Consider the following 114,553-nt stretch of genomic DNA (forward strand, 5'->3'; position numbering starts at 1 on the left):
TTTGAACAATTCAACAGGTTCTGTAGGTTATTAACTGTCTATCTGTACATTTAGATGTAAATCACAGCCATATCCTTAAAAAGTTTGCTGTTAATATGTACCGCATATATGTAATTCCACTGTATTCCCAAAAAGCCTTTAAATGCTAAATTCTAGTTTCAAACCTCCCCTCTAATTTACTCAAGTTGACATGCTTGAAATGCAAGCGTATTGTTCATAGCCTTTCACTCTTTGCAACCACAAACCCACAGACATACTCGGTAACCTGCTAATAAGAGATTCCTAATCACATATTAAAATCCTTTTACACAGTAAAATATTACACACCACTCAGGATTTAATCTCCTAAACACAACCGAAAATCCTTTGACAGCAGAAGAAAAAGGTTTAACAGTGTACATTTTACTCATAAAAGTCTCAGGTTGAGGTTCGACTTGATTAAAGTCATGTGGTTTCCATTACTAACATGAACGGCATTGTAGCAAGTACTGTAGGTCCTCAGCAGAGCTCTCTGTAGACCTGTCTTGAGTGCTCCCTGCCACTATGGTTTTTTCAGTCCTAAAAAACATAAACTGTAAACTGTGTGGCGTGGCGGGCCTTTTTCTACAGCTGTGCTGTAATTATGCATTCTTGAAAAGCCAATTAAATTTCAGAGATGTTCAGAAATGCTGTCTTTTGGTTTGTTCTTAATCTCATGACAAACAGATGTAGGGAGATGGAAGATATTAATAAGTAAACAAGGACTCATACAGTAGAGGCCCAGTTCAGTTTTAAAAGTTGAATTATATGTGTCATTTATTTGCAGATTGATTTATTCAGAAGCAACAAGCACAACAACAACAACAACAACATAAATCACATTTCTACTTTATATGGTTTCACCCACAGAAATATAAATAAGAACATATTTAGTTAATGGTGGCGTTTCATTGCATATGCTGACACATAGTGTAAAATCGTAAGGACCTCACACAGTACAAGGGAACCCAGGTAGTTCCTAATTCAATTTTTTTCTTCCAAGTTTTATGCTACATATGCATTGTAAGTTCTGCTTGTGTTTTAACAACAACATTTAGAAATCTGAATTCTATAGAAAAACAAAGGTCAATATTACTCCAGCAACAATTTGATGAAGTGACTTCAATAGGTAATGCTTCCTGTTGATTTATTTTGGAGGGAGAGGTCTCTCTCCTTTGTTTTCTGTCATCTCTGTCAATGCCAAATGAAGGTGAAATGCACTAAACAGGAGCATGGGAGCAGATCAGTTAGACACCTTAAATAGGTGAAGCGTTGCCCCGGTCAACAGTCCTGAGCACTCTGGGTGATGCTGCTCTGTAGGTCAGTAAAGGTGAGCTGAAGCACCTTGTGAACGAGTATATGATAAAACTGATTGGAGAGCTTATTCTGCTGATTGGACAAGTGGGGACACGGGAAAGGTTGGGGACTTCAGAACACACAATTGGGGAAGATTACTGTGGCTGTGTTGAGATGACTGCACACACACATTTACACATGCACACACACACACACACATGCACACACAAATTTGGTCTTTCAGTCAGTCGGTCAGTCAGTAGAGAGCGGGTCCAGACACAGCAGCAGTCCTCATGGCTCTACGGACAACAGCAACCCTCTTCCTGTGTTTCCTGCTGGTAAGTTCTCACACTGTAGAGGATTTTCAAATATATCAATATGATGCAGATATGATCGAAGGGAGGAAATGTGGATTGAGGTGTATAAATTGATAATAATCTGCATTATGATGTGAAACGGGGGCAGGCATGAAGCATTCGAATGTGACTTTGTCACACAAATGAAAGAATATGAACAACTGTGCAAATTGAATGTGTAATATTCACATTTTCATTTATCCCTTAGGAACCCCCTCTTGCTTTTGTTGTCTTGTCAGAAACACTTGTTGCTGCGGGCATGTGCTCATGGGCTTGTGGTGTTTCAGTGTAGTGCTGGGATACTTGCCAGCTTCTTGTGGGGCTGATTTGACATTCTATAATCAATCTGTGCTTTTTTTCTTATTCATGAAAAAATTATCCTGTGATTCTGACCATGAACTCCGGCACCTGAAAAAAAAAAGCCAGTCAAAAAAAAAGAAAAAAGAAAAAGTCCAGCACAAAAAAAAAAAAAGCTAGGCAAAAAAAAGGAAGAGAATGTTTTACGTTATTGATATGATACATTTATCAGTTACGGATACAGTTCCACTTCAGAAAATCACCTTCACACTCCAAACATATACACACTCCAGCTGCATAGTCAGTCGCTCTACTAACTTGGTTTGATCCTGCGGTACGGTGGTCAAGCCTCCGCAGTAAGTTGATTTCATTCTTTTTTCTTTTTTTTTTGCCTGGTTTTTTTTTTTTTTTGCTCCGTCGTATATTTTATATCTGGGTGCTGTTTGATTTTATTTTTAAAAAGGATCTACAGAGTTGTTTATCTAATTCATTTACATGCTGACTCATCGATTAACCATTTTACACATGTTAGGCTTTGTTTATGCAAACAAAAACTGCCTTTAAATTGTGTAAAAATACTGTCTTGTCCTCAGGGAGTAAATTGCTGGCATGATTTGGATAACACCGAGTACGACTGTTGGCCAAGCAACAATCCAAATGATTACAACATGATAAACTGTGGTGGTAAGTTTTTTTTTCGTACATTTTTTGAATGTGACATGCAGCTGAAACAGCTAATCTTCTGCCAGTTTAAATAATTCATGTGCAACAATTTACTGTAAAATGGTTTTCCTGTTCTGGCTGAAGAGGAAAGAGACAACATTTACAGGATATGTCTAGAATTAATTACAGTGACTAAGTAGGTGGGGCCCAGAAGAACTATATGCATGCAAATATATCACATAGTGTCCCTTTATGCATGCATATATACAATGTTTGCATATATGTGTAGGTGACATGCACGTGTGTTGTCACAGGTCTGGAAATGGCCTGGGTGCAGCGTCCTCCAGAGAAAGTAACCAATGGGGAGGAATTCAATGTCTCGTACACTGTGACAGCTTCAGATTCCTTCTACGAATACGCAGTCAGGAACAAGATTTTCCAGTTCAGGTAAGTGTGTTACATGCACTTGTAATCCTAAACGTTTGCCATGCCCTAAATGCGCACGCACACACACACACACACACACACACACACACACACACACACACACACACACACACACACACACACACACACACACACACACACACACACACACACACACACACACACTAACGCAGGAATAAAGGCACAAACAAATGCAACCACATGTTCATCTGTGTCAATTAATTGTTTATTACTTGGGATTAAGATGCTGGGGGAGCTTGTTAAAACAAACACACTATCACACGTTTTGGAAACATGACTGTGTGTTTTAGGAATAATCAGAAATGAAGAATCAATTCCTGACTGGTACATCCATGTCACTTAAGATGTTTCTTGTATTAATTTATAATAAAACATTTCATTTTGAAGTTTGGATTAGACAGGCTGATCTTTTATGCTTGTAAATAGCATTGTGATTGTGCTGTGTTAATAAATTAATTAGTCTACCCACCCATTTTTGCTTTCAGTGATGCGTCAGAGGCAAAGAGGTTCTGTCATGAACACGAGTGCCCAGCAAACTGGAACAACGCCAATGAAATGAACTGCTGCGTGTATCACGCAAACATTCACTCCTGTCCTCTGGGCCTCATGGTCAGTAAACATAGCATGGAGGCACACATTGTCATCATCATCTCATCCTGATATGAAGAAAACTAAACCAAGCAAATATGATGTTGATATTCATCACGAGATAAAGTAAACTCTATCTTAACAGGTTTTCCCACATTTGGGTTTAGTCGATTATTCTAGATATCATCTCATGTTAAATGTTTTTCACAGATTTGCTCTCAAGGGTGCATAATTTGAAATCAGTAAAAGCTGAAACTTTAGTGAAGAAACAAGGAGCCATATGTTGTGAAACTGTTGACGATTTCCCAACACTACCCATCCACTCGGAGGAAAAACATAGCTTAAAATGTCATATTTAAATATTTCATACATATACTTTACAAATACTAATTTTAAATTTAATTGAATTATAACAGTGTTTCTTTATCCGCACAGAAACATCTCATTTTGAGTGAACCAATAACTTGTTGACATCTTGAATAAGTATTCAGAAATCAACACTGCTATGCCGTCTCTTTACAGAAACAAGGTGGAATCTGCGGCCCGTGGATTCCTGATGATGGTAAAATAGTGACTCACACTGTTTCCAAAGCAGGCAAGATGACTAAAAAATACTGGACTTCAAAGGTGAACCAAACCAAACCTTTTTTACATCTGTTAATAGTTACATCCTGTACTATTTAAACAATTTACAAACTGCAATATTTCACTGTTTAGCACTGTTTCAGGTAAAAACAGTCTGTCAAATTGCAGATGTTCATCTTCAACTTTAACTTTGTCTGAAGAGGAATTCATCTAGTATCCAAGCAAAATATAAAAGGCTTGTGTGTTTGATCAAAGTGGCACATCTTTTGTGTGATCAGTCTCTTATGCTGGTGTGTCACTACACAACATGGCAGCAGCTTGTAATTACTTGTCTAGCAGAAGAAAATTACAAGAAAGTCATAGCTTGGGTTGCAGTTCATCAAATAACCATACCATGATAACTACAGAAAACAGAGTAAACGGCAATGTTTGGTGGTGTTTGTACAGTGTGTGTGTGTGTGTGTGTGTGTGTGTGTGTGTGTGTGTGTGTGTGTGTGTGTGTGTGTGTGCGTGCGTGTGTGTGTGTGTGTGTGTGTGTGTATGTATATTGTTCAATGTATGTGTTTTGATAGATTATGAAAACGAATTTCCCCATGGGACAATAAAGTCTATCTATCTATCTATCTATCTATCTATCTATCTATCTATCTATCTATCTATCTATCTATCTATCTATCTATCTATCTATCTATCTATCTATCTATCTATCTATCTATCTATCTATCTATCTATCTATCTATCTATCTATCTATCTATCTATCTATCTATCTATCTATCTATCTATCTATCTATCTAGCTGTATGGCTCTGATTGTTTTCAGATTGTTTGGATTCATAACAGTCATTGGGTCTAAATCTCTTGCAGAAATGTTCTTTATGCATATATTTAAATGTATTTAGTGAACATAATTTTGTTTCTTGTTTTAGAGATCTAATCAGTTTAGCTTGGACTGGAATTTTTGGTAAACTGAAAAAACAATGATCAAACTCTTTCACAGTGCAAGTGCATTTTAATTTCTATCATGGCTTGTTGTTTAAGGTGGTACTGATCCATGTTGGAGTCACCTCAGTCATCGCTCATATCAAAATAGGACAGATGCACGCAGCACTGGAGTCCAAAGTGCTTGTTGTCAGCGCCCAAGGTCAGTCAACCAACACTCACAGAGTTTCCATTTGTTGATCTGCTGAATCCTACAATATGTGCTTAATAATGCCTCTGCCGCTCAACTATAATCAGGTAAATTCGGTCATCATCACAGGTGTTGAGCAATGCACAGTCATGTCTTGTACTAACCAGAGACTGAGAGCACTGTCTTGTTTTCATCTGCAGCCTGGAGAGAAACTCTTGGGAAGAGGGCAACGTATATGTTCTTGCAATAGTTACAGTTAGCAATTTAAAACAACAGCGGCATTATCACTGCTGGTTGGAATAATAAAAAAACATCTGCTCAAAAACCTTTTGAATTTTTGCCTTCTAAGTAAATTACATTTAGATGTTTGAATGTTTTTAGTGTGCGGGGATGACATCTGTGAGGTGGAGGAGAACTGTCTGAACTGTCCTGCAGACTGTGGCATCTGTCCAATGTCCATCATGATCAAGGTGGCCATCGGGCTTCCAGTTGCTCTCTTCAGCAGTGGTTTCATCCTAACCATGGTGGTGAGTTTCTGCAACACACACACACACACACGCACACACACACACACACACACACACACACACACACACACACACACACACACACACACACACACACACACACACACACACACACACACACACACAGGAGATGTTTCACAGACTGATGTTTATCTTCATTTCCTCCCTGCAGTGGTTTCAGTACCAGAAACAGAAGATGTTTTGGGATGAGAGCTGGATAATTAACTACAAGAACATACTATTTGGTAAAAGTCTCATTCTAAAGTTGTTAAAAGATTCTGTTTACAGTTTTTTATTTTCACAGAAATACATGAAAACTCAAAAACTAAGCTGCGCTTCAGGAATAGATCACCTCAATTTTGACTTTACATAGGCAAGAAGTGGGCGGCTGTGCCAGAAATCTTTAAGGAAGGTTACTCATATATCTGTTATGTTATCAGTCATATCTGTCATAATACATTCTCAAATGTAAGTTTTTAAGTAAGTAATTGTGGGTCAGGACTGAAAGGGTTTTGTGCGTCAACGGACTAATGAAAAACTTCTGACTGTAGAGGTTATTTCCCACTTTCTTGCCGTCCAATTCAGACGTTTTTTTAATCTATATCCAAAAAACTGAAATGTCTGATCTTGGATTTTAGTATTTTAATATCTCAGCAGTCTCTAAATTGTTCTCAGTTAAGAGTAAATTGGTACTGTGTGTGACATGATTGCCTGGGTGTGTGCAGGTAGAGTGTGCTGCACAGATCTTGGTAGCATGACCAGCCTGCAGCGCTTCAAGAGTAATTCTACCGTCAGTAGAACCACAGACGTGACCGTGTGCACTGGAGTCAACACCTCCTTCAAACAAGGCTTCATCCAGCCCGCCATCTAGTGAGACACTTAAATATGACCTTAGTTTAGATAAATACTCATGAACTAGACAAGTGCCAATATATAAAAAAGGACATACTTTTTTAATACACTAACTGAGACACCCTACCTGATTCAATATTAAAGTATATGTGTTTATTTTGCACATAAATAATGGTTTGGAATTTTAGAAAATGATAGACTGAACTAACTAAATATATGCAGTATTTAAGAAATGAAATGTATCTTGATTATCTTAATTGTTTTGCAGTGATGGGAGAGCGGTGGCAGTCAAACACATCCAGAAGAAACATTTCACCCTCTCTGATACCATCAGAAAGGAAGTGAAAGAAGTCAGGTGAGAAAACTGTGGCCGAATGAGAAGAGAAAAGAAATGAGCAAATGTCAAAGGGCAATATTTTTTAATTGTATACAGGAAAAATTACAGATCTAATCGTGCAGTTTTTGTACAAGCTAATTTGTAATTTACCGGGGTAGGCAACTGGACCACCCCAATCTATGCAAGTTCATTGGCGGTTCCATTGAGGTGCCATATGTGACCATCATCACAGAGTACTGCCCTAAAGGAAGCCTGTCTGATATCCTGCTGAACAATGACATCCCGATCAACTGGGGCTTTAGGTGAGGAAACATGAAACTTTGACCCCTTTAGCTGATGTTTTAGTCTTTTCCTTTGTGTTCCTGTTTTATTTCCACAGATAATTGGCAAAAAAATCAACAAAATGCCAATTTTAATATTGTGAGTAGAACAGAAAATACCCTGTTTTGGTGTCATAAAGGAAAAAAAAGATACTAACTTTTCCAGCAAGAGCCTCGATAGATCATAATACAATTAAAGCTGCAAGATAAGCATTTTTTAAAGTTTAAACAAATGCATTGAATACATATACAGTAAAATCTCTTTCGCCAAGCAGACTGTCCTTTGCCACTGACATTGCTCGCGGGATGTCCTACCTCCATCAACACAAGATGTTTCATGGGAGAGTGCACTCCAGAAATTGTGTCGTTGATGACCGCTGGGTGTGCAAAATCTCAGGTGAGATCATCTTAATAATCATGATCATCATTATTATCACACACCAAATGCAGTCATCAAACAGTCATTGTCTGTAGTTTATAGCCACAACAATATCACAATGTTTTAAATATGTTTGCTTAGACAAGTCAAAACAGCAGTTACACATTCAAGTCACTACAACAGCATACATATTTAAAATAACGTTGAGAAGAAAAATTATTTACAAGAGTCATTGCACTATTCAGTCTCATCCTACTGCAGCGGGAATGTTATTATCAAGGCCAAGCTCAATAACAACATCCTGAATCACTGTGCTCTTATTTCACTGTGTTTGGCTCCAGATTACGGGCTCACAGCATACAGGAAGGATGACTTTGAGGCCATGAGTAATGGCTTCAACTGTAGAGATGTAAACCGTATATACTGTGCTCCAGAGGTCCTACTGGGAAGCAGTTGCAATATGACACCAGCAGCAGATGTCTACAGGTGTGTTTAAATAGTACACAATACATAGTTTTCAGTTAAACTAGTTCATTTTGGATAGTTATATTTGGATTATATGAAAGTCATTATAGTCTAAAAAGTAGCAGTAGAAAAGCATCTTCATAAATAGGAGTAGTCTTCTATTTCAGTGCTAGTAACAGCACTGGAAAATGTATAGTAAATGATATCCCTTCTCTCTCTCTCTTTAAAAAAAACAAACTTCTCCCTCCTTCTTTTCAGCTACTCCATGATTCTGGTTGAGATTGCAACTCGCTCTGACCTCATTTCAGTGAGTATGGCAGCCCTCGCTCTAGATTACAACCTTCGGCTTCCATTTGATCTTTGCTTTGTAACTAGTAGGCCTCTCTAACAGGACCAGGCTGAGGGAGTGAGGATGGATATCATGTGGCGTCCTCCTCTGCCTGAACTCAAAGCAGGGAAGGCGGATACTGACTGTCCCAGTCAAGGAGAGTACTGTGAGGTCTGTCAGATGTAGATGTGGAATGTAGCTAAAATTGCACAGGGAAAAATATGATGTTGGTACTAACTAAGCTCATTGTTTACTCATACTCATATCTTGAATAACTTTTAAATGTTAGTCACACACTTGTAGCTGTGTATTTTCATATTTAATATACTAGACATTAAGGCCTTATTCTCTGGAAAACTTACAGCTTATTAAGAGGTGCTGGTCTCACAACGTCACAATGAGGCCCACATTTGAACAAGTGAAAAAGACGCTCGACAAGATGAACCCACACAAAGTCAGCCCTGTGGACATGATGATGAACCTGGTAATAATCCCTCTGCAATATGATAAAATACAGCAGAATAATATGGATCTAAACATACACAGTATGCATAAAATGTGCCTAGATCACAACCATTCCACCTAACAGAAATATGCAGGGTGTACATATATATTGCTTCAAAAACAAATTCCTATTTGAGCCAGCTGGGTTCCTGTGAGTTGCAGACACAAACAGAGTTTCTTTAACTACAGATGGAGAAGTACAGCAAACATCTGGAGGCCATAGTTGCTGAGAGAACACAGGACCTCCTTCAAGAGAAACAGAAGACAGATCGGTTGTTATACAGTAAGTCCAGATAAAGGTGAGGAGTGATGATAACGAGTTGCATGGCTGTAATGATGGATGCCAAAGTGAGTCGTCCTGTTGGCCAAGTTCATCTTCAAGGAAATAGTCTTGGTGGCACTGCAGGTATAGCACTTATATATCTGGTACAAGCAGGACTTGATTTATAATTAATTTGCATAGGGTGATAAACTATAAACTATAACATCAGTGCACATATACAGTACCTTCAGAGTATAAAAGAGCTGTTGCTGGGTAGTAAATCCAGTGTATGAGGACCTTAAATTGAAACGGTCAGGCTTGATGTCAGTATTAAAACACAGACTCGATTGTTCTGCCATCTAGTGGTGCAGAGGTTGCACCTTTATCATTGTCCCAAAGACGACACATTTACTCAGAATGTGAGAGAATCGTAAACATGTTTTAAGTCATGACATTTCCCTGCAGGTATGTTACCCAAGCCGGTGGCTGATGACCTTCGTCAAGGCCGGACAGCAGAGGCTCAGAGCTTCTCCAATGCCACAGTCTACTTCAGGTTTGTGTTCATATAATTATTCTGATTATTTCTTTAATGGAAGTGCAGTTGTACGTTGTTTAACTTGCTTTACAATTTTTTTCTTACATGTAATTTACCGCTGTCTTTACAAAGACTTTCTGCTCATATAAAAGTAGTCTGGTGACTAACACTTCATTACTTCCCTGTGACAGTGATATTGTAGGCTTCACTCAGCTGTCTGGTGCCAGCACTCCCCATCAGGTAGTGGACTTCCTCAACAAGCTCTACACCTCTTTCGATGACATCATTGATAATTATGATGTCTACAAAGTGGAGACAATTGGTGATGCTTGTAAGTAAGGCTATTGAGATTATATTGTGCCAAATAATGATAAACTACTATCATAAAGTAATCAATTGTAGAGATGAAGTTCAACCGATGACAGAAAGAATTAAAAGATGAAACAGAGAACGTTAATCTAATCTAAGCATAGAAAATAAGAAAACAAAATTATGTTAGAGATGACTAAAGAGTATCTGAAAGTGTTTTGTTGTTTTATTATCACTGTATCTCTCTCTCTTCCTTTATTTTCCCTACCTGTGAAACAATGGCTGACTGTCCAGACATGGTGGTCTCTGGGGTCCCTCAAGAAAATGGTATCAATCATGCTGGGGAGATTGCCAGCATGGCCCTGGATCTGGTCAGTGTCTGCCACACTTTCAAGATCCCCCACAAGCCCAACACCCAGCTGAAGATACGTGCTGGTATCCATTCAGGTACTAGAGGCGTCTCATCTGTATCATGTGCCAATCTAAAGCTGTGCTTCAATTCTAAAACAAAAATTACATACAAGTAACATTGTGGAAAACAAAGCATCGTCAAAATGTCAACTTAAGACAAGTCTTTAGTTATTTCATACTCGCAGTAGCAGGCAGGTAAATTGTTATGTAATATTTTCCAGAGGTTAGAGGGACAAATGGCTTTCAGAGAACACATTCATATTTGTATGATGGTCAAAGGTTACAGATTGTGAGAGAGGATAACCTTAAATAACCTATTTGCATATATTCAGTAAGAAGCTATAAGTGTACATGTAAATGCAGCGTGAAATGTAAAAAGAAAAAAAGAGTGTAAAAAGAAATAGAAACTAATCTATATTGAAGAGTTTAGCTTAGCTAAAGAGATTCACTGTTACTTTCCATCCAATAAGGTTTTGAATATCTGGTCAGGATGAAAAGAATAATGCAGATAGCATTATTTATGTGATGATTTTCTGTTCAGAAATTCCCCTCTTCTTATACCCCCTCCCCATCTACCCTCACTAGATCTCTACCGTATGATAATATCAATCATATGTGTTGTGAGATAGAGACAGTAATGAATAGTCAGAGGCATATGATGTCTAGAGCATTATCCCCAAGTCCTCACAAATCAATACTTACTAATTCAGGCATAACATGCTTGTAACTAGAATATGTTTTTATATAAAGACTTGAAGCATCATCATAGGTCTTGAATTGCGATGCAGATTGGCTTTGAGGATACATGGGTGGCCTTTTCTTATGTGTAATAAAGGCTATGCCCTCTGAACATGAAATTACAATCTTGTGTTGTTCATTGTCAATAATTGATTAGACAACCTTATAATGTAGAAATACTCTAAGCTCCAAAGCTGTGAGTATGCCCTAAAATAACCTCACATGTATTGTATTATTAGGTCATGTCAGATAAAGTACGGCTTATAATCACTGCTTTTTGTCCTGCCAGGACCTGTTGTGGCTGGTGTGGTTGGCACCAAAATGCCACGCTACTGCCTATTTGGGGACACTGTCAACACAGCATCTCGGATGGAATCAACAAGTGAAGGTAACGAAGGATTAGACACACTGCCCAATCATCTAATTAATATAATGGACTCAGAAAGAAATGCCAGGTTAATGGAAGTAATTAATTCAGACTGTATGAGCCTTCAAATAGAGATGCATTCATTTTGTGCGTTCTGCTGATTTTTAATTCAAATGTGATTCGATTTTGATCCAGGTGTTTGTCTGCAGTGTTGTTATAAATGGCATCATGGGAATGCATAATCCTGTGGCTGCTGTAATTGTGACATGGCAGGATTGTTTCTGTGTTAACTCAATAGTGCACCACAGAGTGACAACACAACGGATAGACATTGTGCTCAGCAAGCACCCAATCCTCTGTATTAAACTTAGTAATGGAGACACACACATGGTGACGAAAAACTAAGGAATTTAATGATGAATATGATCAAAAACTAATCATAAGATGTTTTTTGTTTGCCTGAAGAAAAACAAATGGCAGAAAAACAAATATTATCTTAGTTATTTGTCTTTGCACACTATTCTCCTCATGAATAAAAAACCTTATATGGATTATATATCTTGATAATGCTCAAATTACACGCTTGGTATATAAGGATGTATGTATTCATGTATTCAGACACATGGGGTACTACACAGATAGAAATCACACAGTATATTATGAGTATATAATGTTATAAAATCAGTAGGAAATGGAACATATTAATGTGACCTTTATAAAAACCCTATATAATAAATACATGAAAACTTTGCATTTTCTTTTATACATATTGATTTAATAGATGTATTTTATAGTATGGCTTAACTGTAGTAATCTCTTTTATTTTTTGCCTGTAAAACCACTGATTATGCAACACATTGTGTCATACAAATAATTTGATCTGTAAAAGTATTTTAAAATGAGTAATAAAGTTCCTGAAAGCATGGAGCACATTTTGCAATGTAATTGTAATGATGCACCCAAATCAAATGGAAAAGACAGATATATTTCATGCATGCATTGCACATTTTACTACTTCATATAACATGTTGCGTTTTTTTGTTGTTGCCTGTTCCATAGCTCTGAAGATCCAGGTGAGTGGTGCCACAGCTGACTTGCTTCACACACTCAGAGGTTACGTTCTGACCTGCAGGGGAACACTCAATGTGAAGGTAACATTACCAGATGCTTACGTGCACATTCATATTTTTCATGTGACCTATTTTGAAGAACATTGAGGCATCAAGTGAGCTCCGTACTAGAGACACTGTTATTCAGTAGGTTCCTGGTCGTGGTCATGGTGATTGCTGTACTGATTGGAGAGCATATTTCACTGTCCACAATGTCTCTTGAATTAATACCAGTTAGTGTGCTTAGTTTTTCTGAATACGTTCCTTTTCCACTTTCTTTTATATGCTTCTGTAGAAGTCATTGTTTTTTGTTTTTTTTAAAAGCCAAATAGATGCAATGATAGTCACACATAAACTGGTGAACTCCCTTTTGAAATGATTTATGAGGCTGAGATTTGAAAAGATCACAGGAAATTCAAAACTTCCCTCTGAGGGAATAAAGGCTGGGTGTGTCTGGTATTTTCTTTCTCTCTATCATGGAACTGTTGTATTATCTTGCTCTGCTGGCTTCTACTCTTGCTTGGGTGGTGCCAGTGTGATAATGGGGGAGGGGTTTGCTTCTCATTCCCTACGGATATGCCTGCACAGCTGACACTTGTGATGTCTTTCTAAGAGGTGGTCTCAGCTGCTGCTCTCTGCCCTCATACCCTAATGGCTTTATTTAAAATTCAAAGGGGCACCTGGTTTGCAATATGACTCTCCTCTTTCTCTCATTGACTCTGGCTCTCTCTTCTTTTTTTTTTTTTTACCCAACAGGGTAAAGGGGAAATGACAACATGGTGGCTGGAAGCAAAGACAGACGATCACACAGTACCGCTACTCAGAACGTCTGAGTCCAGAGGAGTCTTAGTACCAGTTAGTAACTAGTTCTAGCTAGAAGGACTAAAATATGAACATAACTGTACAGTATGAACACTGGTCAGACATTGTGTAGTGCAGTTGAACTGTGTCCAATGAACTACGTTGGGGATAAATGTGCAGATAAGCTGAAAACTCAGTTAAATGTTACCAGTAAAGTGTTTATTTGTGTTGTTCATTATCATAGTTACATTGTTGTGACCTAGATTGATGATGACAAACAAAATCCCACTGACGATTATTTGTAGAAACCACATGGACATGCTCGTTTATTATTTATTTCTTCTCACTTGCTGGAGAGAATGTAAAAAAAATATGCAGAGAAACATGCCAGAGTTAAAGAAATGCTGTTTTTATCACACATTATTATTATTTTTCACTCATATATAGCGTTATGTTTATTGTTGCAATCTGAGGCAGTTATCATTTTCCTGAAACGTCAAAAAACAAAGGGGGACATTCAATTCTGTTCAATTTAATGGGCTTTATTGGCATGGAAGTTACCTGTATTGTATTTTGACAAAATACAATTTGCCCAAATATTTGGACAGTACAAAATAACATGACTAATATGACTATTAACATGCATGAAAATTGAGATAACCTTCTCTTATATTAAGCACAAAACTTTTCTAAGGTTTCAGGTAAATTCTATCTGGTCTACAGAGTAACATGTTTATAGACTGATTCCTTACATTTCAAACATTTTGACTTTGAACTGGCTTTTTTTATGGCTGAGATTTTGACATGTCTGCAGAAAACGCATGGGTGTAATTAATGGTATTATCAGTTCCACCTGTGCTTTTCCTGCTGGATGGAAGCTGGATGTAAAAGTAATTCAGAACCAAACTCTTCCATGAAAGCCACTGTGCGTTTTCAAAATTATATAGTTAAATATTGTAAATCTTGTATGGTGTCGTGTCAACTCTTGATGCAGATTTGATACACACAGACATTTAGCCGACTCAGCTGACTGAACTCATCACCTGTGTAAATTAAGCATGTACAGTTGTCTGTATTAGTATTTGTAAGGCATTGCTTATTGTGCAGTGTAATACAGTTAGTAATTTTATTTAATTGTGTTGCTCTTCTGTTCAGTGTTGGTGTAAACTTGCATTAAAAGCACATTAAAGTTATGATTGTGAGTATTCATGTGGTTTATCTGGTTACCAAAGCAGAAGATATTGAGCAAAATGGGGTTGAAAAAAGAGGTTGTCCTCACTGTAATACTGGCAATTGAAAGGTCCCCTTCAAATGTGTTTTCAGTGTAAGTTATGGGGACCAAAATCCATAGTATGTCTACAAAGTCATTTTGTGCAAAAATGAATCTAATGTATCATATCATTTTGATATCTACCACATTTACAGACTTTTTAGCATCAAATTCCCTGTTTGTGTTTCCTTGGACAGAGTTTCCCTGTTGAGCTGTGGTGGAAATATAGTAACAAAAGGAGGGACTTGGCTCTAAAAGGACTGTAACGTAATCTTTAAAATACATTTTTGCACAGAAAAATGCTTGTGGATTTTGCCCCCCATCACTTACTTTCATTGCAAGAACATTATGAAGGGAGTCTCTAATGAACAGTATGAATGATTACAGCAAGAAAAACCTATTTCAATGTTCACTTGGACACCTGACTATTGTTTCAGGACAGACTTACGAAATTGTGAAGCAGTCATTTAAAAGTGTCTTATGCTAGTACTATCTGAACACATACCACAGACAGTAAATACAGAAATAACTATTTTTCTTAATCACAGTGTTAAACGTTATGGTCATAATACCAAAAGTAACACATTTTAACAATTTCACAAAGTAAATGTGAAATATAATTAAGGTAAAAACTATTTCTCCTTAGGAAGCTTTTGAAGCATCATTTGAACAGTGATTTAAAAATTATTTGGGGTTGAGAACACTTAAAGTGCACTGCAATCAAGAGCCAATCAAATAGAGCCGTCTTTGGTTGCTAGACAACGAGTCAGCCAATTAGCTTGCTGTTTGGTTTGCGTGCAGCCGTGTGTACTGTCATTCTGGACAGACATGGCTCTGGAGCTTCTACCGTGAGGCGAGGAGCAGTTTGGAAGATATTATAAACTGTCACGTTTCGTAAGTATTAAAAATATTTGTGTTACTTGCTTCTTCACAAAGCAAACATTTCAAACCTCAGCTCTTGTGAATAGTGAACTTGTTCGGCTACTAAGGCAGCCAGCCGAGCGGCTTCAATGTCAGTTTGGGTAACGTTACTCCACCGACACCGACAGCTTTTTTTAAGACACACACAACCATCGCCTTTTTTTTTTTTGGGGGGGGGGGGGGGGTGTTAACAAAACATAATCAGTGATCATTGAACCTGGAATTAGCTAAATATACAAGTTGTTGTTACATACACTTTACAGACTACTGCGTTTGTCTCTCACACTAGACTGTTAGCTTTAAGTGTTTCTGTCCTGGTTAATCGTAGCAATGACAGGTGTTCAGATGTCAGTCTGAGCACACTTTAAAGCAGGGCTGGCAACTCATTTTAGTTCAAGGGCCACATTAAACAACCCAATTCGATCTCAAGACCAGTAAAACCATTGTACAATGATATACAAAAATATATATATTATGTATAAATTTACTATAATAAATCATCTATTTACAAAACATAGCTTTACAACACAAAGTTTTAGTATTTTGCTTCAGCCAAACGTTCACATTTTTGTTAAAAATCTTAATATCTTTCATCAGTTTTATCTCTTAGGACAATATGTATTCATGTTTTTTCAGAGAATTATTTTCTGATCAGAGTGGAAAAACCTCCAGTGGAATTACTTTTCATACTTTTCATGTGATTTTCATACTTTGCAAAGTTATCCAGTGGGCCGGATTGGACCCCTTGGTGGTCCTTATGTTTGACAACCCTGCTTTAATGCTACATGTTACATTCTCTTTTCAAGTGCACTCAAATGCACTGTATAGAAATAGCAACCTTTTATAAATTATTTTATATATATATTAATTATTTATTTAAATGTATGCCAGTTTATAAGGGGCAGTTAGGCAAAAGTAATGCAATCTAATACTACAGTTCTGCAATAAACTCTAGCCTCAGGAAGGCTTTAAAGAATGGGTTCGCAATTTTTCACGTCAAGTGCCCAAATAAATAAGCACTGAAATAGTTTTTTTTTTGCTTTAATCACTCCTCATAATGCACTTATAGTGTAAGTGATTTAGGACAAAATCTAGAGCCCTCCTGCTGTGCAAGAATGTATTTAAAAATGCATCTATGAACATTTGTGAATCTATCCTTAAATGTATAAACTATGTGGAAAATGACTTTGAGAGGTGTAGATTTTATAGCCATTTTGGAGGCTGTAATTGATAGATAGATGTTGATTAGTCCTAGATCAATCGTCGGATTAACAGAGAACCACAATAGCAACAACAACAACAACAACACCACAAACAAACAACAGGACACCTCAGCATAATCACAGACCTGTACGGAACATATTACAAAAATGCAACACATATTATAAGGTGCAGCATCCTCACACACAGGGGTTCAGTTATTGTTTTTTCACAGTTTATTCAGCACTTCAGAGAGATGGTACTCTATACTGTCTGCCGGATGGTTACGGCTCATATATGCTGATATACATCTCTAATAATCGCCTGCCCTTTCCTCACTATTCTGGACTTGCAGGTCATTGTCAAACAATGTTACTGTTGTCCAACAATCTTAGTGGACATATAGACTGTGTTATGCAGTTTGTTTTTATTATTCACTGATGATGAAAAATATCAGGCATGTATGCTCTAAACTGCCTCAGTTTACACATAAGATATTGATGCTCCAGATATTTCTTATTGATAAAATCTGTGTTAGAATGACAGTCTAGCAGCTATTATTTTTCCCAAATATTTGTAAAAAAGTTTGAGGTGGATCGTCACATCCAGAATACGAATTAAACAGGTGCTGGACCAAACAACAAATGAAAAAAAAGAGAAAAGGCTGCACACTGCAGCTCCCAATGCAGGTATTTATTAGGATATCACCAGCGTTGGTGATACCTGCATTGGGAGCTGCAGTGTGCAGACTTTTCTCTTGTTTCCCCAAATATTTGTAGTTATCTGCCCGTTGGTAGTGGTAGATCATCCCCGTTATTACTAACACGTCTTTTCTTCTTCTCTTTCCCTATCATTGTGTACAGACCCTGCCATGCCTGTCTCATATCATTACTCTTCAACTTTCATTTAGGCCACATTCACGTCTTCTAAAGTCATTTTCTTTTTAACTACTTTTTCTGTTACAAAATAGTTTTCATCATTTGGAAAAACCTCAATGGGTTTTTTCTGGGCCCGCAAAAATTGTATATAGTCCGTCACTACAGAGGTGAGTTCTTCCAGCTCACTGCAAGTCAAAACAACCTATAAGTTACTGCATTGACTCCTCACTTCTCTTTTTATTAGTTCTTAGTGCAGGCGTGCAGGATTTGAGCCTCTGTTTGCTGTGAGCGATTAGGTGCACCATATACGAGTCCCCAAGGGTTAGTTTTGTATATAACCAAAGCACAATTCAAGTGCCTTCTCTCGTCTCGTGGGAAAATTCATGTATTGGTAAAAGTTAGGCAGTACATTTTTTTATTGAACAGCCATTGAAGTCAATGAGTATAAACTATGGGGCATCGGGTGCAGTATGTCATATATTACACCTGCTATATTACACAACTACAATGTGTGGTACTATTTAATTTTACTGCGTTATACTGAGGTTTTTGGGATATTTTGCTCACCCCATTATCAGTGAGAGTGGACTGAAAATGATAAACTGGCAAACTGAGCATTATAGGCTTCATGAATGTTTTTTTTTTCAGGACTGCTGCTTTTGTTGCAGTAGTTTTGACTAGATCTGAATGTAAGCATGAGTCTGTCTCTCTAGATCCCATCAAGCAATCATGTGTCTGGTCTAAATAATGTCACTCGAATTAAAGAGCAATTTTTCTTTCCATACATTCATGACTCCGACACCTAAATAGACATCCAGCAAACACTTACTTTATAATTTAATTTGGGAGATTTTATATTATTTCTGAATTTGAAGTCCGATGAATGACTAAAGGTTAACACTTGTTGAGACTAAGCTGGGTGTAGGTTTGTTAATCAGTCTGGTGAGACAGATGGCAAGCCTACTGCCACAAAGCTTAAGTACCGCTAAAACCAAAGGGTAGGTCTGCTGAGTTGATGAATCACAGCATTCTTGTGGTTAAAATGCATGAAGCATTACGTTAATAAAAATATTCCTCATAAGAAATTTTTAAATACATTTTAAAATATAGCTTCTTGTCACCCTATGCTTGCTGAAATGCGATGAAGTATTGTAAATACAAAACTTTAAAGTAATATCTGTATACAGTGTATGTGTACCTTTCTATCACAGGTGTTTCTCCTACAGGAAAATGTCTGTGTTTGTGATTGTGTTTCTTTGCAGACAAATCACCATCCTGCCTGTAAGGGATTAGTTTGATCAGCTGATGATAAGAGCGTTGGGATAAGATGCTGGCATGGTCTCAACTTGTAACCTGTTAAGTGTTCAGCCTGCAGTGACAATAGTGTAGTACAACAACAATACAATAATCGTAATTCACCTTGTCAAATTATTTCAGAATAAACATACATTTTAATAAAAGATTTTAAAAAGTCTACATGATGGCTATGAGTAAACTGTGTGCCCATTGTTTAGCTCGTTGCCTGTAATAAATTAATGAGAATCTGTTATCCTCACTTTCTGTCACTTCGGTTGCTCTGTGTTTCCATCCCTCAGCGCTGTGTGTCCCGTGTCTTATAATCCAGACTATGTTGAATAGGCGCTGCTAATCTGACCCTCTATTTCAGGAGCAGACTGCGTAGGTGGATCTTGTAGTGAGATTTGTGTATCCTGCACATGTAGTACATGATCCAGACACGTAGCCTGAAGGCTGCACTGCAACAATGCCAGAGTCCTCGCTGGGTGAGTGTTGATTTTCAAACCTTTGAGCAATACAAATTAAACATTCAACAGTTTCTTTTTGTATTTGGCTTGCCGTATACAAAACTTTAAAATCTATGAGCATAACTGTAGCATGCAACACCTTAACATGTCTCAGAGAGAAGAGCAAACTGAACAATATTCTTAAACGTGACTTTGGCTTTATGTAGGTTACTGTGTGTAATGTTGACTGCTGTTTTGTGCTCTGTTTCGTGTCTTGTGTGTAATAAACAGGGTAAACTGACACAAATAACTGATGAATGCTAATCATAGTTCATTTGCAAATAGTATCCTCAATTTCTCTCAAAAGGAAAAAAATCACTTAATTTTCTTAACTTGAATGTTGCTCAGTTTTTTACATGCCACTGCTGATGGGACAGAACACCATTTTGTGCTGTGAATTAGGCCTATGTACTGCATGCATTTAATAGACATTTTTTTCCCAGTCAAGGACATTCGCCGCAGCTCTGTTGAATGTAGAACAACCCCCTTGAGGAGGTTCAGCCAATCATCGCTGGCACTGCACAAGAATTCCTACATGCACAGTACCTTCTGCACAGAGCACAACGTGCAAGAATGTCTATCACACATCAGTCAAGTGAGTACCGTCATACATTTCTGTGAAGTGTTATAAGTACATTTGTTGATCTGTAAATGCATGTGGACATGTGCAATTTACATGTTTTTATATGTTGTTTCAAACATGTAACATGTTTGATGATCGAAACTGATCTAGTGCTCCATATCTTTTTCCTTTCTTTACTCTTGCTTTTATAGGAGGTGTCATCTCTGGGCCTTCCAACAGTTTGGACGGAGTTGGGCAGCAACTTAGAATTGAATGTTGTGGCTGTGCTAAATTGCATGTATGACCTGATTCAGCTGCACCACAGGGGCCTCCGCACTTTGGAAAACATGGAAGTGGAGCAGCTTAAGTTAAGCAGCAATTTGGACTGTCTGCAGCTCACCAGCACCCGGCTAAAAGTACAGTAACTCTTTAACCAAGTGATTTCTCTGTATTTATTCTGTATTTAAATTAGGGCCGGGACTTTAACGCGTTAATTAAGATTAATTAATTACACAATAATTACCGCGTTAAAAAAATGGACGCATTTTAATCACACTTATTTTTGCACCGCGGAACGTTTCTCACTGGATGAGTTTCAGGCGGACCGATTATACTGGAGCACCAACTAGCGTTAAAAAGGAGATAGTGGGGGTATCCAGGAAGTTAACTGGTTTAGAGTGGCAAGGTATGGTGAGTGTGTCCCGATTAAAGAACACGGATACAGATGTACGGAGTTATCTGCTTTAAAAGGCAAGGGAAAAAACGTCAGCTCTCTAGCGTATGGAGAAGGAGAATTGCACAGGTGTGGTGCGTTCAAGAACGTCGGTAAAACTCAGCTGCATTCAATAACGTAGGACAAATGAAACCTATTATGCAAACAGACTATAAACAATTGTGCGATTGAGTGAATCTAAATATCACTCAAAACAATGTGGGCTTTCTAACAAGCGTAGTTCAGACAACAACAAACCACAGTGAACATGAAAGTAGCTGATGACACCGCTTTGGTTGGCCCCGTGGATGGGAGTGTGGATAAGAGCATGGTTGTGTGCAAGCTATGCAACAAGGAATTCGCATATCACCGCAGCACATCGAGCCTCAAGTATCATCTCAATGCAAAACATATAGCAGCTAGCATGGACGCTAGTGTGGTAGCTAGCTAATTTCTGAAATGTACTATATTTCTAAATATGCTATTGCTACACTTAATGGCAAAAATTGCACTGGTCTGTTGGACTTGAACAAAAATAAACAATATTTGTGTTGCTTAAGCTTATGTATTCAGTCATTATTCAATGATACTAAAAATCCATGTGAAAAAATTACTTCTCACTGTTCTCAGGTCAAATATTTATATGCGGTTAAAATACGATTAATTTCGATTAATTAATTATAAAGCCTCTAATTAATTAGATTAATTTTTTTTAATCGCGTCCCGGCCCTAATTTAAATCAGTCTTAAGAAAAGAAGATCCCACACTCTGCTGTTCCTCAGCATCATAATTTAATGGTCATACTAATGTTTCTGTCTCTCTGAACTTTTGTCAAGAGTATTAAACAATTGTTACAACACTGATCTTAAATAGACAGTGCAACGACCATTCTGTGTGCACAGGTGTAGGACAGTTATTCTCCTGTGGGGAGGGTCTCAGTATTTGACAGTGACAGATTTACAATCCATCACATTATCACATCATCTTTTCTCTCGACTGAAGTGATACTTTCCAACGCACTTGCATCTGAGATTATTGGATCGTGAATATCTCTGTTGAAAAAATTCTGTATTTAAATAAAAAAATCATATAGCATTGCCTATAGTAAGATTTATTGCCACAACTGGTGAAAGGTCGTGGAATCAAAACTATTAAGAGTTCTGCTGCTTCTGTCAATACTGTAAACTGAATTCACTTAATAAAGTTGTATTTGACTACGTTCATAAAATACAAAATTACCATTTGTTATCTCTTTCCTTGTTACTTTGTTATCATAGGAGCAGCTTGAACTTTCTAAAAGGGAAAACACCGGACTGCTTGAGAGAGAGCGACAGCTACAGTTGAAAGTGAAGAGCTTGCAGAACTGCCTGAAGAATGAAAAAGAAGAGGTACTTTGTCAAGCATTTCTGCCACAGAACACAAAGAAAGAATTCACAGAAAGCTCTTTTTTGTCTCATGGGGAAGAAACACATCTATTTAAACAGTAACAAGTTGTTTTGTTCCCTTTGCCAGGTGCAAAAACTTCAGAACATAATTGCAAGCCGGGCCAGCCAGTACAATCATGAGATGAAAAGGAAAGAAAGAGAATTTCACAAACTGAAGGAGCGACTCAATCAGCTTTTAGTTGACAAAAAGGAGAAGAAACAAGGTTAAATAGAAAAGACTTCCTCTTTGCACCAACATTTAACATTTTTAAATTAAACCAACTTGTTTATACACAATATGAATATGTACATGCCCTATAGACTCTTCTAATCTCTACATTTGTTATTTTGCTTTCAGCCATTGATGTATTGAACAACATTGGACGAGCTGATGGGAAGAGAAGCCTTTGGAAAACTGAAAAGACAGAGGCAAAGTAGGGGTCACTTCTTATGGCTTTTTGTCTAGTTGGTATAACTCTATGAACTTTGTTTCAAAAGAAACATTTAGTAATTTTGTAAATAAAAAAATCATCCCCTTTCACAGTTTTCTGCATGACACTGTACAACAGATTTTCAGGAATGTAGGCTTCAAACAATGGCTGCGCTGTTAATCCTGGATGATAACTGTCCTGTGAAAATGTGACTTGTGTCAGGTTATAATTTCTGAATTGTCTCTCTCATCCTAAGGCATGAGGGAGAGATGTATAAGGCTCTGCTGAGTGACTATGACAACCGACAGAGGGAACTGATGCTTGAAAATGCAGAGTTGAGGAAAGTGTTGCAGCAGATGAAAAAAGACATTGTCTCCATTCTAAGCACAAGGAAAACACCTCTGAAAGGGGACAAACATGAACATGGTGTGATACAGGTTGGACAAGAGGACTTTTGTTTCTCTTTATTAACAGTATTCATTAATACAGTGGCACACAAACATAAAACCACAGCTAAAATTGCTAATACTTGACTGACAGCTGATAATTATCTCCATGCCTTGCTATTTAGTCTTTGAGACATGTTTGCTAGGTGTGTTAACAATAGACAAATACTGTCATTTTTCTGCTAGGCTGACTCAGAGGAGGAAGAGGAAGTGTTTGATTCCAGTAAGGAAAGTGTAGAGCTGTTTTGTGTTCACGCCCGGGAGAAGCTGACAAATAGTATTCGCCTCCAGTGGAGACGACTCAAGAGCCACGTTGAAACGCTGGACAGTCAAGGTAGTGATCACACATCATGAAGTCACTGTTTGACCTCAATCCATAAAGGAGTGTGACTTTGTTACACATAAGGATTTCAGAAAAAACACTTGAAACAAGTGTCTTATTTTTTTCCTGCTTATTTGTACCATTAATCTGAAAAAAGAGACCAAGACCAAAGAACGAGGAAAACTTCAGAAGAACTGTCAGGACAACCAAATAATGCATAAATAATGTACTGAAGGCATCAGTCGGGAAAAACTGAAATAATGAAACCGTAATATGTTGGATACAACTGTTACCATATTCAACTGTTGTATGGAAACAACTAATACAGTACATGGAGAAAATTATTTTTCCATTAACATTACAGACTGGATCTGTATTTGCTTTCAGCAGCAATACAGATCAGATGGATGTAAATACAGTTGTAAAACTGAATTTTCTGGGTTGTTTGTTCAGCATCTTTGGCACAGATGGGTGAGAGTAAAAACACTGATGCTGTTTCCCAAGAGACTCATGAGGAGGAGATGGACAGACTAAAGCTGGAGATCCAGCAGTGTAAAGACTTTATTCAAACACAACAGCTCCTCTTGCAAGTAAGACTGGATTTAAGCTGACATTTTTGGGATTCAAATTGAATAGTTGTCATTCTTATAAAACCTTACCAAAACAAACCTGTTCTTTCTGTAATCGTAGCAGCAGCTGAGCTCTCCATGTGATGAGGAGACAGCATCCCTGCTGAATGACTGCTTCATGCTGCAGGAGAAAGACCGCCTAAAAGAGGAGTGGAAGACGCTAGAGGAACAGAGAAAGAACTTTGAGAGGGAGAGGAGGAACTTCACTGAAGCAGCCATCAGACTGAGCCATGAGGTGATTAAAAGAGAACAAAACTTTTCCAAAAATGTGTTTAAAATAGAATTCAAGTAAGTGCCAATATGACTCTTTTTTCCCTCTGTAAAGCGTCCTTGGGTTTGTGAAAGGCGCTATATAAACTTATCATTATTATTATTATTATAGGCTCATATCTTTGTGTTGGATTTAGCTGCTCTGACTAGTCTTAACTTGTATCTGATTAAACTTGCAGAGGAAGGCCTTTGAGGAGGATCGTGCAGTGTGGCTCAAACACCAGTTTCTAAACTTGAGTCCATTTGCTGACTCAAAGAAACCTAAGATGTCAAAGTCAAAAAGTGCCTTTCAAATATGTGAGTGTCTTGTCCTTCACTTAGATGTGTTGTTGAATAGACTTTAGTGATAGGTAATCAGTAGACTTAACAATATGCAAGGCACAGTCCTATTATACTGTTACTGTAATGCAGTATAACGGTTTAACTTTGTTTGTACTGTAATTATTTATTTAGGTTATATTTATTTTATATTGGAATTTTATTCTCTTACCCCACTGTATGTTCTTTATTTAGCGATCAGTAAGTCAATTTCCTGATTAGGATCAATAATGTTTCTTCATCATTACAGCTGCATCAGAGCAGAGTACAGTGTCAGCTCCAGAAAAGCTTGTCAAATGCCCGTCTGACACATCCTCCCCCTTGCCCAGATGCGCACCCCTCACATCATCGTCCACAGCAGACCTGTATCGCACACTCTGCCTTATCCCAGAAAACTGGTAAATTATCTGTTTCTGAACAGATGATCTAATAAGAATCATGATTATACCAGTGAATGAATGCTGCTATTTCATGTCTCTAACTGTCTGGCAAATGTGATTTCCAGCTCAACGAAACCAAAGACAGAGACTGAACGTGTTGAAGAAATAAGCATCTTTTGTAATGGAAATGTTCCAGTGCAGCAGCACGAACAGTGGAGGGACAGTGAAGACCACAGCAGCCACACACTCACACGGGAAAAGAAAGTCTCTATATGACTCCAAAAACTTTTAGCATTTGAATCAGGATTAATGGGAATGACCATTACTCATGAATCATTTGGGGTATTACAGTAATACACCTGAATGGTAAATGCCAAACACTTGAAGATAGATTGTGAAGTGATTAAATAGCTGTTAACAGTCAGAGCTAAACAAGTTCTGGTCAGCTGCTGGTGTCCTGTGTATTGTGTAACTGAGAGAAAATTTGTCATTGTTTTTTTTAAATTTAAATTATGATACAATTTTTATTTAGATTATGTGATACAATTATTTATTTATGTGGTACTGTAAGTGTTTTGGAAGTCTTTTGCCTAGGATCTTAGCAAAGTTGGTGTGTAACACAAAATCGCGTATCCCAGTAATCAGATGTTGCTGGGCTCTGCCTGTCTCTTGCACCTAAAATTACTTAAAATCACACCTTTTCAAGTTATGTTATCATGTTAAACTTGTCATTTGGTGCACTATTGTAGACTGTAAAGTTAATGCTGCTGTTTCACTGAATGCAATAAGAGACCTGGTATAATAAGAAGTATGTTCCTGTAGTTCAATATAGAAATGTGGCTGACAAACAAAGTTGAGCTCTTGTAATTGTTGCAGTTACATTAGTAGTTGGTACTGTTTCAGTTAAATAGGAAAAAAGGCTGTAATTTTTATCGCAAATAGCATGTAGTATAACTCCACTGAAGTTAGACCACTGTGGTGTCAACATGAATGTAAATTTCATTCACTATTTTTTAAATTCATGTTTTTGTTATTAAGGCTTTATATTAACAGGCCAGAATAGCTCTTACAACAGAACATTGACATGTGACATGATGTATTTTAGATAATCCTATATTCTTGAAATATATTCTTGAAACATTCATTATGCTTTCTTGTAACACAAGTTTCTTGTAAATTAGCATGTATTGGCCTCTGTAGGAAACAAATCTTACTGATCAACAGAGCCCCTACCCCAGTCACTTCCTGTTGAGCTATGGTGGCCTGTAACTGTCAGCTATTTAAAATGGAGTCCATGGATGTAAACCACACTGTAGCACCAATTCAACAGGTGTGTCAAGTGAAGAGGTAAGTGCTGTAATGCATTGCTTTGTCGTTTGCTTTTGTGGCTAAACCATCTGGATCCTGCATGTTTTAGCGCTAAATTTTCTTGCTATATTGGCAAAGACTCGTATTGACCAATGTCTCGATTACTTTCTGTCACTGATATTGTACACCGGCCATTTTGTGTTTTTGACCCTTTAAAGTACATTATCATGAAAAAAAAAAAAAAAATTCAGCACAATGCCCGCAGAAAATGTTTTATATCAACAGCCTTTTTCCTCCTTTTTGTCAAAAGTTGACGAGCAATTTTCAGTTGGAAATACTATCAACTGAAATTGATGAAATACTCAGGCAGTAAATTCTCTTTTGTATTTGGGATGTCATGAATTGCAGTTCCTAGTTTTTCTCTAACTTTGTTCTTTCACACATAATTTTGTTGAATTAAAGGAATACATTTCCCAAACCGCTTGAGTTAAGGCAGTTGCTTCTCTTGTTCATGCAGTGTTTTAACATCACTGTAAAACTTCACCATTAAAACATCAAGATCAGAGAAAATATGATATATTCCACAAATATATGTTGAAATGCAGTTTATTTCAAGTACATTCAAAATATCCATGACTTAAGTGAATGAGAGGATGAGGTGTTAATTACACTGTGCAGTGCAGCTACAGGCAAGGTGGGCTTCTGCAGTTTCCCTCAGGTCTACACTATTATCGTAGATGCTCTCAGGGCGGTTCAGGGCAGAGCCTGCACAAGTGAAGAGAGGACAGCAATTAGACACAATTCAATTGTTGCATTGTCAGGTGTTGTCTTTTGCACCAGCTGTGAACTCACCGGCAGGCATACAGTGGAATCCAACGGTAACAGATGTGGTCTTTACAGGGAAGCAGCCGGGCAGGCAACGCAGCACAGGCTCAATAGCATAGCAGGTGGACTCCTGGCCGTGGAGGTTTGTCTGTTTCTGCAGGTGCACAGATTCATGTTTCATCCGGCACTCTGAGAGAGAAAGGTGCGGATGAGTCAGTTTTTTGTGGGATTCAGTACATCATTAGACATTTAAAAGATCTGCTTGAACCATATAAGCTACAGTGGTATAACTATTGTGTAGTGTGACATCAAACTGGGAGACAAAGGTTGGTATTTGTCTGACAAAAGATGTTGTAAATGCTGTAAAAATAATTCCATGGGAAACTTAATGTCTCACCAGTGGTGTCCCTGCAGCTCTCAGCCGGCAGAACCCAGGAATGAGCGTAGCTGACTGCATTCTTGGTCAGGCGTCCATTGGGTGTGCGGTATTCCTGTTTGACTTCCCCATCAGCCTTTCCGCAGAGTCCACAGGTCTGTCCCCTCATCCAGTCCACAACTTTAACCTGCATGGCAAGATTAAACAGGAGATTACAAAATATGGAATATATGCATGAAACCTATTAGACCAGACTGTTGGCTTGATTTAGATGTTTTCTTTCCCAGATGTTAGGGTTAAGGTAAGTTTTTAGGGTTGGTTTGCTCAAATGATATTACTTTTCTTTCTTTTTATTATTATTGTTATTGTTATTGTTATTATATTAATGATTTTCAAAAGCATATTTCCTTTCTTTACCTTCCATGAGTTCCTGTCAAAGAAGACTTCATGAAGTCCATAGCTGGGAGCAAAGATGGAGATGCCCTCAGCCTTTGGTCTGATCTGAATTTTAGCTGTAAGAAATAGCAGTTTCATATTATACATCATTATTTACTAGTCCATTTAAATACAATACACACAGTACAAGTAACACTAAATTGATCAGGCGTAATTGAAGCAAGTATGACGAATAAAAATTGGTATTTGTATTTGCAGTTAGAAGTATGAAATTACGTGTTGCTGATTTTAAGGGTGTATAGAAACCTGTGGGATGCTGGTATGGCAGGTTGTTGATGGGTATTTCTCTTCCATTAACCTTCACAATCACATCAGTGTTCTTTGGGTACAGGTCAATATCACTTGAAGTACAGAAATCAAAATTTAGTTTTGTCAACTTGTGGATGAAAAATATTTTCTTGTATTTTCTTGTTTACTAAATGAACACTTACATGTCAGCAATTTTCACGTTGATATGGTTCTGTTCAATGTGATCCTTCTTCAGCAAGACAATGAACTTCAGCTCATCGGTGCAATCCTTTGCCAGAACTTGGTAGCAAGACAAGGGCATCTCGTTCTTGTATCTCCTGTTGTTGAATGTGGTCAGTGTGTCTCTGTCGAAGCTACATTCAGCTGAGAAGAAAAATTAAATAACTTAATCATTGTCTCACAGATATAAAGTAACTACCAGTGCATTTCATATGAAATAATAATATGAGATGAGTTGCTACCTGCGCCAGCCTTGGCAAACCAGTAGTGGATTTTGTCAGCGAGGTCATCAAAGGGGGTGAGACCTTTGATCTGCTCAAGTGGCATAGCAACGGGAAGATGCAAAGCCAACTTATAGACAGTACGCTGTTGACAAAACAATTCACAATTATCAGAAAATATATTTTCAAATAAATATGACTTCATATTTTTTGAAAACTACTTAATTATTCATACTGTTGGTGTTTTCCAAATGATGTCAAGGGTCTTGGCAGATGTGGCAGCCACTGTAAATGATAGCTGCTTCACACTGTTTTCATCCTTTCCTTTAATCAAGCCAGCCAGCACTGAAGCAGGGATGTAGTCATAGGCGCTGTAAAAGAATTTCCCAATGTCAGACATTTGACATAATCTACATCTTATGAGCAGACTTAGGACAGTGTGTATGATCTTGCCTACATCTTTGCATAGTGTTTAATTGCAGAAGGAAGGTTATTCCAGGTCACTCTGAGGCGAGCTGCAGGGTTTGGACCAAGAAGACCCGTCTCAGCTGTGATTATGGTGTCGTATTGCTTGCATTCTGCTCCCCAGCCAATTTTGGCCTATTGAGACACGGTAAATGATATACAGTTCATTTTAAGGATAGTCTTTTTAGGTTATGAACAAAGATTTATGATATAAGCAAGGCTTTTCTCCTACTGTGACTTTGTGCTTGCTGAGCACAACTCCGTCAGCACAGAGCTTCCAGTTGTTATTGGCAGCCAAGGCAGCCAGAATAATCTGAATTCTTGCGGAAGGCTTGTCCAAGTAGGCAGAGAGTTCAAATCCTTGCACCTTGTGGTCAGCTCTGACAGCCCGGAAGATGATGGCAAAAGAAGGAGCAACTTCACTGCCAAGGAATTTGTTCTGTGAGAACAATAAGGGTTCATTAATTGCAAGTACACTGAAACCCATCATTTTTATATTTAAGATGACAAAGTTTCACCTTTCTGTAGATGGCCTCAAAGCTTGAGGCACTGCTTCTGCTCCTGGAAACTGCAGCTGAGGTGGCTTGAGACTGCAACAGTAATATGTGAAAGTTAACGGCCACCATGAAATCCTGGAACAAGAGTTAACATGTTCAAACTATCTAAACTTACCTGCTTCTTGTGGTTCTTCTGGAACTTATGGCGATAAATCATTTGCTGTTAGGGAAAAAATGTTTTTCATCAGATTCCAGTCTTACTGTGATATAAAGATATCACATTTCTTCTTTATAAAGTCACAAAACTGGCTTGATTTCTTTACCTTTGAGGTACGAGCGCTGGAGCGAGAAGAACTAGAGCTAGCGCTGAAGAGAGAGGCGAGGCTAGATGCGGAGCTGGACTTGGAAGGCCTGCTCACAGATCTGGAGGAGCTGCTTCTGCTGCTGCTGCTGCTTCGGCTGCTGCTGCTGCTGCTAATGCTACTGCGGCTGCTGCTGCTGCTGCTGCTGCTGCTGTGAAGTCTTTTGGCTGAAGCAGTTGCACCAATGGCCTTGCTACTAACTCGAGATGAGGAGCTGGAGGAGGCAGAAGAGGACTTTGAGCGAGAGCTGCTGGAGCTAGAGGAGGAGGAAATGGTGCCATTCTTCAGACCAGGAGCCAGGATTTTCTTGAGCTTCATCAAGATGGGTCTTTCCTCAGCAATTTCTTCTTCGCTCAGGTTAATTTGTTTAATGAGCTTCTCTGCAGCTTTTGGTCCAACTTGAACCTCCATCTCCAGTCTCTCAATGACTTCACCTTCAACTGAAAGTGCCAATAAATTTAAATAATTGCTTTATGCACAATGCTTCTACAAAATGCACAGGTTTTGTGTTCTCAATACTTACTTTGTTTCAAAGACAAGGCAACAGTGTGCTTTCCAACCAGTTTGTACAAGGCAGTGTCCCTTATAAAAGCAGCATTTTCAGAGGCAATCTTCAAACAGCTCTTCAGCCCAATGGCATAAGCTTTAGCACAGTACTTCTTGTTCAACTTAGCTGCTTTGGGTTTAGAAATTGCCTTGTCAACTGCCACATCCTGCAGGATCTCTGAGGATTTTGACTGTTAAGACAAAGACAGGTTAATTATACTGTAAATGTTGATATTCCTGCAGCTATATTAAAAGACACTGGTCAAAGCTCACCCAACTAGCAGCAGCAGAGGAAGCAATCTTAGATCTGAGAATATCCATTGAGATGGGCTCATAGACTTTGGCAGGGATAATGGGAGTGATTCTTGCAGCAGCGGGATCCTCAATATTTCTGGCCACAGCAAAAGTCTCAACCCTATTGAAAGATCAATGACTTAATCATGTTTGCTTTAAATGAGATACTTCTTGGATAGGACAGAAAGTTGATATTTTGAAGTACAACTTGAAATGGAAATGTTGCTCTTACTGTACAGCTGCAATGGGCTCAGGTACAGAAACAGGCAGAGCCTCAATCTTAAAATGACCCTCGTTGATGTTAAGTCTTGCAGAGATTTTGGAGGGCAGAATGGAATTGAACTTGGCTTTTGATATCATGGCAGTCTGGAGGACAGCTGTGTTAATTCCCATCACAGCAAATGTGTTCATAGCAATGCTAGAAGAAGGTGACATGCACATTTTTTTATTTTATGATACAATACATTTTGGGCCTGATTTACTAAGGTACTTTAGGTTTGCGTGTGTAGAAACGGATGCAAGATAGTACGCGCTGTCCCTTTAGTACGTTTGCCATAATGAATATGTAATATGGGGCGTTTCAACCCCAGTGTGCAAAATACAGGGAGGAGATAATGTAAATATGTTATTTAGCACACGCATTGTGATTTACCAAACCTGAAGGTATTATTTCTGACTATAAATAATACCTTTGAAGGGCAGGTATTAACCGAGTTTTTTCACCTGTGTTAATAATTTTGGAGTGGAATATTATTGGTTTTACTAACAGCATTGACTTTGTCACAAATACTCTCTCATATGTTGGTTTTTCTGGTAATATTTGTTTTTGTTATAACTCAACATATTTGTTAACCTCTTACACTAGAACCTGATCACATTTCATTTTGCGCTTGCAGCTTTCTGCTCGTTCAAACTCTTCATAAAGACACGCAAAACCCTCATTTAAATACTGCTGTCTCCACCCGGTTACCTGTTTTCATTTACGCAATTATTCTTAGTAGATCACCCGCAACACACACGCAAAAGGCACGCGCAATCTATTGCACCGTGCACGCAATTTAGTATCTACTATTAGGGATCTTAGTAAATCAGGCCCTTTGTGCTGATTTTGAACTTGAACTTTTGAACATACCTTGGTTTGATCTCAGTCTCAAGCTGTATGTCTGTCTTCAGAAGGTGAGCCAAATGGAAGTTTTCTGGCAGTGGTGGTGTTGTGGTGGCCTTGACTAAGAAAACAAAAATAAACCCATGTGTCACTACCAGTGTTGGGAGTCAGTGGCGTGCACAGATAGACCCTAGGTGGTGCTATAGCACCTGCCCGTTGCCCTCTGGACCAAGCAAGTGCCCTTTTGAAAGTTTTTTTTTTTTTTTTTTTTTTAACAGTTTACTGTATGTGGCCCATGTTGACATGATAATCTATAATTGCTCGACGATTAAAAGCGTGTGATAATAATACATTTCAGTCAGCATTGCGTATACCCACTTCTAAATCCCCACTGATGCGCACCATTTAGTAGTATCTGCGAGCCAAATTGCCCATTTTTTTCCTAGGATGGTGAAGCCATGACCCACGCTACTCTGCCTCTAATTGGCTAGTACACGCTGTCAATCTAATAAGTAAACTGATGAGCCAATCGGAGGCAGGGAAGGGCGGGTCATGCCGAGGTAAATATTGCTAACCTACGAATTTACTTTTACAAGTTTACTTTAAATGATTTGCCTTTAGGATATGCAATGAACCGGTAAGTTTAGGTAGATTGCTTGTTTGGGTAACTTCTGAAACATTGGACACAGAGAACAGTGCAACACAAATAATACAACATGTTGCCAGTGAGATGCAGAGCAAAATCATCAGTAGCATTATAGCATCATCCTTAAATTAGCTGTCCTAATTGACGAGGCATCTTCTTTAAGTCACAAAGCTGTGATGACAGTTTCTATTAAAGCATCAATTCAAGAAGAAATCACTTTTGAGTTTATCTGATTGATTTTGATGTGTGGAAGAGAATGATATGTGTTGTTTTTTTTAATCTAAGGTGAAATATGAACAAGGATGCATTGTCAAATTCAGATCTGAAGTATTTTATTTAAATAAATGTTCAAAAAATAACTTAAACACCATGTTTGCCTCATTTATATTGTACATTCATGCAGGCTGCCTGTGTGACCATTAATACCTACCAACTGCTCCTGATCAAGTCATGTTAATTTTATAATAGTGGCACATCTGGCCCACACTATCTGTTGCTAATCAGCTGTTCAAAGAGAAAGACAGAAACTACTGACTTGCCAAGTGAGAGAATAGGTGTCATTCCTTATTCCTTAGTCCATCCACAGTGTAGATGGACTAATAGTTCACTCACAATGCATAGTTGTCTCTCAATAGTCTGTGGGCCAGTATTGGTTTAGTCATTTCATAATCCTTCCTCCCTGAGATCAAGCAGCAGAAATGATGTGACGATGAGCAAATACTACTGACAGATGTTTGGGTAAACTAAATAGAGTCTTACATCACTGTTTCTAAAACAGGGCGTTTTTCTGGTCTGCGTTAAAAAAGGGCAAAATTGAGAGTATACCCACTTCTCCAGGGACCACTACACCACCGATTGTAGCTGCCCAACTTGCTAAAAACCTCTCATGTGCGTATATTCCAGAGAAATAAGACAACAGTGATTGACTGATCGGTGCTATAGTCCAATTGAAAGGTCAAGTAATTTTATTAACATATTGACATAAATAAATATGCAATTACATTCAACATGTAACTGTAATGTTTTTTTGTTTAAAAAAAAAAAAATCTCATACTGCTATAATGAGGCAGCCGGCAGTTCCACCTGCCGCACAAAGTGCCCTTATTTTTCACTGAGCACCTGCCCCCCAGAATGTCTGTGCACGCCACTGTTGGGAGTACTTGGATTACTTTTTGGATGTAACGAGTAATCTAACGCGTTAGGGCCGCAATTTAGGTACTCAGTTGTTTAGTTACATTTTCAAAAAGGTAATCCGTTATTTTCTAACCAACTACTCCTGTAACTTCTACTTTTTTGGCAGGCAGGCACCTTGCTACGTGCTCCGGTTATATCACTACGCATGTGTACAGCAGCTCGGCGAGCAAGATGGGACAGGTCGTGGAAATATTCACATTATTTTGATTTTATGGGAGGAAATAAGAGAAAGAACATTAAGGTAACATGCAAGTTCTGCCCGAGTAACAAGAGCCTGTTGCCCTGTTGCAGTGATGTAGGGATGTGTTTGAAAAGCCTGTATGTAGTTTATAACGTGTATGTGGGCATATGTTTGAGAAGCCACTTTAGTACAATAAAGAGCTGGGACATTGTTATTCCTGCTATTAAAGATTTAAAGATTATGGGCCATACTTGGCTGTGTGATGAAGGTAGAGTATGGAGCTAAATTTTTCAAATTTCAATATCAAAACTTGGACTTTCAGTTTCAAATCTCTTTTTGGAATGAAGAAAACATATGACCTTGATTTAGCTCCATAGTAAAGTCATATTTAAAGGAGGTCTTGACTAAAACAACATGCGCCAGGAATAAGGAAGGGGTTTTCACTTTCGGTAATGCAAAAGTACTCTAACAGTTACATTTCTCAGAAGGTAATGCTGTAATGTAACTAGTTACTTTTTAATGGCAGTAACTTTGTAATGTAATTAGTTACTTTTAAAAGTAACGTTCCCCAACACTGGTCACTACTTAGCATAATACTTTAAACAAGCTTATTCCCTCTATTAGATTATATTATTTGTCCTGTCCCACCAATGCTTCAGTCTGTTTTTTCAACAGTCAAGATTTGTCAAGACTGTATGTGGTGTGTTTTTTACTTTTGAAAGTACTTTCAAACCATATATTTTGATTGGCATATAGTAAACTAGATAGAAATGGGATAGGTATTAATCATGTATCTTTGGAGCTTCTACTCACCTTGAACAGCTGCAGCAGCCACAGCAGCAGTGCAAAGATTGAGCTCCATTGGAAGACCAGCAGCAGTGGGCAGGATACGCCTCACTTCAGTAGCCAGCAGAGGCTTAGTAAAGCGGAAGGATGCACCAGACAGCAGAGTCTGGACAGCGTTCCTACCAAAAGCCTGGGCAGATGGTCCAGTGAAGAGCTGCAGGGGAAAAGGGTATCTTTACTATTATGTCTTGCAAAATCCTGACAAACAATTTGTTGTGATATTTGTTTTGAGATATTGTATTTTGAATCATACCGCAATGGCCTGCTCAAGGATGGCTTTGTCAATGTTAGCAAAGGCAATTTCTTGTCCAAAGAACTTGACGTAGATGGAGGCCAGAGGTGTACGTTTGGGCAGAGTCCTCAAATCAGACAGCTGCACAAAGAGGAAACAACTTATTAATAGACTGCGTCGTTTGGTCAGTTGCCACTGAATGATATTTTATCAATGAACTGTAACTACTAATGCTTATTGCTTACAGCCTTAATGACACGCTTCATCTTGGTGATCCTGTCAGCATTGTCCATAAGTGCAGGGTTTTTAAGAAGAGCCTCCTGGAGTCCTTCAGTTCTAACCCCAACCTGGGAAAAAAAATAATTATTAAAACTTAAACTTAAGAGTAATTGAATATCTTAGAGGTCATGTTTTATTTTCCTTTACCTCCAGAACATCTGCAGCAGCACCAGCAATGTAGGCACTGGTCTTAGCCACAATAGATTTGGGCAGAATAGTGGCAGCATCATTGATGTAGAAAGTGCTGGCAGCAGCACCGAGCATCAAGGGACCTGAGACAGTTTGATGAGATGCAGTTAGTTGATACTACCACAAAATGAAACTTCAGGCAGCATAAACCTGATGTGACATTGGCCTTACTGTTATAGATGTCCATGTGGATGGCTTTGCTGAAACGTAAGCTTGGTCTGTCAAGTCTTGGGCTCAAAAATTTGACGGCAACGTTGCATGCTGCAGCACTGTAATAAAAACGATAAAAGAGCTGAGTAAAGAGACATGAGTTCATACAGATAGACTTGTTGATGAATAGGGATCAGAGAGGGCTCTTACACTGAAGCATGGATAGCAGCGGTGCTCCTGGTCAGGGACTTCATATGAGAATAAGTGAAGCTTGCAACCTGCAGATTCTCCTCTGTCTTCACAATGTTGGCAAGAGTTATCACCAAACCCATTGCAGGTCTTGTCTCAAACAGGACAATGCATGCAAGCATACGAAGCTCTGGGTGAAGAGCCTTGTCCATGTAAAGCTGAAGAGCCAATTCCTGGATCTAATTTAGTTGGGAAAGCAAACTCAGAATGGAGTTCTTTGTGAAAACTAGAATAGTCTGAAATACTCATCTGTGATATGGACTTACCATTCTGGGCTCTTTCTTTGCAATGTTCCTCAAGGCCATGATTGCATCAGCATGAACTCTCATGGGAAGAGATGCAGCTGCAGTGCCATGTATGGGCAGGATCTTTGTGATTGGCTTAAGGCTAGTAGGCAGGCCAGCGTTACCCAAAACCTTCAAAAGCAGGATGATGTCCTGGGTCTCATCCTTAGCAACAGCTTCTGCAAGAAGGTCCTGGAAGGGCTGTTGTGGAAAAGGAAACAATAAAATCATTTTTTCTCATCCATAAATGTGCAAAAGAACTTGCATAATGTGAAAAGACCAAGAGTATTTCACCTTGATGAGTTCAGCAGGGCAGACAGTCCTCTCAACACAGTATTTGGAAATCATGGTACCATATCCAAGGAAGACGATCTCACGTAGAACTGGGTTCTCGACTATTTTGTTGTTCATTGCTAGGGCCTAGAGTAATCAAAAAAGGTTTAATATTTCCACGTTTGTAACTGTCAAAGTAACCTGCTTTGGTGTTTACTCACCTCAACCTGCTTGATGGCCTCAGTATTTGCTGTCACCATGTGAATAGATGCAATCAAAGCCTGAGCTGCTTCAGCAACAGTCAGGTCCTCAGCTAGGAATTTCTCCTTTATGAATTTCAGCGCAGCAGGAGTTCCAATGGCAGGGATGGCATCCAAGATCCACTGTCTGAGAAAAAAGAGGAGTAATTGATCCTGTATGCTTTTTTTTTATTTTTACTTTTTACATATTTTTTCAAATGTTGAAAAACTCAAAGTCACCTGTAGGCAGGCTTGTTCCTGTATTGGTTCCAGAGCTTTTCCAGGTCATCAAAGCGGGCTGCACGAAGTAGTTGAACAAGCTCAAAAAACTTCAAAGGGGCATCCTCATGGACTCTCTCCACATTGTGGGTGATGAGATTATTCAGAATCTCTGCAATCTACACAGGAATAAAAGGCAGTCAGAAAAGAGATGTATGGATTTTGATTCTGGACTTTACTGATCTCTTAAACCAGTCTGAATAGATACCTGAGCTTGCACATTGTTGATTTTAATGAGCTGAATGGGTGTCTGAAGCAGCTCGGTGGAAAATTCATACTTTAGAGATCCACGGTGAAGATACTCGGCTTGGATGGGTACGATAGGGGCCCTCTGAGCCTCAAGGAAGACCAGGGATTGCCTTGAAAGTCAGGGAAAAATGATTAATCTGCAGCTTCATTAATTCAAAACACTGCCATTTTTAAACATTCTAGGTGTTTATTAACATACTTGGTCTGCATCTGAGCAGCTCCATTCATCTCAGTGAAAGGTGAGAACTGAATCAACTCATTGACAGCTGCCTCCAAGATCAGCATGCCATCAGCAACTGGCTTCAAGACGTAGTTGTATGATGTTGTTCCTCTGAGGTTCTTTGAATCCTGTTAGGGCAAACCACATAGCTATTTTATCATGCAACATTTTTCATGTATGTGCATGACAAAAATTTGATTTAATTTTACCTGCTGGCATTTTGAACATGACTGAGTGTATGCCATCCCCATGTCCTTCATGACCTTTTCCTGACAGTGGTTCAGATCCCTGGTCTTTGTCAAAAGGATGCGATCAGCCTTTTCGTCCTCGGTGATGGCATAAAGGGTCTTGCACACACCCTGAGCTCCAGCCTAATGAGCAAAGCCTGTTTTTTACTGGGGAGATTCAACCTTCTGTAATGGATTTATAATCAATACTGTAGGATCTCATACTAACCTCCTGCAACTCGTAGACATTTTGAGTCTTCTTGATGTTGAGCTGAAGGACATTCAAGATACCTCTGTAGATGTTCATCACCATGACTGGCATTCCCTCAGGGGCGAACATTTTTCCGACAACACCATTTGCATACTCAAACTTGATGGGAATCATGAGCTGAGGTGCCAGAGCTGCAGTCAGCTTGGGTGCTGGGATTAAAGGATCCTTTGGCCAAATGCCACTGTACTCATGGAGCTCAGGTTCCACAAGCTGGAGTGTAATGATAATAATATTATTTGCAGTCCAGCTTGCAATTAAAAAGTTAAAACGGTTGCTTTTCACACTATTTTGATCTTTACCTTCAACATGTACATGTTCTGGGCTGCGACACTGATGAGAACTTTGCTCTTGACTTTGAGCCCAGCTCTTGCCAGACCTTCCTCCGGCAGACCGCCCAGGAGCAGTGCCTCATATTTGTACACGTATGTCTTACCAGCAGCAAAATCAGGAGCTGTAAGAACAAATGTATTTTTTTAGTTGTGATAAATGTTTTATTACTTTGTGTCCAGTTATTTATTTCCATGTATTGTTAAGTAAAAAAATATTATTTTCCATTTAAGATTAGGGTACTTACCAAAGTTTTGAGGGTGACCAGCTAAAATGAAATGAAAAAGAAATGAATAATCCTGCAAGTAAATGGCAAAACTGACAAATAGCCTAGTTTCAAACGTTTTAGCATTTTTTGGTAGTACTGCCCAAGATTTAAGCAACAACTGGCATTATACTAAGATAAAGTCAAGTCATACTGCAGGCTGACTATAATATTTAAATGAAAACAAAGACAGACCAGTCATACCAAAAAACCCTAACATTCTACTTACAAGACACATATTTAAGTAACTAGAACCCGACCATATGAAATGTTGGTGTTCTGTGATAAATAACATTCAACTTTTAGTTCTTCATTAAAACATTTCAAATGCATTATTTGAAGACACCCACTTTAAAAAAGAAAAGAAACATGTTCACAGAAATGGAAATCTTACTTACCCACAAGGGCCAGAGTCAGGGCAAGCACAACCTCTTTCATGGCTGATGAGGATGTGAATGACTGCAGTCACATGCAGCCTTTTAAATGGAAATTTGTGTTGACAAAGTTCAACCAGGATGTCATGAATGTATGATAAGAACCCTCAAACGTTTGGGCTTGGTTTGGTTTGATTTAGTTTGGGGAGGGCATGTGTCAGTGAATGGAAAGTTAAGGCCACCTGACCTTGTTGTCCTCGGATATGCCAAATCAAAGTAAAGTATCAGTTTCAAAATGTTTGCTGTATCTCACAGTTAACTTTACAACAATTTAAAAAAAAAAAAAAATGTTCCTACAACAATCCTTAAGTTTAATGAAAGTATATATATATATATATATATATATATATATATATATATATATATATATATATATATATATATATATATATATTTGACAGTTGCTATATGTGCTCTTATACAATTTGGGTGTATGTGATTAGCATTTGATATACCAAACAAACAAAATACTTAAAATTAAAATATTTCTTTAACCGTAACAACCCCCCACATTTTTGTAGAACCAAAGCTTATAAGACACATTTTTGTAATGCTTCATATTCATATGTACTGTAGATTAATGTTTGTCTTTCCACAGTAATTACAGTGCCATTATGTATTTTGTGTTGGTCATGACGTTCTGTGGCATCTCTCCATTATATTGTTGAAATGCAATATAATGTTTCAAGTTTACACAGGAGGGCACAATGATCATGGCTGTTTGTTCACTTTATTTGTTGTGGTTGGGGTGACCCTCTGTTGACATGACTTTTAGCAGGTCTGTTATTGACAGTGTTTCAACTGTTAAATAATAGTGACCATTCCTTCACAATATCTACTGAAAGAAAATGAACACTTTGTTCAAAATATGTTTTTACTAATCCTTGTAAAATCCTAGGGGGAAAAACAGAATAGAACAGAAAAGACAAACAATAGATCAGGTAGATGAATTCAATTTTAATTTAAAATTAAAATTAATTATTAAGTAATTATTAAATGTCTGCTGTCATCCACAGCCTTGTATAAACTGTGTATTTCTTGATGTAAATACATTATACATAGCTATATATATATATATATATATATATATATAAATATAAATTAAACATGAATAAAATTCCAATAATATTCCAGTAGAGGCATGTTTGTGTAATCATGGTGTTTCCTTTATTTCAAATTTGTAGTTATATTTTAAACATACAAATGCTAATTTAGTGGATCTGCAGTGTTGTATCATTACAAAGATATATGGTTATAAATATGCAAATAATAGAATAATAATTGTCCACAGGTTATCATGATATTTATGATTTCATATTGTAACTCATATGTATATTATATTCATTTATTTATAATAATTATTTTTCCATTTCTTTTTGATCTTTGGATTTTTGATTAAATAGAAGTTGTACTTTGTATATGGGTCAAACACATATACGGTTTTCAAAGTAGTGAAAAAAACCCAAAACATCAGCAAGTACAGTTCCCTAAAAGGCTTTTTTTATTTTCATTGCAGTGTCACCTATGCCCTTATATTAGTTATACCCAAGAGTAAAGCCAGTAATTCATTTATATTGTGATTCATATGAATGCACCTTAGAAAAAGGTAATTCAGTATAATTATTATTTTGTTTAAAACAAACATTTTATGTCCATTTTTTATAATCACATGGTTATATATTTATGTTTGGCCTGCCAGAAATTCCCAGAAGAAATGACATTATTTTATTTTGAATTCAACGTAATTGATGCATCATGGGCTCAACTCTAAATTTGTTGAATGTTTTTTTTTTTGTTTGTTTTTTACAAACATTTACTGCCTTGCACTTAAAAAAATGCAAAAATGTTAAGAAATATCTTTTACTTCTTTCTTTTAGATTTGTTTTTGTCTCCATGAATCAACAAAACAAGTCATGTATTTTAGAATAGAATAGAATAGAATGTCCTTTATTGTCATTGTACACAGGTGTAACAACGAGATTGGTTCGGGATCTCTTCCCGTGGTGCAATAAAAAGTCAAATAAATAAATACTACACATAAAAACAATAAAAACAATAAAATACTTCAAGAGCTATTTACATACACACACACACACACACACACACACACACACACACACACACATACACAGTCTATTGCACATGTTGCACTTATTGCATATGTTACATGAGGTAGATGTAGATACTGTTTGGTATACAAGGTGCTGAGGGTGGGGGTGGTTGGTGGTTAATTGTTCAGTAGCCTGATAGCCCAGGGATAAAAAGTGTTTCTGAGCCGGTTTGTGCGGATCCTCAGAACGCTGTATCTTCTGCCAGAGGGCAGAAGTTTGAAGTATAAAATATTGGTGTTATACTGTATGACCCAATATTTTGTCACACTGAATGACACAAAAATTAAAAATATTGATTGATTAAATGTGATTGCTTTAGCAACAACAATGATCCTGATTGGTTATCAGTAGCAGCACCAGTATTTTTCTTTTTCAAAATGTTTAAGTTAAAAACCATATAAATAAATAACAGGATAAGATGTTTAAAATATCTACAGTAAACAGATAATGTGCCTTGAAATACATTAAAATGCCATGAAATAGTTTAAATTGATATCCACAATTAATACAAATAAATATGAATTGCATGATTAAATGTTATAAACTAGTGAAAACATGGGATAGAGATGCTGCTGTCATTCAGCATAACGAATGATATTGTGGTATAACATTGTAGAATTTATTGTGCTGAATGACATACACATTATACTGAAGGTTGGATTATGGATAAACATATTTATCAGGCAGTTCCTTGGATACCTATATAAAGTTATGATTATCATATTAAATAACATTATTATTGAAATGACATGTTATATGTTAATGTTATTGCCCAACATATATTCGCTATTATTATACCAATTATTATTATTTATTTATTTTATCATTATTATATCTTATTATTGTATACCATTGACTCATTAAAACATCCTTCCATACACACACACAAACACTGTACCCACAACATAGTCTACCAACATCTTATTTCACACCATCCTTTTATGTTATGTTATGTCTGTTTTCTTTGTATTATGTTTTATATTTGCTCATGCTGTCTTTTATGTCAATCCTTCTTTGCCACATTATTTTACCAATCGAGTATTTAAAATAAGTAGTTCATAATATGCCTTTTTTAACCCTTTCACGCATAGTCGTTACTGCAGTGGAAAGCTATTCAAAAGCTGTTTTCGTATGTATGAAAGGATATTGATGGCATAGTCACACTTCAGCCACCACAGTGGACACTAGTGCGTCATCCGATACATCACCACTAAACCTGCAGTAATGTTTTTGGTTGTAAATCAGTTGATTTATGTTATTGTAAAGTATATCATTTGGTTTCATGCCTAATTGATTTATTCACTAATACTATTTTTCTGTATATGTATCATTTGATTTATCCATTGATTGAGTTGTTGAATAACATATCATTGTCCAAATCACTGAGTATGTAAACATATTTATATATTTATAAAATATTTATATATCTGTATGGCAAACAGGCAAATGTTGTAACGCAGTTAGATATTATCACATGGAAATATGGACCGTGTATTTTTTTGACAAAAATCTAATCATAAATCATTAATGGGAAACACAGTCTTTTAGAAAAGATGACAGAACATCAACCACTTAGAATAAATCTAAAATATTTTGAAAATGATGGAAATTCACTTATATCCTATAACATTAAAATATAACCTGCTGTATAATGACTTACAGTATTTAACTATTTACTTTAACAATAGGTCAATGCAAAAAGTTAGTATGTTGTCTCTGTTTCTTTGATTTTTGTAACAACCTGATGATTCTCAAACAAATTGATCCACATACGTAAACCTGCTCTTGCTGCTCCTCTTCCTCCCTCAGTACACTGTACTGTATGTACTCTGTTGTATGCAAGTAGAAATCATGTACACTGCACACAGGTTCAAGGTGTTATGTTGTGTAGGAATCTGTGCTTAGACACATGGACCCCCTCAGTAGCGATCCCTGATATGGGCGAATTGGGGTAGCGCCAGGGCGGCATTTTGTCATGACTCATGGGGTGCGGCACGAACTCTTCAAAAATAAAAATCCTTTGCACCGCGAAGCGGTTTTCTATTATTTGCACGTCAAGTCAATCTATCACTGTGTGCCGGGGAATTGGCAAATTGGCGCACCCTCTGTTGGGCACGTGCCCCTGCTTGCTGAGATGGTGCCGCCCGCACAGAAGCTGTGAAAGAAGGGGAGGGGGGAACGGGGATCCACTTAATAGAGCAATACTCTAATGGAATTAGTGGGCTAAAGTCAGTCACACGACTCGACTCGACTTTCTTCCAAATAACGCACATTTCATTCATAATATTATAAATACAGCCATATAGTTCATGAACATTTGTATTTTTCTGGGTTGTGTGAAATGGCAAAAAAAAGGTAATACAAAACGAATCTGTGCGCCTCCAAAGTCAGGTTTTAATTGGCTGTTGTGCCATTTAATCAGTGTGTTTGCTGTTCTAAGTGCAATAGTATAATTATATTCTCTTCTGTGTGTTTTCCCATTTGTGTAAGAAGGATTTGTGCTATTAAGAATATCATTTATATTTAGGGACCGAGCCGAAAGGCAAGAGGGCGAGGACTCCAGAGGAGTCTTGCCCTTGCCTGGAGGCAAGGACCCTATTGAATTTGTATCGTTTTTTTTTTAAATTATTGTACCGCCTCTTTGCGCCTTAATTTGACCCCCTAAACCTGCTCCAAAACTCACCAAATTCGGAACGCACATCAGGTCAAATTCGATAAAATGGAAAAACAAACAACGTCGAACTCTCTAGCGCCACCTAGAAACACTAAAACGGCCACTACGCCTGATAGGAATGTCGTAGAAAGATCAAACAAAAACTCAATTTTTTGTCTTATCAAGACCTACAAATCACGCGCTGACACCCCTGACCTAAATCCAACAGGAAGTGCACAATTTGCTGTTACATGTGGGATTTTTGACGATTCTTGGCCTGCTACAAACGCTATCTTGTCCGAGGGCGTTCATCGTGGCGGCTTCAAACTTAAATAGCTGACTGAGCACACCCTGCTGCACAAACGATCTGAACAACTTTTCCATTACTCGTCCGGTTTGGATTTTAGAAGCCCTCAAAGGTCAAGTGCCCAAAAACCCTCGCCAAAACGCTCCCATAGACAATGAATGGGAGGAATGTCTCATGCCACTTTGACCCTAAATTTGACCACCTAAACATGCTCCAGGACAGACCAAATTCAACACGCACATCAGGTCTGGCCATAAATTTGATAAAATGGAAAAATTAACCCCAAAAGTGCCAAAATGGACTCTCTAGCGCCACCTAGAAACAGTAAAACGGCTCTAGCACCACCTAGAAACAATTAAAAACGGCCACTACGCCTGATAGGAATGTCGTAGAAAGATCAAACCAAAACTCAATTGTTTGTCTTATCAAGACCTACAAATCACGCGCTGACACCCCTGACCTAAATCCAACAGGAAGTGCACAGTTTGCCGTTACATGAGCACCGCATAAAGCGCTATATAAGTTTGATTTATTATTATTATTATTATTATTATTATCTTCGACGATTTTTCAGCCACCTAGAAACAGTAAAATGGCCACTACGCCTGATAGGAATGTCGTAGAAAGATCAAACCAAAACTCAATTGTTTGTCTTATCAAGACCTACAAATCACGCGCTGACACCCCTGACCTAAATCCAACAGGAAGTGCACAATTTGCTGTTACATGTGGGATTTTTGACGATTCTTGGCCTGCTACAAACGCTATCTTGTCCGAGGGCGTTCATCGTGGCGGCTTCAAACTTAAATAGCTGACTGAGCACACCCTGCTGCACAAACGATCTGAACAACTTTTCCATTACTCGTCCGGTTTGGATTTTAGAAGCCCTCAAAGGTCAAGTGCCCAAAAACCCTCGCCAAAACGCTCCCATAGACAATGAATGGGAGGAATGTCTCATGCCACTTTGACCCTAAATTTGACCACCTAAACATGCTCCAGGACAGACCAAATTCAACACGCACATCAGGTCTGGCCATAAATTTGATAAAATGGAAAAATTAACCCCAAAAGTGCCAAAATGGACTCTCTAGCGCCACCTAGAAACAGTAAAACGGCTCTAGCACCACCTAGAAACAATTAAAAACGGCCACTACGCCTGATAGGAATGTCGTAGAAAGATCAAACCAAAACTCAATTGTTTGTCTTATCAAGACCTACAAATCACGCGCTGACACCCCTGACCTAAATCCAACAGGAAGTGCACAGTTTGCCGTTACATGAGCACCGCATAAAGCGCTATATAAGTTTGATTTATTATTATTATTATTATTATTATTATCTTCGACGATTTTTCAGCCACCTAGAAACAGTAAAATGGCCACTACGCCTGATAGGAATGTCGTAGAAAGATCAAACCAAAACTCAATTGTTTGTCTTATCAAGACCTACAAATCACGCGCTGACACCCCTGACCTAAATCCAACAGGAAGTGCACAATTTGCCGTTACATGTGGGATTTTCAACGATTTTTCAGGCTTTTCAAAATATATATATTATTCCTGCATACTTTCAGTTACAGACTCCATTCAAACGTCAAAATGTAGCCACAAGTCTCGTCTATAGATGTGTGTAATTTGGTCTGACTATGTTTTATACTTTTTGATCTGCGGCCCCACATGCGCACACTGTTCCTCTCCCATTCAATCAGTACTCTGCCTGCTGTCTGTGCATGCTCTGTCCTCATGTGCTCAGTCGTTAACTACCATGGCAACGACTGTGTGTGTGGCTCAGCCAGGTTCATTTGTGGTCTTAGTGTGCCATTTATTATTATGTTCCTTCAACCGCCTCTTTGCGCCTTAATTTGACCCCCTAAACCTGCTCCAAAACTCACCAAATGTGGAATGCACATCAGGTCTGGCCATAAGTTCAATAAAATGGAAAAACAAACAACGTCGAACTCTCTAGCGCCACCTAGAAACACTAAAACGGCCACTACGCCTGATAGGAATGTCGTAGAAAGATCAAACCAAAACTCAATTGTTTGTCTTATCAAGACCTACAAATCACGCGCTGACACCCCTGACCTAAATCCAACAGGAAGTGCACAGTTTGCCTTTTAAATGTATGATTTTGGACGATTTTTCAGGCTTTTTCAAAATATATATATTATTCCTGCATACTTTCAGCTATAGACTTCATTCAAACGTCGAAATGTAGCCACAAGTCTCATATATAGATGTGTGTAATTTGGTCCGGCTATGTTTGCACCCTGTTCCTCTCCTATTCAATCCCACATGTCCAGTCTGCCAATGCTCTGCAGTCGTTACCTACCATGGCAACGACTGTGTGTTGGCTGAGCCAGGTTCATTTGTGGTCTTAGTGTGCCACCCAGTGGAGAAAACTTGTCATGATACCTGATAAGGAAGTTTTTTGATGCAAGTTCAAGTTTATTGACTGTATTATTATGATTTTAGATATCTGTGCAGTCTGTCAACTATTTCACTGACATTGCTGTCAAAGTCTAGATCAAACACAAATTACATGAGCATGAACTACAAACATATCTACAGGTTTCACTGGAAATAAGTTCCTCTCCTGTTTGACTCATCAAAGTGGCAGTTCATTTCAGTTGCTCAGTCTAAATGTCTACACAGACAGAGAGAGAGATCGTGTGTGTAACCTGTATCTACTTATTGCAGTGTCCAATAAATGCCCGGGTCTGAATGCGTCTAAATGCACCCGACGGAAACCTTTCCGCTTCGCCGCGGCCCGACGTGCGCAAGGGGGCGAGGTCCCGCCCAACGCTGCTCGCAGCTTTAATATATTATTATTGTTGCTTTCTACTCTTCTTACATTTCTGATTGTATATATTTTTGGCATATATATAGTGTATATGTATGGATTTCCTTGTGGTTCTCTAAGTTCTGATAACTTATACAGTCATAGTTTGTGTAGAATTGTGTTCATTGTCTTGTAGCAATGTTGGAGGTGGTGAATGTGCACTTTAAATAGTGTGTTTCCTGTTCTAAGTGCAATAGTGTAATAACTGGATTCTCTTAAGTGTGTTTTTCCATTGTTCTGATGAAGAATTAGTGCAATTGAGAAATATTATTCATTTCTATTATATTATTAGTTTTTTTTTCCCACAGATCTTGTTACATTTTTTTATATTTAGCATATATTTTTAGATGTCCTTGTCTTGTGGACATATAATAATTCTGTTGTGTTTTTTTTTCTTGGGGGCGCTCGGGGGGGAGTCTCGCCCAGGGCGTCATTCAAGCTAGAACCGCGACTGGACCCCCTACACGTCATATCCAATATCCAACATTTAATTATAATACAGGAGCCTTAAGATTTTAGTTGATCTAATAATTTAGTGGTTCATATTTACAAACAGATTCACTATTAATCAAATTAGTTCAAACCAAATGACCCACAGTTAATCTGGAGCAGTCACCTGCTTTTTCTTGGTTGTTATCCTGCTTTGTCAAGTAGAGATGGGGTTGCAAAGGAGACCCCCATGACTTCTGTTTATGTCAGGTAACCTTAACTGCAGATGCAGTTTGAACGTACTCAGCTAAATAAATCCAAACTTTGTGCAGGTTTTATCAAGATAAGGTTATTAAGTCTGGGTTTCCCTGCTTAGGCTGCTGCCCCTGCGACCCGACCCCGGTGTGTACAATTCCCCCCCTACAAAATCTCATTAAAAACTTTATAATTACATCTCCTCCTTCTCCCTCATTAAAAAAATCCTGAATCATTAAATATGCAAATATTGTTCATTTCAAAAGTTAAACTGCTTGACACAAGATGTGTCCTACTTCAATGTGAAGTCCATTTTCTGTGTATGTGCACTCAAGGCTTTAAGTTTCTCCATCACACTTGTGTAAGTCCATCACTGGACCACGATTTGCTGTAAACTAGTTGTTAGGTCATGAATAATGGTTGTTGGCCCACCCCTTAACTGCTAACTTTTGGTGAGCACAATAAAACTTTCCCCCTTCTACAGATGTAAGTGAAAACATTTGTCTAGTGTCAAGCTGTACATAGTGAAAAAATCCAACTGAAGTAACAATAAGCAAAACACATTTCTGATTATGCTTTAGGGCTTTATTGATTTTTGATATCATGGACAAGATCATTGTACTGTAACAAGAACAACACTGTTGTGAAGGTAGACTCCAGAGAATCAGGACTGTAAAATGACATACTGTTTCTCCACAGAACATTTCCACTACAAATATAGCACATTCAAGCTGTGGCTTCACAAATTCATAGTTTAGAGTTTGTGATTTAGAGATTGTGAAGAAAAAGGTTTGTCATTTAAGATATTTTTAGTCATTGTGATTTTAAATTTTTGAAGAAGCTGAACATCACATGATCCACATATGCCTCTTTAGTTTATTTAAGTTTACAGTTTAGATTAATTAACAATGAAAGGGACAAAACAAACTTGAAGAGAGATTAAGCGCACTGGGCGTTGCAGCGACAGGCCAGGTGGGCCTCAGCTGAATCTTTCATGTCCTCGCTTTTATAATAAATGCTGCTCAGACCCTCAGAACGATTCAGGTTGGAATCTGCAACAGCACAGAGAATAAAGTGATTAGGCACTGTTGAACATAGATGTATAGTGTGTCAGTTTGGTAAATAAGTGGTGATTGTCTGCAGACTCACCAGTAGGCAGGCAGTGGAAGCCAACAGTGACAGTGGTGGTTCTCACTGGCATGCAGCCGGGCAGGCAGCGCAACACAGGCTCAACAGAGTAGCATTTGGACTCCTGGCCATAGAGGATCATTTGCTTTTCCAGTTTCACAGATTCAAGTTTCATGTAGCACTCTGGAAAAGGTTGGAAAAGAAAGGTAAGCACTGCAGCAGCCCTCAGCTGAAAACAAATATTCATTGAATCTAGTCTTTTCTATGATCTCATACAATTATGGTTTGGTGTGGGTTTGTTATGTCTTGTGAATTTCTTTATATGTTTTGTTTTGCCATAATGAAGGTGAAGCCAGTTTTACCAGAGGCATCGCGGCAGCTCTTTCCAGGCAAAACCCAGGAATGAGCGTAGCTGGCTGCGTCCTTGGTCTGCCGTTCGTTGGGTGTGCGGAACTCCTGTCTGAATTCCCCATCAGCCTTTCCACAGAGTCCACAGGTCTGTCCCCTCATCCAATCCACAACTTTAACCTGAAGAGAAGCAAAGTAGTTCAATGTTTGCAACTGTGTTTAACCATGCCAGTACGACAATATAGACTATTAAAAATTTTAATTTAGAAGAATTACACAAGATGATGATTTCTTTCAATACCTTCAGTGCGTTCAGCTCAAAGAAGACCTCCTGAAGACCATGGCTGGGAGCGTGAAGAGCAACGCCGTCACCTCTCTTTCTGATCTGAATCTTGCCTAAAATTAATGCAAATACAAAATATGTTATTTTTTAAAAACTCTTTCAGCAATTATTTTGAGCACAACAGTTCAATCTAAAATGATAAGATAGAAAAACCTGTTGGATGCTGGTATGGCAGGTTGTTGATGGGGATCTCTACTCCGTTGACCTTCACCATGACAGCACTGTCCTTCAGATACATGTCTACGTCACTGTTGAAAAACAATTGAAATATATGAATTGAAGTTTTTTTCTGGAATTCCAGGTTTAGATTTTTTTTTTTTTTTTTTTTTACAATTTAGGTATAAATACTGTTTGTTCTTACATGTCTGCAATCTTCACATTGATTTCGTTCTGTTCCTGTGTTTGGTCTCTCTTCAGCAGAACCATGAATTTAAGTTCTGAGCTGCAATCCTGAGCCAAAACCTGGTAGCAAGAGTGGGGCATTTCGTTCTTGTATTTCCTGTTGTTGAAGGTAATCAGAGTGTCTTTGACCATGGCACACTTAGCTGGAGCAGAAAGAAAGATTAACCAGTAGGTTAGCCATTTATTAATCAGTATGACTTTTCAGTAAGACCTGTTCCTTTGAATATTTTCACCTGCGTGAGCCTTGGTGACCATGTAGGTGATCTTGTCAGCTAAGCTGTCCTGGTATGGTTCCAGCTCTGCAGCAGTGTCTCCAAATGGCAGATAAACAGGGAGATCCACATCACGTTTGTAGATGGTCCTCTATAATACGAAATTGAAACAGTCAGAGAGGATATACAGTATATATGAGTGACAATATGTGAGAAACAGGGAATAACACCGTACCTTTGGTGTCTTCAACACAACATTCAGGGTTTTCTCTGAAGCAACAGCCACAGTCAGTTTGATCTGATTACGTTCATTCTTGACCTTTGACTGGGTTACTCCGATGTACTGAGTGATACGTGAAATGTACTCAGACAGCCTAGACAGACATAAAAGCAAAATGTTAAATCGACTGTTGTATAATGAACACCTGGTAGACAGGTGTGCAGCAAAATTAAACTTTGCAAAAGGAAGTAATAAAATCCCACACACTTCCACATCCAGGATGTTTGACTATGGTTTATGACCTTGCATTTTCAATTACGTTAGTGCCAAAAGTACATAAGAAGTAATCAGTTTCTTTTGCAAGGTTTTAGAAAATAGAGGAAAATGTTTGAAATTAGATTGTGACATTACTGCTGTGCATAGCGCCTCATGCGTTGTGGAAGTTTGTCCCAGGTCAGCTTCAGGCGGAAGGCAGGCACTTTACCCACAAGACCAGTTTCAGCTGTGATCTCAGTTGCGTATTGTTTGCATTCAATTCCCCAGGCAATCTTGGCCTAAAAAAACAAAACAAATTTAACTGGAGTTAAAATCTTATCTGCTACTACCAGCTTAAGTCATGTCAGACTGCATCAAAGGTGTTACTGTACCATCAGCTTGTGGTTGCTCAGCAGGACACCATCAGCGCAGATTCTCCAGTGGTCATTCTCAGCCAGGTTGGCAAAAATAAACTGCAGTCTGGCAGTTGTTTTGTCAAAGTAAGCTGCAATCTGGTATCCCTGAACCTTGTGGTCAGCTCTTACAGCGCGAATGAGAATGGTCACAGCAGGAGTGACGGTGCTAGCGAGGTACTTGGCCTGAGAGTGCAAACCAGTGAGTAACATTAATATAAGTTTTGATTTCCCATTAAATACATGAGACTGTAAATGGCTCTGTATGATTACTCACCTTGTTGTAGATGGCTTCGAAGCTGTGGGCGCTGCTCTTGCTGTTTGCACGGGCTGTGGAGACTGCATGCTGCAAAGAAGAAAGCATTTAGCTTGCTCAAGCAGAGTACATGATTTGACTGTTTAATGCTTTTTTACTCATCAGTCAAATACCTGGTGGATGTGGCTCTTGATGAACTTCATGTCATACAGGTCTTGCTGTAATAGAAAAATTGGCACATTAATTCCTGCATGTACTTTATGAATCTACTGTTTCTCACATTTTCAGTGGTAAATTTATGCCTCACCTTTGACATGGAGCTGGACCTGGAGGAGCTGGAGCTGGAAGAGCGGCTGCTAGACAGGCTAGATGAGCGGCTGCTTGAAGGGCTACTGAAGCGGCTACTTGATCGACTGCTGGAGGCACTGCTGGAGCGGCTGCTCAGTCTCTTTGATACCTTGCTTCCCTGGGCAACAACGTCAACCATCTTGCTCTGGCGGCGAGAAGAGGAGCTGGAGGAAGACTTGGATGATACAGAGGAAGAGGCGCTTGAACTGCGCTTAGAGCTGGAGCTGCTGGAACGGGAGCTGCTGGAGCGGGAGCTGCTGGAGCTGGAGGAAGTGCTGTTCTTCAGACCAGGAACCAGGATTTTCTTGAGTTTCATCAGGACATTCTTGTCCTCAAGAATATCATCTTCCTCGCTCAAGTTAATCACTTTGATGATCTTTTCTGCTGCTTTATCGCCAACCTGAATCTCAATTTCAATCTTCTCAATGACGGGTCCAGCAGCTACAACCAAAAAATAAACAGAAACATTATTTTTCAGCAACTGCTTCCAAAACAACTTAGGTCAGTAACTTGATGTCATCCATTTTACTTGCCTGGAGCAACATCAACCAAGACAGCATGTTTTCCAATTATGGCGTAGAGTGGACAGTTTCTGATGAAAGCGGCGTTGTGAGATTCGATCTCTGTGCATGCCTTGATTCCAAAGGTTTCAAATGCAGCACACATTTTCTTCTCAAAGGCCCTGGGGATTTTCCTCTTGTTGACAATTTTGCTTGGCACATCAACAGGAATGATTTCCGATGATGCTGACTGTAAACACAACAGAGATCACCACATTAGTTTGAAAGAAGGTATAATTTGGTGATGGAAAAGGTGGTCAGAAAACCAAACTCACAATGCTACCAAGCAGGGAGGATGCCATCCTAGAAACTCTTGAGGAGAAGGTCTGTCTTGACAGCAGAGCTGCAGCTTCAGCTGGAATCATTGGTGTTATCTTGGCGGCTGCGAGGTCTTCCACATTTCTTGCAATAGCAAAGGTCTCAACACTGTTGAAAGAAAAAATACTGTCAGAAAATTCAAAGATATTTCAAAAACTGTGTAAGTTAATATGGTAACATAAAAAGAACATACAGTGCAGATGCAATCTTATCGACACCCTGAACAGGCAGGAACTGGAACTTGAAGTTGCCCTTAATCATATCAATTCTTGCTTCCATCTTTGCAGGAACAATTGTATGAACTCTGGCTCTTGACAGTAAGGAAGCCTGGATCAAAGCAGTATTCACGCCCATAACTGCATAGGTGTGCATGGAGACACTGCAAGACACAGAAAATATGAGAGAGGGTGGTTTCTCTAAATGATACATTTGTTTTCACATTTGACAGTAAAGATTCTGGTTAATGATTGAGAAGAAGCTTGTTCAAGTTAATTACAATCTGTTTACCTTGGGGTAATTGCTGCCCTTAGGTTGATATCGGACTTAAGAAGCTGAGCAGCATGGAAGGTTTCGGGTAGAGGTGGTGTCACAGTGGCTTGGACTATGAAAAACAACACAATTTTTTGGTGAACCAGTGTGGATATGTTATTCAAATCATCAACACTTAGACTTTACCAGACAAACTTACGTTCAACAGATGCAGCAGCCACAGCAGCAGTATAGAAACTTAGCTCCATTGGCAGACCAACAGCAGTGGGCATGATGCGACGAACCTCAGCAACCAGCATAGGCTTAACATAATGCACAGCTATACCAGACAGCAGCGCATCCAAAGCCTTCCTTCCGTAAGTGTGAATTGCAGGTCCAGTGGCAAGCTGTTAAAATTGCATTTGAAATCTCAGATGTTCAGTTTGTAATGTGATTACTACATAGCAATTATACAATATGTAACAGTAGGAGATACAGTACCTCAATAATCTGATCAACCATGGCTTTGTCAATGTTGGCAAATGCAATTTCCTGTCCGAAGAATTTCACATACACAGAGGCCAGGGGCTGGCTTGAAGGATGAGCCCTCCATTCGGAGAGCTATATTAGGAAAAAACAAAAAAATAAACATTTTAGTTTCTTCGAAGGAAATGTGCTTTCATAACAGTCATTTAAATAAAGAAGGACATTTTTGCTTAAGAATGATCACTTGAACTTACAGCCTTCATAACTTGTTTCATCTTGGTGATCCTTTCAGCATTCTCAGGAGCCTTGGGGATTTTCATTAAGGCCTCCTGGATTCCCTCTGTTCTCACTCCCAACTGAAGAAAAAGAAAAAAGGCCATTTGATGGGTAAGTGTATTTGAAACCATTACTAAAAAATGTGTAAGTTCTATTTAGCCTTTCTCTTACCTCTAAGACATCAGCATAAGCTCCTGCCAGGTAGGTGCGAGCTTTGGCCAAAATGGCTTTTGGCAAAATAGTTGCAGCATCATTGACATAGAAGGCACTGGCAGCGGCACCCATCATCCAGGGGTCTGCAGGGCAAAACACAAGAGCCATTAAACCACATGTTTTAAGCTGATGACATATTAGTATTATTATTATTATGCTATCCTCTTACTGCTGTAGGCATCAAAATAGAGAGCTCTGCTGAAGCGGTAGCACAGTCTGTCAAGTTTGGGGCTGAGGATCTTCACAGCAACATTACAGGCAGCAGCACTGAACAGAACATTAATATATACAGAATGAGATTCTAAGCACTAACATGTTTAAATAAATGAAATGAAAAAAACAAAAATGTGAATATTATTGAGGTTCTTACACAGAGGCAAAGTCAGGGGCAGTGTTCTTCGTCATGGCCTTCATGTAAGAGTAGACAAAGCTAGCAACCTGCATGTTTGTTTCTTTCAAGAGTGTGTCGGCAAGGGTAGTCACCAGACCCATGGGCAGTTTGGTCTCAAACAACACGACAGCAGCAACCATTCGGAGCTCTGGGTGGAGAGCCTTATCCATGAACAGCTGAACAGCCATTTCCTGGATCTATTTCACAAAGAGGAATGTTATAAATACAACAGCACATAACAAAATTGGTTTTAAACATATGCTAGTATTGGAAGGAATCAGGTAAAGTCATTTCACCATCTTGGGCTCCTTTTTGGCAATGTTCCTCAGGGCCAGAACAGCATCAATGTGAACTCTCAGTGGCAGATTGGCAGCAGCACTGCCGAAGCCAGGCAGGAGCTTCAGGATTGGCTTAAGGCTGGCAGGATGTCCAGCGTTACCCAGAACTTTAAGAGCAACAGTGAGTTCCCCAATATCACTTCTGGCAACAGCCTGGACAGCGATCTCATGGATGGGCTGCAGGAGGAAAGAAACAACATTCATGTCACTGATGTTCTAACTGAAGTTCAGTTTTAGAAACCAAATGCACAAATGATACCTACCTTCATAAGCGCAGCTGGGCAAGATGGGTTCTCTGCGCAGTATTTAGCCACCAGGGTGCCGTAGCCCAGCATGACAATCTCACGCAGGACTGGGTTTTCTCTAATTTTGTGGTTCATAGCCAAGCCCTGAGGAGTGGTGAAAGTAAAAATGTGGTTATGTGTCCCACTTCTCATATCGTTGCAATGACACAAGCCTGCTTGTAATTTTAACTCACTTCAGCAAACCTGATGGCCTCCAGGTCAGCTGTCACCATGTGCACAGAAGCCAGCAGAGCTTGGGCAGCTTCAGCAATAGTCAGCTCACCAGCGATGAACTTCTCCTTGAGGAACCTCAGAGCAGTATGAGTACCAATGGCAGGAACGGCATTCAAAATCCAGTGCCTGAGAAAGAAAAGTATTATTATTCAGTGATTATGTGTATTAAGTTTGTGTATATTGCTCTTTTTCGAATGCTGTTTACATTTACCTGTAATCGGGTCTAACTTTGAACTGAGTCCAGAGGGCCTCAATACTCTCAAGTTTGGCCACACGCAGCAACTGGACGAGCTCAATAAACTTCAGAGGTGCGTCTTCATGGACCTTGGCCACATTGAAGGTCACTAGGTGGTTCAGAATCTCAACAATCTGTCAGAAAACAAAATGCAACCCATGTTAGAGTGTGTTGCTACAGGATTAATTCAACAAAAATTGGATTAAGATGGAATGTTTTCTGAAGTACTTGAGCCTCAGCATTGCTGATCCTCAGAAGCTGGATCGGTGTCTGGAGAAGCTCGCTGCCGAACTCATACTGCAGGGATCCCCGGTGAAGATAGTCAGCTCTGATGGGCTCCACTGGGGTCTTTGCAACCTCCAGGAAGGTCAAGATTTGCCTGTGAATATACGCCAGCATTGAATCAGTCTATACTGTGGCATTTTGAGCTGCTAATAGTGATTATACGCTGTGTATTTTCATTTAAATCACATACTTAGCCTCCATCTGGGCGGCGCCGTTCAAGATGTTGAAAGGTGAGAACTGGATGAGCTCTGTAGCAGTTGCCTCCAAGATCAGAGCACCTGTGGGTGCTGGCTTCATGACATAGTTAAAGGCTGCGGCTCCCTTCAGGGTCTTTCCTCTCTGTATAAACAAGAGATAGTATTATTACACCAGCAGTCTCTGGGAGTACACAGTACATTTAGAGGATAGTTAATGCCAGTAAAACTACACTTACAGCCTCACACTCAGCACATTTCTCTGTGTAAGCCAAGCCGATGTCCTTAATGATTCTCTCCTGGCAGTGGTTCAGGTCCTTGGTCTTGGTCAACAAGATGCGTTCAGCCTTTGCGTCCTCACTGATGACGTAGTGGGTCTTGCACACTCCCTGAACTCCAGGCTAGTTAACGCAGATCAAAATACAGTTCATTAGCTGAGTGTTGTTTTGTAGTTGGACCTATAAAAAGAATCAGTTATACATACCTCCTGTAGCTCATAGACATTCTGTGTCTTCTTGATGTTCATCTGGAAGATGTTAAGGATTCCTCTGTAGACATTCAGCACAGTTGCAGAGACGCCAGCGGGTGCGAATACTTTGCCGACAACACCGTTGGCATATTCAAACTTGATGGGTGTCAGGAGCTGAGCAGCCAGGGCTGAGGTGAGCTTGGTGGCTGGGATGAAAGCATCTTTGGGCCAGATGCCACTGTACTCAAAGATTTCAGGGTCTACAAGCTACAAGGAAAAATGACAGGTTGAATGAAGCGTGACCACAAAGCTGTCTTGTATTATCATTTCAAGCCACATGGAAAATAGCAGTCTGGGTCACACAGGTTGTTAATCAGTAGAAAAGTGTATGAATGGTCTTTACCTTCAGTATGAAGGTGTCAGGAGCTGCTGCACTGATCATAACTTTGCTCAACACTTTCACACCGGCCCGTGCCAGACCCTCCTCAGGCAGGCCGCCCATCAGAAGTGCTTCATATTTGTACACGTAAGTCCTTCCAGTTGCAAATTCTGGGGCTGCATTAATAGAGAAGAAAACAAACTTCAATAAAAACTTTTTTTAAATTAAACCAACTTTTCACATATACACTACAAGTTTTTTACTGTTAAATAAAGACACATTTTTTTGACAGTATGTAACAAAATAAAACACTTACCAAAGCTGACCTGGTGGCATGCTAAAACAGAAAAAAAGAATAAAATGTTATTTTGGTATTCATTAGAGATGCATGAAAAAGAAGTCAAACTAATAATTTGAAGAATTGAAATGTTATGTACTTAAGAACTATTTTCTATGCTAGGTTTGATATAAGCGGTGACTTTACACTGTCACAAAGTGCAATAGCAGTTCTCTTACATCATGATTTTTCTGACTTTTATCAGAATTTTCTTTCAATATTTTGTCCAAGTAAAACTGTGGAGAAGTGCTACCCCACACTCTTCATAATAGTGATTCTAATATAAGCATTTTTTTGAGAAAAACAAATTTAGATTGCATCCAAGGTGATGCAACTTGAAGACTCACCTGCAAAGGCCACGGTGAGAGCTAGTACTAGCACCCTCATGGTTGCTGAATGTGATCGACTTGTACCAGAGGCTTCCTTTTAAAGCCAGATATTGCTGACTGTGTGCCTATCAAAATGGATAATTAACTAAGCATCAGCCTTTCATTGACATTGGTGTTACCTTGCCCTGGCCATGTAGAATAGACAAACAGAGTAATGAAACATGTCACAGATGTAACAAGTTAACTTAACCTTTCTGACTTCAGTGCCACAAACAGCCCACTGTCCCAAAAATAAAGGTGTTTTTTTCTCTTGTGAAACCCCTTATTTTACATAAAATGTATACTGTAGTGCCCATACTTTTCACAACACAGCAATATGGAACTGTACTGTAACTTTTCTTTTTCACTATATACACTTCTGACTTCTGCTTAAACTCCGGATTGTACAACACCACAGCTCCCAGTACCTCCCACCCACACTAATGTTTTGTATATTTATTGTATATAGTATTTTGAGATGGTTTTATTGTTAATTTAATATAATTTAATTTAATTTAATTTAATTTAATTTTATTTTATTTTATTTTATTTTATTTTATTTTATTTTATTTTATTTTATTTTATTTTATTTTTACTTGGAAATGTTGTTATGTCAATTTTGAATTTCCCCCTAGGGGGATTAATAAAGTTACCCCGTACCCTATACCCTATACCTATCATTCATCAAATGCCCTTCTCGGGGTCTGAAGCTGGCAATGATTTAAACTATCACACAGTTTTAATAGAAAAACATAACATCATAAAATATTGTACTAAAATGTTATACGAATGCTATTATAGAATGTGTCATGTGGATTGCAAAAACTTGTGCAGTGTCATCTTGCCCTGAACTGTAATTTTGACACAATTTTGTCAGTTTGCTCCAGCATCTGTTTACTCTCTAAATACAATAATCCAACATGAGTTGAGCTCACTCTGACACAATTTCAAAATCATCTAATGAAAAATCTAATTGTATCCAAACCAAGTAAGTTAAATCTAAATTCATATTATAATGACACATATTAATTAATGTGTCATTCATAGATTTATACCAAGCCAACAAGGCAACAAGTTGACTAAACACTGTAAAGGAATAGAAGTCAGATGCAGAATGTAGTGCACAAATAACAGTAGGCCTATGCCAAGGATACTGTCCGACACAACGTAAAAAAGAAGATACAGTATAATGAAGAACAGTTTAACTCAACTTCTTCTTTCTGACACTGTGCATTGATTAGATCGATAAACTGCTTGTTGCTGCTTTTTAAAACCAATGAATCTTAGAAAGCAAGACCTTAACAGCCTTTATACATTCTGTACTGTACATTATACAGTATTCTTTAACTTCATCACATGCTATAATTCAAGACACATGTCCTATTTAACCCATTTATAGTAATACAATGTCAAAACATTGTCTACGGGATTTTTTTCTATTTTTCCCCAAAAAACATAAAACAAAACATTTAGTTGTTGGGAAACATGTAATATCAGTTTGGACATAAGTTGAAGTAATGAAAAACAATGAAATGTACGTTTTGGCAAATTATTAAGGTCCTAACTTGAAATGTTAATGATAAATCCTCCATGCAAATAAAGGTTAGACATGGGTCAGGGTTCAGTGCTTGGACCAATACTATTCACCTTATATATGCTTCCTTTAGGTAATATTATTCAGAAACACTCAATACACATGATCTAATCATATAACTAATCTGGATGGCATTACTCTGGCCTCCAGCACCACTGTAAAGATACTAGGAGTTATATTTGATCAAGATTTGTCCTTCAATTCCCACATAAAACAAATTTCAAGAACTGCCTTTTTTTAATCTACGTAACATTGCAAAAATCAGGCACATCCTGCCTCAAAATGACACTGAAAGACTAGTTCACGCATTTGTTACTTCTAGGTTGGATTATTGTAATTCATTATCAGGCTGCCCTAACAAGTCTTTAAAGACTCTCCAGCTGGTCCAGAATGCAGCTACACGTGTACTGACAAAAACTAGAAAGCGAGATCATATTACTCCTATTTAGCTTCGCTGCATTGGCTGGCCTTCTTTATGAGTTTGTCCATTCTCTTCCTGTCCACAGCCGAGATGCTGCTGCCCAGCACACCACCCCATGAAAAATGGCTGATGCCACCACAGTGTCATAGAAGGTCCTTAGGAGTTCCTTATAGTTTTGGCTTTACGTTAAATGTTTTGTTGAAGTATATTTATTCTGTATAACTGTCATATAGGACCCCACTGAATATTGATGAAGAAAGAAGAAGAAGAATGAAGACTGATGAGGAAGAATAAATTATATCGACTTCAGCATTAAGGTATGACGGGTGCCACATGGTCTGCACAGGTGAACTACTTTTAAAATGAAACTGCCTAAACTTAACTAATAATACAACGGTGCAAAACCATTCCTGTACTGTATCTTCATGCAGAGCAATCTGTGGCAGAGTTCAATTTAGAAGTAGGCTATGCTGTAGTTTTTCATGGATTGGTGGCTAGTGCTGTTCAACATGCAAGAGCACACTCACTTCCAATAATTAATGGTGTTTAAATAATGCTGTAGCTCTGTGCCCTGTGCAGTGAATATAACACATGGTAGCAGCAATATATAAAAAATGGTATAATTGTGTATTTTCCAGGCCAAAAAAACCCGTTTGTTAGATATGAATTTGATGCATTAGCCATTGTTAATGGCAACTATTAAAATAAAGTTCAAAATTTAGAGCTATTTTTTGTTTCAAAAAGAAAAAGAAAGATGCTTCCTCTCAATGAAACCTGTCTGTTAGTCCTTATGGCAGGGTTTATTTGACCCCTGCTGGCAGCCTTTTGCTCTGCAAGTTTTCAAAACAAAAAGATACCATTTGTCCCATGTCAGCCTCCGTACAGAAGCAACGCCGGACATGTGATCTGTTGACAATTCAGAGTCCGACTGTGTTTGATTTATCCTGTTCCGTCTGAAAACGAACTTCTGATGCCCCCTTTCCCCCCTAAAATGTCCTGGTTTCTTGTGTTTGTGGTGTCGCTCATCGCGGTGTGCAGAGCCAGCGTGTGTCCGTGTGAGAGAGCCGAGCTGTGTCAGCAGATACACGGAGAGAGAGACTTTGAGGTAGTTCAGCTGTTGAACCTCCAAACACTATTATCTTTAACACACTAACACTGAAGTTAGTCAGTTCAGTGATTTAACACACTACTCACAATATCAGAGCTGCTGGTAATTAGTGGGAGCAGTAAGTAAGTTCATAAGTGTGAATAGAGAAGTGTCAAAGCTGCTGCTACAGAGCTTCATGCTGTTAATGTATTATTGGCATTAAAATACTTCGTTCTGATAAACATGTACTTATTTAAGTTAATTTTTACAGGCTAATTCCCCTCTGCCAATCTCCTAATATATCCTATAATAGGCTATACTCACTGAAGGCTAAAAGAAGACCAAAAGAAACATGTCTTGCTGTTTTAATAAATTAAAGGAATTAGGGAAAACTGTCACAGTTAACCATCAAACTTCTTACATAATGCTCATGACCGAGCAAGTTGAGTCATGGTCCATAAACTTTTAATATAAACCTTGGATTTGCAGTCCGTTATGTACTTAACTAGATCATCAGGCGAACTCTAGTTTTTAACCTGCTTGTCTAAAACAAATCAAGACAAAGGACTTTAACAGTCTAACGCTTTTATAAACGTATTGGCTACATAGCAGTAAATTAAAATGTCACATCTGTTCACCATGTTTTTATTGTAAGTTTCAGTTAAAAACACTGTTCCTCTTCATCCATGCAGGCTGGTTCCTCTTTTTGGGTACATTTGGTCTCATGGACCTCTATTCAGTGTCTCTTGTTGTTTCAAAGCTCACATATTTAAGTCATGGTTGACACACTCATTTTGCAGCTGCGCAAATGTCAATGTCAACTTTATTTGTTTAGCACATTTCAAACAGCCAATGGCCTACCAAAGTGCTTTACAGTAAAATAAGCAGAAACAATATAAACAAACAATAAAAGCAATAAAAAACAATATAGAGAAATAAAACGGATTAAAGACCCGGCTATACTCCGCCAAAGGCCAAAGTGAACAAGTGGGTTTTAAGTAGCGTTTTAAAAGTGGAGAGGCTGTTTGCAGTCCGCACAGTAAGCGGTAATCTGTTCAACAGAGTGGGAGCCGCAACTGCAAAGGCTCGATCTCCTCTAGTTTTTTTGAAGGATCGAGGAACGTCCAGTACCACCTGGTTAGCTGACCTAAGGGCTCTGGAGGGCTGATGCAGTTTAATAAGCCAGACAGGTATTCTGGGGCCAGCCCATTCAGAGACTTAAAAACAAATAAAATAATCTTAAAATCAATCCTGAACCTAACCGGAAGCCAGTGAAGAATATCTATCTCTATTTTTTTAAAGACATTTCCAAAACTATGTATTATATATTTTGAAAAAGGTTGTGGAAATATATATATTTAATAAAGTTTATGTAACTTCTGAGTACTTTTTTGAGCAGAATTAGCTACATGTGGCACTTACCTGAGGAAAAATCTGCAAAACTGGCTAAACTTACAGAAAAAGGGAGTGATTTGATGTAAAAGCAACCTGTCAACTTTGCCTTTTAGTGGATACAAGTCATCAATGACAATTATATCAATTAATCAACCTGTCACTCACCAGAGTCCATCAAATCAAGTTTTAATAATCAGGTAATTTTAGCCACATGTAGAGTCAAGTATCAAACACTTTTTGACATAGTTACTCCAAGTTATATGATTATAACTTTAATACTTTCAGTCTTGGTCAGACTAATCGCTAATTTGTGATGGACATTTTACATTTTTGACATACTGCGGTCATTATCTTCAGTCCTGCAGTAAGAACAAACTTGTTTCAGTTCCTGCTTTCGTTGGAGTTCAGAATACAAATTTGTGGTCCCCTACCCCACAACTGCCACCAAAAATGGGCATTTATCGATAAGTTATTTGCCAAAAATTGTAAAGGGACACTACTATAGTATGAATAGGAGTAAGTAATCCTACAGTCTTGTTTCTGTATGGTCTCTCTGTGTCCAGGTGTTTGTGTTTGATGTGGGTGGAAAGACATGGAAGTCCTACAACTGGAGCATGGTGACAACAGTGGCAATGTTTGGAAAATATGATGCTGAACTCATGTGTTACGCTCATTCCAAAGGAGCACGGGTAGTCCTCAAAGGTAGGATACGTTTATTTTCTCTTCACAACAGAATCAATTCATTTGACTGACTTCTGTTGTTTGCTCTTACTGTAGTTTACAAAGTTTAAGAGCTAAAGAGTCACTGTTTTTATTCTACCTCACTCGTTCAGTCAATAGTTCACGCACTCATGTTACCTCTCTTTTGCAATGTCAATGAGAAAAGGTGATGTTCACCTCTCGTATATTGTGGACCAAGACAACAGGACAGCTTGGATAATGGAGAAGGTCAATTTGGCTAAGAGTCAGTTCATGGATGGGATCAACATAGACATTGAACAAGCAGTGGAAGACGGCTCGCCCGAGTACCTTGCTTTGACAGACCTGGTCAAAGAGACCACTGAGGCTTTCCACAGGGAGATCCCGGGTTCTCAGGTGAAAGAAAATATTATTAAATATAAACAATGATTTGACAACAGATAAATTAACTCCCAAACATTCCTAATCCTGATCTCTAGGTGTCGTTCGATGTTGCCTGGTCACCAAAATGTATTGACAAGCGCTGCTATGATTATGTCACCATCGCTGAATTCTGCGACCTGCTGTTTGTGATGTCCTACGATGAGCAGAGCCAGATCATGGGGGACTGCATTGCAATGGCAAATGCCCCGCTCTCTCAAACACTTGATGGTTTGTTGTCCAGTTGTGTGGTAACAAATAGAAATCAGCTCATTACTGATGACTGCTGCATTAATAGATATTTGTCTGTCTTTCCAGCGTATAACCAGTATTTAAATCTGAACATTGAACCAAAGAAGCTGGTGATGGGTGTGCCATGGTACGGCTATGACTATCCATGTCTCAACCTTTCCCAGGTAAGATTTTGTTTATTTAAAAGCTAAACACTTTAAATGTTGTTTTTTACATGTTTTAAAGGATCAAATCCAATGACCAGAACTAGAAATGAAGTGATCTTGCTAACAGGTATTGTCTGTGCAAGTAAAGCCTGATAAATCTTTTTCGTCTGTGCCATATAGCTCCTTCGTTTTCCAGAAACAATTAATAACGCCTTGGTGAGCTACTGTTTCACCGGGTGACATCATATTACAATGAACATGGGCACTGTAGTTTATTTTAATTCAATCCCACAAATACTGTCACTGTTACTTACCAGCACACCAAATGTGTATTCATGTGCATGTGAAAATAGTCCCCTACAAATGCACTATGTACTAACCCTAACCCCAATTATTTTACTATTACTTTGCCTTTTGTTTTTTTAAAAGGGGAGACCAAAACATTTTTGTGACCAATTTTTCAATACTCACATCTTCAGGAGAAACAAACAGCCTGGGCTGAGAGCCATTAAGGGGAGAAAGTCAGAAAATACTGAGAAACAGACTTTGATATTTTAGTCCTCCTGTTGCTGTTAAAACCAAAGCACACTACTGTGATTATTTAAACTTGTGATGTTGTTCTTTTTGAAGTGAAAATACAGATAGTCCTTTTTGTCTTCTCCTTTTCTAGGAAGGAATATGTTCTATTGCAGAAGTCCCTTTCCGTGGAGCCCCTTGCAGTGATGCAGCTGGAAGACAGAAACCATACAGCTGGATAATGAAGCAGGTCAACAGCTCGATGTCTGGCAGGCTGTGGGACAGCAAGCAGCATGCTCCCTACTTCAATTACAAGGTACGTAAACTTATATTTCAAGTCTTAATTCTACTTAGATTAGGTTAGAAATATCCAAATATGTTTGGGCTTGATGGGACATTGTTGTAACAAAATGGGCACCCCTTTTGAGAATGATTTGTTTTTCTGCCAGCTTGACTATTATCTCTGTAGTCCCAATAAATTACACCTCAATAAATCAGGCAGGCATTGCAGTGAGGTCTATTCATCTAGAGTGCTGACGTCCACCCGAGCTACCACGGTGTCACTTCCCAAACAAAACAAATCGCCCTTTGAAACCTCAATAAAACACTCCCAGTAAATGCCTTTATGTTGGGTTTTTACCACAAGATGGTGCTGTCCATTTTCATTTTCTTGTCAAATATCTCCTTTGTATTTTCTTCTCAGGACCAGAAAGGAAAGATTCACCAGGTTTGGTATGACGACCCGCAGAGTATCGGTCCCAAGGCGGACTTGGTGAAATCTAAAGGCTTGAGGGGCATTGGCATGTGGAATGGAAACATCTTGGACTACAGCGAGGATCCTGTCGCCAGGCAGCAGACAGCGATGATGTGGAATGCCCTCTTAGGATGCTAGCTGGGATACACTAACGCTGCTGCAGAAATTTACACCAGCCCTGAGCCCACTCCTGTTTGTTGCTAAGTCAATATATCCCTTTGTAGCAGTGAAGGGTGTGACTTTCGGGATGCATACTTGCGCTTCAGGGTTTATTGTGGCTTTTATAGCTGTTGTCTTTGAACATAGACATTCCACTGGGCTAAAAGAAATGAGTGATTCTCTGAAAAAGACAATCTTTATAATGTGATTTACACGCTTACTGAGATCTGTGCACTTTATTTTTCATAAATAAAACATTTCCTGATAAATCTGTCAGTTATTGAGGTTACACAATCAGTTGAACATATTAGTTTTATCTTTCTTCCTTCAACAAGCTTACAGCGCCTGAGGATCAAACATCAAACATCAAAAAACAGAATGGGTATGCAAAAGTGAGCCATGTAGAAAGGACAACAGCATAAAAACCAAACATACATTTTCAATCACTGTAAATAATTTCTCAATTTCACAATGTCAGAAGAAAGTCTTGTACATATTGAATTAGATGGAGCTGTTTTGAACCTGTGGTCTGTCCCGTGTGGTATTTCGAAAGCCCAGAGAGGCCACAGGTCCAGGATGAGATGACTGGCTCTTCTTCTGGGCCAGCTCAGCCTTCAGTGCCCTCAGCTCTGTGGCTGCCTGTTTCCTCAGCTGCACAAAATAACATGGTTACTGAATGTGTTATACGCCACAACAACAAGCAAAGTTGACATACTCTCAAGTGCTCAGTGAGTGACGACTGGAATCCTCATGAAAAGTGTTTTTTAAATATCTTTAACTCTTTTCAACTCATTCATCAGCTGTTTTTTTATTTTAATGTTTGGTTATTGAAACATTTTGATAAGCACATAGAAAATCAATTACCTTGATCTCTGTCACCAGCTTCATCTTGGCATCCTCCACCTTCCTCTTCAGGTTGTCGATCTCGTAGCTCTCTGTCATGATCTGAATGATGAGCTCATTCTAAAACACATTATCTTACATTAAGTTGTACACATGAATTCTGTGGATTAAGATGGGAAAAACAGCAGAAAATAATCTACAATTTATTGATTGCACATTTTTTCATGCTAAATTTTTCAGTAAGTAAAGCAAACATTATACATTTCTGAGAATTATAAAGAATCTATGCTTCATCTATTACAGACTAAAAAGCTACCAGAGAAAGCAGAGGAATCATTTGACAAAATATTTAACATAATATACTTTCCCTACCTGTTCCCTACAGTACATGTGATAACAAATAATTTGATTTCACCTTTATGGAAGATCGGCCTTGCCTTCTTGGCTTGCCTCTGTTGTCTCTTGCGTGGAGCTGGTGCAATAGTTTGTTGTAAAATGTCTCCAGTTCTTGCTGTATGTTTCTCAGGTTTTCCTCCAATGGTGCTGTGGCTTTCTTGGTGTCAAAATATTTCTTTTTCCAACTGTCACGTGCTTTAAGATCACAGGGAAGAAAAGAGCAGCCACAAAATTCAGTTATTAGTGGGAAATTTATCAGGGGTTTGATCTGCTCCAAAATGAATGACCAAGCAGAGGTTTTTACACTAGAATAATAGACTAAAGGGGATTTTAGAATTTCATATTTTTACTGCATATGAAACTCTACAAAATGCAAACTTTTAGTTAGTTTAACCAACAAGCATTCTGACTTTATCCAATGTGATTTGAAAGATGACTAGAGCTCATTTTCACTGCAATATGTGAAAATCACAGGCAGTACTATCAGGAACAATTTATAAAGGGGTTTTTCATGGATTGTTCCTGTGTTCATACCTTGTTGGCAAACTGAAAAACCTTATCCTTTTTATTGTACTGCATTTGTGCTCACCTTGGTTCCTGCGGTGTCTGTTCTGGGCCAACAAGTCTTTCCCCTTTCTTAAAAACTCTTGCCTCGTCCACTCCAGCTGCTTTCTCTCCTCTCTCACCAGCTTGATTTCTTCTATTAGATCCTCTCCTTACAGAAACAAACCATGTCAGTTGCGTTCACATTATTGATTATTAATCCTGGGTATTTGTGATAAAGTGACAGCTTACTGTTTGTCTGAAAGATGGGAGAGGAACCAGATTTACGTGCGGCTGAGGCCAGGTCCAGACCTGGAGGTGGAGAAGTACATCGAACAGGCCGAGACAACACAGCCAGACTTTCTGTCCCCTTAAAAACAGGCAATAAATACAACATGAGTCTTGAGCTGAATAGATTTTCAGGGACTTGCTGGATTCCAGTTCTTGTACGCCTCAAAGACCTCAAGTACTCCACCAGACCCACCTGCTGGCAGTGGAATTTGAACTAATCACTGCAACACACTACTTGCAAGAAACTGAACAATTCCTGCTTGTTTTAAAGGCCCTGTGTAAAACTTTCCAGAACAACCTTGAAGGTTAGCGCTCATGAGAAAAGGCTGCAGTAGACATGCTGGGATTTGTTAAAGAATGCGGACACAGTACTACATGTCATGCCATACATTACCCTGCTCGTTGGTTCTCTGGTAGACTTAACTGTATGTGCATCTTTTGATTTCCCGAGCCTGCAAACAGACACACTGTTATAAGAACAAGCAGCAGCAGTACTTCTTGTATTGTTCACTGTGGAGAACAACTATGTTGCACAGCAAAGCTTCAGCTTTGTGTGCTGGCTGCACCTTACCCATCTGTGATGGAGAAGCCTGAATCCCTGTCCTCCAGGGACTCCGCAACTCCTGAATTTCTGGCTGCCCTGTTTGGTCTGTGGTGATATTTCTTTTTTCTTCTAGTTTCTTCTTCCTTTGGCAGCTCCTTCACCTGAGCTGAATCAGCTTCACACAGTTGTAAAGCTGTGGTTATAAATCAAATACAGAGCTTAGTATCATAATAAGAGGTCATTAGAAATGCTAAAAAAAAATCCACTGTAATGAGGCTGGGTGGAAGAAAACATTTTTCAACAAAGTACCAAATCACACAATGCCAATGTATCATTTTTAAGCTAAAATATGGACCTTTTCACCCATTAAAATGAATAAAAATGTATAATGTAAAAAAAACAAATTTGGGTTTGTATTCCTATCTAGGACCCTTTGTTGCCTGAAATTGGCTTTTAGCACATTTTTGAAAAAATTGCTATATTTCCAATTTTATATGCTTGGGTGTAGCTGTTGGCTGAAAACCTCCACACAAGTGCAAATTTATAGCAGCAAAAATGGGAGGGATTAGTAATGAGATTAGTTCTAAAACATGGTTAAAACCAGCAGTTCTTTGTTTCAAAATGCAGAGTGGCAGTGTTAGCCATCTGCTCCTTCATCACATGTGATAACTGCATGGCTCATCCCTGCCTCAGTGCACAAGTACTTTTACCTTTATTCTGTGAAACGGGCAGGGCTGCTCTTTGATTCTGTGACTTTTTTGGGCAATGCTCCTGCTCTTCCCACTTGTTAGAGGAGAGAGCATCCTCTTCATTTTCTCCCTGTGAATCTGGAGAGCTGTAGCTTCCCTCCTCCTCATCAGTTTCTTCTTCTTCTTCTTCTTCTTCTTCTTCTTCTTCTTCTTCTTCTTCTTCTTCTTCTTCTTCTTCTTCTTCTTCTTCTTCTTCTTCTTCTTCTTCTTCTTCTTCTTCCTCCTCCTCTTCCAGGCTGGGGGTGGGAGGTGGCTGATGAGAACACTGTGGGATATGGGGGAATTTAACAGGCTCCTTTGTCCCTGCTGGCAGGCTGCACGTCTTGGGAGGGTAATATGTCTGGTGGTTTGGGGAACTGCTGCTGGTGTCTGGGGTGAGTGACTCGGAGTAAACACTGCTGTCATTCTCCACAGTGGGCAGCAGGTAAAGCTCTGGCTGTGGGGCCTGCTGACAGAAGACACCAACACATTACCAGTGGTGTTTAACCATTATTGACACCTTTGATTACTAACAAAGAAGTCAGACCACATCAAAGAACATGTACAGGAAATTAATTGAAATTCATGACAAATTTGAAGCTAATACTTACAGAAGATGGTAAAAACATACATTTGTAATCTACTGACAGAGCATTTATTGGAGTTTCAGACATATTATTAGATAAGGCAAAATCACACTAAAATATAAGCTAATTGAATAGCAATGTTACTAGTTTTCTTGGATTTCTTAAACTTACATAACTGATTTTTTTGTTGTCATTGATGTATAAAATCAATCCAAAGGGACATTAATCAACTTAAGGGGAAAAAAATCAATGCAAATATGGATCTGGATTCTACATACATATGGTGGAGCAAATGTTTTCACTTTCAGATCCCTCTCCTGTTTGCTTTTGACCTGTAACAGCAGAGAAAGTGTGGTTGTTTTAAGAGGCATGGCAGTAAAAACTGTGTGCTCCCTCTCTTTCACACACACAAGCTTTACACCCTTTAGTGTAGCCTGCTTGAATAGCGAACTTGTTAATCAAACTGTCTGCATTGTTTCACTCTGCTGTCTGCCTGGAGAAACACAACCAGCTATAGAAACTAAACAGCCAGCTGCACTCACCAGAGCCAAACTGCGCCCCACACATTTCAGGAAGGAGAATTTGTCGATGCTCCTCTCGGCACCAAGAAGGGCGCCCAGCTCGCACCTCAGAGTTTTCAAGGTGATATCAGGATGAACCCTACCAACAAGATTTTATATAACTGAACTGTTAAACAATACGTGTGCATAAGATTATTTGTGTCATATTATGATTGCACTGTGCTAACAGGAGAAAACAACATTAAACGGTTTGATTGGGCTGGGTTTCGTAGACCAATCACAGTTTAAATACTGAAAATAATACAGGTGAATAATTGGTAAATAAGCACTTTGAACTTTAGGGCTCAATATTGGGAGACTTCATAATTTTAGTATCTCACAGAGAAATATTAAAATGTTTTACTCCACTGTATCTGTCTAACAGCTGTGGTTACTTTGCAGATTAAGACTTGATGTTTAACATACAACAAGTTCCTATGATGCAAACAAACAAATAAACAAAAATACATTATTTTGCTTACAGATTGCAATGACAACACTCCTTCCTTTTATTTAAATTAATTTCATGTTGAACATTTGAACCTTTTTCAACACTGAGATCTGCATGCCTTAAATTTATCCTTTTAGCCACCTGTTTACGATGCAGAGTTCTACATTACAAAATTCAGCATACATTCTTGCCGTTCTCTGAGTTCGATGAATAAATTCAAACATTATAAAGTAGTTTCACCTGATGAAGCCAGCAGATATGAAGCTCTCTATGGCTTCAGCTGGGACTTTATTCAGCTTTACATTCCACTGGTCATCTGGCACATAAAGCACATGAAGCTCCACAAACTGAACACATAAAACACATTTTTAAAAGTAAAACTGACAAATTGAAAGAATATAATCAAAATGTTTGCTTCATAAAATATTAAAATTCCAGCATGAAACAAATTATTCTGTGATGCATACATTTTCTCATCATACCTTGCAGCTGGTTGGTCTTCTGTCCTCAGGATATCTCCCTGACTCACAAAACAGCTCCATTATTCAGTCCAGCTCAGCAGAAGAAGAAACAGAGAGAAGCAGATTCCGGTTAGGTTTATTCACAGGAGGACTTGTTTTTTTTGTTGTTGGTTTTTTTGCCTGGTGAAGGCATGGACTGCTAAGTAACAATCTCATGTAATCAACCACAGTCAGTCGGCCAGTGGAGTTTCTTTTATGAGAGTGCCAGCACTGGTTGCTCTGGTGCTGATGATGACAACTGCTGCAGGAAGAAGGCACTTATCCCACTAACTGGTTGTTAATTAATTTCATAAGTGATGCAGTTATAATATTTGTTTACTCTTAAGAAGTAATGTGTTTTGTCTTAGTTTTTTTAGTTGTTTTTTTTATTTCACAGTTTGCACCTTTTTTCTTACATTTCTTGCTTTAAGCAATTTGAAATTAATGAATTACCACTATAAATGCATTATTGCGTTTGTGACATCATTTAATCTATTATGCGTTTTATTCACACACACACACACACACACACACACACACACACACACACACACACACACACACACACACACACAGAGAGAGAGAGAGAGAGAGAGAGAGAGAGAGAGAGAGAGAGAGAGAGAGAGAGAGAGAGAGAGAGAGAGAGAGGCGCCTGTGCAAAGAAGCAAGTAGTGTAAAAGCGTCCCCATTATTTATTTAGGAAGAGCGAAGTTATGGTTTTGCTACCCCATGTTTTTGTCTGAATGTGTCTGAATCAAGAAAGGCTGCTACTCCGCTATATTTGTCAGGTAATAGGAAGATGATAAAACCATTAAAACATTTTTTTTTAAGTAATTGTTTGAAATAAATTAACATATCAGTTTTGTTTTTTTTCTGTGTTCTTTGAAAAAAAAAATCCATTATTGAAATTGATTAAAAATGCTTCAACAGCGACACCTGCAGGGCAGGCTGGAGGGGACAGGTCAGTATGTGTGAAGTGTGTTTTAAACATTGACTGTATAAGAAATGATCCCACAAACTGCTGTCTCACTTGTTTCAAGACCTTACTTCAAAATGTGTGTATACGACACGACTATTTAGGTGCTGCAATACTAGCAGTATAGTACAGTGATTTATTTTAGCTGATACAGATTCTTCACAATATACCCAGATTGGCCCTGATACTGATCCATATACTCGGGACATCACAGGGATTAAGAATTACGATCTCAGATTTAGTGCCAGCAATTGAGGAAGCACACACACACACACACACACACACACACACACACACACACACACACACACACACACACACACACACACACACACACACACACACACACACACACACACACACACACACACACACACACACTCTTGTTAACAAGATATTATCTCTGGCTACGAGATATTAAATTGACTAAACGGTGTGTGGATTCTACTTTATTCAGTAGGTTCCTGCCTTAGAGCTAATGCTAACAGTAATGCCAATCCAAAAATAACAGTGTAGATGAAGTAATGAGACTATCAGTTTCTGCTTTGTGCTCAAAGTGATCATTAACGTTGAGGTGCTTGACTGAGTTGAAATAGCAGGTGACAGTCCATGTGTTGCAGTATGGGATAGCATTTACTTTTTTAGAATATACACAATGATAAAGCTCTTTCTAGTGATGCAACTCTTTTATTCTTGCTCAGCTGTTTTGCACATGTAAACCTAAAAAATCATGATTTAGACTTTGCATTTGCCCAAGAAAAAAGCTGTGGTCACTGTTGACATTTCAGCCTATTAATGTTCAGGGAAACAACAGTGTTGCTCACTTGTTGAATGTAGAAATTCAAGTTCCCATGATAAATCCAAAAGAGCTTCATGTAATATTTGTAATATTTAACTGAACCAAGAATTGCATTGAATCAAATGAAATCAAATAAGTGGTGATCTCCAACCCTAGTAACTTTCTTTTTAAATTGTGCTGAGTGCTTCCAAAACATGCATATACATACACTCAAAATTGTGCCTGTGTAAACACTCAAGTGGAGCACTTGCTACTGCTTAGCTAAACATGTTGCTCATGCTTTAATCGGCTAGGCGATAAAAATATCTACAGCTTCTCCAATTTAGAGTAAAAATGGTAAACATTTGTTGATTTTCAGTTTCTCCGTGTGAGGATTTGATGCTTTCCATACGTATGTAGAATTTTTTTGGATCATTGGACTTTGGTCCAGAGTATTGTAAAAGTATTGGATTCCATTAAGTTGAAATGGGTATTTGTCTTAGTGTTTGATATTTCATAAACATAAAAATCAATAATCTGGTCAGTTACAGCCCTGGATTTAAAAGTTTGCTACATTATCCACTGTGTCTTCATCTATGGAAGCCCATTTCCGCCACTGTGATGAAAAAAAAAGATCCTGTAAGTCATTATAATGAGAAACTATCTCAAAATAATGACTTAGTATCTCATAATAATGAGAAACTATCTCATAATAATGACTTAGTATCTCTTAATAATGAGATACTATCTCATTATAATGACTTAGTATCTCATAATAATGAGATAATATCTCATTATAATGACTTAGTATCTCATAATAATGAGAAACTATCTCATAATAATGAGAAACTATCTCATAATAATGACTTAGTATCTCTTAATAATGAGATACTATCTCATTATAATGACTTAGTATCTCATAATAATGAGATAATATCTCATTATAATGACTTAGTATCTCATAATAATGAGAAACTATCTCATAATAATGACTTAGTATCTCATAATAATGAGATACTGTCTCATAATAATGACTTAGTATCTCATAATAATGAGATTATCACCATGAGCAGCACTTGGCACGCTGCTACCAGTCTCCATTGAGGGAGTCAATGTGGAGGTGGTAAGCACATATAAGTATCTGGGGGTTCATCTGGACAATAAACTTGACTGGTCAGCTAATACTGACGCCATCTACAATAAAGGACAGAGCTGGCTGTACTTCCTGAGGAGGCTACGGTCCTTCAACGTATGCAGCAAACTCCTCGGGATGTTTTATTATTCTGTGGTCGCCAGCGTCCTCTTCTATGCGGTGGTGTGTTTGGGAGGAAGCACTAAGAAGAGGGATGCCGGGCGACTGGATAGGCTGGTAAAGAAAGCTGGCTCTGTTGTGGGAGCCGAACTGGAGAGCATCACTTCAGTAACAGACAAAAGGACCCTGAACAAACTGCTCACCATCATGGACAATGAAGGTCATCCACTTCACTCCACCATCATCCAGCAGAAGAGCATGATCAGCTGGAGACTACGCTCACTGTCATGCAAAACCGACAGACTGAGTAATTCATTTGACCCCAGGGCCGTACAACTTTACAATCTGGCAATAAAAGGACCCCCACAGCCACAGCCTGGACTAAATTCACTAAATTCACTTTAAATTGTATATTGCACTATATTTTTATTTTTTATTTTATTTAATTTTTGCACTTTATCACACAGCCTCAGCCTCAGACCTTGTTGTTTTTCTTATTTAGTATTTAGTATTTAGTATTTAATTTTTTAGTATACTGTTCTTTGATGTCTTTGTGTATTAAGCTGCTGGACCCTACATTCCCCCAAGGGAACAATAACGTTTACGTCTATCTATCTATCTATCTATCTATCTATCTATCTATCTATCTATCTATCTATCTATCTATCTATCTATCTATCTATCTATCTATCTATCTTAGCAACAGCAGCAAGGAAAAACTCCCCCTCAACAGGAAGAATCCTGAAGCAGAACCAGGCCAATTGCATTGCGAGAGAAAGAAAGATGCAGAGAGAGAGAGAGAGAGAGAGAGAGAGAGAGAGAGAGAGAGAGAGAGAGAGAGAGAGAGAGAGAGAGAGAGAGAGAGAGATCTTACTCGCAATTTAGTTCTGGTTTTGGGAATTGCAAATCACAAATTCTGGTTTGGAATTGACCAACTTCTTAGAAAATGATCTGTCTCTTAGGCTGCACAGTTTAATTTGTATTAAATCTTGTTTTCTGAAAACTGCTGCTTGTTGCTTAAAAGGAGTTGCTGAGTGTGTTGAGACCAATTTGAATTGCAGAAAGTACATGTTTGTGTCCTAATACCAACAATACAAACAAGAGACAGAAAGAGGTTAGCATTGTTAGCGTTAGTTGATATAAATATTAGAGCCTGATCGATATGGGATTTTTGAAACCGATACCGATTTTAGAATGGAAAAATTCAACAATAACCGATATGGTGGCCGATATAATGAATTTTTGAAATTGAATGAAAACAGACCTTCTATATGTTGATTGTTTTCTGATTTTGCACTGTTATGAGGCTGCTTTTTTAAACATGTAACTAATGACGTATTTTTAACATTGTAAAGCATTTCTAGAAATTAACACCAACAAAAAAGATAATAAATAAAAGCAAAATATCAAAAGAAACATTAGTACTGTAGGCCTACCGTATCAGTCATTATTTCAATTGATTGAACTTCAATCAGAAATGGTTTTTTTCTTGTTTATCAATAAATGTTATTATCAATATTTCACTGTTCATGTATAACTAGGCTATAACTCACAAACAGCAAAGTTCTCAATCCGTGTGGGAGGTCACCAAATTCAGTGGGCATTTAAAATGGCTCTTTTAAGTCTTCAGGAGCAAAACTAACCCTCTGTATATTGTACATGTACATTAAAATAGTAAGATTTGATTTGATTTGAGATCATTTAAGTTAAAATTAGGCCTATCTGCTTTAGAAGTTATGATGATTCAGGCACCCGGCAACACGGCATATTGTATAGCATAATAAATAAGAAAATTGATGTTATTTGATTAAACTGACCCATTTTATTGATAACAGTTACGATTTATCTCTAGAGATTTCAGACCTCTTTGTTTTAAGGTACAGCGTATTTTTGCATTTTCACTACAAGAGGCCGCAATTTTCATTGATCTGATGAAGCGTTCAAGTACTCGGGGGTTGTCGTAATTGTGTAAGAGAAGAATTTTGTTTCTTGTTTCCCCTCTTCTCTTTTGTTTCCTCTTCCAAAACTCAGTGGTGTTACCGATGTGAGTTACTTAGAGGAAGAAACCACATACAATACAATCGGCAAACCCGATTTATAAGACAACTAAATAAACACACACATCATATTGTCAACTATGCATTACCCTTTTACTAATCCGAGTGTATGGCGTTAATAATTAAGTTAATTTCAGAGCTAACATAGGCTACTTTCATTTATGAGTACGGGCCACCATTTGGTGGCTTTCCTCATAGAAAAATAACGTTGAACAGTCGAATAGGTTAAAGTGTTGAATTTACGAGCATCCAATGAAGGCAACGATGGCAGACACTCCTTTCAATAAAAACCGGAAACTCGGAGCAGAGGAAGAAGTAGTTACCTAGGTAGTTAGTTGTTAAAGTGACAAACCCATCGCTATTAAGACTAAAGTCTCTCAAAATCAATCACAACAATGTCGGGATCATCCAACATAGTAGCTATGAAGAAAATCGTCCAACAGTTGCGACTTGAGGCGGGCATAAACAGAGTGAAGGTAACGGATGGGAGCTTTACGTCGGTTTCTCTTTCAGGGCGTGTTTTGTTTCTCGGGCTTTTGTGGCAGGTTTCTATTCTTTTAACTCAATAACAAAGTTGTCAGCCAGCAGTCTGGCTCTGCATTGAAAACACACTGCTTTCTGTACGTCAACGTTACGGCTGTCACTAGCTTTTCCTTGGTCCCGTGTCCCCTCCCACAGGTGTCGCAGGCCGCGGCGGACCTACAGCAGTTCTGCCTCCAGAACGCCCAGCAGGACCCTCTGCTCACCGGCATGTCGTCCAGCAACAACCCGTTCAGACCGCAGAAAGTCTGCTCTTTCCTATAGCACCGATATAACAGCCTGCTCTGTGAGTACTACATTTATTTTATCCCACTAATTACTTAGACCATTGTTAACCTCGACTCCTTCTTTCCAAACCAGTTTCAATCACATTGGTCATTAAGTTAAGATACTGCGCACATAGATTTGACAGTATGATTAAATTACTTTAACTGTTTACAAAAACATTTCCCCACCTTTTGACAGTGTCACTTTATCAGCTCTGGGAAGGTTACTTTGGAAATGTAATATGTTAAAGATTACTAGTTACCCTATCTAAAATGTAAAAAGTAATGTAACTATTTCAATTACTTAATCAAAGCAATGTAACTTATTACATTTGATTACTTTTCAAATTTTCTAACGAATGTTTTCAGCTGTTAGGATAAGTGTACACCCAAATGCCCACCAAAATCTATTAGTTCAGGTGTTTTTCATGGATACTGACATGATTTATGAGGGAGATCATTTCTTATGAAGCAAGATTTAGCTCTCATTTAAAATGTATTCATTAGTTAATGTAGATTTTGGAATATAAAAATAGATATTTTATGAAAAATGTCAAAAGTCTGGCATTGGCTTGATTTCAACAAAAAAGGAAAAAACCCTCCTGAGCAAAATCTTAAAGGTCTGACTTAAGATGTAACCCCCTTTGTAATCATCAACATTTTCATAAGTAACTGTAATTTAATTACACATTTTGTCTCAGTAACTTACGGTTTACAGTTTCATTTATTTCCCAACTAAATTGCGTAAATACTTTACATGTAAGTAGTTACTCCCCAACACTAATTATATTTGACCCATAAAACACTTGGCTGTACTTGACTTCATTAAATTACTTCAACTATTTATAAAAAACCTTTTGACAGTATCACTTTATATTGTATTAGCTTATTCGATCATGTTAAAGGCTGCTGCTTGAGAGGAATACACAAACCTAACATAACATCACATGTTGATGACTGTATAAATGGAAATATTCTGTCCCGTGAATCATTTAATACTCATTTCCCCATAATTCATTATAACTTTTGAAACTGTTTAGATCTTTGCTAGAATTTAAAAAAAATATTGTGAGTTTCAATTGTAAGTGCAAGTCATTAAGTTTTAAGAGAACATATAATGATGAGTCTGGCAGAGTTTGAGGTTGAATGATGAAACGACAGCAGCTCCATTTTTTTTCCTATTCTTGCTCATTTGTACATTAGATCATGTTTTGCAGCTACATTGTCTGTTAAACCCTTTTAACTATATGCATAGATCAACAAGGCAGATTATATTTTCTGCTGTGAAGCTGGATTCTGTTTTTATAAGTCGTAACTTTGAGATGACTGGTTATGTACTGTGACTTAAGTAAAATGCTATGCAATAGCAAAAACCAATACATGTAACATTTCCACAGGTTTTGGACAATGCAGTGCCTCGTGGACCTGGGCTGCGGGACCTGCACCATGGACTGGAATCGACTCAGGAGTGTTAGGGAATTTGGGGACATGCAACTAACTTAACGTTTTTTTATTTTCACCTTTGTAAAGTTTCATGAGGAAACAGTTCTAGGTGCTTATGTGGCACAAAAATGTCTTACTGACTTTCTTAGGAGTAACTAACGATATCACACACACATGCCTTTTTGAACTGTACATTTTTCGTGCCTGATTGCCAGAATAAATGTTATTTCCACATTTTAAACTTGCAGCCATGTTTTATTAAAATAATATACATATTTTGACACTTATTGAATAGACTGAATGTGTCATACATCATTTTGAAAATCCTGTCACGTACAAAAGCAGCTGCACTGTAGACACAATATGAACATTTACCCATTTCCTGACACTGGCTACTGTTGCTCTTTATATATGGCTCCTTTTGTCATTTACACTGGTCAGGACGCAGCAGGTGAATGCACAGCAGGCTCATACTGACTAGTAACTTAAGGTTCAATATGATGAATAGGTAGAGTACAATCTGATTTTCAGATCCTTTTTGGGACAAATCTATATTGTGTTTAGAAATAACATTTGATAGAAGCTGCACATCTGTGAATACAGTTTACACACAAACATGCAGGTCAGTGTTTTCAGGTCATTTAAGTGGGGCACCTTCGTGTCGCATCTCTGCTGTTTACCAGCTGACAGAAAAAACTCCACTGTGGGTTACAGGCTTCAAACCTCAGCTCTGATGTGCCCATAAAACATGTCAAAAGATAAAAGGGTGGAGCTAGATGAGTACTTCAAATGCAAGTTTATAAAAGTCCTTTTCAGGGAAAATGTGAATATGCAGCAACGGTCAAGTAGAGTCCAGTTGTCCCTGTTAAATGTTAAGTGTAACTGCTGCCACTGGTCATCCACAAAGAATCTGCTACATCCACTATAAAGTCCATCTGTGTGAAGTCACAAACAGCTGTAATATGTTGGATAAGAGATAGGTGTTAGGCGTCCTCATCCAGCGCAAAAGTTGGTGGCAGTTCTGCATTCAAAGCTGGAACTTCCTTCTGCAGGCGTCCATCTCGTGGCGCTGGAAACAAAGACAATTATTACATTTTAGAAGAAAAGACAAAAATTACACCAATTTCAAGCCACATTAACAATACTTTTAACTTGTTGCTCAAGTTCATTGCAATCTTTTTTGAATGGCAGACAAAAGCAACAGCAAAGAGGTTGGCCACATGTCAACGAGTGTCCACTGTGCATTTGGCATGACAAATTTTATTGGTGTAGAAATCACCACAAGCTCAAAAAGTCTATCATCGTATCTCTTCTGCCAGCTCAGGAGAAGTGTGACTGCTGACAGGCTCACCTTCAGGACCCACTCGTACTCGCCAAACTTTGAGTCGAAGGTGCCCTTCTGTAGGGAGCGGAGTTTAAGGGTGAAGCGAGGTCCCAGCTCCTGAATGCCAACTTTCTTCTCATTCTTGAAGATGTACCTTTAGATATGAAAAAAACTGTTTATTTGGGCTCCCAAGTTCAAGATGAACTTTCTTGACAAATGTGGGCAAAAGGAGGGTTATTCAAGTATGCATCATGTCCAGGTTCAGTCACAAGTTGCAGCTGAAATGCTCACCTGTGGAATCTGAAAAAGATGAAATCTCTCTGGTTGTGGAACGTGGCGACCTGCCGACCCACAAACTGAGGGTCTTGTGGGAAAAGCGCAGCTAACAGCCGGCCGATGCTGTGGCCCAGACGTGTAGTGAAGTTGTTTAGGATCACTTCTGGAGAGTGTTCAGTTGGGTCCTTCCCTCGTCTCTGCAGAGACAAAACAATACAATTATGTTGGGAAACGCATCTGCTCTGAGGGATGCAAATAACAGCTTGATTGATAAAAAAACAACTACTGGTCTCTATGCTTGTCTAAGATTTGGCTCCAAAGAAGACATTTTGGGAAATACTGACAAAAATGCTGGCACATGCACTTTGGCACAGCTGATCAACATCTAGAGTGATGACTGTGTGCCCATCACTATAAAAGCTGGCTTTCTCAGCCACTGCGCCCAGCTACTGAAAACAGTTTGTGTGAAAGCTAACATCAAATGTGCTTATTACATGAAATACATCACAACATGAACTACGACAGCTTAAGATTCTTAATAAGCCAATAGTTTTCCTTCACTTCCGACTTTTATACCACACTAAATACATAGACCAACATTATCTCTTTCTAATCTCAGCGTTATAAACTCATTATTATCATACTTATTTTTACCTTACTACAAAGACTGACAAAAATTAACAGGAAAAAAAATTAAAACACTTTGGATTTATCTACTTGCCTTCATCTCCTTACGTAGTCGAACACTGCTGATCTTGAAGTGTGCAGTCGGCCCGTCGGGTAGGTGACAGAGTACCATACCATCTAAAAGTCACAGTTAAGGAGGCTGACAGTAAATTGTACAGTCCAAAGGGAAAAAATGGACTTTCCACATATGTGAACTTTCATATTACTCCACTGGGATGAAGGTTGTTGGTGAGTCTTCATGTTTGGTAAAAAAAAAGTGTCAAAATTGCACGTTAACACAATTCTCATTCATGGTAACAATTACATCAATGTAACAAATCACATGTAGCAGTCTAGACCGCTACATATCATCCTTTTATGCCTCTGACACAGGCGTCTTTGAGGATACTGGGTATCTTGCGGTCCTCGTTGATCACCATGAGGTATGTGAAGTTTCTGGCGACACACTGGGGAATGACCCTCTTCAGGGCCAGGCCTCTTCTGTAGTACACATGGGCGTTTGGTACTACTGTGGCCAGCTGCTCACAAAACCTCACTGTCCTCTGTGAGAAAGAACAGAAAAATCTTTAAATAAAGTGCTGCAGAAATACAGAAAACAGATACCAAATTTACAAATGGACCATTATCATTTGAACAGATCAAAAGTAATTTCCTCAAGTGCACGTTTGCTATTTCCAAAATAATCAAGCTGACAGATTCTGTCAAATAATAGACATGTGTAGCCAAGCAGCAGCCGCTCACCCCTCTGGGTCTGTCTGATGTTGTGATGAGTACTTTGGGGTTCGTTAGCCCGTTAAAATAGGCTGAAAATTCATCGGTTCCCTCATCAAAAGCCACCTGTAAAGGACAGAAGAACACATGCATTAACACAAATTCAGCACAAATATAACCTGAGATATCCTGATCTCAACCAAACAGCCGTACCTCTTCATCTTCTGGGTCGACTGTGGTCTCATCGTACACCCTCTGGTTTTCTATCGTCTTGGGGACCTCTTTTGGCGGTGCCTACATTTGGAATGGATAAATCCACGCGTTACCATGTTTAATGTAAAAAGTCATCAATTTATAAGATACCACAGAAAAAAGTTGGTCTTTTGCTTTTAATGACAACATTTGGGACAAGATACAGAGAAAAAAACCCTCACCTTGTCACCTAAAGCTTCCCTTTCTTTTTTCTTCTTTTTCTTCAGCTGCATCTTTTGCTGAAATATGAAGACAGACAAAACATGAACAAAGAAACTCCTGAAGCAGTATTTTAATAATACAGCAGGTTGAAGTGGAGCTTTAATTTATATTATTGGGTAGTTGGGTGCAGTTGTGGCTCAGGAGGTAGAGCGGGTCCATCTACTAAGAAGATCAACGGTTCGATCCCCTGTTCCTCCAGTCCGCATGTTAAAGTATTCTTGGGCAAGATACTGAACCCCAGATTGCTCTCGATGGCTGTGTCAGTGGTGTGTGTGAATATGCATTAAACAGATCCTTATGAGTAGGTTGTCACCCTGAATGGCAGCCTCAGTCATCAGTGTATGTGAATGTTGATATGTATTGTAAAGCACTTCGAGTGGTCAGAAGAATAGAAAGGCTCTATTAAAGTGCATTTAGCATCTACTTTGTTTGATCTATGACTAAGACAACTGGCACTGTATTTAATGAGCTGATCATATGTGCTTGTTACTTCACAATGTAGTGGAGTCAGAAGTACATACATTGCCTCTGAAATGCAGGAGTATAAAAATACCATAAAAAATTACCTCAAAATTGTGCTGAAGTACAGTTGTTGAGAACATTTACTGAGTGACTACTATTAGTGTGAACTGATTAGAAACCCCATCTCTCTCTCACACACACACACACACACACACACACACACACACACACACACACACACACACACACACACACACACACACACACACACACACACACACACACACACACACACTAAAATAACCAAACATTTGAATCAACACGTCTGAAACAGTTTCAACAACACTTTATACCCTTTATGAAAGTGGGATTTGTGTCAGGTTTTAGTATAACGCTGCTGGATGTTTGCTTGATAATAACTCCTCTACATTTTGTGAATGTGTGTTACCTTTCTCTTCTCCTGCTTCAGTTTCATGAACATGAGGTGTCTGCGCTGTTTGTTCTTGATTTCGGACACACTGAAGGTGGGGGGGAAGGCGGATTCAGCTGCCTCGCTCTTCATCTTCAACTCCTCTTTATTATCAACACCACTGCTGCTCTCCGCTTCTTCCACACTCTTCTTCTGCTTCTTTGCCTTCTTGTTCTTCTTTTTCTTACCTTTGCTGTCTGTCTGAGACACGGGAACCTCTGTGATATCCATCTTGTGTCAGACGTGTGTTTTGGCAGATCTATTCACGTGTGCTCCTACTGCTGCCTGCTCGTACGCTTACATCCGGGAGGACGGAAGTGACTGATTTTCTGTCGTCGGTGGAAATGTGCGACTCCTAGTGGTGAGGAGGAGCTTAAATGAAAGGTTCATAATTTTTAAAGTCTGCCTTAAAACAACAGTCAGCTGCCCAAATTAACACTGAAATAGGCTTTTCTTTCCATTATCATTCCTCCTGTCCGTATTGACCATAAGTCTGGTTAGGTTTTGACACAAAAACCAACTGGGTAGGTTTGGGGAAAGATCATGGTTTGGGTTAAAATACTAATTTTGTTAAGGTTTTAAAAAATGTCTTGTGGGTTAAATGTATTATTTCCTTAAAGTTGGGAAACCTGAAGTGTCTTGCTGCAAAATGAAACATTCATTACCACTGTTACACAAATTAGCACAGAAATCAATGTCTCAAAAGCAAATAAGGAAACAACTTGGACCAAAATATTTGTATTGTGATTTGTAGTTTTTGAAATGTACGTTTTACTCTTTCTTATTCATGTTACTCTAATATATGTCTTAGGCTATGTTTGCCAATTGTGTCGACTGTAACTGTAACCCGACTGTTTAGTGTATGTTTTTAAATGTGGACCCCAGAGCAGCCTAACAAATAATCAAATAAACCTTGTTGCTCCCTCAAAAGCCTCTCCCTATACTATAAATGATTCATAGATTGTGAGCCAGAGACCATAATATGCAGGAGGCAACTTATAGCCTCTGTTGTGCAGTAGGACTCAGTTTACAGTAACAAGAAAAGGGCACGATAGGGACATGAATTAGTTATTTTTCTAACTGTATGGTTCTATCAAGTCCACAGCTTTTGATAGATATGAAAATTCATCTAATCCTTGAGGTGGTGAGCGAATATTATTTCAAAAACAAGGAATCAATGCCAATTATCAGGACTCCAGCCTACTGATCTGATTTATGATACATGGTGGGGAAAATATTTATTAGGGTACCAAAGAGATGAACAATTTAGCTTTTTGCTAACATTTCACTTTACAAGTTAGTGTTGAGTCATCATCCTCTAATAATGCTGATAGTGGAACTTGTTTCTCCTATGTTCTCAAATACTATAAATACTCAACTGACTCAGAGTGTGAATTGTTTATTAACATAGACATTTAACTTTTTTCATCTAAAATAAAGGTAACATTAAGACATGGTTTTGAAAACAAGAAAACACAAATCATACATAAAGAAAAAATACATCACACAGAAATTAGAAAACACGTGACCAAAGTCTGGATTTGGTAGCTTAACTTTTGGTTATATTCCAATTGAGGTTTGTGCCTTTAAAGCTCTCTATGTAGAGCATATGGACGTTCACGTTTACATGGTCTAAATGTTGCGATCATCGTAGAGAAGGCCTTCCCAACTGCAGTATCATTAGTACATATTGCACCTCCACCTCTGTCCATCTGACTCTCCTCTCTGTTCATATCAGCGATGCAGGCCCAGTCACCACCAGAGGTCACACACCACTTGGATTGATCCACAGTATCTCTGAAGGGCTCCCCCCTGAGGATCTTCACTTCATTCACATTGTACACATGATGAGGGATATTGCAGTTAGAAGGCAGTGGGCGACGCAACTTTCCCCAACTCTTAACATACAGATTCTGCTCCAAGTAGTTAACAATAAGGCCAGAGTAAAGGTCTACATAAGAAAAGGAGACGAAACAGAACACAATACTATTAACCAATGATGTCTGTATATTGGGAACATTTTACATATTACAAAACTGCAAACAAAACAAAAAGTTAGACATATACAAGGCGCATTTTCCTGTTTTCAATAGATAGACTATTGTGAACGCATGAATCTTACTCTGCAAAAAAAAAAAGAAGATGTTATCATCAACCTAACATCAAATTTCTGTAAAAACAGATATATAAACACTTACCATCCCTAAAACGTGTGTATTTTGCAAAGCTAGAGAATCTACGTCTTCTCATTGAAGTCAGTGTCGTGACACTATACCAGGGCTCATTCCTTGGGTAGCAGCTTCTCTGAGCAACACATCGCAGGTCATTGTGAAATGTTGTCGGTATGTCAGAGTCATATGAATAAGCGTGTATGTACATGAGCTGCAATCCTGAGAATTTAGGAAGACAATTTCATTGTATCATCATTGCTTTTGGTAAAAAAGTTTTTAAAAAATGATGCAATAACTGTTGGCATTAGCCTACCTATCTTTTTAAATTCATCATAGGGGTAAGTCACACAGATGAATGTTTGAGCGTTGACGTTTCCGCTGCTTGGCCAAAAGTCTTTTCTGCGATATGTTGGGAACTTAGGTGTACTGTGTGAGAGCCAAACTCCAGTTTCTCTGTCCAACATCACAACCCCTTTAGAAAGTAAAAAATGAAAACAGCCGAAACAGGACTCATTACATTATGATGGTTTTTATTTTGTTTGTTTGTTTTTTTACTTTGAAAGCAATAAAGTAATACATTGTTGCACCCACCTTTGCTGTGGCCAAATGATGCAGAGACAGACTTAGAATTTGGAGGTTGATCATTATAGAGCATGTATCCAAAGCCTTCTGTCTACAAAAACACAAGAAGCTCTGAATCTGTGTCCCAATTAAGCACTGTGCAATGCAAGAAAGACACACAGTCCTTTAATATGTCACCTTTCTGTCATAGAAATCAAGAAGAGGTTTCAGGGTGTTCGCTAGGGTGCCAGATGTACTGTTGATTGTCTCTATGCTGATTTGCCATCCGTTGGTGTTGTCATCCATGTATGCATACGACAAACCATCATCATTCACTTGGGGCAGCTTGTATAAAATATACCTAATGACACAGAGATAAATATATGCTATTATGTATTGAGCTGAAACTTAAACTTTATAGTATAAATTTGCTACTGTTCAATATTTCAACCAACCAGTCCACCTCATCTCCATTGTCATTTCGGCATTTCACATCAGCATCACAACCATGAAAAAGGATCCCGACACTTAGGACGAATCTCATAATTGTTCTCTGAAACAATTAAAAAAAAAATCATAACAGAAAAACATTGACAGAAGTCAGTCCAGTCCTGTTTTTCAATCGCATATTAAACAAGTTGATGGTGTGATGTAATATATATTATAACGTTTAAGTTAACAGACAAGACAGCTAAATAATTCTATAGTAAACAGTTTATTAAATTTACAGATAAGTACCAAACTCCATATACCTTAATCTTGATTCAAGGTCTACTTACTTTTTTCCCAAAGCTTTCAACCTTGAATCCTTGAACAGAGACATGGCTAATGACTCCCTGGCCCCTAAAAGAAGGACACCTGAACCAATTTCATGTCAAGTAAGCAAACTTCATTGGTTGATGAAAGCAATGAGGTGTGGTTGAAAGCTCTGGAAAAAAGCTGCTAAGCCCACCTTGAGTTAAGATTCTTTTGTCTGCAGTTCCCAAGGTCAAGAATGAATTTGCTTCATGATTTGAAGTGTTTGACTAAATGTTTTAATAAGGTACTGGTCCTCATTGAACTGTCAGAAAAGTGTCATTGATCCTTGGTGAGGCAGAGAGACGCAGCAAGATTGATGAAAAATAGTTTGGTTGGCAGCGTAACCCCTAAACTAACAGTAATTGTAATTATGGCACCCTCATCTTGTACAAGTCTCTTGAACTCTATCTTCTAAACAAAGTGTAACAAATCAGCCCAAAATCTTCCACAGGTGTTCAGTTGGGTTAAGATCTGGTGACTGTGAAGGCCATAGTATATGATTCACAACATTTTATACTCATCAAACCATTCAGTGACCCCTGGTGCCTGAATGGAAGTACTGTATCTGCAAGTTTTTCCTTTAATTTGTCACCCATCTATACAAGTGCACTTTTTTAGCTGGGGTTTTTTAAATATGGCACATTTCAGGGCTCTTGTAGGATTTTCATTTTTTTATGGTGGGGGAATAATGTTGCAAACAAGATGGATGGAGTATCAGAGGGCGGTAAGGGTTCTGCATTTCTATGAAACCACTTCCTGGACCTTAAATATTACACCCACCAATAGTGCAACACCACTGTAACAGCTCAATTTCTCAGAGAGTGAGTCAAAGCAAAAGTCAACCTTGAATCAAATGGTTTTGTAGTTCTTCACAGTTAAACACTCTAAAACAACCACATATACCAGCATGAATGAAGTACTAAAGTACTACAGAATACTGTGAATATCAGCCATTGCTCTTTTGAACCAACACCCAGTCAACAGTTATTATTTTTAGACATTAACGTTTTACTTACATATCTAGCCATTTCCAGATCCCTTCACAGTCAACTGTAAATACTTTGTGCAAGTTGCTTTTGTCACTGTCACTGCATATGTGACTGATAGATGACACAGACACCCTCATCTCTAATATTACTTCTGCTTCCTTCTTCCTTGTTCACAATGTCCTTATAGATGATTGATTGTTTTTTTGCATGACATCAGAATGTTGACATGCCTGTTATAAGCGGGGCTCAACTTAAGTGTTCATCTGCCTTTTCATGCACAGTATGACCCACTTCACCTATCTGTTCTAATGAATATGAGCTTAATATTGACAAGACAGAGTTACTTTCTGAACTGTATGTTTGTACCATAACTTAAGGCTTACAACATTTGATAAAAAAATTAAGAATTAAGAATTAAATTAATACTTTTTCAGTGTTTTAAATTGATCTAAGAAAGAATAATCATTATGAAAGTGAAATGTTATTTGACAAATTGCTTGACACAAACTGTATAACTGTTCCCACATGGCATTTCCACTACAAAACATCTTCTCATTGAATGAAGGATTCAGGACCTGACAAAAACTGAACAGGAAAATTCTAAACTACAACTGTTGAAATGCAAAGTTAATTTAGTCAGCGTGCGAGATCAAGTTTGTTCTCTTTGCGTCTGCTGGTCAAACCAGTTTTGTCACCCGGTGTGACACGACACAAATGTTATCATCAGTTACTTTTGATGACAACAATTGTGACAACAGTGGTTCTTGATAAATGGGCTCAAATAGTAGCACTCCGACTCGAATGCCCTCATGGGTCGGGTAAATGATGGGCATGACCTTCAGGTACTAAAAGCTCCTTTAGTGCATTCATTTGTGTGTTTACATCTGAAAAAACATAAAGACTCATAAGATGGGTGAACATCTGCAGACTATGAGGAACAACCTACAGTACTGGCACTTCCAGTTACTGGCAGTAATTAAACAGCTGCAGCTCAAGTTTTAACCAGTCTTTACATTTCTAAAGTCTTTACACTGGCTCCCAGTCAGCTACAGAATATATTTTAAAGTTCTGCTACTGGTCTACAAATCACTGAATGGTTTAGGTCCAGAATACATGAATGACAGTAGTTAGTAGTTAGTAGAATATAAACCCAATAGGGCTCTGAGATCTACTGACTCAGGTCAGATAGTGGAGCCCAGAGTTCAAACTAAACATGGTGAAGCAGCTTTTAGCTGTTATGCTGCACACAACTGGAACCAACTACCAGCAGAGCTGAAATCAGCCCCAACTGTGAACATTTTTTAAATCCAGGTTAAAAACACTTCTCATCTCCTGTGCTTATGATTGAGCTCTTTTAAAGCACTTAAATTTTAATCTTTCATTTGCACTCTATGTCCTTTTGGTGATTTTAAAGCAAATCATTATTTTATGCTGCAGCCTTATATTTAAATCTCTATTCTAGTATTTTATTTCTCTCTTTCTAATTTTCTGTACTTTGTTTTTATTATTATTAGTGTGTGTGTGTGTGTGTGTGTGGGGGGGGGGGGGTTAATTGTATGTTTTAATGTTTCCATGTGTCTACTATTATTGGGTTTTATTTTTATTTCTCAAATTGCATGTTTTTATGTTTTTTTTATTTCCAATTCTTACTGTTAAATGTTTGTTTTTATGTAAAGCACATTGAGTTGCCATTGTGTATGAAATGCGCTATATAAACAAAGCTGCCTTGCCTTGCCTTACTGAAACATGGAGGCTGCACAACCAATGGGAGAGCTGAGGTCAGCTTCACAGGCCAGATAGTGTCAACAGCTGAGAAATTAAATGGCTGCATTTGCATTAATAATACAAAACACATAACCATTCTTGAAATAAGATGACTGACATTGGAAACATGAAAGAATCTTAACTGTGGCAGTATATTTATTTTCTTTCAGGAAAATAAGAATTTAGGAAGCAATAATAGGCTAAATGAAAAGAGAGATACAACAGAGAAAATACTGAACTTACTCATTCTGACCACTAGGTGACACTGTTTACACAAAACAAGTGAGGGCCTCAGTTGTAAAGCCAGTGCGTCTTCCTCAGGAGGAAATAACTGTCCAGACATGACAATGGCAATGGAGTAACAGTACCCACCCTTGTAAAATACAAAAAATTAAATAGATTTGGATGATGATAGAGTACATATACTTGTATTTATTCAGGGACCTTTCACTGTGAGGACTGCTTAGTTTAATCAGATTAATCCCTTTCTCTAAAATCTAAGCCACTATTGTCCTTGATATTTTAAAGTCTGGGTATATTCAGAACTTTAAGTACTTAATTTAGACTAAAAATAAAGGTTGTTATACTCAAAGAATTACAGGAAAGTAATGCAATGCTATTAATGAAGTTTTAATGTAAATGTCAGACAGTGATGACAACTGATACACTTGTATTTTGCATCTTTATTAATTAAACATATTATATGGCCTAAGTCACATTATACTATAAAAATTAAAAATACTCATACAAAATTTAAATTCACAGAACTGGTGAAATAAAGACATAGATTATTTTTTCCTGTAAACAATCAAAGGCCTGAATCACAGAAAGGGCCATGTCAGCATATCAATACCAATTGGACCATGGAAAAGTTTATGCATTAACCTATTAATTCAAAAACATATATTTTTAATATATTTTACATATGTTAAATATTTCCGAACTTAACAAGGTATACTGTTTTCAAGGGGGAAAATTACCTGATAAAGCAAAAATTCATATACTTTTGTGTTCTTCTGTAACGATATATAAATGTACACATTACAGATTTCCAGCTGAAGCATAAATGGAGGTGGAATATGTTCTTAGCTAAGATCCAACAAGCTAATAAAGATGCTAAATGTAGCTTTAGTTTCTAAAATTGAAAGCTAATTTGATTGTGGTCTGATGGTTGCATGCCAGCTGCTTTCAAACCTTAAACCTTCCACATTTAGTTCCCTAAATGTGAAAACAGATTTGACCTATTAAGTGTAAGACTGATCCACTCTCAATCATGCTTTATTTCTCTTTTGTTCAACAACCAATATACCAGTCCACCACCTGTCTGAAGGCCTTGTAAATCAAAGGGTTGAAAGAGCAGACCAGCCCCCCACCACGCCACATTTGGGCCCTCTCCCTATTCAGGTCCCCCAAGCAGGTCACCTGGTCCTCATAAGCCCGCGACACACACCACTTTGAGTGGTCGTAGTGAGACTGGAACAGGATTGATCCAGGAAGCCGAATCCTCTTGATGTTCATGGCGTGTTTGGGCAAGGAGCAGTTGGACGGCAGCTCGTGGCCTTCTCTCTGCCAGCTTTCAACCAGCAGGTCGACATCCAGGGCCTGGGCCACCCAGCCTGTGTAGATATCTGAATGTATGCCAATCAGGGGTTAATTCAGTTACACTTTGATGAAAAATGTCATAAACACAGTGGGGTGAGGAAAGCTAAAATGGGCTATTACTATTCATTACACATTTATTCTAACATTCTCATAAAAATATTGGTTGTCTTGGAAATGTTCCAACAATATAAGATTAAAGAGAATTAACAAAACCTCTTGGAAATAACTGGAAATTTACATTTAAATAACAAGTTCTTACAGCTGTGATTGTGCTGTATGCATGCTTATTTTGATGTTCATTTTTTTGAAATGGGCTCTCTGTGATGTTTTACAGCACAAATATAACATTCATCCCCAAGACTAATAATCTTATTGATCATATAGGTTTAGAGAAGACTTTTGAAGGCCTGGGGTGGGGTGTGTTTAAGTGTCACTGTTCGGGGATGATAGTGTGTCTGCACCTGATAATGAGTATCTGTGTCAGACAACTTAAAAACAAGACAGTATAGGAACAAGTTTAGTGCAAAGTTCTGAAATTGTGTACAAAGTTTAAAGTTCACAGCTGTGAAATAAGTATTCAGCTGCCAACAATGGTTGTGAAACTTTGTTTTCCCAAAAGGCCAAAAAGGTGTGTGTGTGTGTGTGTGTGTGTGTGTGTGTGTGTGTGTGTGTGTGTGTGTATGTATGTATAGAACAAAAGGCAAACATGTAAAATATAAACGACCAAGAGAACTCAATGAATACTTTACCATCCACAAAACGTTCAGATTTGACAAAACTGGCAAACTTCTCCCCCTGGATGGAGAAGAGCTGCTCCACTCTCTTATCTGAGGCCAGCGGAGGTTTGGAGCCCTCACATAATTGAGCCAACTGTGGCAGGTCGGCCAAAAATCCACCGGGCACTGAGCAGTTATAAAAACGCGGGAAAAGGTACACCATCTGCTCCACTGGATAGGGAGGAGTGTGCATCACAAAGAAGAGAGAAATAATATATATTGTATGTTAGAAAATCTAAGGGTGCACAAAAGGCTGCTATAAAGATTGACAGTAGTCCGATATTGAGCGATACCTTTTTGCAGATATATATCAGGCTAATATTGTCTATATATTTGATATAGCTCAGTGTACATAGCATTAATTTTTCAGTTTCAATTCCTCAATGTCATGGATCTTCAACACAGCTACATAAAACGTTTAACATTTCATTTATCCATTTCCTGAGCTGAAAACATAAGGGTGAAATCTCAAAACATCATTGAGCAAATATGTTCCAGGTGTGTGTACATTTGTAGTCATGTATGTGTGTATAGGAGGCAGTGATGGCCTCACATAACGTCAGTGTGTTTTCTGTTTTTAGCAAATGGGAGATAAGCCCTGTTGCTCTATGGCCGCTCACTCACCTATACGGAGGAACTGGGCATACTGGTACGTCACACACAGAGCAGTCTGGCCATTGACTTTGCCAGAGGAGGGGTAACGGTAGCCTTTCTCAGGGAAGGAGGGGAAATGGGGGATGCTGTGCGATAGCCAGAAACCTTGAGAGTGGTCAAAGTGCAGTAACCCTGCAGGATGCACACAATCGGTTAGAAAAGTACATACATGCAAACCAGCAAGTACACTTGCAAACAAATCAAAGACATGTTGGCGCAGTCGTGATCCAGAGTCAACAGTAGTTATAAAACAGATGCTCTTTGCCCATTACCTCCCCCTGAAGCCCAAACCATATTGATTTGTTCTGTTTTGCAAAGTCATAGCTTTGCAAAAATTAAACATGGACCCGGAAATGTATTATCATTTAAAGGACTATTATGTAACATTTAATGGGCTATAGTGGTGAGCGTGTAGAATACCCCTTTCCTCACCCTCAACTTCCAAGCAGGGCCTTTCATAAAAATCGCAAAAGGCCCATTCTAGAGCCAGTGTTTATTTTGGCCATTCTAGGCTACTGTAGAAACATGGCGGTGCAAGATGGCGGCCTTTGTGGAAGAGGACCCACTCCCTGTATAGATATAAAGTGCTCATTCTAAGGTAATGAACACACACCAATTCTTATTTTCAGGTGATTATACATTAATAAAAGCATATAAATTGATTCATATATAACTAATGAATATTATATATAATTTCTGCAAAGTCTGCTCTGCTAGATGCCACTAAAACTTGCACACTCGTCCTTTAATGTCATACACACAAAAAACACACAGGTCCCTGAATGCACCATATTGGCACAGCTTTTACATTAATCAGGTAAATTCTGTTAATGAGAAACATCCTCTGTTGGTATCACATTTGGAGGGCAAGCTCTCCAGATTTCGATATCTCACACATATAACTACATCCTGACTGTACTCTGTATTGCTTGGTAATGTACTGTATGTGTTAATACATTAGGTATAAAGTGTTATTAACCTTTTCATGCAGCCATGATCAATATTCAACATATTGGGAAAAAAAGCAAATCTTCAAAACATATATGAGTTTTTCGACTGTACCTTTAGTGTGTCCATAGCCTTTGATGTACTCCAGGATTGGCGGTGCATCATTGTAGAATGCGTAGACTGAGCTGTTAGACTGAGGGAAATACTTCTTTTATACACAATAATATATGAAGAAGTGTGATTTTTGGGATGCAATTCATTTATAACATTTATTTTATCGTGACTAATTTTAAACATGAAATCGTTATTAATTCCTAAAGACATTTAACTAATTTCCTTCTCTTTTCTTACCTTGTAGGCCTTTCCTATGTAAATCTGGTTCAGTGTTTTCCCTATGGCTCCTTGACTGGTGTTAACTGTGAATTTACTCATCTGCCAGCTCTCTACTGAGGAGTCCAGGTACATGTAGTCTACACCACTGCCGACCTCGCCAATCTTATACCTGGGCAACTTGTAGATGATGAACCTGCAGCATAAACACAAAGAAATATATCTTTCCTTTCGTATAGCTTGAAAAAAGACAATACAGGAAACATTTCAAGCACCATGAATAAAAACTAAGTTTGTCATCAAAACTTCATGTAACATATCAACTCACCAATCAACAGGCTCACCAGCTTCATTTTTACAGGAAATGTCAGTACTAAACACTGTGGAACACAACAACATGACAATAATCGGCACACATAAACTGATGTATGTGTCCATTGTGAACAACTTCTGCAGTCGAACTGAAAACCGTAGTCAAAAAAGGGAATTTGAAAATCTTTTTGTGTGTTTCATGATTGAGTAACTACGAAAGTGAATACAACACAGCTGCTGCCAGTACATGCAAAACAGGAAGTCATAAGATGTAGTCACATGGCAGGGGAATTATGACGAGAACATGATAGTTTATTCAATTAAATATTTGGTTGCTTTCACAGGCTCCTCTAGTGTGTAAATAGCCTTTTAGTCTACACAGTACCTTTATTTACCCAGTTTTTGTCTTTTTCAGCACTGTTCTACAGCTTTACAGTGCAATCACAGTATCTTTTATTACAAATGGGAGCGCTGACCTGGAAAAAATCTGGTTGAAAAAAACAGTGTGAAATGAAAATTTTGCATGCTATTTTTAGCTGTCAGTTAAATTGAGGTTGATAGATTAAATAAAAGTAAATCCGGTTTGTTCATCACTCTTCAAGCCTTAACCTGGAAAAGATCTGCAGGGTATCTGAACTGATAACCCTTTCATTAAAAGGCTTGATAGGTTATAAAGTGCATGGCTGGAATAACCTCCTGTGGGGCCCAGTGGCAAAACTTATAGTACTACAGAGCAGAAATGATACATGAATAATAAATCACCCGACTGACAGACGATACATTTTTTAGATAATTGATTCATCATTTTAAGTCCGTTTGTAATGTCAAATGCCCCGGAATTCACTGGTACTATGTGAATATTAGTTTTCACAATTCCCCATGATAGTAAACTCGGCAGTGGCGAGATTGGCAGTGGTGAGGTCGGCAGTGGCGTAGACTACATCTTTGTGTTTTTGATTGTTGATCAGATAAAAGAGGTAATTTGAATATGTTAACTTGGGTTAGGGTTAGGGATTTTTTAAAATGTTTATACACCTAATCTTCAATTGATGACAAGAATTGAAGAAAATAATTGACAGACCCATTGATAATGCAAGTAAGTGTACGGTTGCAGCCTCACAGTACTCCTTTAATAGAATAATACTACCTTTTTGACCTATTTTGAGTCACTCTTCAAGACCAGGATTTTACACATGCACACATTTACACAGGTAAGGGTATTTACTGGGGTGCAACTTGTCTCAGCTTTTCAATGTCAAAAAGGGACCAGACTCACTGTACAAGTGCTTGAACCAAGAGAAAAGACAGTTTAGCGATTAAACAATAGGCATGTCAGAATACAACACAACAAATTGATGTCCATTTGAAAATGTACTTTGGTTCGACTATCTCTAAATCTACATGTTCATGTGATGAATCAAGATGAACATGTGCGTTTGTGTGAACATCTGTACAGGTAAAACAGGTTCAGCTTTACTTAATATAACTTCCAATGGCCTGAGTGCAAACGGAGGCACGCCCTCTCTACAAAAGCCAACATCCAACAGCGGAGAAAGCCTTCTCCTGGAATTGGGACGGAGACTGAGGACACACAGTAGGTAAAAGGAAAGGAAGATACCATGGCAACTGCTTCAAATCAGGTAACAACTCAGCATGTTATACATAACATTACAATTTCTGAAACACAGAACAAGCTTATTGTTTTGATTATCAGAGGCTACCTAAAAGATTCAGCACAAAGTTTATCTCATTTTGGGGTCAGTGACCACAGGGCCAAGTCATGTTAGAACTCTAAACCACTGTCAAACACTTATGTTACTTATTCCTCTCACAGTGGATATTAGATGGTAAAGTATATAAATAGAAAATATAAATTTGAAAATTTCATGATATAATATTACCATCTTGTGCACGTTTTACTGAAGGGAATTAATTTTGTGGATAATAATCATGCTCAAGCAGTATCAGGAATCAGTAATCACATGAAATTCACATTTCAATAAAAATATGCCTTCAACAGCTCATGTTCACACAGTCTACAAACTGCACAATAACAGAACTTTTTAGGAAAAAAACAGAAAAATGTAGCACATTAAACAGTATATGTTTAAAAGTCAACCTAGAGTTTAAAATTAAACTAACATACACACACATGGCATAAAAACATCAGGTAACATAATGGTTCACCTGTTCAAGTGTGGCATGTCAGTGACTTTGCTCGTGTGTTTGCAGAATGTGGAGTTTGTACAAACAGGCTACGGCAAGAACATAGTGAAGGTGCTGTTCATCAGGAGACAGGGCACCCACCATGACATTATCGAACTGAAGGCTGATGTGGAGCTCACACTCAATTCACGCAAGGATTATTTGACTGGAGACAACTCAGACATCATCCCCACCGACACCATCAAGAACACTGTCCATGCCCTGGCCAAGATCAAAGGGGTAGGCTGCCAGCCTCTATTGACGGACATAAGTAGCATGTTAATATAGTGTAGCTTCTGACCCCAGTGACCTGATCACCACACTTGTATTTTATTATTATTATTATTATGAGTGAGTGAGTTTGAAAGACTGTGCAACATATTTGTCTGTCACCATTATGTTGCACATTTATAAAAAGCAGTAGTACAATATATTGCAATGTATGTGATGCTAATGACCTAAGAATAACTACATTTATTACAATAACGTGACATCATTGACACAAGAGAGATTGTATAGTCCAATAACACATTCAACACCTTAAAGGTTTCTGAGGCCCGAAGCAACATTACTCAACCCAGCCCATGGGTTTAGTAATGGGAGCTCATCAATCTATTGATACATTATGAAAACCACTTTAAAATTAGAATACTGTAGATACACATCTACAGTAGGGAGGCAAAGACCAGAGTGTAAGTCGTCAGAAACCATGATACATTTTTTTAAAACAACCTGGCATTTAAGTGTCATCGTCAACAATACTACACAATGCTATGCTACCCACATCATGAAATTGACATTAAGCGACCCTAGTGATGTCATTAATATGTTTGTTGACAAACCACCGATAATTGTTAAGATCAGGATTTTTCTTCCTGTAAATCCTGATAATTGAATTAAAAAATATCATCAGGAGTGACTTTTGTTTCTCAGGGTGCAAGAGCATTAAATTCGCTTATCTACATTCAGGAGAAGAAAGTTCTTTGTAGTAGCAGCAGCTGGATGAAACTCTGAGGTCCAAAACAATCATTAGGATTCCTTTTCTTAATTTATTCTGGGGGTGGTTTTCAGTTAAATTAATGTAGGAATAAAGGAAGTACAGAGGATACTACACAAATACTAGACAAAATAATACAACTTAAGTTCAGGGTAATTTGACTGTATACAGGTGATTGATTATACAGTCACAACTAAACCTCTCTCTATCGAGAGCTCATAACACACTAATCGATCTAGTTAGGACTTTACTCAGCAATTTTATTTTACTACAATTGTCTTATTATGACAACTTCTACTCAATCATAACTGAATCTTTTTTGAGAGTTACATTTCCATATTTCCATCACTTTTTGTGTCCAGGTGAAGAACATTGAGCAGTTTTCCCTGGATATCTGTCATCATTTCCTGACCTCTTTCAACCATGTGCTGCGGGCCAAGGTTTGCATGGAGGAGGCTCCATGGAGAAGGTTGGAGAAGGTAAACATTTTACAGTATTATAATTTTACTTGTCATAGCAGGAAAAGTGCAGGTTGAACTAATGATGGTAACAATGGTAACAACAGGTAATTACTGTTATTAGCTGCACATGTGCTTCTCCTGCTATGACATCTGAAAACATCAGATCTGATTTTATTATCAGTAGTGTGTCATTGATTCAAACTATTAAAGCAGCACCATAATTAAAGAGCATCTTAAAGAGTAACAGGACCCAGTGACATCATTGATGGGTGTGGTTAACATTGCAAACAAAAAACAAAAAAGCACACATCTTACAATACCCATCAGTGATTCTGGGAGAGGTCAAAAGGGGAAACAGACTTAGAATGTTCAACAACAGAGAACAAAGAAACGCTGCTTTTCAGCCAGCAACTATTAAAGGAACAGTTTGTCATTTTGGGAAATATGCGTAAAAACAGCAACTCATTGTTTCATGGGGGTTATGTGCTGGACTACATCTGACCAGTAACTTCCTGTAGTCTCCACTTGTTGCCTGGTAACTGGTCCCAGCATTCATATATTGCGTACAGACCATATGTACTATGAAAGTGGTATCTGTCTTCTATCTGGCGCTCAGCAAGAAAGCGAACAAATGTATTTCCCAAACTGTATTTCTTTTGACTTGTTCAAACATGTGAAATATCCACAAACTTTATATTGTTTTAGCCATGTTGTTGAATGTGAATGTCAGTGAGTAATGGACAAAAATGCACTTTTCTCTTTCTTTCTCAGAACGGGGTAGAACATGCTCATGCATTTATCTACAGCCCAGAAGCTCATCGCTTCTGTGATGTTGAACAGAATCTTGGAGGTAAACACACACACACACATTTTTTCTTTTGATATGATTTTAAAAATCTATCACATGGTAGAAAGGACTTCAGAACTTAACATCCTATCTTCCCTCTGGAGATACCACGTTTGTATTTGAAGCTGTGTAGACAAACGAGCAGGGTACATACCTGGTCAAGGCTGAAGTCTGCTTTCATTCTGCTGCTGTCAATGAAGGAGCTCCTAGGGCTCCTTTAGTCTGTCTGTATTGTGATGTTTCTGATTATTCCACACTTTCTGACCCTCATAGGAGTCCCAGTGATTCACAGTGGGGTGAAGAACATGAAGGTGTTGAAAACTACTCAGTCTGGTTTTACGGGTTTCCACCGAGACCGCTTCACTACGCTGAAAGACACAGACGACAGGTGTTTCTGCACCGCTGTCTACTCTAGGTGGCGCTACAACAAGGTTCGGGATGTCAATTTTGACGCTGCATGGTAAGTGATCAGTTAATGACTGAGGAAAACACTACATTAACTGCACATCTTCCATTATAGGTGTCCAAAAAATAGAAGGCTTAAACTGAAGTCACCTATTTTCTAAATCTAATAAATCCATATCACTGTACTTACAGGAAATGTGTTAAGGAGACAATTATTGAGAAGTTTGCTGGCCCCTATGATTGCGGAGAGTACTCACCATCTGTGCAGAAGACCCTTTATGAGACACAAGTTCTGGTCCTGGATAGAATTCCTGAGGTAGGCCCACATGTTACACCAACAGAGTAATGTACTCACAATCATTTGCGGATTGAGAACCTTTTTTCCCCTTTTATATCAGGGATGAAATCTGTCATTCTGACACATTTTCTATACAGAAAAACTCCAATTTACTATTCAAACAATAATAAAGGCACAGATGTATGTTGAATCATTTTTGTCTTATACATTTTTCTCTACCTTACTGCTTGTGCACACACAAAAAACAAAGACTTTCAGTAAAACTATGAGGCTAAATTCTAGAGAACATCATTGACTGTATATAATAAGGTATTTATATATAGTCAATGGGCCATATGTAGAAAACTCAGTTAAATACACTTGTCTTTCAGGTGGAGGAAATTGAGATTGTCATGCCCAACCAGCATTACTTCACCATAGACATGACAAAAATGGGCCTCAGTAACAAAGACGAAGTAAGTTGTTACAACTAATCTTTCAAGGTGTTTAACCGTGAAATTATTTGGCTACTGACCTCCTTTTCCCCCCTAACAGGTTCTTCTACCCCTCGATAACCCCTCAGGAAACATCACAGGGATAGTGCGCAGGAAACAGCGAGCCAGGCTGTGAAAAAATCTACACTAATCCAGACAAAGCTGCTAATGTGTCAACCAGAAATATCGACCTGAATATGCTATTTAATAGAGAAGCAACTCTGATGTCATGTGGATCTAAACAAGTTCTGCGTAGAGAAATAGATATTTTTAAAATAATACCAAACATGATTTTATCTTTTGATCATGTAATTTGAAAATTCACCTAAATAAAAATCACCACTATCAATAACTTCATACACTAATATTGTTCTTTGGTGAGAAAAGAGCACCATTTATTGCAAATCTTTGATTCAGATATTCAAACTCCAGTGTTATGTTGCACATATACATTGGTCATACACACTTCAACACAGTTGTCTTTGTGACAATGCTGAAAGCACCACATGTAGGAACATAATAAGAATATATACACATAAATATTTCCATTTTAAGAGCCTTGAGCCTAGATAATGTACGTGTGCAGGAACAGAAAGGCTTTCAGATGGCTCCTTGTGTCTGGGAAAACAAAATGCTTCATTGTTACATGCTAAGGACGACTCATGGACTCAGCTGCGCAGTTTAGAGCATAAAAACTTGTTTTAGAGTAAAATAGGATGCATCAGAAAAACGTTCTGCATGTATCAAAGTGTTCAGGTACAACAGGTCAAACACAGTTTTCAACTATATATAATCTTATATACAAATACTTTTTTAAAAAACCAACATAGGTTAATTCACTTTGAGCGCACGCACACGCGCGCACACACACAAACATGTACATGTACGTACACGCACACAAAAATCATACCTGAAGGATCTCATCCTTAAATTTTCTTGTTTTAAATAAAACACACAAAAAAAAATAAACACACTTCTCAAGCTGCAGAAATAAGAATGGCTAATAGGGTAAACAGCTGAGTGGACCCCATGTGCAACCCATTTTCTCGGGTCCACGGTTATAAACTTATAAAACATACAGCATTCAAATAGATCCTGTTAAGGTGCCACTGTGGCCAGAGGAGTCTTTGTGAATCAGCAGCTAACCTGGAGTAGCCTGATATGATGATTGTCACTGAGGTGGGTGTTGGGACGGCCTGCGGTGCTACGAGGCGTTGCTCTTCAAGTGTTGAGTTTGCAGCGGCTTCACATGGTACTCATAGATCTTCAGTGCAGGGCCCAACTTTATCGACAGCCCCGTCAGGACATCGTTACGGGTCATCAGGAGCAGGGATTTCCCATCGATTTCCTGTCAGAGAGAGAATTTTTTGATAAGACATCCTAATTTGTTATCATGTGACAGGAATTTTGAGCAGGAAGAGCACTCCAACCTGATCCTGGAAAGCCGTGGCTTGCTCCTCAAACCCTGTTGCTTTGAAGTAATTGACGACATCGGTAACCCCCCAGTTGGCAGGGTCTGGCAGCTGACCGTTCTCCACTGGGCTGTGGGGTCACATTGAATGGTCTCATCATAATGTGCACTCACACTAAATAGCACAAATTGTTTCAAAACATAAAATATTTCTCTAAACAATTAGGGGTGCAAAGATACATCGATTCAAAGATCAATGAGCCAATAGCATTGATGCAAAAATTAAAACAGCGATCATCATCTTTAAGACACACATTTATATCGACATTACTGTTTTTCCTCTGCAGCACTAGACAACACAGTTTTGAAAGAGAAGCAAAAATATTGCTTTAATGTATAACATTAGTAACTTAATGTTCTTTCAGTTTTCTTTTATAGTGTGTTAACATTTTAAAGCTCAATATATCAAAATATGGCACTTTATAATGAACAGGTCTATTTTCATTAAAAAAAAAAAGTTTGTTTTTCCATTTAAATGTTTGGTTGATCTCAGAAATAAAAATGTAAAATGATATTTTAGTTGCTTTTTGTGATTTGATATGAATGGAAGTGATAAAGTATGTTAAATTAGCATGTGATTTTCGTCTCATATCAATTGTTGCCTCCTGAATCCAATCAAAATCGTTGTCCATTGAATCGATATATTATCTTATCGTGAAGAAACTTATGATTTACACCCCTGTAAACAATGTCTTATACTAATATGAAATAGTACCTTTTGGTGTCAGCAGAGCCATTTGCCTTGTCTTCCATGCCAGCTGTGAAAAAAACATCTGTCGTTAAAACAGCTGGATCTTTTTCATTACAATTATTTACATTCATTTGGATCTTTCTTTGGCCACAAACATACAAGTTCCTGATCTGAGTGGACACAGAAGGAAAACAAAACCATGTCAACTAACTTCACGTGGTTCAAACTGTGATTACTGGGTTAGGGTTACCATAGTTTGACTGCAAGTGACATAACAGCAGCCATTTAACCATCAGTGGCAAAATCAGACTTACAATCTGTAACGTTGGAGTTAATTTTCATCAGATGTTTTATCTCGGGGAGCTCAGTGGGTCGGCAGATCAAATACCATCATTGTTTCTCTTTCAGTCTGGCATCCACCGGACGTTTCCACCGGAATATCACTGATATAATATCACTGTTAAAATAGGAAGAAATAGGAATTAAGCCCAAAACAAGCGTAAACACACCAGAAAAAAAAGCTGGTGTTGTGTCAGTAAGCGTTACAGTGTGTAAAAATGACGACCGCCCCCCTTTAAAAAGTTAGCTGTTAGCTGAATTAAAAAATAGCAGTAAACGTTACAGAAAATTACCGTAATTGCCACATACACAGCCAAAATTCAAAAACGACACTCAGCGCAGATAAAATCAGCAATACCATTACGCTAAATGGCGATGAGTAATATTTAATTGCGTTCTCGTCGTATTTAGCTAACAGGGGTAGTTAGCTAACAGGGGTAGTTAGCTGGGTTTGCTAATACAAAATTTAACAGTTACCTTATTTTAGAGGATTCCTGCTTGACAACAACAGTTCGTCCAAGCTAGCAATATATGTGCTTTGAATAGAAAAAAAAACGTTTTAAATCACTGAGATATTTTACAAGGGACTAAAGGGCGAAATTCACTTGATAAAAATCAAGATTTAATCAAGTAAATCCAACTAGCTTCTCTTCATCGGTTTAGCTTCCTTCGCCCACATGACAGCAGAGGATCATGGGAAATGAAGTTCTTTAAACGCTAGCGTTTGTAGTTCAATTTTTTTATCCACCTGACTAACATTTCTACATATACAGGAAAATGTGATCACATTAAACACAAACAAGTATGATTTTTGATAAAAAGAATTTATTATAGTGACATATCCTTTGTTACATAAAATCTGCTACAGCAAAGAATATCCCCCTTGCAAACACAAGTAAATATGGGTGAGAAAAAACGTGTAAGCCTTCTAAATGATGTGCAAAATATCCCACAAACTAAATACAAACACAGATCTCAGATTATTGATCCCATACTGGCATGTGTGACTAACTACAAATAACTCAAACTGATTTTCACTGAGTGTGAAGAGGCTCAGGGAAAGTGCCATCATTTACATCACATATGACAAACATTATTACACACATGGAGGGGGAGGGAGGGGGGATAAATGACACATAACAAGAGCTGTGGATTTCCTACACAGTTTCTGGGAAGATTTACACACAGGCAGTTTGGATTGAAACATGCTGAATTCCCAGGTGTAGTTTTCAGACTCTGTCCAAATAAAACATATGATGGATCCACAATTACATTCTGTTCACCTTATCATACCAAACTGGGAAAATAATGTTGAATTCCCTTCAAATAAACTTAATTTAGTAAAGCAATACAAGGATAAAGAAAAACAAAAAAAAGGAAATTAAAAAGGCTACCATTTTAAATAGGCATGAGAGGCATCAATGTGCATTAACTCTGGTGAATGTCTTTATTTCTATAAATGTTTTTCGTTTTAATGAGGACAAATTAACAAAAAAGTACAAATAAATAATAATATTCACTGTTTATAACACTTTTGTGAATAAAACATTTTTCTCCTTATACATACTGAGAACTACCATTTTAAATGCAATTTCATTAGACAAATATAAATAAAAATAGCATAAGAAACTGTTGTGCCTTTGAAATGAAATTAGGGCGAAATGAAACATTGCTCAATATGCTCAATCTAGGGGAAAAAAGTGGAAATTCAGGCATAGCCAATATCCATACACAGTACATCAGTACCTTAAAAAAAGCATTCAGTCTCCAAACCTTTTCACATTTGGTTGTCAAAGATTGTTGAACTTGATTAAATTGCATTTTTTCCCACATCTACAAAGACTTGAGCACAAATAATGTCAAATCATGATTAATAACTTCAGAAGACTCATGAGACTTTAAATTAAATGACTGTCAACGCATTATTGTTTACAACAAGGAGTGAAATGTAAAACTTTGATTTCCACATAACCCTGAGTGTCCGACCTGCAGAAATGATCTTAAACTGACCGTCCTGTGTGAAGCAGACAAAGACAAACTTCTCTCAAAAGTTCACAAAAGCAGGATCAATCAGGACTTTTCTGACATGTGGAAGTTCCAACAGGCAGACAGCTTGGCCTTGTAGATGTTGAAACATTTGACAAACAGGTTGTATGAACACCTGTTAAATACAATGTCAACCTGTCATGCCTATGAGGAGTCTGCAGAGGCAGGAACTACATTTCAGCAGCAAGGACAGGCAATGTGTCAGAATTAATGGGAAATAAATGGTGCCCAGTACAGAAAAATCCCTTATAAAAACCTATATTCCTCTCAAGGGGAGAATATATGTATTAAATATGTGTGAAAATAACTTAACAGGAGTGGTTTACAATGACAAAAATGTTCTTCAAAAGTCAACCTCTTGACCATATTCCCTATGAAAACATGTGACAAGACCCCAATGTTTTTGTCTATTAACGTTCTCTAACTGACCTGACTCAGCCTAAGCAATTTTGCGAGGAAGAATGAGCAAATATTGCTCCATCACAGTGTGCACATTGCTTGGAAAGTGATGCAAAGAGACTACAAGTTAGAGCTGCAGTAAGTAGATGGTTCAACCACGTAGTGACAAATATGAATGAATATTTTAAGGTTATGATATTTCAGTTTGCTGTTATCGTTTCATGGTTAATTGTTTAGTTTTGCTTTCATGGGATTATGCAGAGGAATATGTCACTGAGATAAAAATTGCCTATCTAATGCATCAATGTCCAAGGCTATGAAACAATTCAAGGTAACAAAACAAACAAAAAAAGAAGAAGGTGGGAACACTTTTAGGGCACTATTACCTTGTTGTGACACTGCTGTACAAACATAACAAACATGCAAAAATATATGAAAATTAAACAAATATGGCAGTTACACAATGTCTTAAGTGCGCCGCTAAAACGCAGTAAGCATTTTAAAAACAAAATTGAAAAGCCAGACTGGACAAATTATGTCCACGTGACCAACACTGTTTCGCATCCACAATGACAACTGACCTTTCAGCTTTCAGCAATGTCCTGAAATATGCTATGTCAATGCGCTTCATATATTTTTGGATGTGCCAAAGACCATGACCTACTGTGAGGAGTGACATACTTGTGACAGAGTTGTACCTGAAAAATATATTATCTCATTCCATTCACTTAATACCACACCTAGTCTGAGGTAAAAGGAAACGTCCTGTGACCGGATATGGATAAAACAAATGCTACAATTGATCAACTAATACAGCACTGACAAGATTCTGTTTCATCATAACACTTGTCACTGTAAATCCATCTGCTCCAGAATTGAATGCCCGAGTGCTGAAACCAAGAAACTTAAAAAAGTAATCAGTGTTTCTTTTCCTTCACTTGAGATTTGGTCATGCTTTAACAAAAAGTTTTTGAAAATCTTATGTCCCATATATATTTCTATATGCACAAATACACGGTTCTAGGCCTTAAGGACACCAGAATGATGAGTAACAGTTAATGTTAGATGATTAATGAATAATAAAAGGAACTCTAAAACACACTCAGGCATGTAACAGACGATAGATAACTGGCAAAACTCAATGTTAGGAGCCAAAAAAAATAAAAAAATTATAATAATTCCTTCAATTTTCCCAAAGCTTAAATCACAATATGTGCAATACCAGCTAGTACAATCAATCACTCTTTGTGCCACTTGAAAGCGAACATAATATTCCTTTTCATGTTGCTTTTTAAACAATTACTTGAATTGAAACCAGGAGCAGGGAGGATATTTAAAAGTGGCAAACATAGAAAAAACTAAACAAAATTAAAAAAAAACAAAGAGGACAGAGGATGTGAACGTGGTCTAGTATTTTTGTGTTGCAGCACAAGGGGTGTCTGCATAATGTGCCTGTGTATAGGTTAGTGCTAACTGCACGCAATATCATGGCAAGAAGGACCTCATTCAGCTGTGTGTAATGAAGGAACTAGGCATTTATTTTGAACACTTGACAGCCCCAGCTCCACCTTAACCCTCAGGAGAGTGCAAATATCCCAAAACATGTGAGCCCAGTTGGGACTCTTGCCCACTCACTAGAACTCAGCAAACTCTTTTGCACACTTTTCTGTTTGTGAGATACGAATGTCTTCTTCTTCATAGTCGTCAAAGTTGCTTGTGTCTCCTGGTCCTCTGCACTTTGGCAAGAAGGGGGCTTCAACCTAAGAGAAAAAATAAATATATAAATAACTAATGCAAGTAAATCAAGGGCTTATGTTATTTATAGGTAATAAATTATTTCCCATTAAGGTTCACAGTGTTCACTTTTGTGTTATAAATTATTTAGTAAAAGATACAGGCAGGTTATTTTCTTTTCAGGACATTAAGAACAGCTCACCCTTCTTCCTTTAATTACAGCTTAGGGCAGTGCTCAAGGCACACAATGTTGGCGTATCATGGCAGCACCTGTTGCCAATGCTTGAGTCTTACAAAAAGAAGATGTCTTGTAGCAGTATTTTATTAAAGCCTCCTACAACATGTTCACGTTAGACAGAATATTTTGTGTACAGGACTCACCCGACTCCTGATAGTTATTAATGATGCCTCATGCACCTTGTGCTTGTAAACACCTCCTGGCACATTTCTCTACATGACATGGGAATGCCTGCCTGTCGCCCAATTCTGGCAGGGTGTGGCCTCCAAATTGACGGTGCATGCGACCATACCGGTTTTGATTCTTAATGTTATTGCTTAGTTTCAGGCCCTCTAAATATCTGAGGTGTACAGTGCTTTAAGGTCCAACAGCAGCTAAGAAATGATTGCTGTATATTGGAAGCTCCAGCACATTTTGACCGTCAGACAACATGTTCTAACTTTTCTTGACATTATTTACATGGAACAATCAACACCTTGTATAAATGGGGCAGTAGAGTTTAATTTAAACATGTGGCCCTATCTGCTGTGTGTTTGATCCAATGATTCTACATTAACTGTTCCATGGGTCCTTGGGGATGGGGGGAGCTCAGCTCTAGGATCGTATGTTTCATTGTTGTTACTCCAACTGGGATATTATGGTGTGTTCAATGGCAGTTCATCATTTGTGTTTATACTATTTTATACTTACTATAAATTGATGTAATGAATGACTTTTGAAATGAGTAATAGTACAAAGAAATACATTAGTATTTTGAATTAGTGAGACTTTAATTTAAAATGAAAATAAAATTAGTAACACTCAAACATGAGGCACAATAGTGGCACTTAGGGATCTCTTTAACATGAGAACTTTCTATAAAAAACCAGGAACCAAATGATGGTTAGTAGGTTCTGGATTCAGACATGGTTTGGCACAATACGTATTTGGTATTTAATCACCTGGTAGATTGATATGCTAGTACTTAATTCAACAGTAAAATCTAGACTTACCTTTCTCTCGTAGATGGCGATCCAGTCTGTTGTGGAGAACCACTTGTGATTTTTTATATCATTCACACCGTTCTTCAGGTTCCCAAATCTCTTTGTCAGGTCTACCTGGAGGAGATTTCTCAGCAGATCCTTCAGGTCAGAACTAAAGTGAGATGGAAATCGTACCTGCAGAAGGGAAAAGGAGGAATGGAACCCTTCAGTTAGTGTGCTCATTAACAGTAAACCAAATAGCAGTAAAAGAAATTGGATAAACAATATCAAGATGGTACTTGTGATTTAAATTTCAGTAGAACGTTTTAAACTCTAAGACTTGCTGCGTTCTCTGTCTACCTTGCCAGACACAATCTTTTCATAGATCTGGATTGGCTGATCAGCAAAAAAGGGAGGGTAACCAGCAGCCATCTCGTAGATAAGGACTCCAAGTGCCCACCAGTCCACAGCTTTGTTGTAGCCCTGAGAGAAACAGAAAATTCAATTAATTTACAATGGCTGTACTTGTTTGGCTGTGATCCAAAGAGTTTTGATGGAAAACTACTTTGAATGACAACCTGCAATGACAATCAGAAAGCCTTAAAATATATGGCAGTGTTATATTTATGTTTTCTTAGTTCTGTACTATAGTACATTGTATTTTTAATAGAACAACCATGAGGTTAAAGTGCTGACTCTTTGCTTTAATTTGTGGTTTTCAGATCCACATCAGATGACCAGCATGGAAATTGTATCCTCCACGTTTAGGGTAAAACATTTTTAATAAAATGATCAAATTTGATATTTAATTTCTTATCTTCTACAGTCAGTCTGAGTGTATGACTCAAAGTCATCAGCAGACCCTTGGTTTCCTCCCTAGTGAGGTGATGTGATGATCTGCCAGGCCTGCACTGCAGTCAGCTTCAATTCCTGCTTGGTTCAAAGGCTTTTTGACTTCAGTCAGGTCTTCAGTCAGCGAGTGAAATACACATTCAGTTTGGCTGAGGTCAGGTGACTGACTTGACCAATCAGGGGCAACCCAGTATTTTGTTCTCCTTGTCAGCTCATTGTTTGCCTTCTCTGTACATTATGTTGTCATAAAACTGGAGGACTGCATAAAAAAGGCCACATTTCTTCTGGTATGTATGTGAAAACACTTAAAGACGAGAGTCAGCAGCTACACCTCTGAGTTATTGTGTCATTTCAAACGTGTGTGCTGGAGTACAGAGCAAAAACAATGAAAAACATGTTACTGTCTTAGTACTTTTGTCCACACATGTGTTACTGTACCGCACTGTAATATGTATATGGACTCTGTTGGATATGAATGGCTCACCTTGCTGAGGATGATTTCTGGAGCCAGGTACTCAGGAGTTCCACACAATGTCCAGGTCCTGCCTTTTACTCTTTTGGCAAAGCCAAAGTCTGTGACCTGACCAAAGAACAACAGCAACATTATGAAATCAGAAAGGGCACATTTAACATTCATTCAACACACTTGAATCAAGGCTATTTGGAACAAATTTGACATGAACTGCCTGGTATTTTTCAGTGTTACCCGTCTTCATACTCATATGCAGTAGCTGCACACTTTAATTATTGGCTGTTTTCTAACAGCAACTGATGAGTGAGGGCAAAATGTTTCTGATTCCTCTCTTGCTTACCAATAGGGCAGAACAAATGGTTCAGTCATGTACCTGGATATAGCCATGTTGATCTATGAGCAGATTTTCAGGCTTCAGGTCTCTGTAGATGAGGTCTAAAGAATGGAGGTACTCAAAGGTGAGTACTATCTGAGCTGCATAAAATCGTGCATGGTGTTCACTGAAAGAGGGGAGGATGGACAGTCAGACATGGGTGCAATATATGAACAAGTCTCTTTTGAGTGAATGACTGAACTGAATCATGTACAGCCGACTCAAAATTACGTCTGTCCCAAGCAATTTCAACCACAAAATTGCCAGACCAGCTGAACCTCTGTCCAGTTCTGAGTGGTTCAAAGAACACTGCCAAAAATAAAATAAAATACTTAAAATAAATTGTATCTACTCCACACCTGAACCTTCCAATGCGTCTGAGGTGTGAGAACATCTCTCCACCGGGCACATATTCCATCACCATGTAGAGGTTTGAGTTGTCCTGTTAAACAAAGCAATAAACAATAAGTAGAGCCAAAACAACTGATCACATGGTGGAGAATTAATACCACCCATCAGCTAAATAATGGTATAATGTATAATGTGGTTATGGCTACTCTGGTGTGGCTGTGTTCTGTTGTTTACGTTTAGTTGGCTGATTTTTTGGAGGCAAGCTCATACCTTGAAAGCGTACTCCAATCTGACGAGGAAGGGGAAGGAGACGGCCTGTAGTATTCTCTTTTCATTTAGTGTGTGTTCTATCTGCTTCAACTTCACCACCTGAAAAATCAAGATGCAAGATCTAAGAAAGCTATACTGTCAGAAAGTAAAACTCAGATGACAATCATTAAAAAAAAACAACCCAAAAACCCCACACAAACATCATGGCAAAGTTCATCTTTATTTGGTAAAGCTTTGCTTTAAAAAAAGGCCAGTGGTTTAACTGTGACTCTTAAGTGTGATATGTCAAACTAGCATGTCAGCACAACCGACACACACACATGAACTCAATCAACTGCATTACCACACAATATTATAACACCTGGCCAGCATGTTTACTGCAATGAACTAACTATCTCAGGCAAGTTTCAAGTCTCTGAAAGTTCATCTGCATACTGTAGTGAAATATCTGCAGTATATGTGAACCCATGCCTGCCTGGAAAGCAGTAAAACACATTCAGAAACCTCAAGACCATGGCATACATTGGTCAGCGGAAATGTGACGAATACAGTACATGATGTTTAGTAAATGGGTTAAAATCTGCAAAAAACACTGATTCTTTAGGACCTCTGCAATTGAACAATAAGAGGCCAGCATACAAACTGAGAGGCCATACAATGAGGTAAACACATAAGAAACCATATGCAACCAAAGGAAAGTCTTAGTGGTGAAGCCGAAACAGAAAGTCAGACAGGTTTACTTTATTTAAACCAACTGTAGGAAATTCAAGTAAACAGAATACTGATAGACGAGCACCGCACTGAGGACACCTCCTACGACTTTCACATCAGTATTTAAAAGATCGAAATGTGTAATGCCTCTGAGGTTTTTAATGATAACATAAAGGCAAGCACAGGAGAGGAGAGGAAGTGTTCCATTTCCTTTTGTGAGATGCACAAGATTCATGTATTTAACGCATTTGTCATGCGTGCCGAAGTTTGCTTACCTACCCTAATTTACAATACTAGCTCTTGCAAGAGGGTCAACTTTTGTCTTTAAAACCATGCACCTACTTTTTGTTTGTCCAAGATCTTCATGGCGTAGAACTGGTTTGTTCCTTTATGTTTAACAAGCATAACTCTCCCAAATGAGCCAGTACCCAGAGTCTTGAACCTGTCAAAGTCGTCCAGGCCCGTTGTGCTCTGAGGAAACACATTGTCAGTAGAAGTGCGAAAGCAAAAGCAAACTGATGATTGAAACGCTCCAATATACTTTTAGCTCTTGTAGATACTACTAATTAATCATTATGTTTTCCTTGACACTTGTAGCTGGATTGAGATGTTAAAGAGTAAATGCCTCTTAAGGACACAGTTCAATTACACAATCAGCCTGCATTCAAGTCAACAAGATCTGTGCTATTTTGAACTGAAGGAAGTGGCTAGGCGCTATCTTCAAAAACGTCTAATCATTTTGCCTCATACGAGAACCGCTGAGCCCAGAGTATTGAGGGAAATAATAGTCTTAATTCTTAAAAATAAAGTACTTAAGGAGAAATACTGATCATGTTACCTGTGGTGGACACTCCCATTTTCTTAAAAAATCTTCTTTGGCTTTAGCTAAGAACTCTTTCACTATAAAAAAAGAGAGGAAATTGTAAAACAACAATTAGCATTTTGGCACTCAAACGCTCTCATGACATGTTGAGGGGGCAATAACAAACCAGGGCAGTTTAATGTGATCAGAAAAAAATAAACAAAGTTCACATGTTCAGGATAAATGCATTTTAAAAGGTCAGGCATATGTCAATTACTGGGGAGGACGGAATATACTTGACAAAACAGCAAAAGATAAGATTCCTCCTGAACAAAACCACACACCTAAGCAGGACATTTTAATGAATAAAGTGATGCAAAGAGCTCTTGTGGGCTTTACAGAACCAGCCAATTAAAAAGAAAAGCTATTCTGCATCCCTTTCAGGTGTAGGTGTAAGGGGGGAGGCAATAACAATAATAATAATAATAATAATACTAATAATAATAATAATAATAGGAAGAATAGGAGTAAAGACAAAATGCAGAACACAACTGAGACTACGGTGCAGGCATTAGAAAGACAGTGCATTGTGAAAGTCACAGCAGACATGAGATGTCCAAAGTCACAGAGTCACGGCAGGTGTCTAGTGTGTATAGGTTGAGCACTTTGGTGGGCAGTCACTGATTTAAATGCATAACTAGCATTGAAGTACTGCTGTATAGGTAGATGATGCATAGCCAAATTAAACTCAATCTCTGTAATATTTAGATAGAATATAACTCAAGCCTAGTAGGCTGAAGAATAAACTCAAGTAAGCCTAACATTCTCTCTGTGACTTAGGATTTCTCATGGAAAAATGAGCATACCAAAAGTCTCTACAGTTCACCAAGGGTTTGCAGGAACATTCACCCACATGGATGGAAATGATGGAGAAGAGAAAGAGAGGAAGAAACATTTATGAAGTGTTTAAAAACAAGAACATTAGAGATTCAAGTGGATTCAATGCAACACACAACAAAATGACACTGAAGAAGACAAATAAGGCATCCCTACCACCTGGCAGAAATTACACTACATAAAACAAGATCATCTGGGGGGGAAAAAGAAAGAAAAAAAGACTGAAGCTCCACAAATGGCCTAGACTACAAAGTGTTACACCTAAGCTGCTTTTACTGATGTCTCTGTTGAATCCCTAAAGAAGGTAAGAAGAAACTCTAAATAATAAAGAGTCTGTGAAACCAGGCTGCTGCTTGTTGTACATGTACATGCAAAAAACTACATAATCAACTTAAAGGCTTTTCAAACTTACAAAAATAATAATACAGTAACATACTGCTTTTGAATAAATTGAATGTTAATCAATTGTCCTACACATGTTGATGGACTAATTTGACATGGAAAAGTAGCACTGCACTTACTCAACTTATCCCACAAGATGGTGAACTCAGAGATATGAGGCACCTCACTCTCTTGTCCTTTGTGCTCCTGGCTACTCTTACGACATATGTGAAAAAGACGGCTGGCTAAGGATTGATCCTTTCCCTGGGCCATTTTAAGATGAATTCCCTGATGTTTGAGAGAAAAGGCTTGCAAGCAAAGTCACCGTTTTCAGACTACAGACCAACGAGTGAGACTAGCTTCCTGTATGCAGCCGAGCACACTGCAATGCTTGGCTAACCACATAAAGTTAAGCTTCCTGTTCAAGTACTCTACTTCAGTTTCAGTGACCAACTGTATGTCGACTTTTTCTGTGCCATGTCACTTGAAAGCACTTATAGGTCTTGCATGCAAATGGTGATTTTGTTTTGACAAAACGTATACAAATTATGAAAAGCAAACTAAAAAGGTCAGCCTCTGAATGTTTTGCCAAAAACATTGCACAGCTATGGTGCATTCAGAGTGCTGATAAGGAAACTAACTGTAGGTCTCTTACACCCACTGACTAACATAGAGGCAAATTATGTCCAGGTTATCATGCTCTCTGGTGGTAAAACGCAACAATGCAGTTCCTCAAACAGCTTTCTCCTATGTCTAATGTCACTCTTACAAACTGACCATTTTACTGCATTCTGTTATTTTATGGGATGCTGGTATTTGTAGTTACACTCAGTTTGGGCCACTAACTGCATCAAAGTTAAAAACAAAAATCTAAATGAGACCTGGAACATGTTTCTAAGCAGCTTGCTGTTTGCATCACGGTCTAATTGTATACAACACTCAGGTCCTCCCTGTAGAAACTACAGGTGGCTTGACTCACAAGGCCGTGAGACTGTGTGGACGACTGCCAATCAGAAAGCAGGTCAAGATCAGTGCTCTCCAGACACACCACTAGGCAAGGTACAGTTTAGTGGATTAGCTGGGTCATTACTGCCAAATACACACTAAACACAACTGAATGTCCTCTGGCTACTGGTTTTAAGTGACTGATCGAGCACTTTGTATTGCTCCTCAACAGGTGCAATCTAACAAGGAAGGGGGCTACCTTTCTCTTTATGTTATAGCATCAACACAATGGGATAATGTCACTGTAAGAAATCAGGGATCAAGGCATAACATTTTGCTTTACAGTAAACTTGTTGACAGCTGACTTGACACATCAGTGTTAACCAGGTTGGATGGAAACTGTTGCGAGCCATTTTGCAGTCCTTGTTTGGAAAACAAAGCAACACCAGAGCCCAGAAATACTTGCAGTATAACAGTCATTAGCCTGGTTTAGCCACATCAATTAGCCTTCAGGTCAACTTGGCTTTTTAGTCGTTATCAGGTACCTGTTGTTAGCTGTGAGCAGGCCTTGCACTGCAGCTATAGTAGAAGCCAACATTTGCTGATGTTATCTGTCTACAGGCAGCTGATATTAGCTCTTAAGAAATCAAACAAGGTGCCTTGATAACTTAAGTTAATGTTACAATGAGAGACAATTGTAAAAGCTTTATTAAAACGACTCCATGGTCTTCCTTTGAATTCACTGCTGTGGGAAAGAAACCCTGCCATTTGCTCATATGCCACATACAATAATTAGCTGGCTGCATCCTCTGTGGTGCTTCTGAGTTAAGGATAAACAGGCATACATGATTACGAGGGAGCTAGCACATCTTATAAACTGCTCTACCAAAGATGGTTCTTCTCTCTAGCTTATATCCCTGTATTGTCCTGCTAACACTGGACAACCACTGCTAAAGGCTGCTCTTCACTTGACTTCAGGATAAGCAACCTCACGCTGTACAATAACTAACATTTGATGGCTAACAGGGTAGCTGGACAGTGCTCACCGCTTTCTTGCTCATTGCCTTTCTTGGCAGTTGCTGCGTTTCCCATCGTAGGAAGACAGGGCGATGCACAGCTGGCTGGCTAGGAGCGATGATGGTGGCGGTTAGCTAACGGGGTCCTCCGTTAGCTAGCGTTAACAAATTTCAACTTGTGCTAGCTGGTTTGCTAACAACAACATCAATGTCTTCTCTTCGTGAACAGAACCTCGACGTGCTCTGCTATCTGCTCTATTGATCCTTATTTACAATGTCCTTTTGTCGTTCAAGTGTGCCTCCGCTGGAATGAAAACATGATCCAGACTTTTCACCTCTGCCTGCTGTCGTTTTATGCTGCGTTCAAGTCATATGGGAATACCCAGAACTGGTTTGATGGATGAAATGTTGCCTTCAGGGACCAGTCGGAAATTGTAAATATTGTTTTCTTTTTTTAATTCAGTATTCACATTTTTTTAAATGCTGGCTTGAATCTGTTTCTCAAAACAATGCTATTAATTGCTATTAATATCTATGTGTTTATATATATATATATATATATATATATATTTTTTTTTTCACTTGAAATCTGTGCAATTACAATATCAAACTCAGGTATATTATCACTCAACACCAATATTACTCTTGTACATAATGTTACGATTATTTTATTATATTTTTTACTACTATTGTTTTGATTACCTGTGTACTTATTATATATTGTTCTTTATTCTTTTTATTGATGTTCTTCTATTTTTACTGTCCACTTTGCTGTTGAAATAATGTACATTTCCTCATCATGGGACTAAAAAAGGAATATCTTATCTTAAACCCAGTGGGTGATTTGTTAATTGTTTTAGCAGGGGATGGCCCAATGAGGACTGCAGGA

The 114,553-nt window shown here is 38.3% G+C and overlaps 12 protein-coding genes and 1 long non-coding RNA gene across 16 annotated transcripts; 5 read left to right on the top strand and 8 right to left on the bottom strand.

Moving 5' to 3' along the window:
- Nucleotides 1-1,607: 1,607 nt before the first annotated feature.
- On the top strand, nucleotides 1,608-14,695 carry LOC133985205 (atrial natriuretic peptide receptor 2-like). Its single transcript, XM_062424801.1, has 23 exons — nucleotides 1,608-1,652; nucleotides 2,561-2,651; nucleotides 2,945-3,077; nucleotides 3,584-3,707; nucleotides 4,209-4,313; nucleotides 5,310-5,412; nucleotides 5,782-5,927; nucleotides 6,100-6,172; nucleotides 6,653-6,797; nucleotides 7,048-7,134; nucleotides 7,275-7,418; nucleotides 7,712-7,833; nucleotides 8,157-8,301; nucleotides 8,539-8,587; nucleotides 8,672-8,779; nucleotides 8,973-9,092; nucleotides 9,302-9,395; nucleotides 9,840-9,927; nucleotides 10,101-10,240; nucleotides 10,513-10,665; nucleotides 11,657-11,755; nucleotides 12,794-12,885; nucleotides 13,600-14,695. Exons 1-23 carry the CDS (start codon nucleotides 1,608-1,610, stop codon nucleotides 13,708-13,710), a joined length of 2,517 nt encoding a protein of 838 aa, XP_062280785.1. The 3' UTR covers nucleotides 13,711-14,695.
- Nucleotides 14,696-15,750: 1,055 nt separating this feature from the next.
- Nucleotides 15,751-26,351, top strand: LOC133984360 (afadin- and alpha-actinin-binding protein-like). 3 transcript variants are annotated; one of them, XM_062423639.1, is made up of 14 exons: nucleotides 15,751-15,808; nucleotides 19,580-19,694; nucleotides 20,159-20,310; nucleotides 20,490-20,693; nucleotides 22,267-22,377; nucleotides 22,502-22,637; nucleotides 22,772-22,847; nucleotides 23,101-23,281; nucleotides 23,477-23,624; nucleotides 24,066-24,202; nucleotides 24,303-24,476; nucleotides 24,691-24,808; nucleotides 25,080-25,227; nucleotides 25,335-26,351. In XM_062423639.1, exons 2-14 carry the CDS (start codon nucleotides 19,676-19,678, stop codon nucleotides 25,483-25,485), a joined length of 1,755 nt encoding a protein of 584 aa, XP_062279623.1. In that variant the 5' UTR covers nucleotides 15,751-15,808; nucleotides 19,580-19,675; the 3' UTR covers nucleotides 25,486-26,351. The 3 variants fall into 3 exon arrangements, with proteins under 3 accessions (XP_062279623.1, XP_062279624.1, XP_062279625.1); XM_062423640.1 differs by having other exon boundaries at nucleotides 24,306-24,476; XM_062423641.1 differs by lacking the exons at nucleotides 15,751-15,808; nucleotides 19,580-19,694; nucleotides 20,159-20,310; nucleotides 20,490-20,693 and adding an exon at nucleotides 20,889-21,079.
- Nucleotides 26,352-27,107: 756 nt separating this feature from the next.
- On the bottom strand, nucleotides 27,108-39,178 carry LOC133984359 (vitellogenin-1-like). Its single transcript, XM_062423638.1, has 34 exons — nucleotides 39,131-39,178; nucleotides 38,715-38,735; nucleotides 38,440-38,591; nucleotides 38,099-38,350; nucleotides 37,852-38,013; nucleotides 37,622-37,770; nucleotides 37,382-37,532; nucleotides 37,135-37,292; nucleotides 36,877-37,042; nucleotides 36,677-36,802; nucleotides 36,365-36,583; nucleotides 36,060-36,277; nucleotides 35,871-35,968; nucleotides 35,658-35,782; nucleotides 35,477-35,578; nucleotides 35,253-35,372; nucleotides 34,967-35,153; nucleotides 32,160-32,253; nucleotides 31,260-31,445; nucleotides 31,007-31,148; nucleotides 30,711-30,924; nucleotides 30,149-30,627; nucleotides 30,001-30,045; nucleotides 29,847-29,918; nucleotides 29,561-29,767; nucleotides 29,321-29,463; nucleotides 29,099-29,234; nucleotides 28,885-29,008; nucleotides 28,606-28,786; nucleotides 28,421-28,515; nucleotides 28,136-28,230; nucleotides 27,740-27,905; nucleotides 27,370-27,531; nucleotides 27,108-27,282 (listed from the first exon to the last, which is right to left on the bottom strand). Exons 1-34 carry the CDS (start codon nucleotides 39,168-39,170, stop codon nucleotides 27,179-27,181), a joined length of 5,091 nt encoding a protein of 1,696 aa, XP_062279622.1. The 5' UTR covers nucleotides 39,171-39,178; the 3' UTR covers nucleotides 27,108-27,178.
- Nucleotides 39,179-48,325: 9,147 nt separating this feature from the next.
- LOC133984361 (vitellogenin-2-like) lies at nucleotides 48,326-57,571 on the bottom strand. Its single transcript, XM_062423642.1, has 34 exons — nucleotides 57,502-57,571; nucleotides 57,134-57,154; nucleotides 56,842-56,993; nucleotides 56,454-56,705; nucleotides 56,209-56,370; nucleotides 55,966-56,114; nucleotides 55,719-55,869; nucleotides 55,467-55,624; nucleotides 55,216-55,381; nucleotides 55,001-55,126; nucleotides 54,696-54,914; nucleotides 54,379-54,596; nucleotides 54,178-54,275; nucleotides 53,967-54,091; nucleotides 53,774-53,875; nucleotides 53,535-53,654; nucleotides 53,254-53,440; nucleotides 53,073-53,166; nucleotides 52,759-52,944; nucleotides 52,523-52,673; nucleotides 52,221-52,437; nucleotides 51,647-52,128; nucleotides 51,513-51,557; nucleotides 51,361-51,429; nucleotides 51,063-51,269; nucleotides 50,827-50,969; nucleotides 50,431-50,569; nucleotides 50,217-50,346; nucleotides 49,943-50,126; nucleotides 49,735-49,829; nucleotides 49,540-49,634; nucleotides 49,253-49,418; nucleotides 48,912-49,073; nucleotides 48,326-48,814 (listed from the first exon to the last, which is right to left on the bottom strand). The coding sequence occupies exons 1-34, from the start codon at nucleotides 57,539-57,541 to the stop codon at nucleotides 48,702-48,704; spliced, it is 5,124 nt and encodes a 1,707-aa protein (XP_062279626.1). The 5' UTR covers nucleotides 57,542-57,571; the 3' UTR covers nucleotides 48,326-48,701.
- Nucleotides 57,572-60,442: 2,871 nt separating this feature from the next.
- Nucleotides 60,443-65,234, top strand: ctbs (chitobiase, di-N-acetyl-). Its single transcript, XM_062424619.1, has 7 exons — nucleotides 60,443-60,642; nucleotides 62,583-62,721; nucleotides 62,906-63,114; nucleotides 63,198-63,369; nucleotides 63,457-63,554; nucleotides 64,207-64,368; nucleotides 64,756-65,234. The coding sequence occupies exons 1-7, from the start codon at nucleotides 60,508-60,510 to the stop codon at nucleotides 64,942-64,944; spliced, it is 1,104 nt and encodes a 367-aa protein (XP_062280603.1). The 5' UTR covers nucleotides 60,443-60,507; the 3' UTR covers nucleotides 64,945-65,234.
- A 67-nt stretch (nucleotides 65,235-65,301) lies between these two features.
- On the bottom strand, nucleotides 65,302-70,450 carry spata1 (spermatogenesis associated 1). Its single transcript, XM_062424802.1, has 13 exons — nucleotides 70,391-70,450; nucleotides 70,149-70,255; nucleotides 69,440-69,557; nucleotides 69,176-69,229; nucleotides 68,474-68,776; nucleotides 67,610-67,743; nucleotides 67,433-67,490; nucleotides 67,000-67,117; nucleotides 66,794-66,919; nucleotides 66,224-66,399; nucleotides 65,830-65,928; nucleotides 65,488-65,616; nucleotides 65,302-65,310 (listed from the first exon to the last, which is right to left on the bottom strand). Exons 1-13 carry the CDS (start codon nucleotides 70,448-70,450, stop codon nucleotides 65,302-65,304), a joined length of 1,491 nt encoding a protein of 496 aa, XP_062280786.1.
- A 5,305-nt stretch (nucleotides 70,451-75,755) lies between these two features.
- LOC133984642 (guanine nucleotide-binding protein G(I)/G(S)/G(O) subunit gamma-5) lies at nucleotides 75,756-77,910 on the top strand. The gene is made up of 3 exons (XM_062424079.1): nucleotides 75,756-75,947; nucleotides 76,150-76,297; nucleotides 77,675-77,910. The coding sequence occupies exons 1-2, from the start codon at nucleotides 75,867-75,869 to the stop codon at nucleotides 76,273-76,275; spliced, it is 207 nt and encodes a 68-aa protein (XP_062280063.1). The 5' UTR covers nucleotides 75,756-75,866; the 3' UTR covers nucleotides 76,276-76,297; nucleotides 77,675-77,910.
- A 94-nt stretch (nucleotides 77,911-78,004) lies between these two features.
- On the bottom strand, nucleotides 78,005-82,413 carry rpf1 (ribosome production factor 1 homolog). Its single transcript, XM_062424076.1, has 9 exons — nucleotides 82,103-82,413; nucleotides 81,153-81,209; nucleotides 80,932-81,012; nucleotides 80,749-80,844; nucleotides 80,396-80,549; nucleotides 80,042-80,124; nucleotides 79,336-79,517; nucleotides 79,072-79,198; nucleotides 78,005-78,789 (listed from the first exon to the last, which is right to left on the bottom strand). The coding sequence occupies exons 1-9, from the start codon at nucleotides 82,352-82,354 to the stop codon at nucleotides 78,748-78,750; spliced, it is 1,074 nt and encodes a 357-aa protein (XP_062280060.1). The 5' UTR covers nucleotides 82,355-82,413; the 3' UTR covers nucleotides 78,005-78,747.
- Nucleotides 82,414-83,582: 1,169 nt separating this feature from the next.
- Nucleotides 83,583-93,909, bottom strand: dnase2b (deoxyribonuclease II beta). Its single transcript, XM_062424804.1, has 13 exons — nucleotides 93,900-93,909; nucleotides 93,045-93,096; nucleotides 92,738-92,912; nucleotides 92,501-92,579; nucleotides 91,409-91,570; nucleotides 90,758-90,955; nucleotides 89,705-90,034; nucleotides 85,635-85,698; nucleotides 85,054-85,216; nucleotides 84,886-84,967; nucleotides 84,608-84,766; nucleotides 84,322-84,513; nucleotides 83,583-84,074 (listed from the first exon to the last, which is right to left on the bottom strand). The coding sequence occupies exons 1-13, from the start codon at nucleotides 93,907-93,909 to the stop codon at nucleotides 83,710-83,712; spliced, it is 2,031 nt and encodes a 676-aa protein (XP_062280788.1). The 3' UTR covers nucleotides 83,583-83,709.
- A 603-nt stretch (nucleotides 93,910-94,512) lies between these two features.
- On the top strand, nucleotides 94,513-99,071 carry uox (urate oxidase). The gene is made up of 8 exons (XM_062424077.1): nucleotides 94,513-94,668; nucleotides 95,261-95,473; nucleotides 96,593-96,709; nucleotides 97,463-97,541; nucleotides 97,812-97,998; nucleotides 98,136-98,259; nucleotides 98,613-98,696; nucleotides 98,776-99,071. The coding sequence occupies exons 1-8, from the start codon at nucleotides 94,648-94,650 to the stop codon at nucleotides 98,848-98,850; spliced, it is 900 nt and encodes a 299-aa protein (XP_062280061.1). The 5' UTR covers nucleotides 94,513-94,647; the 3' UTR covers nucleotides 98,851-99,071.
- A 143-nt stretch (nucleotides 99,072-99,214) lies between these two features.
- Nucleotides 99,215-100,426, bottom strand: samd13 (sterile alpha motif domain containing 13). Its single transcript, XM_062424805.1, has 3 exons — nucleotides 100,395-100,426; nucleotides 100,145-100,256; nucleotides 99,215-100,062 (listed from the first exon to the last, which is right to left on the bottom strand). The coding sequence occupies exons 1-3, from the start codon at nucleotides 100,424-100,426 to the stop codon at nucleotides 99,919-99,921; spliced, it is 288 nt and encodes a 95-aa protein (XP_062280789.1). The 3' UTR covers nucleotides 99,215-99,918.
- A 474-nt stretch (nucleotides 100,427-100,900) lies between these two features.
- On the bottom strand, nucleotides 100,901-101,882 carry LOC133984644 (uncharacterized). The gene is made up of 3 exons (XR_009925424.1): nucleotides 101,693-101,882; nucleotides 101,191-101,333; nucleotides 100,901-100,943 (listed from the first exon to the last, which is right to left on the bottom strand). It is a non-coding gene; the product is annotated as an uncharacterized LOC133984644 (long non-coding RNA).
- Nucleotides 101,883-102,026: 144 nt separating this feature from the next.
- prkacba (protein kinase, cAMP-dependent, catalytic, beta a) lies at nucleotides 102,027-114,016 on the bottom strand. Of its 2 annotated transcripts, none has more exons than XM_062424075.1 (10): nucleotides 113,695-114,016; nucleotides 110,462-110,523; nucleotides 109,966-110,094; nucleotides 108,913-109,011; nucleotides 108,651-108,733; nucleotides 108,292-108,418; nucleotides 107,931-108,026; nucleotides 106,955-107,077; nucleotides 106,625-106,789; nucleotides 102,027-105,420 (listed from the first exon to the last, which is right to left on the bottom strand). In XM_062424075.1, exons 1-10 carry the CDS (start codon nucleotides 113,738-113,740, stop codon nucleotides 105,295-105,297), a joined length of 1,056 nt encoding a protein of 351 aa, XP_062280059.1. In that variant the 5' UTR covers nucleotides 113,741-114,016; the 3' UTR covers nucleotides 102,027-105,294. The 2 variants fall into 2 exon arrangements, with proteins under 2 accessions (XP_062280059.1, XP_062280058.1); XM_062424074.1 differs by lacking the exon at nucleotides 113,695-114,016 and adding an exon at nucleotides 111,844-112,047.
- Between the last annotated feature and the right edge of the window lie 537 nt (nucleotides 114,017-114,553).

This window comes from Scomber scombrus, chromosome 8 (genome assembly GCF_963691925.1).
Source record: "Scomber scombrus chromosome 8, fScoSco1.1, whole genome shotgun sequence".
NCBI classification, from domain to species: Eukaryota; Metazoa; Chordata; class Actinopteri; order Scombriformes; family Scombridae; genus Scomber; species Scomber scombrus.

What these genes read in the sequence shown, in the direction of transcription:
- LOC133985205 (XM_062424801.1), top strand. Translation starts at nt 1,608, where the DNA reads ATGGCTCTACGGACAACAGCAACCCTCTTCCTGTGTTTCCTGCTG. An exon ending in AACAAGATTTTCCAGTTCAG is followed by an intron (nt 3,078 to 3,583) that starts GTAAGTGTGTTA and finishes TTTTGCTTTCAG; the next exon opens with TGATGCGTCAGAGGCAAAGA. An exon ending in CCTGTCCTCTGGGCCTCATG is followed by an intron (nt 3,708 to 4,208) that starts GTCAGTAAACAT and finishes GTCTCTTTACAG; the next exon opens with AAACAAGGTGGAATCTGCGG.
- LOC133984360 (XM_062423639.1), top strand. An exon ending in ATGAACATGGTGTGATACAG is followed by an intron (nt 23,282 to 23,476) that starts GTTGGACAAGAG and finishes TTTTTCTGCTAG; the next exon opens with GCTGACTCAGAGGAGGAAGA. An exon ending in CCATCAGACTGAGCCATGAG is followed by an intron (nt 24,477 to 24,690) that starts GTGATTAAAAGA and finishes TTAAACTTGCAG; the next exon opens with AGGAAGGCCTTTGAGGAGGA.
- LOC133984359 (XM_062423638.1), bottom strand. Translation starts at nt 39,170, where the DNA reads ATGAAAGAGGTTGTGCTTGCCCTGACTCTGGCCCTTGTGG. An exon ending in GCCCTGCTGAACTCATCAAG is followed by an intron (nt 36,584 to 36,676) that starts GTGAAATACTCT and finishes TTTCCACAACAG; the next exon opens with CCCTTCCAGGACCTTCTTGC. An exon ending in ATTCCACTGTATGCCTGCCG is followed by an intron (nt 27,283 to 27,369) that starts GTGAGTTCACAG and finishes TCACTTGTGCAG; the next exon opens with GCTCTGCCCTGAACCGCCCT.
- LOC133984361 (XM_062423642.1), bottom strand. Translation starts at nt 57,541, where the DNA reads ATGAGGGTGCTAGTACTAGCTCTCACCGTGGCCTTTGCAG. An exon ending in TGGTTGATCAGATTATTGAG is followed by an intron (nt 53,441 to 53,534) that starts GTACTGTATCTC and finishes CAATTTTAACAG; the next exon opens with CTTGCCACTGGACCTGCAAT. An exon ending in AGGGCAGCAATTACCCCAAG is followed by an intron (nt 52,945 to 53,072) that starts GTAAACAGATTG and finishes TGTGTCTTGCAG; the next exon opens with TGTCTCCATGCACACCTATG.
- ctbs (XM_062424619.1), top strand. Translation starts at nt 60,508, where the DNA reads ATGCCCCCTTTCCCCCCTAAAATGTCCTGGTTTCTTGTGTTTGTGGTG. An exon ending in GCTCTCTCAAACACTTGATG is followed by an intron (nt 63,370 to 63,456) that starts GTTTGTTGTCCA and finishes CTGTCTTTCCAG; the next exon opens with CGTATAACCAGTATTTAAAT. An exon ending in CTCCCTACTTCAATTACAAG is followed by an intron (nt 64,369 to 64,755) that starts GTACGTAAACTT and finishes TTTTCTTCTCAG; the next exon opens with GACCAGAAAGGAAAGATTCA.
- spata1 (XM_062424802.1), bottom strand. Translation starts at nt 70,450, where the DNA reads ATGGAGCTGTTTTGTGAGTCAGGGAGATATCCTGAGGACAGAAGACCA. An exon ending in CCAGAGAACCAACGAGCAGG is followed by an intron (nt 67,118 to 67,432) that starts GTAATGTATGGC and finishes CCTGTTTTTAAG; the next exon opens with GGGACAGAAAGTCTGGCTGT. An exon ending in AGCTGGTGACAGAGATCAAG is followed by an intron (nt 65,617 to 65,829) that starts GTAATTGATTTT and finishes TATTTTGTGCAG; the next exon opens with CTGAGGAAACAGGCAGCCAC.
- LOC133984642 (XM_062424079.1), top strand. Translation starts at nt 75,867, where the DNA reads ATGTCGGGATCATCCAACATAGTAGCTATGAAGAAAATCGTCCAACAG. An exon ending in CGGGCATAAACAGAGTGAAG is followed by an intron (nt 75,948 to 76,149) that starts GTAACGGATGGG and finishes CCCCTCCCACAG; the next exon opens with GTGTCGCAGGCCGCGGCGGA.
- rpf1 (XM_062424076.1), bottom strand. Translation starts at nt 82,354, where the DNA reads ATGGATATCACAGAGGTTCCCGTGTCTCAGACAGACAGCAAAGGTAAG. An exon ending in GGGAAGCTTTAGGTGACAAG is followed by an intron (nt 81,013 to 81,152) that starts GTGAGGGTTTTT and finishes TTCCAAATGTAG; the next exon opens with GCACCGCCAAAAGAGGTCCC. An exon ending in TCGACCCAGAAGATGAAGAG is followed by an intron (nt 80,845 to 80,931) that starts GTACGGCTGTTT and finishes TGTCCTTTACAG; the next exon opens with GTGGCTTTTGATGAGGGAAC.
- dnase2b (XM_062424804.1), bottom strand. An exon ending in GGTGGACTGGTATATTGGTT is followed by an intron (nt 85,699 to 89,704) that starts GTTGAACAAAAG and finishes TCCTTCTTTTAG; the next exon opens with GGGCCAGGGAGTCATTAGCC. An exon ending in TGATGAATTTAAAAAGATAG is followed by an intron (nt 84,514 to 84,607) that starts GTAGGCTAATGC and finishes CTAAATTCTCAG; the next exon opens with GATTGCAGCTCATGTACATA.
- uox (XM_062424077.1), top strand. Translation starts at nt 94,648, where the DNA reads ATGGCAACTGCTTCAAATCAG. An exon ending in TGTTGAACAGAATCTTGGAG is followed by an intron (nt 97,542 to 97,811) that starts GTAAACACACAC and finishes TGACCCTCATAG; the next exon opens with GAGTCCCAGTGATTCACAGT. An exon ending in GCCTCAGTAACAAAGACGAA is followed by an intron (nt 98,697 to 98,775) that starts GTAAGTTGTTAC and finishes CCCCCCTAACAG; the next exon opens with GTTCTTCTACCCCTCGATAA.
- samd13 (XM_062424805.1), bottom strand. Translation starts at nt 100,426, where the DNA reads ATGATGATCGCTGTTTTAATTTTTGCATCAAT. An exon ending in GTTTTAATTTTTGCATCAAT is followed by an intron (nt 100,257 to 100,394) that starts GCTATTGGCTCA and finishes GTGACCCCACAG; the next exon opens with CCCAGTGGAGAACGGTCAGC. An exon ending in CCACGGCTTTCCAGGATCAG is followed by an intron (nt 100,063 to 100,144) that starts GTTGGAGTGCTC and finishes TCTCTCTGACAG; the next exon opens with GAAATCGATGGGAAATCCCT.
- prkacba (XM_062424074.1), bottom strand. Translation starts at nt 111,976, where the DNA reads ATGGCCCAGGGAAAGGATCAATCCTTAGCCAGCCGTCTTTTTCACATA. An exon ending in AGATCTTGGACAAACAAAAA is followed by an intron (nt 109,012 to 109,965) that starts GTAGGTGCATGG and finishes TTGATTTTTCAG; the next exon opens with GTGGTGAAGTTGAAGCAGAT. An exon ending in ATCAACATGGCTATATCCAG is followed by an intron (nt 108,027 to 108,291) that starts GTACATGACTGA and finishes TTCTTTGGTCAG; the next exon opens with GTCACAGACTTTGGCTTTGC.